Source organism: Pholcus phalangioides, unplaced genomic scaffold, assembly GCF_987345545.1.
Source record: "Pholcus phalangioides strain wild (caught in Gottingen) unplaced genomic scaffold, Ppha-v1.0 ptg000003l_1, whole genome shotgun sequence".
Lineage (NCBI taxonomy): Eukaryota > Metazoa > Arthropoda > Arachnida > Araneae > Pholcidae > Pholcus > Pholcus phalangioides.
In genome coordinates, this window is record NW_028301596.1 from 29,411,898 (window position 1) to 29,551,315 (window position 139,418).

Sequence of the window (139,418 nt, forward strand, 5' to 3'; positions counted from 1 at the left end):
TAAAATCAAATACAGATTGGGAAAAAAACAACAGGACATTCTACTTTGAAAAAGGATGTATGGTCAATGGGAAATATGTGCTATTGTTATGATCCATACAGAGAAATGTTTCACAAACTTTGAGCAACACCAATCCTTTTTGACTTCCGGCATCCCTGGACACACTGTTGGTTGGCAGTAGATAGTTGCGAAAGTAGTTATTCTTGGTGTAAAATTTGTGGGGGGAAAAACTCTTTCTAAAATTGAAGAATTGGGTATACAGCCCTTCATTCCAGGACACAAGTAGACATTTCATCAGCGTATCCTTTGATAGCCCTTTCCAAGTTATACTAAAATAAAAAGTACAGACTTTGTTTTTCTATAGCTTAGTGCACCAAGATCAAAAGTTAACACAATTTTGGTGGATGGTGTGAAAAGGCAAAAAAGGAAAAAATGTATATGGAGATTTCCCCTTTCTGCTTTTTTTTTCTCATCTCGGAAAGAATGTGTCTCTTGCATGACAAAATTTATATGTGTCCTTTTTCCTAAATTCTAGGTACTTGAAGCATGTCAGCGGCATTTCTGAATACCATAAACCAGAACTGGTGTTAATGCACAGGGATTCAATACCTTGGCACACCATGTAGCAAGAGAAAAGTTTGACGCAGCTCGTGCATCCCTGTACTATATATGCAAAAGAGCATACACTTCAAATATAAGGAAATGTTTTGGAGTCTAGAGGAGATTTTTATGTGAAGCCACCACTCACATAGTCTAGTTGCCAATACTCCAATGTCCTCATCAAGCAGCGGTGTCAGTCAGAAACTGGGGTGCTTGATTATCCACAGAATTTTTAACATGGGCCTTAGCATCAACCAGAATCAATTAAGAAATCAAAATTTCTCACATAAAAGTCCAGCACCCACAGGCCTAAAACACTTCCAACACACCTGTCATCAACAACGCTGAATAAATAAAAATGAACAGCTTCCTAGCTACATAAGAAACGTGAGCAGGGGTGTGCATAGCCCCTAGGTTGGGATCTTTTGTGGGGGGGGGGGGGGGCCCTGGCCAGAGTTTTCATGGGCCCTTTCTGTAGTTAATTTATAGAGTAAAAAAAGCTAAAAATGATGAGAATTATCCCGGGCCCCAGGCCTTGTCAGCTCCGCCCTTGTGGGGCCATGAGGATGTGCCATCTATATGTAAAAAAATCAAACTACAAACATAAAGAAATATGTCAGAATCATGACACTGATTTAACAAGAAGACTAGCATAGCACATGAAGTGGTCAATCACATAGGTATTCTAGTTGCCAGTAACCCATCTGAGTAAAGTTGAGCTGTTTTCTCAGGAGTAGGTTTTTCGTGCAGAGTACAACATAAATCACTCAGTGTGACATGCCGTTTGCTCATCGATAAGGAAGGCAGTATGACTTTTTCTACAGAGTGCAAGATGCCTCACTCTGGTGCTTTATGTTGGGCATGATTGGCCAACTGGTTCTGGAAGAGTTCCAGTATCGTGTGGCACACATTTTCTTTGCATTTTCGCTTTGTTCTCATAGAAATCAAATGCTTGAATGCAGATGGCAGAACAACTGATTGGCCGTGCTGGGAAAACACAAATATGTAGCATGATTTTGTTACACATTTCTGCAGATGGGAATTTGGTTCATGCAGTGCAAAATACCTGCTCCTAGGAAAACACGACTATAGATATGCATGAGCTAGTTCGCCTCGATAGTCTTCCGGTATTTAGGCAACATCACCATCTCTGTGCGAGGGAAGGTCCTTCTCATAGGCGAAGATACACTTGGAAGTCTGGGGGGGGGGGCACAATGATGATGTTAATTCATATATACATTAGACCAGTCGTCTCCACATTTGATGCTGGGTGGGGGGGGGGGAGCGTATCTCCGCCCATGGTCCTGTGTAAAAAAAGAAATTAATGTTCACTGCCATGCTGAAACAGTGGTTCTCAACCTTTGGAAGAATGCGGCCTGGTTGAATTCTTTTTTTTTTTTTAATTGAAGGCCGAGACATAAACACGACTAATGGGAAAAAATGAAACGACGATTACTCGCGACCTGGTTTCACAAATGCCAGGGCTCAGCAGTTGAGAAACACTGCTGTAAGAAGCATGTTCATGTGAGCTCTGTTAACAAAGAATCAAAAATGTTATACTAAAATTGTTTGTGAGAATGATAATCAAATAAGTCACAGACCTGGTGAAAACAGTAGAATATAATTTCGCGGTCGCCATCGTCTGCTGGTCTCGAAGAAGAAAAAAATCTAGGAAAAATTATTCACTTTTCTACGGAAATAAAATAAAAAATTAACGTCTTTTCTTTCCTGCCTTGGGATTTGGTATCTCCTATTAGAATACAAGGGATCTCAGATACAGTACAATACAATACAATAATAATTATACAGGGCTCTCGGCTACTAGGACCATACCCTGATCATGAGAAAAAACAGAGGAGAAAATTGACAGGAAAGAAGATGCTCGATCATAACAAGAACCACAAATAAAGCATTTTCACAAACAATGACAATAACAAAAGCATTAATAATGCCTCATAGTTAAACAGATAATGAAAAAAAAAAAATTATTACAACAGTACAAAGTTACGAGTATGGAAATAACTGGAGAGGGAGGAAAAAAAAAATTATATATATACATATGCACATGCAAATAAGTAACAAAAGAAACAGTAGCACGCATTAGCCGAAACACTACGAAAACAAAGAATCAAAATACAACAATAAATATTAAAATGAAATGTACCTTACATTCAATGAAAGAACCTTAATACTGCTGTCACATAATTCATTAGGAGCAATCAGGAGAAATAAGTAAAAAAAAATTATATATATAATAATAATAATAAAAAAAAAGGAAAAAATACATCTGTTAAAAATAGCCCAGACTGATGGGAGGAAAAAAAAAAAAAATTTTAACAAGATAACAATGAATTCTTTTCACTGAAAGCGGAAAGTAAAACAAGAGAGAAAGAGGGGGGGGGGAAAAAACATAAAGGCAACATTATCTACTTGATAACAATCCGGGGGGGGTGCTTAAAAAACCTTTTTTTTTTTAATGTTCGACGTTTCCTTGCTCTTGCCGCGGGCGAGATGAGAGAATCGGTACAATCAATTGCACAAGAATTATTGGAACCAGGATGATCTTCAGATGGAAGGGGGTCATTAAAGTTTATACCTGAAAAAATACCTGAGGCCTCCATGGCCACATTTACACCTTAAGGTGGCTTGCACGTGTTTTGGAGAGATGATTTAACTGAATTCACGATCACCGGTATCAAGGATCTAATAGAGTTATGAAGGGATTCTTGGAGACTGGAGGTAAGCTCCTTGAGAACGTTTTCACGAAGCGCATTTATTTCCTCACGTACCAGAGATATGATCTCAAGTTTCAAAGAGTTAATGTCCGACGACGTTGAAATATTAGCACGACCAGCATACGACGAATTATTTGATTTACACCTTGCGCGTGCGATATTTATAGGGACGTGGTTTTCAGCTTTGTATTTGAGGACTTTAGCTTCAAAAATAAATGACGAACAATTCCGGTCAGTGGCTAGGTGTGAAGCTTTGCAGTTTATACAAGAAACTGAATTTTGACATAGCTCAAAGACATGGTCATCACCACCACACTTTTTACACAATTGAAGAGGGGCTCTACAAAACTTTTTTCGGTGCGAGTAACTAAAACATCTAGGGCATTGATTTGGATGATCGATGAAGCGACGGGGATGGAAAATCAAGAACCACAGTTTTACCTCACTTGGTATACTTTTACCAAGAATCGTAACTAATACTGTGTGTAAAGGATTATTGTCTTTGATGAAACGACGAACACTGATAACATGGAGGTTTTCACCAAGAAGCTCTTCAGCAATCTCGCTGACTGGAATATCAGTAGGAACATTATTGAGCACAAACTTAGATGAGATGGATTCCGTAAGAAGGAAAGGTTTAACCGGAATATCAAATATATTCTCAATGTTTAAGAACTCCTTCGCAATTTGTGGATTACCTGTGGTGATAAGAAGCTCACCAGCACGTGTGAAGCGGATTTCATGAATATCTTTGGAATTAGAGATTTGGCCACATATAAATTTTTTCAGTTCAATAGGTCTTGTTTTCGGAACGGCTACCGGACCCGAAAATTTGATAGTATACAAACACGCAGGTTCAATAAGATCGATGATTTCAGCATCACAAATCGAGGACGACCAAACATTAGAAAGGCTGGGCACCTTACCTTTGTTGGCCGAAGAAAAGGAATCCGCCTTGGCAGAACACATGGTTTTCGGGAACTCTTTGGCACCTTCAACCATAAAATGAATTAGTTTACCATTGTTTTCATCTTACAAACAACATGACCACGTGGGGTAACTAAGCCTTTATTTAACTGTATAAAAATTCACTTTGAAGCGAGAAGGAAAAAAAAATTAAAATAAAATATAAAGCAGAAAATTTTTTTTTTTAACACCGAACCACTAGAACCTAGCAGGGAGTTTTCGGTGAAAAAGCGTACGTAAACAACATGAATTAAGAAGGAGCTCCGGCATCCCGCAAAAACTGAAATGAATTTAATTGGACCCTCAGATACAGATTAACGTCCTAGAAATGTTATGGACGGTCGAAGCCATCAGTTAAATTCTTGAAAATAAAATTACATTTATACAAGATATACAGAAGACTGGATGTTGTGAAGATATTTATTATTTGAGATGTTAATTTTTTAAGGAAGGAAAAAACTCATCTCTGGGTCCCTCGATTGCCGGACGAGTGCTCTGACCACTAAGCTACAGGGGAGATAGAGATTTTCCTTCGCTAGAGCGTATATATGCCGAACGGAACCGTGCAATGGACGGTGAAACCGATCAGCTAATAGCTCATGGACGACGAGCCACCAGAGGGCTATATATATGACATGAATGTCGAGGGACCCGGGTTCGACTCCCGGTAGAGGCAGAGATGAGTTTTTTCCTTCCTTAAAAAATTAACATCTCAAATACTAAATATCTTCACAACATCCAGTCTTCTGTATATCTTGTATTAACGGGTGGAGAGCGACATTCATGTGATAAAATTACATTTATAAAAGATGTCGCATTAAAATCATGAACAGCGATTAAAAATTAATAATGATGGCAATTAAAAGGGTATTTTATTTCCATAGCTGCCTCCATTATGAATTTGTGAGAAAAATAGTATTATGTTAACGGTTAGAATCTGTGACCATATTAAAAAAAGGGACATTTCATTGATGTTCATCTCGCGTTAACTTAAAAAGTGAAAAATTTCAAAGTGAGCTGTCTTTAAATACTTGACGAAATGAACACTTTCACTAAAATGATGAATTAAATATGTCAACTACCATGTACATATAAAAAAAATAATTCATTTAAGAAAATGCAGATAATATGGTCATTGGTGAATCAGATTTACAATCTTTGCTCAGAGCTACCCACTGAGCTATAAGGTAGCTCATTAGAGCTACCTCATTCATTGACAAATGTAAACAAAAACTTGTGTGATGTTTGTAATTTATCGCTTGTCCCAAAGCCCTCAGCAGGTATGAGACTTTTTGGATCACGTGATATTTCCCTTTTTCTCCAAGGACATACAAGGTAACCAATATGAGACTTCTTGTGCGACTCATGAAAGACCCAAGCATAAAATGTCTCAAACATGACGTGATAAAATGGTCATTATGCCCATTTTGAAAACGTCAAAAAATGACCATTTCCAAATACTTCGACTTTCAGAAGATAGATGGCGCTATTCGAAGAGACGGAAATAAAAAGTACGACGCAGGTCGGATTCGAACCCTGTCCTTTCGAGGATTGTCCCTATACATCTCACGCCATCCCTCTACCGACCGCGTTATCGTAGCAGTAGCCATCCGTTGTTATTTAATGAACACTTTAAAAGTATTGATTAGTAATATTACAACTACCGTTAAATAATTTCTTGCTGTGTTTAGCCAATGGCAGTTATTTTTTCGTTTTCTTTTATTTTTTTTATTCTTGAAAAATATAGTTTCATGATAAAAAAGATTTTTAAAAATTCATTTTTTTAGTTCGATGTACACGTCAAAGAATTCGTTGCATCTTTTTCAATTGTTGACAGATTTCACAGATCCTCCGATCTTCCGTTAAAAACATGATATGGATGCAATTATAATTTATATAACGTGTTGATAAATTTATATGAACAATTACTCATTGAAAAATTTTACATTTCCATTCAAACAAAATCGCAATTAAAAGTAATTCATTTATCTAGTGACAATCAGTAACGAATAGGCCTAGGGTGATTTTGAAACACCCTCTGAAGGTTCCTTAACGAACATTTTGGATAATTTTGATATTTTCATCCGGAACAGAATTTTTCAGTTCGAAAGAAATTCGTGATTTTTATGACGCAAAATCATTTACGTCATAAAAAATTACGTCATTTCATGACCTTCATGGCCAATAAGGTCATCAAGAATCACGTTATTTCCTGACCTTTATTGTTCGTGGTCATTAAATGACTTTGAAATGACGTGATTTTTTTTTTGACTGACGTCATTCATTCGCTGACCATATTTCCTCGAGAAAAATACGGGACATTGGGATTCCAAATACGGGAAAATGCGGGACATCATCGCCAATTATCACCAACAACGACGCCAAAACCAAACAAAGTTGCCAAATATTGTTGAAATTACGGAAAAATCACAATGGCGGAAAATGATGCATTACTGCAAATTACATTGGATTAAAATATATTCCACGAAAAAAAAACGTTAACCAAGGCAAATGTGGGAGATTAATATTATCATATATAGTTGTAATTATCATAAAATAATTTATGAGTTGAAAAAGAATGTCAATCCTTGACTTCAATAAAGAATAAAAATTCAAGTAGGGTTCGTGTAAATTACGGGAAAAACCGGGACATTTTTGCCAAAAAGTCGGGACGACCATAAAAACAGAAAATACCGGGACTGTCCCGGGAAATACGGGACGTATGGTCAGTCTAATCATGCAGCGAGAAATGACCAAATTTTCACGTCATATTTGACGTCAGGTGACTACTTGTGGAAACAAATCTAAATTAAAGAAACACAGAAACGAATCGTTTTTCTTCTTTTCCATGAGAGCTTTCTCTTCAGTTCAAGCTGCTGATCTGCCTGTTTTTGCTTCAAAATTGCTTGATTAAGCTGCGGAATTTCTTGAATGTAATTTATATAACTAATTTCAAAACATGCTAAACTATAGGAACGCGGTATCCCGGTCGATAAGATGCTCGCCTAAAGTACCAAAGGATGTTTAGAGGTGTCGCGAGTTCGATACCCGGTTCGTCCTTGTGAGAAAACTTTCCTGACACAGCGGTGCAACAAAAAACGGCGACTTGACCGCAGCCAAAAAATTGCTACCGCAGGGAGTCCCCCGTCGCGGGGTTACGGGCGTATTCACCAACACAGTTTCAACTGCGATCGCAGGTTAAACGATCAGCGATCGACACGGATTGGTTAAAATCCTTAATTTAACCAATCCGTTTCGATCTTCAATCCTTCCACCTGCGATTGCAGTTGAAACTGTGTTGGTGAATACGGCCGTTAGTGCACCAACCTCTCGTTCGGAATCGGCAATAAATTTGTAGGTCCCGGTCTAATTAGCCCTCGTGTGCAGAAAATGACCGTGGTGCGACATTAATGATTAATCCTAAACTATATGAATTGAATATTATAAGATAATACGGAGACATTAATTTTCATTTTCGCACTTGGAAAGATATAACTAAATAAAAAGTTGAAATCAATGTTATTGTATGGATATCCACCTCAAAAGTAGGGGGGGGGGGGGTTCTGACTCATTATTTCATATTTATTTTTCTGGGCTTCGTATAAGTGAACTCAATATTTCGAAAATGAAAAATTCGATTCAATTTTTAAAATTATTGATGTGGCGGAAAACCCCACTAAATTTCCGCATTTCTACGCTAAAATTGGCAATTTTAACATTGATCTCTGGGGATCATCCAGTGTTTGTCCCTCAGAGTAATGCTGATGATGATTATGAAGTCTATTCGAAAAGCCTCTATGAGGACATTAATCACCAGGTTCTGAAGGCATAAAGCCCTGTATAATTGAAGAAGAAGAAGATCAGGTCAAGTCAAGTCATGTAAACAAACGGCTGCCCGGCTGGAAAATAACTAGTTTGTGACATGGACGAAAGAATGGGTTTGTGACTATCTCTAGGCTCAATCCCAGGCATATGTAAAGGATCGTCAGTCGTTTGTGGTTAAAAACAACAAGTGACGCCAAATCGTAATTTACTATTTTATTGTTAGAGACGGGCACTCCCTACATTTTGTAACTCAATTTTTCGAGAAGATTTTTCTCCCCAGTCCGATTTGGATATGAGGTGGCCCAGGGCTAAGCGGGAATAGTAAGGGTCAGTGTATTTTTATTGTTTAAATTTTACCGTGCCCCAAAATCATGAGGCCCTTGGCAAATGCTTCGCATGCTGAAAAAGGCGTCTGTTCAGACTTTTTGTAGGGTCCTGGTTTTGTGTAAATTTTCTTTATTTTTGTTAAAAGGGGTCATTCAGTGATGGTAACTCGTGGGGAATTTCCCATATTCGTGTGAAAAATTGGTCCACGTGGGAAATTTCTTGGCGTTTGAGAGTTCATCAAACAAAAGAATTTTTGTTGAAAAAAAATATATGTGGAAACCAATGCTTTTCTAGTGTAAAAAATTGACTACATATTTCCACCGATAGATGGCAGCACAATTTTTGGAATGTGTGGGGGAAAAATGCAGTCAAAAGGGAAATTTTGCTTGATAAGGCTACTATCACTGGGATCATTAATTTTGTCGGAAATGTATAATTTTGAGAGAAGCGGAATAATCTAGGTGATCTATCACAAAAATAAAATGTCAAATTTATGGTTTTGTTATTTTTTATTTTGTGAAGGGTCCATTTTTCAGACCCGGAATTTTGTGAATGGACTGGACAATGGACAGTGCCATCTTACGGCAAGGACCCACCCGAGGGCCTCAAGTGAAGAGGGTCCTCACAAAAATAAGATCTGGTTGAAATTTTCGAGAAGTCGTTTGGTAGGGCCTCAGAAAAATCAATTGGCCCGGGGGCCCATGATACTCTTAAGACGGCCCTGGCAACGGACCCAAATTTTGGCTGGACAGACTCCTGAGAAATCGGTGTTTAATACTTGTGCAAATAAACATTACAGTCAAATGTATCTTTTTTTAATCAAAATTCATGTTGGTTATTTTTATTATTAATTTATCCAAAGTATATTTTTTGCTGAATTTGAGAGTATTCAAATTTCAAGTAGCAATTCGGCGCTCGTAATGTGTCTAACGGCCTTGGCGACTTCTGATGGGGTCGTCGGACATATTTGGCACCAAAAAAAAAGTTGCTGAAAATCGCCAACCTGTCCCCTATACCGTAGCTGTTCCATTGTAACACATATTTCTGGCAGGTTTCTAGAGGAATTGGAACTGAACATTATATTGAATGACAGAACTATTCCAGTTTTCTGGTTGTAACATAAGGAAGAAAGATGGGCCCAACAAAATTTGTTTCTGTTGTGCCAGAGCTTGTGCCAAACTTGGTGAGTTAAAGGTGGTTTTCTCTTCTTCATATCTTATAAGTAGAGCCTGGCACTAAAAATTGTCAAATTAGGCAGGCACCAAAAATGCTTAAAATAGGAACTGAAAAACATAAAAAATATATAGCTGGTTTTTAGCTGGTCCCAAAACCAGCTAAAAAATTGATTACACTTTGTCTGCGGTTTCGGATAATAATGCAGTTATTATAAATTTACTTCATGCCAAAAGTAAAGTGTGTTTAGTCCCTTAGGATTAGGTTGATTCCAGGACCACCGTTATCAGATGTACAGCCTGTAGAGATAATCATCACGAGACTCCTTCGAATTATGAATAATTTGCATTTATTTATTGTATTATTTGGAATATTTGTCCTAATTTTTATAGTTGAAATACTACCTTGTTTTATTGTTTAAAAAATATTTAACTTTTTACATTTATATTTCCACATACGCCAGACTTGTTCACGCACTAGGTCCCATATGCCACATATCTTTGAGAATGGCTGTTGTCAATTTGATTGCATACTGAGTATGTATGTAAAATAAATAGGCTATTCATGGGTTATTTGCAGTGCATTTGTGGTGTAAAAAAATTTTAATCAAAACAACATAGACCCCAGGACCAGAGAGCACTATCAGCTCCTTCCTCTCCCTGTGTGAGCCATGACGATAAATGATGAACCGTGGGACAATCATTGGTCAGCTATGCATATACAGTAGAGCCTCGATAATCCAAAGTGGGTGGGACTAGGGACACCTTGGATTATTGAAAAACTTGAATTATCCAAAAAAATGCTATAAATTTTGGTTTTATTAAAAGAAAAAAAAGACAAGCAAAAAAAAAAAAGAGCAATATTAACATTCTTACTATATTTTTTTATTTTTGAATATGATATAAATGCCATATGATGTGAAACCCTTCTTTTGTAGACACTTGCAGGACAAGAAAATTTGTGTTAAAAGAGGGGTGATCCCATCAGAGGGGTTCCTGTTGAAACTGTAAAATACAATGTTAACAATAACTGAAATGGTTGTTTGTTTGCAAATGAATGAAATTCTGACAATATAAGATACTGTTACAAATGCTAGAAATTTGAAAAGGCTTGTTAACGCATGTAAGGTATGCATGACATGCAATTGTTTGAATAGAAGAGTGAGATTCTACGGACTTGAGCAGAATAATTTGAAGAGAGAAGATATATGTGCAAAAGGCTGCTGTAGTTTTAGCAGGAATTATAGTTTCTGTAAATAAAAGTTTCTTCTTTCTCAAATCCTCTTTCTTGTGTGTTTTCACGCATCTTCAAGTCCCTGACAAAGAATCCAAGAGATTCACATGACAGACCGATACCTACATAATAATTGCACGAATACACAATTAAAATTGTAAAAGAAAAATTGTTCAAAGTTTACACCCTGAATTTACATCATTTGAAAAAACTGATTGATCACTGTTTAGTTGGTTTTGCAGAGAATTCCAACTCCTTCTCACACTCACTGTCAGTTCGGGTGATGAGTCGTCCGAGATTTTATCTGAATAGTTTTTGTATATTTAACCCTTAACTGGCATTGTGAAAATTCTGTGTGTGACTGCTGGCATGGTACTATTTTGACCCAGCAAGTATTAATGCATTTAAAAAGTCAACAAAAAAAGAGTTTTAATAAAAGCATTTTTACATAATTAAAGTTTTACAGGACTATCATCTATCAATTAAGTCACAAATTTTTTTAAAATTTTTTCAAAATGATCTTTTACTAAGTGATCTTTTGCATGTGAAAAAAATGGAGAAATAATTTAAAATAATTTAAAAAATAATCAATTTTTTTAAAATTACATATTAAATTTTTTGAACATAATTTTCTTTATTAAAAAATGAACAGATATGTATAAAATACAGTTGAATCTCCCATTATAACAAACTCCAAGAGACTGGAGAAATCACTTTGTTGTATTGAAATTTTGTTATAAAGGATTTCCAGGTTTTTGCATTGTTCCTATGTAAACTTATCTGGAGGATTAGAAAAGTGCTCATTGAAACAAGATGTTTGCTATATTAGTATTCTTTAAAATAGATAAACATTGACTGTACATCCTGAAAAATAAAATTTTCAAATTCAAATAACATTTAGCATATTTTCACAAGCACCAAAGTTACGCTTATTCAAAGTCGTAAGCACAGTAATTGCAAACAAGCTAACATCATGATATGTTGAGCACACAAATCTTACATACAATTCACTAACACCACTGTCCTCATGTTCAACCATGGGTATCCAATATTGCATAATTAATTTGAAATCGTTATGAAAATAATGATGCCCTTCTGAGATGCCATTCCGATCTAAACATTTCGGCAACCTGAGAAAGAAACTTTATGCAAATGGTGTGGGGGGGGGGGGTCATTTCGTCCCCCCACAGTAACTTCGATCAAAGATATAAAAGAGGGGGGAAAAAGAACATAAATTTGTCAAACACATGTAAACAACCAGTTTGAAAGGCACTGAAAACATATGGTCCAGATACATTTCTTTCTCGAGTGATAAGATGAGTAATGCATTGGCCCACTGCACCAGTTAAGGGTCAATATAAGTAATTTTTCTTTTGTTATCAATTTATTAAAGAATGGTTTTTACACTGAAGTATGTAAATTGAGTAATATTTTTCAGGCATGTGAATTTAGAGATTTCTCTAGTCTTTTTACACATGATTATGAATTTTAATTAATTTTTCAGTTAAAAACTATTGAGCTCCTCATTCAGGCGCATGAGAACGAGTCAAACTATGAAATTTTCAAAGGAATTGGTCCAAACCGTAAGTTATAAATAAGGATTTTTCTTTCGTGCACTAATTACATTTTGCAGCTGCTATGATCCATCTGCATGTAACACTTCTTTTGCAATATCTTTCATGTGGTGGCATGTGTAAGGTTAAAAAAAACTATTTTCTTCAATTTATGGTCATTAATTTAATGATTCTGGCAGTCCAACTGAGGAACTGCCAGAAGACTTTCACAAGGGAATCTATGAAACTTACTGTACATTATAAAGAGTATCGTAAATTGGTCCAAACCGTAAGTTATAAATAAGGATTTTTCTTTCATGCACTAATTACATTTTGCAGCTGCTATGATCCATCTGCATGTAACACTTCTTTTGCAATATCTTTCATGTGGTGGCATGTGTAAGGTTAAAAAAAACCATTTTCTTCAATTTATAATCATTAATTTAATGATTCCGGCAGTCCAACTGAGGAACTGCCAGAAGACTTTCACAAGGGAATCTATGAAACTTACTGTACATTATAAAGAGTATCGTAAATTGTAATACATATTTAGGCGGTTCCATTCTAACGTTTCACTATTTTTGAATTTAAAAAGTATATTTCCTTAAAGAAGAAAACAAAACCCTGTTTTAGAACAATTGAAAGAATCGGAGTCCCGATTTGATCACATTATTTCCCTCATCGCCCCTCACAACTAAGTGAACCCATATGATCCTATGTTAAGTCTGTAGCTTCTATCACCCCCCCCCCTCGGACCATTTCATTGCCCTCCAGGGGGTTATGTTGCCCACTTTGGGGAAACATTGCCCTAAGCGATGTCCAAAATTATCTCACAGGTGGGCAAATTATTAAAAATTACAAAAACCTATTAATTAAAACAAATTCATTTTAAAAATTTAGGAAATAAATTAAATAAAATTGTTCAGTTGTAATTGAAAGAAGAATTGTGAATGTACCATAAAATTAATGATTAAATTTCCTTCAATATCACTGCAAGTCATGAAATTCACATTTTTTCCAGTCATTGCTGGTATACCATCTGTTCTCAGTGCTAAAATTTTTTTCATAGAAAGTTGATATTTTTTCAGAAGCATATAATTTGATATACACATGATTTTTTTTTTATTTTGCCAACATCAAAAATATGTTTCCCTGTTGTGTTTCTATGGACAGAAGACATTTCTAAAACTCTTCATCACTAGCTCAAAGGGATAGAAAAATTTGAGTTAGAACTTAAATTTTCGACCTTCCATGGCAAATTATCAGCTATTTCTATTCTTTCAAAACCACATTATTTCACTTTAAAAAATGTTCATGAAATGCCTGTAAATTTTTAGGTCAAGACATTTTCTGCTGTTTTTATCATTCACACTTTGATCAAGCAACCATCACTGAAAGGCTTGGAATGTTTTATGAATATGTAGCTTATTTCACATAATTGGAAACTTGGCGCCAATTCAGTCCATTTCATGATTTTTTGCGGTAAATTCTTTATAACAAAATTATTTCAAAACTTTTTATTTAATAAAAAAATGGATATTTTTTTGGATCTTGTTGCGACGTCACGGACCCCCCACCAGTTCCTTTTGGGGTACCTTATGAAAAACATTAGGGACAGGTTTTATAAGATGTAGGCCTAGTGCATGTATATATACTCACATGTTTTGTCATTGACAATTGGCTATTCTCTTGACAACCAACTAGTACCATAATTTGTTATCAGTTCCGTATGATAGAAAAGCATCACTGAAATAATAATGAAATTTTTTGTGTAATTTTATTTTAGAAGCCAAACGTGTGAATGTTGCAAAAGATTACAGCATAGCAGTAAAAAAATGTGTGGTCAGCCATAGATTTTTACCTGCTGCAGAACTTTTAGATATTGTCTGTCAACAACCAACTATGGATACTAATGTTTTTTTCAAAGTAGGTTTCATTTTCACTGATTGATAGAGTTTATTTACAGTTTAATTGTTTCATTTAAATCGGATGCACAACCTCAATCCAGCGGGGTCTAGACATAGGCTCAGGAGGAGGGGGGGGGGGTTCCATTCAGTCAGGAAAGGTGTTCTTAAAAAATATATATTAATCTGCACAACACATGATAAGTACATGATGAGTAACCATCTCGCATATCTGGCTTACAGAGTGTACAGATTGTGTGTGTTCGTGATTTAAATTGCTGTAAAAGAAACCTGATTGAATGTTATTATCTAAAGTTTTAGTTTTTATGGATCAGCTTTCAACCTGCACCTCTTTTCTTAGCTGTATAAATGGGATCCAAGTTCGAGTATACTAACTTAAATATATTAAACAATATTTTTAAAAGAGCATTCATGGTTAAACTCACATAGTAAATTATTTTCATATAGTATGTTATTTTTCTCCTAGTTGCATTTATGTATGTTTCTTATGTGTGACTGCTCTGTCTAAAAAGGATAACATAATTTACCGTTAGTTTTTACATACTACACCATGCAGAGATGAAGGGTTTTTAAAGAAAATTTACTTGCCTCTGTAGGGAATCAAACCTCTGTCCCCTTGGGGACCGGGCAAGTGCTCTACCATTACATATACTGTTATAAGGAAAGAAAATACCAGTCATCTGTAGCTTAATGATAGGGCATTTGATCGGTCTGTGAGGGTATGGAGGCATAAGCATGTGAATTTTCTTTCCGAAATTATTCTTCATCTCCTCTCGGTTCTAGTCTTTCATATTATGTATGAGCAGTAGACAGTGACATCATTTCTCCCTAATGTTGGTTTGAAGTTGATTTGTCATTTACGTCAAGCAAAACTGAGGTAAGAGTAGTAGCAAACATGGTGAATTTTTAATGCATATATACGGTGAAACCTATATAAAATGGAAGGTCAAGAGACTGAAATTATTTTCCATTACAAACAGGTTTCCGTTTTATAGATGTGCATATAAAAATAGATGCAGTGATTTATTTCTATCATTTATGAAACTTAAGTTTTGAGAACATCACCCTAACTTCTATAAACCAACGAGTGTTAAACAGAGAGACATGCATATTATTATTTTGAATTTTTTTTTATGTTTGCTGTTTCAAATAACTATAAATTTGAAATTTCATATTTAATGCACTAATAATTAAACTTCAATATAAAATTTTCTCATGAGTAGCAATAAAATGAAAACTTACTTTGGTCGAAAATGGAAATTTTTTAGTACAGTGAAACCTCAATATAACATTATTCTTTGAACCAAAAAAATATATTGTAAAGGGATTATCGTTATATTGAAAGGCAAAATTATTCTTACGTGTGATCAAATTGATGCTGTTCTTGTAATCTTTTCTACATCGACATTGTCAGGGTTGTTTGGTTTAAACCATGGTTTTAACCAAGTGTTTTTTTTTAAAAAACCAGTTTGGTTTTTTCAAAAAGTCAAATAAAAGGGGCCTAAGTATCATTTTTTCCTTGAAAAATATATTGATTTATTAGCCAAACATTTTCATTTTTACCACATTTTATATTCTTGGGGTACATTCTGATAGTATACCTTTAATGGCATAGGATGGTATAAGTGGTTTTTTTTCAGTGTCTCATAAAAGTGTGGCCTGAATATATATTTTTTTTCATATGAAGTATCTTAGTTATTTAAAGTTATATACAGAAGCCAAAATTTCTCATTCTTACCACATTTTCTAACCTTTGGCTACATTTTGATGCTCTATCTTAAGCAAATTCATGAATAAGGATTGCATCACTCATCTAAATGTAGTGGTGCATCTCACAGGATTTCTTTTTCCCTTCACAAAGAAGCAGAAACAGTAGTGACACCATCATGCTAGGGGCAGGTGGTCCTATTATCCAATAAAGACACCAGCTGTCCCTAAAGGGCAAAGACTAGTGTACTAGTAGTTACATTACCTCACAGACATTTTCATTTTCTTTCCCATAAGAAGTAGCACATCTCCTACTGTATATCTCTCAGTTTTAATATGCAATAATTGTTTTTTTTATACTTTCACTGTTAGGTCCAGTTAATCAGGGTTCTACTGTATAGTAGTAGTAACAGAGTTATGAAAAATAATCAGCTATATACAGGGTGATTATAATTAAAGTTCTGATTCAAAAACTATGCAGGGGCGCGGTAGCCCGGTCGGTAAGATGCTTACCTAAAGTACCAAAGGATGTATAGAGGTGTCGCGAGTTCGATACCCGGTTCATCCTTGTCAGAAAACTTTCCTGACACAGGGGTACAACAAAAAACGGCGACTTGACCGCAGCAAAAAGTTGCTACCGCAGGGAGTCCCCCATCGAGGGGTTAGCGCGCCAACCTCTCGATGGGTATAAAAAACAAGCCTGCCGTTCGGAATCGGCAATAAATTGTAGGTCCCGGTCTAATTAGCCCTCGTGTGCAGAAAATGACCGTGGTGCGATAAAAATGATCAAATGATCAAAAACTATACAATAAGTACTGGTCAGAATGACTTGGAAATTTCCATGGATACTCCTGAAGCAATGGAATTTTCTTTCGCGAAAGGAAAAAGTGCAAAATGTGCAAGTAGATGATGCTGTACTTGACCAGCAGTATAATCTATTGTGTGCAGCCACATCATTTCGGCACTTCCACAGCATCAGTGTGTGGATAGAACAACTTCTATCAAGATGCACATTGCAATACCAGAAAAACCAGCTGCTGAAGACCCATTTTGACAATAACAGGATTGCATGACACCTGGCCGGCCATCATTTGACCTTAACCCTTGCAACTTCTGGCTGTGGGGGGTACCTCGAAATGTTATGAACAGTGGTCAGATTGTAAACTTTGGTGAATTGCAAGCTTTAGCACATCCCCTATATGTTAGAAGTTCCTCAGGTATATTTACGTGGGGCTGCGTTTGGTTTAATAAAGGTGAATTGCAAGCACATCCACATCATGACCATGGCATACTCTGATCTGTTGTTAAACAAGAATTTTTGTGCTTTCACCTCATAGCCAGAATACGGTGGACAACATATTTAACATTTCTTAAGTTATAGTTATTTTTTCAATTACTTCACTTTTTGTGATGTTTCCATGAATTATGAAATTGTGTAATGCTATAATTAAGTTATCATTTTGCCATGACTGGCTATTTTTTTCATTCTGTAAGCAAATTTCCCATTTGTTGGATGATGTCATTAATTTTACATTTTAAAGTCTTTTTTTCCCCTTTACTTATTGAAATTATATTTCTTCAGGAATATTCATGGCTCATTCCATTTCAAATCACCCGGCAAAATGCCAAAATGACACCCATAGTCTCAGATTTCAGTGATTTTTTTTTATTTGTTGCATCTACCATCCTTATTAACCGTGTGAAATATTATTTGCATATCTCTAAAACTTTTTGAGGAAAAAAATGTTGAAATTTATCAGAAACTGATGCAGATGACTTTACCGAGGCTCAATTTTTAAGCGGCATTGCTTGAGAAAATAAATCATAACTTTTTCAATTTTCAATATATTCAAATGAAATTTTCACTAAAGTGTTCACAAAAACATACAGAATATGAATAAAAATAATTCATACACTTACATTTGACATTTACATGCAAAAAAATTATGTAAACTTTGTTTTTATGGAATTTTTCGTTAGAAAAAATACAATTTTTCAAACGTATTTTCAGACCAGAGGCACAGCAGTTACCAAAACAACTTTTATTTTAAATTTATCCTAAATATATGAAGTAAAATACTGGAGAAAAAAAAAATGATGGTTTTTTGACCATTAATATGTTTATTCCGGCTCGCAACACAAAATTCATCGAAATAAGACTGGATCGTTCTGATTTCAAATCATTCAACTAGATACTGAAATGCAACCCATCATCCCGGATTCCAATTATTATTTTTTGTTTATTGCTTCTACCATGCTTGTTGACCATGCAAAGTTTCATGTACATATCTCAAAAACGTTTGGAGAAAAAAAATGTTTTCTAACCCCATGAATGACGTCTCTTAGGCTAACCCCATTCAAGCAATATTATTTGTTAAAATATATCATAACTTTGCAGATTTTCAATACATTCAAAAGAAATTTTCACTAAAATGCTCACAAAAAAATGCAGATTATGAATAGAAAAAATGTAAACCTTAGAGGAAAAAAGTCATTTAAATTTAATTTTTTTATTTTTAACACAATTTTTTAAACTTTTTTTTTGGATGCACAGCATAAATTTTCAATTTTTTTAAAATTTAATCCTATTAATATATTAAGAAGACTGTAGAAAAGTAAACATTATTTTGACAGTTAATACATTTGAGTAACAAAACACAATGGTACTTATATGACTACATTAATTATATTTGTACATTTTGACTTAATATAATGATTCATGCTTAGTAAAAATAAATTTATATTTTATTTTTCATGTACGCTTATATATTTGTTACAGTATTCACTAAATTAAGTTTCATGAGGAGTTAATGCAATAACTCAAAACAATTAAAAAATTTTAAATTCAATGATTAAATGAATTCATGAAATAATTAGAAATGTTAATGTAAGTTGGTGAAAAAAAAGGTTTTGGGTGAATAAAATAATTTTTCAAATTAAACCTTCATGTTCAGATTCTTAGAAGTGTTCAAATTCCAAATAATTAATTTCACTTTTAATTGATCTATAAATATTTCTTATGATGCAACAAAGACAAACTTTTGCAATCTGATATATTTTGCATAAAGAATTATTTTGTATTTGATAAATCCAGATAATATTAATCATATAGATATATATATTAATTTTTGAAGTTTTTTAAGATGCTTAATTATAAAGTTATTTTACCACAACAGTGTTAAATTTTTTTTAATTACTTTGATTTTTACAGCATATATTTTAATAAACATATATTTAATGTATATGATAAATATGAAATGGTTATACTTGTGTGGCAAAAAATTCTACATTATAATATTTAACACAAGCCTCTATATATTTTTTCTAAAAAATAATTTAAAATTGCTGATAAAAAGCCAGAATATGAGGCATCAAATCACAAAGAATGAAATAATTATCAGATACAACCTGATTGTTATAGCTGGAGGCAGATGGAAGAGAGTATAATTGAAAACCTAATGTATATAATGCCTAGTGGTGATATATTAGATGTGATGTTTCTTGTTGTGATGATGATTGTAAAAAATAATAGCTTCTGTGAAGATATAAACTATGGCACACTGGTCTTTGTCCTTCAGAGGGCAGCTGGTGTCTTATTTAATTATAAAACTTTATCATCCCAGCAGGTGATGATAAAGGCACTGCTGCTGCTTCATTGAGGAAACTAAAACAAAAGTGTTAGAACTAAACTGCCCCCCCCCTCCCATCAAATGATGCAAGCAAGTCTCAATTATGATTATGCTGAAAACAGAATGTGCTCCATAGAGTAGCCTACTCCAGGGTTAGCAAATTTTTCTTATGATAACACAATTTTCATTTGAGCTAAATATTTTATATCATCATTTTGGAATTCAAAGTAAAATGTCAGATAAGACACTTGAAATTTATAGTGTTAGAAAAGAAACTGGATCTGACTGTCATAAAAAGTGTTATGAAAAAGTGTAAAATCTGTTACCCATTACATCATTGGACCCATCGGACATCAATCTTTTGATCTTGAGGAGTGGAGCAAGTTCTGAACATTTGTAAGAACTATGATGCTTAAAAATCTACTGTGTGTTTAAGCATCATAGAGCTTTTTTCCTCAAAGTATGAAATATATCCGAAAGCATGCTTTAATCCTTTTAAATGTCAAGAAAAAAATAAAAGGTTTAAGGATAGCAAACTCGTATTTTTCTTGTATAAATGAAATAAATGGTTGTACAAAATCAATTCCAGGGCAAAAAATACGCCATGCCTGTAGGGACAGTGAATATAAACATCAATAAATTAGGTGAAGAAACTGAATACTGTGAAGAGATGAACAGTGATAGTAATGTAGAGAAGTAACTTGGAAAAATGTCAATTACTAAACAAGAAGCACTTGAAGAAATAAATCCATCTCTACAGAACATAGAAGAGTCACCAATTAAACTTCATAGGGTAGCTCCACAGTGCTAGTCAAACAATGCCAAAAAAAAAGTTGAATCTGCTTGTAACACTTTAAAATCAAAGGTTTGTAAAGTTTTTGAAGAAGAATTACCAGAAAATGAATATCAAAGCACACTTAATGAAGATATTAAACAAAAAGCAAATGATATGATTATTTTGATAAAGTTAATTAGAAATAAGACTCAATTTAACCATCACAACAAGGGGGAAACTGCAAATTTTAACTCTGGCCCCTGCTTCAGGAAAGGGGAACAAGGAAAAACATCTGAAGAGTACAATGTCACTCAATATGATGTGCAAAAAGCAGGAGAGCTTTTGTAAATGAAAAAGCAAAGGTGAACCATTGTGTTTTTATTATAAAAAGAATAAAAAATTAAATTTCAACGATTTTTTGCAATCTAATTTTTTAATGCAAAGGTTTAAATTTTCTTTCCTAGTCATAATCTACATTTTTTTGTGAGCATTTTAGTGGAAATTTCATTTGAATGTATTGAAAATCTGCAAAGTTATGATATATTTTAACAAATAATATTGCTTGAATGGGGTTAGCCTAAGAGACGTCATTCGTGAGGTTAGAAAACATTTTTTTTCTCAAAATGTTTTTGAGATATGTACATGAAATTTTTCATGGTCAACAAACATATAGGTAGAAGCAATAAACAAAAAATAATAATTGGAATCCGGGATGATGGGTTGCATTTCAGTATCTAGTTGAATGATTTGAAATCAGAACGATCCAGTCTTATTTCGATGAATTTTGTGTTGCGAGCCGGAATAAACATATTAATGGTCAAAAAACCATCATTTTTTTTTTCTCCAGTATTTTACTTCATATATTTAGGATAAATTTAAAATAAAAGTTGTTTTGGTAACTGCTGTGCCTCTGGTCTGAAAATACGTTTGAAAAATTGTATTTTTTCTAACGAAAAATTCCATAAAAACAAAGTTTACATAATTTTTTTGCATGTAAATGTCAAATGTAAGTGTATGAATTATTTTTATTCATATTCTGTATGTTTTTGTGAACACTTTAGTGAAAATTTCATTTGAATATATTGAAAATTGAAAAAGTTATGATTTATTTTCTCAAGCAATGCCGCTTAAAAATTGAGCCTCGGTAAAGTCATCTGCATCAGTTTCTGATAAATTTCAACATTTTTTTCCTCAAAAAGTTTTAGAGATATGCAAATAATATTTCACACGGTTAATAAGGATGGTAGATGCAACAAATAAAAAAAAATCACTGAAATCTGAGACTGGGTGATTTGACATGGAATGACCCTCATGTCAATTTTCAAGTCATTCTGACAATCATTTTTTTCTTACAGTGTTTTGAAATCAGAACCTTAGTTATAATCACCCTGTATATCATAAATCATCGTTAATTAATCTGCATTATTTATGCTTCATTAAATACATTATATTCACCTAATTTTTATTATAATTTTTGCAAAATAGCTTCCTAATTAAGCATACTGAAAGTAACTGGAGAAAACATTTTTATATTATATGATTAATAACATATGTATTAAGCAGATGTATCCACCATAAATTGAAAAAAAAAAATTAAGAACCGAAGTTCATTCAATCATTTGTTGATTTTCAGAGACAGACTTTTTATTGATGAAAATCAATAAAAAGAAAGGAACAGAAATACGCCATCAGTGTTTCTCAAACCATGTTTCACGGCAAGCGGTCGACATTGCTGATTGCCTGTTTAGTGCTTTGAATGGGTGTTTTTTTAAACTATTCTGGGCAGGGCCTCAGATAAGGAGGAACCTGGGGGTTCTAACTGGGGGGTTTGGTGACCCAGACGGTGGACCAGAGTGGGTGCAAATTTCACACTTCAACATTAAAAGGGGGTGCCAAGATGCATGCTTGCCCTAGCTGACTAAAAGCAGTTGCGGCCCTAATACTGCCAACAATCAGTCAATTAGTCGATCATCATAGTTTAGGGCTTTCGAGGTAACAGTATGCAATGAAAATTTTTTTTTGTTGCATTTGTGTTACTGTTTATGATCAAGGATTATATCCCTTTGGGTCAAATAGTGTTTGTTTTGTAGTTTTCTTTTTTGTCTTTCTGTCTTGTATGTTTTTGTCTAAGTAAATAAATAAATCTATTATAACCACACATTTTTGTAATCCGCAATTACATCAATTCAATGTATAGAAATTATCATTTTCAAACATTTGGAGTTTGAATTGAAGTGAAAACATCAAGTAATTGAAGTTTTTGTGACTCATAAATGTCCTGTTGTCTCCTTTTTTGCTCCTGATTTCCTCTGTGAGGGACTCTGGTCATTAGAACCACATGAGAAAAACTTGAGAAAGGCATTGACATTGAATGGTAATTTTTTTTCTTCCAATTATTCTTTTGTTTAATACTGAAAGATAAACGTAAGAGAAATTTCTCACAAGTGACCATCATTGTATGTGAGTGAGTTCACCTAAAATTTCAAGATTCTGCACCCTGGTATCATATAATTACTCTCAATGTCCAGTCAGCGCTGGTCATAAAGCAAACATTTAGCGTGTTCCGGAAAAAAAAACCCTACATGGCCAATTGCTAAAAACTGACTGTCCTTTCACTTCATGTTTTATGTTTTTGCTCCTCTGAGATCACGATTTCAGTTTGTGCTCTCTTTCATCAGAGAAGTGATCTAGTGATTTTGGTGTAGTTTCCTTGTGCTCTTATTTGTGTGAAGCTTCAGCTCGTCTTGTTTTATTCTGCAGAAGTGTAAGAATAAATAGTTTTTGTTCATATTTACTATATATTTGGTGCTGAATTGGCATACTGGACTGGGGGGGGGGGGATTTTCTCTTTCTTTGACCACTCACTCTGCATTTCGGATGGGAATGGTGTATGCCAAAATTCACACTCATCATGGCTAACCAAGTACAGTGAGTAATAATTTTTTTCTCTTGTTCTGTATTTTTATTAATATTATTTATTTATCATTAAACACTATTTCATCCAGGGTTGTGACTAGGATTTTTGTGAGGAGGGGCAAACATGATTTTGCCACCCCATACTTCAAATTCTGATAGTTTTTGTTCTTTCCTGATATTTGTCACCCCCTAAAATTTGACACCCGAGGCAGCTGCCCCCTCTGGCCCAGATTTCATTGAACATTTGTTTTTACTATTTTCTTGTTCTTTTGACAGATTCTTGCATTTCGTGTATTGTAATGTAAATACTCAAACAAAAAATCAGTAATACTTATGTATCAGTTGTCATGATTAAAAACCTGTGGGTATTTGTAGAATAATACTTACATAGCAGTAGAATATGGTAGCCCAGGTCGATAAGATACTCATGAACTGTGCCACAAAAGATGCTCAGAAATGTGTGTTCAGTACCCTCTTTTGTCTTTGCCAGCATCTTTTCTTATACAAGAACTATTACAAAAACAGCGTCATGATGATCAAATAGCATATTGCTATTGAGAAAAGTCTGCACACAAAACGTTTGGCATATGAACATCTCAGCAAGAAATGTAAAAAAAAAGTCATTCAGAATCGGCTATGAACTATAAGTAACGCTCTAATTAGTCCTATTGTGCAGAAAACGAAGTTGGTGGAGAAAAAATGATTAAATGAGCATGTTTTTCATTATCCGGAAGATATGTGTATAACTAGGATGACCAAATGAAAAAAAAAAACATAAAAACAGACATTTTCATTGATGCATAGCTCGTGTTAAAATAATGAATTCACAATTTAAAAATTTCAAAGTGCGTTTTTTTTTAACAAGCTCGACAAAATCATTTTTATTAAAATGATGAAATAGCCGAAGCAATATTTAAGGCTTTTGAAAAGACACTTTAGACCAGTGGCTCCCAACCTTTTTTCCTTCCTGCATCGCCAGAGCAATATGACTTATCTTCCTGCACCCTCTTGGATAATAAGTCTTTTATCTGTTAGAAAATTTTGGTTTTTTTCCTTCTGTAATTTATTACATTGATTATCCAATAATTAATTTCTATGAATTCTTTTACTTGTTAAATGCTTTTTCAGCTATGGCTAATATTTAATTTCAGCTCCATTTTTTTTAATTAATTCAAAAACGAAACTAAGAAAACTATTTTTTAACTTCTTTTTTTTTTTTGCGATTTGGAAAAATTGATTCATTGAATAGTTATTCACATATTTATTCCAGCTGCAACAACTATAAATTAATATTTCTTTGACGCTTGACTGAATTTTTTGATGTTTTTCCTGAGTCGTGACAGTATCGAATCTAAGCACAACATTCTATAATAACACGAGCTTAATAACACTATATACAGCTTAATAACACTTATAACACTATAATAACCTGAAATAGTTTAAGTAAATAATGGGTTTTTTTTTCAATGAAAATAGAAAACAAGATCTCTAATCGAAAAAGAAACTTTCAGAACGCAAAATTCATGTAACATATTTCTGCAAGCAGTAGTCAAAAGATGAGGCGTTGAAATATTGGTACCATTCATATTTTTTTCAGAATTGAAAAATTCAATTTTTATCATCTTTTTAATTTTCCTGAATAATTAGTCAACATGTAGTTTTTTTCATTTTGCACCCCTGAAAAATGCTCTTCCGCACCCCCCCCCCCCACCCCCCAGTGGGGAACCACTTAGAAACTGTCAAAAACCACTCCAACCCTGGTGACCCGCAGTGACTAAAAAAAAAGATACATGACAGAAAAATAATTGATAATCATTTCCGGTTGTATTCTGAAAGCAGAACAGAAATTCATGTTACATTTTCTTCTGATCACCATAAAGCAGTTTTTCTCAACCTGTAAACAGACTGACTTGATAATTTTATTCTAATGGAATGAAACATTATTCAATTGTGAAAATAATATTAGTTACATCTTGGGCTCAAATGAAAAACGAGTCCCTTATATTTTGAGTTACCATATATTATAAAGAAAAATGCAGGGTATTGCTAATTGTTGCTAAAAAAATGCAATGCTCAATAAAATTGCTAGTTCTTACTGAAATTAAAGATGATTGTGAATCACAGTAAAAAAATATATTTCACATAAAATACATTTGCAATTTTAGTAGAGGTAACAGCAAGGCTGTATTATAAGAGCATCATGGGGCCCTGCCAGGCAAATTTACATGCTAACTCTAAAAAATTTCAACTAGATCTTGTTTTTTCAAGGCCCCTTTTATCTTGAGGCCCCAGGGTTGTGCCCGGGTAGGCCCATGTGTTAAGATGGCACTGGGTAACAGATGAGCTTCTTTAAAAAAACAGGACAATCATATAAAAAAGCAGGGTGGTCCAACAAGAATATCCTGCAAAATATGGGGCATATCATCACACTGCTTATTATAGTGGTCTGTCAAAATCTTTCAGATATTTTAGTGGTCTTTGGATACAAGAAGGTGAAGAAATGCTGCCATAAAGAACTGTTTTGACAAAATTAATCTCTTGGATAGGACCTTGATTATCCGAGCTAAGGCGTACTTACTTATGGTAAATGATACTTCATATGAGCTGGACTTTACAGAGTTTGACATTAAATGAAATTAATAAAGACATAAAATGGGAGGTAATTACTGCTACTTTTAACTACTCTACAATGGAATGACCAAATGAATGTAGTACAAAATTGTATAAAATACTGTAATGTATTTGAAATTTGCAACATTTTGAAGGTTACATGCAGTACTTAATTTGAACAATAGTGTTTCAACTTCTTCTGTCATCAAGTGCTTTTAAATGCTTCAGGGAGTACAATGGTGCTCTCGACCAATATAGTTTAAGATGCTGGTGCAGTGCAAAATCTTGTAAGGGGAGGGGGTGCTTTTCTCATTAACTATTTTTTTGAGCTATATAGTGCTATTTCTCCCTGGCTGAGTCAACCCATCAAATCCCATGTTGTATCTGTAGTGTTTCGATCATCCCAATTCAAGGGGTGATATCGCCGAGTTTGGAAAACATTGGTTTTTAAGTCTCTAATTTCACAACCCATTTATCTCGTTACATGCTGTCGCATTTTGTGAACCAATTTGTCGCAATGCTAGGTGTCTAGCTCGTTGATCTACTACTCTTTATTACTGAAATGTATAAAAATACCTTGTATAACCCGAAATTTAGTTTTTATCATAGTCCTACTTATATTCATTTTTAATTTCACTCAATTTTTTTTTCAGGCTGCTTCCATTATCTTAGAGAACAATTCTTTGACAAATGAAGATGACTTTTTGAAATTTACATGGTAAGGGACAAAACTGTTTTTTTTTTAAATCAATGCATTTTTTTAAAGATAAATTTAAACCATGTTATTAACATAAATTAAGAGAATTTGCATATTTTATTGAATTTCATGAAAAGAACTGAACTGAATATAAAACCACTGCTTCTAGACAAAAATGCAAATCTTGTACGTCAAATACATAAGCGTACACGTGTGTGTAGGCGGAGCCAGTATAGAAACAGGCTTTATAAGCGCGCGTAAGTTAAGACGCATTTCGTTCGCTAGCACACCTCGGCGAATTTCTTGGTGTTATTTTGCAGCAATCGGTTAATTTGAAATTGTAACAGTAAAAATGAGTAACCACCAACGTTGGAATGAGGTGGCGATTTGTGGGGAGGCTAGAAGCAGGCCAATCTCAAGTCCAGATTTGTAGAGAGTTCAATTTAACGCCCAGCGTCGTGTGTAACTTATGGAAACAGTTCCAGGATACTGGATCCATCGAGAGAAAGCCTGGGCAAGGTCGTCCAAGAGTCACGACGGCCAGAGAAGATCGCCATTTGTCGATTACAGCGAGGCGTAACAGGAGTGCTACAGCTTCTCAGCTCTCTCGTGACTTGTATGCAGCCACAGGAACCCGTGTATCAATGGTGACTGTTTCGAGTCACCATTGAGAGGGAGGTTCTGTTTCCATCACCAGAGAGAGGGTTGTTTGCAAGAAGACCTGCTGTTTGCGTCCCGCTCACTTCTACGGACAGGAGAATCCGTTTATCATGGTGCAGAGAGCATAGAGATTGGAGTATGGATCAATGGGCGACCGTTCTCTTCACTAATGAGTCCCGGTTCAGCCTAAGCACCGATTCTCGCTGTACGTTCGTATGGAGAGAACCAGGGACCCGCTACCTACCCTCCAATGTCCGCGAAATCGACCATTATGGCGAAGGCGGCTTAATGGTCTGGGCAGGCATCACGTTGGATGGCCGCACACCTCTCCATGTCTTTGAAAGAGACACTGTGACTGGTGTGAGGTATAGGGATGAGGTCTTGGAGCCCTATGTTCGCCTTTTCAGGGGGTGCAGTTGGCCCCGAGTTCATTTTAATGGACGATAACGCGAGGCCACATAGAGCTCTTCTGCTCGACGATTTTCTGGAGAGCGAGGATATTTGCCGGATGCATTGGCCAGCCAGATCTCCAGACCTTAACCCTATAGAGCATGTCTGGGACGCTCTGGGGAGGGCAATTGCAACTCCCCTCCGGGAACCATCCAGAGAATGAAAACAGCGTTGCTGAACGAGTGGGACCAATTGCCACAGGAAATGATAAACTGCCTTATTTCACGTATAAAATCACGCTGCGAGGCCTGTATATCTGTAAGAGGGGACCATACCCCCATTAACCCATTTTTTTGTTTATTCTGCAACCGCGGTTTCATACCTTCCGACTCCAACGAGTGTTACGCACGATCATGTGTGTGTATTACAATTATTGAATGGTTATTTGTTTTGTATTGTATCAATGTATGTACATATAAAATTTCATTAAAATCGGTACAGTAGTTCTAGAGATAATCGACCAAATCTGCAAATTCTTTTAATTTCTTACACCAGTGTATTTAAAATTAACATGTCACATTAATAGCATCTTGCTGTACTTGTTTAATTAACAACATTAGGTTTGCGATTCATAAAAATTATCTAAATCAGTAGAATTTTCATAAAAGCATTTCTGAGTCATGAAAAATCATATTGCAAAAAAATAATTTTAAAAGCTCACACTGTAATGCAGTAACTTTAGGCGAATGCAGTGGTTTCTCTTCACACAAATGAGGATTTTCGGAACCCCAAAATCTCCAGTTTTTTTTTTAAATTTTGAAAAATTAAAAAAAACTAAATTTTCGAAATTTCTGTACAACATTCTTACAGTTTTGCTAATAAACGTACCGTTTACCGCATAATTCTATTGATCTTTGTTGTAGAGATATTTAATTTTGAAATAAGGGCTTATTCGCTGATCACCCTGTATAATTGATCACATGAGGAGGTGACTAAGGGTTTTCCATAACAATAACTGATTGATAATATCCAAATATTCTAACAGGGCTCGGCACGGGTCACTTTTTTCCCTAAAAGTCACTTTTTTAGAAGCTGGTCACTTTTATTACCTATTTTCGGGCCCAGGTCACTTTTTCCACTTTTTTTAGCAAGAAAACCTAAGTCTCGCGCTCTTTTCCGCTGTCAGTGTTTTTCTTTTCTTCAAGGAGGAACTTTACCGGTTCAAGGTCGCTAATTTTCTCCCTCCCTTCATTGAACTACGATCGTACAAGGAACCCCTATATATATATATGAAGGCGTCTTTATCTTCCCGGGAGCATACCGTGTGACGTCAGCATAACTTGATTTCAAGGCGCTTGGAAAGAAAGCTCCTTATACTTGTAGTTAAAGAGTCGTCATTTTATGGAAAAGCCGGTCGGAAAAAAATAGCGTAAAAGGCTTATTTACAACAAAGAATTTTTTCCCCTCCTCTACTACCATTCTTTCTTATTTCCCCACTCATTCTTTCATTTTCATCTTATTTTAAAATTGATCCTTTATTTTATTTGTTTTAAAAAGTTTTAGTCCTAAGGGCCGAATTCCTTTCTTGGAGCATCGAGCAAGTTACATTTGTCGTTTGTTCTATCGTTACTTTTATTAATTTTTTTTAATATTTGAAATGACGATTTAAAGGCTCATTTACATTGAGCGAGTTTATAAAGAGAGCCCGTGCAGAAACTAACTTACGCGCAGCGGGAGAATACCAAAGCGCGCCTATTAAAGATGCGTACTATTAATACGTATTAAGCGTATTATTAGTACGCTTTGGAGAATTGAATTTCACTTGTAGCTGGCCAACGTTAAAGAAGCTCGCAAGTATTTTGAATTTACTTACAATAAAAAAAAAATCATCCGACTAAAAAACGCGATCTATCTAGAAATAAAATTCGTACTATTTTTCTAACTGGATTTAAATCTCAGCAAGAAACCGTAGCCCCAGATATGATCGAAAGGAGAACTATTTATGAAAAGATCACAGAATCCTGCAATTCAACGTTTATGGAAGGATGACGTCACTCTCCGCTACCATACGAAGGTTTTTAACAACTGGCTGTTGCGAAGATATATTTTGGAAAGAGAAAATTCAACTGCCCCTGCTGGGAATCGAACCCACGTCCTTTCACTTTCCGGTCGAATTTTCTCTTTCCAAAATATATCTTCGCAACAGCCAGTTGTTAAAAACCTTCGTGTGGTAGCGGAAAGTGACGTCATCCTTCCATAAGTCGCCATCTGGTGGCAGCGTCAGCAGTTGTGAGCTTGGCCTGAGTCTGGTCTGGCCGTCCATGTACGGTCCTTTTCAGTGTACACGAGCTCCAAGGAAAGATTGAGAGATTCGTTGCCTCTGTAGTCTAGTGGGTTCGATTCCCCGCAGGGGCAGTTGAATTTTCTCTTTCCAAAATATATCTTCGCAACAGCCAGTTGTTAAAACCTTCGGATTCAACGTTTAGTTTAACCAAATAAGATGAAAATTGGTCATCAGGCTGATGAAAACTCAGTTAATGTGCATGCGAGCCGTACATAGAGGTGGATTTAACGGTGGGCACAGCGACCGCGCCTTTGGCCCCTACTTTATACTTTTTTCCTAATTTAAGGGGCGTAATATTAATTTTTTTTTATGCCCGGGGCCGTCAATAACTGACCTTTATCCGCCTCTGGTCGTAACTTAATTTAGAGCATCTTCACGATGCTGATTGTTGACTTAATATCGACATATTGCGCTCCATTCTCGGTGTTGTGTAAAAAAAGCCTTTTTAGACCTCGGAAGTTATTACAACGTTTTTGTCTCGAGTCGCTGTTATGACCGCAATAGGAGAGGGCGGGGTCTGGTTCCACGGGTGTTGAACGAGGAAGGGTGCCGAGTTTACTCTTTTTCCGTTAAAAAAATGGATACCGGCCCCGGGCGATAGTAAATTTTCGTTCGTACTTGCGGTGCGGGTTGCTACATACCGTGATCAAATCCAAAACACGGGGGGGGGGGGCAATGCCTCGAATGGAATTTTTGATGGAATGGTATATTTAAGAAAAGGAAATAAATTCCTTTGCAAAATTATCGAATTTCACAGTCAAGGGGCAGTAAAATTACGTTTCCCCTCCAGAAAAAATATCGTATTACGGCCATGGTAAATCGGGTGCCCCGGGTGGGGGTGAATTCACTGTTTTTGTTCGTTGAAAATTACGGGAGGAGTCAGAGCTAACGTGGCGACTTTTTTTCGCATTAAAATAGGTAGCCCTGACAGCGGCATCCATAAACTGTATCAACCGCATTTATAAACCCCGTATGTCGTTGATTCGAATTTTGTGTTCATTTTATCCTAATTTTCCGTATTTCCCGATATATTTCTATCGATTTTCGCATATTTGGTTGATTCATGTTATAAATTATATATTTTTTTGTAATTTTATGTGGCCTTTGTCAGCCATCTTGAATTGACCGCCGCAAAACGGCGATTGGTTGGCGCGGAAAAAAGTCGCCACGTTGGTGCTTACAAGGTTCATGGGAAATTTACCGGGGAAGACCGCGGAGTCTTTTTCTGTTAAAAATTACGGGGGGGGGGGGGGCAAAATTATATTGTTTCTGGGTAAAGTAGTAAATGTTTTTTTTGCTAGGGGTGTATGTTGTGTGTAAAAAAAAAGAAAAATATGTATTTACAAATTTTTCTCTCAAAAACCAATTTCAAAACTGATTTATTTTCTCCCTCGCCCAAGGGAGGGTATTATTTTGGAGCCCCCTCTGCCTGTAAAAGAGTAGACCCACCCACCCTTCCCAGTCCAGCCATAGGTGCAGATAGACTTGAAGGTCTTAGAGGTGCGGCAGATGACAATTGATATACATCATGTATACATCAGTAGGCTCTGCCATTGACGTTGGGGGGAGGATGGATTGCCCTCCCTCAACGTATAAGGGGCCGTTCAAGTATTACGTAAGCAAATTTTTAGCCATTTTTGACCCCCCCCCCCCCCTTGGCAGCAAAATTTCTTCATCAGCTCTGCCCCTCTGAATCCTAACTCATATTTTCATAAAGGGTGGTTGATGACGTAAGCATTATCGAAACCAACCCCCCCCCCCCATCGATGATGAGGTAATACTTGAACGGCCCCTAACAATTAAAATAATTTAGTTAATTTAATAATTTAAATAATTTATTTAATTCAGTAGTTTAAGTAATATTTTAATTTAATAATTTAAAATATTGTTTAAAATGTAATTTTAGTTTTTTTTTAAATCAATCATTATAGTAAATTTCTTAAAATTTGTTGGAAGATATTATACAAACCTAATTATGTAAATCAATTTGTACTAGTTAAAAAAAGTACATTTTGTATACTGTCATTCATAGCATAACATGAATGAAAAATCCACTAGAATGTAGATGGGACAAATTCTCTCATCAAATTTTGTGTTATTTCATTTTTTTTTCCTTCTTTGAATGTGAAAATGTTTTCTCGTTTTGAAGTTTTTCCGGCTTAAATTGATTTTAAGATGGGTTGTGGATAGCAATATGGGGGCCATTCAAGTATTACATAAGCAAATTTTTAGCCATTTTTGACCCCCCCCCCTCCCGTCAGCAAAACGCTGACCCCTCTCCCCCCCTGTCAGCAAAATTTCGTCATCAGCTCTGCCCCCCCTAAATCCTAACTCATATTTTCATAAAGGGTGGTTGATGACGTAAGCGTTATTCAACCTCCCCCCTTGTCATCAAAAGTCAGCAAATCGGAAACCCCCTCCCCCCCATCTATGATGACGTAATACTTTAACGGCCCCTATGGGGAGGGGAAAGGCATTGCTACTGTTACTTAGAAAGGATGTAATGTTACTCTCTCACACATAGTTGTTGATAAATTTGATAAGTTATTCAAAACTTTTCTGGTTAGCAGAATGCATTCGAGTTTGATTTATTTCACACTATTATGTAAAAAAAGCAATTTCGATGAGCTCCATTGAAATACAAAGTTTAGTGAAAACTAAATTCAATTTCAATTCATTCAATTTGGTAATAATCAAAATTCATTGTCCATTTGGTCTCTTTCTAAAATTATTTTGGTCACTATTGGGTCACTTTTTAAACATTTTGGTCACTATTTGCTCACTTTTTTAAACAATTTGGTCACTATTTTCACTATTTTTGAGGCCATGATCCGTGCTGACCCCTGTTCTAATAATAATATCGAAATACATACTATTTTTAATAAATCATAGCAGTTTTTGCATTTTTCTGCTGCTGTGGTAAAAATGCTCATTTTGTTTCCCCTTTTTTAAAGCTGACTTTAATATGGTTTAATCAAGTTCTTTGTTGCCTTATTAACCCATTAGTACCATAGCTCTAAATTCGCTATCCACTTCATAGATCTGATATGCTTAACTTGCTCCTGATCATATTAATATCCTTTATAATAAAATTGGTTCTTACTCGCCACGTACATTACCAATTTTGGCAGAATTTCACCATACGAGGGAGTCGGGTGGGTGAACAATGCCTGCAGCATCAAAGATATGTGCAGGTAACCTACATATGTATCTATGTGTTATTGGCATCATTGTGGTATCACTCCCCTTCACCAGACCTTCAAGTCTATCTCTGCTTATCGATGTTGCAAAACAAAGGAGTGTGAAAATTTATTTGAACAGGTTGGAACTTCAAACATTTTTCTTTACCTGTCAAGAAACAATGGCAAATTGCTTCATATTTGGCGTAAAGTGGCCATTGGCATGAGTCAAGCTATTCTGCTTGCATAAGAGACAATCACCCTTTTTCAAACTGTTCTACACTCTTGATAAGGGAAAATTAAAAATTAGTGGAATATTCTGCTTGTGGATTAAAATTGGTTAAAAAGCAGGGCTCAGATATTTTTGAGGCAGCTCCTTATATTGATTTTATAGTAAATTTTTATAAGTGTAAAATAGAAAAAAAGTTAAATTTTTTATTTTATGCTCATTATATTCATTGTAAAATTTCTGTGTATTGTGCTACTAATAATTACAATTGTGTTTCATTATTTAGTCTTGTTCATGGCTTAAGAGATATCAGCAAATATGAAATTGTTTTGGAGTATTTGATTCATTCAATACGTAAGAAAGATCTAGAGGGATATAATACACTTGAGGTATGTCTGTGGAACATCAAAATGCTATTTATACATTGTGCTGAATAGAAGTAAATATCATGGAATCTCATGAATGCAAAATCACATAATGCGTAAAATGTATTTGAACCCTATAAATAGAGCACCATAGTAATTTCTGTTCAACATGAAATCTTAATCACTGCACATGATCAAATTTCAGTATCCTATAAAAATGGAGTTTTTACGTGCTTAGAAGTGAATCATTTGAATGAGATTTGTGTGAGCGCTACTTACAACTAAGGGTGTAATTCAAGTATTATGTTAGCATCAGGGCCGGATTAACCATTAAGCAAAATAAGCATGTACTTATGGGCATCAGGAGAAAAGGGGCACCACAAAAAATGATCAAATAGTACATTGTTTTTAAATGTACAACTTTTTTTGAAGCATCAATCATCCAATAGGAAAATCTAAAATTTTAAGAACATTTGATTCTACAGTTGAAGATTTTTATGGAAACGTTGACCAGGGCCGCAACTAAAAGTGAGGGCAGAGGGTGGGTTTGTTCCCTGGGTGCTGGAACAGCAATAGAGTCCAGTTTACTCTTTCCCATTAAAAATTGAAGGGAAGAGATGTGTAGGTACAGATCCCTCGAGCAACAGTAAATTTTTGTTTCTAGTTGCAGCCCTAAGGGTGCCACAAAAGCAAAGTAACTATATAATTTGAAACAAGAACTTGTGTGTTAATGCTCACTTTTTGGATTTAGATTTTGCTCTATTACCATAAGTAAGCTCAGAGCAGTCACAACATCATAGGACTTCCCCTTCCCCCCACAGGTAAAGCAAATTCTTCTGATGAGGCCCCTTACCTAGCAATATATACCTGCCTATCACACAATTTGTAAACTCTCTCCAAAATTTTAACCAGATCAAATTGCTACAAGGCCTTCCCAGCACTCGAGGCTTCTGAGCCATGGCATCACAAGCCCCAGGGAAAGTGATTCTTCTGAACCTCCCTCCCCACTAAAAATACCTGCATACTTATACTAGAAAATAAGGTAAAGTGCGGGGCACAAAAATCATTGGAGTACTTAGAGCCTTTATATGGGTTAATCCAGCCCTGGTTAGCATCGATACGTGGGGGGGGGGGGGTCAGGTTTGTTGACTTTGATGATGTGGGGGGGGGGGCTTGAACAATGCTTACATCATCAACCATCCTTTATAAAAATATGAAATATTCTTAATGGCATCTTACTCTGTGTGTGCCAAAAACGTGAAAACCTTTCACTAGTTTGTGGGCACCTGAACTAACACTATCCCTGTTGATAAGTCATGTACAGAGCCACTTGAATGATCTCTAAATGTTCTGCAGATCCTTCAAGTGCTCTAGAAATGTGTCGTAGGCCGCATAAGTGCTCTAGAACTGCGCCATGGATCACATGACTAACTTGAGTGATGTAGGACCACACTGGGGGCTGCTTAAGTGCTCTAAAACTGTGCCACATGTCACTCCGGCGATCTCTTAATCTGTAAACTATGGACCACTTAAGTGTTCTGGAACTGTCTCATGAGTCACTTTAAGTGATCTGTGAATGTGCTGTGCGCGCTTAAATGCTCTGGAATTATGCCACTGGTCACTTAAGCGATCTGTAAATGTGCCACTTAATTCATTTTTACAAAATTAGGTTTAAGGTGGCGGCCACATCAGATAGTCCTGAGGGGCCACATTTGGTCCGCAGACCATGGGTTTAGCATATATGGCTTGTGGGGGGGGGGGGGGGTCGCAATGAATTTCTTGAAAAGAAATTTTGAGTTCTTAACCTTCAAATAGCATTGAAATCGATTGTAATGATAACATATAAAGGCATTTTCTTCCGAAATTTAAAAAAAAAATTTTCAATTAAAAAATGAATTTTTGATGATCATCTAGGGGAAGCCTCTATACCCCCAGCGCGCGTCTCTGATTCTAATATGCGTTAGGAGGTAGGGGCAGGGCTGAAAAAATTTTGCTGATGGGGGGGGGGGGTCAAAAATGGCTAAAAATCTGCTGACGTAATACTTGAACGGCTCCTAATGAATGTTCCTTCTAAGATGTATACATGCAGTTGCGCATAGCTAAAAATTATTCTGTGCACAGAGTTTTGCTGTATTGTACACTAGAACCCCACTAATCCAAACCCAGCTAATCTGAATAGCTTTAAAAAAATAAAAAGATGTGCTAAAAAAAATTTAAAGAATCAACAATAGAAAAAATCCTGTATTGTAATACATTATATCTCACATACGGACCGTGAATATGTGGTCATACCTCATAATGATGGATTGCATAGTTGCCTTGAAAAAGTTTTCCATCTTCATTTGATGAAGTGATTCATACCTAGCGAACAGCGCTGTCTGTAGCCATCATCTCAGAAACGGTCTTTTGGAGCCAGGAAACACCCAGACCACATCTCCTTACGGCGATATTAGTCATTGCCCTTATGGACATAGGGTACCTCTGGAACATCTTTTATTCAATAAATATTCTAATACAGTCAAACCTCTATTTATCAAAAAACTCTAAATCTCGAAAAATGAAAAAAATTGGTGCATTTTCTGTAAATCAATGCAGTTTTACCTTTCTATGTCAAAGTAATCGTGCAAATAAGGATTTTCGCCGGAGGTGAAAGAAATCAATAAGAAAAGATTATTCGTATATTATATCCATTGTGTTGATGGATCTTGTCATTCATAGACGAGTTTTATGATTGATGTCATGTGGATAGCTTGTTCAGCATGACAAAAAGTCTGCCAACAACCAATTCAAAATTGCTTCAAGAAAGCTGCAGGTTTGGAAACAGTCATGTCAGTGATGAAGGATCAAATCTGGTGATTCATTTGAATTTCAACGATTCTCAAAACAATGGTGAAGGTAAAATTGCAAAAAACTTGGGACATTACTAAAAAACACTTGAAGCTAGAAATTTTATTTCCAGATTTTGTTGAAATAGACAAAGTTCACTATAAACGTGCAGCACCTTGACTGTGATACCGAAATTATTGGTGAATGTACGGCCGACTCATGCAGCAAAAATACAGCAGAAAATGCTCCAGAGGAATTAGAAAAAAAGGAATGAAAAATGCTGAACACATGCTGTGTAAGTAAAAACACATAATTTTCTGAAGCAAACTGAGAATATAGGCCCAAAATAATAGTAGTTCTTGCTAGTATTGATGAAATTGGGAAGGCTCTCAAAAAGCAAAAAATATGTATCAATCTAAGATTATGGATTATTTTAAATATGGTATGCAAATAAAACTGAATTGAACAAAAAAAATAAAAGTATTTTAGTGCATTTGGGTACACTGTGATTGAACACTCATTGTGTAATGTATTGTGTAGCCAATTATTTCATTAGTGCGTAGTAAAATATATGGTATTTTCAGTTTTTATCAGTTGAGTTTTTTGCCGTTCTTGGCGTGTTTTTCCTTTCTTACTGAAAAAAATATATATTTCTCGAAAACTCTCTATCTCAACTTTTTCCACCCCGTCTGTTTCGAGATAGAGAGATTTGATTATATATTTAAAAAAAATCATCAAAATTACATAAGATTGATCAAATATTAATATTTGTATAACCAATGATTCATTGAAATCACGTCAATTGGCTCAATGAACGTCCATGATAGCATAGCGTCCTGTCATGCTGATTGAATTGTTAATTTACTAATAGCTGATTTTAATCTACTTTAAAATCATCTACTTGTGAATCGTTAGAGATTATTTGATAGTAATAATCAGCCAAGAATCATCATTAGGATGCAGCTTTAAGAAAAATCTCTCAAAACAGCGTTGGTCTACATTTCTTCGTCTCCACCAGTACTAGTTGGATTAATTTGAATTTTTTAGTTTACTTTTCAAACTTTTTATTTATTGGGCTTGAAAAAATTTTTCAGTCTGTTGTTTTTGGACAAAGATTAAATGCAGCGAAAAATTTCATTGTGGACCCTCTCTTGAAAGCATATGTTGGATTATTACAGTACTTGAAATGGTCCCAAAATAAAGGTAAGTTTTCTTTGTTCATTGTTAAATTTTCATTATTATTTTTATATATATTATAATTGCACTTTTAAGGGTCATAGTGAGGGACTCGCATCGTGAGGATCCAGGTTCAAACCCCACCATTGTCGCAGTGGTGGTCGTTTGAAGTTGGTTTTCTGCGGTTCCCAACTTCGAGGCGCGAATATGAGCTGTTAAAAAGTCTCGCCGCAAAGAGCAACAGGCCTACAATGTTACAATTATTCACTCATTACACTTCACTCACTAAGAGTTTAAAAAAAACTCAGTTTAAAAAATTGATTGCAGATGGCAGCACCACACAAACAAACCTCACGGAAGGTTCACTATACATACACACACGCATTCTAACATCTATCAGTTCGTTAGAAGTTCCACAGAGGAATATGTACGAGGTGCATGTCTGGTTTAGTAGTAGCACTGAAAAATCAAACACAACACTACATACGCACTCAGACTATTAGGTACACACACAGTTACACTTTTACACTTCCGGCACAACTCACTGGGTAGTAAATCGCCCATAGATGGTGATAGACCTTAGTCGTGCTCGGTTAGAAAGAAAGAAAGAAAAAAGAGAAATGTCTAAAGGGACTTATAATCGAATATGGTTCAGACAACAGCTTTTCCTTAGACATGCCATATTGTATTTATATATTTACAATTATGGTGTGCATTAAAATGTTTGATTATTCATTATGAGATTCATACTGTTATAAATTTACTGTTTTAACTATGCGATAAACTTTCCTACCTGATGCTTCATTATCCCATTCATTTTGCCATTCAAGCAAAAGGTTTTTCCAGATGGCTGCCTTAGCTGATGATTGTGATAGGAGTATTGTTGTTCCTTTGTTCCCCATTTTAGTTGCTTGTTTGGCCAGCCTGTCATTGCCCCACAGGTCAGCGTGTACTTTAACCCAAGATAGCTGTATTTGCGGATTACTGTGGAGCAATTTTCTTGTCTGCATATATTATGGGAACTGTGCAGAACATTTCCAGTCAGCCGAGGGCTCATTGCAGAACAATGCAAAACATTCTGCTTTGGGGGTGTTCACTTGTGATCATGTTAATCTGTTTTACGTTAAATAGTTATTTCATTATTGTTTAAAATGATGAGTAGTTCATGCTTTCAAATGATATCTCTGCTTAGATTCCCAACATCTTCATTTTTTTCCCAATTTTCTTTTTTTTTTCTTTTTTGCAAAAACAGACACAAAATATCAGGGTGGTTTGTTTAAACCAAGTGATTTAAAAAAAAAAAAAAAAAAGCCAGGTTTTTTTTCCTTCGAAAATCATAAAAGTAGCCTAAATGTAATTTTTTTCTTCTAAAATATATCAAGTTCTTTATTAGCCAAAACCTTTTCATTCTTACCACATTTTGTAACCTTGGGCTACATTCTGATGCTTTGGCAAGTGCGTGAATGAGAATTATCATCATCACACATTTTTCTGCAGTGGGAAATTTATTATCTCATACAATTTGTTTTCTTCAGAAAGAAGCAATAACAGTGATTTCATCATTATCACTTGCTAGAGACAGGTGGTCTTATAGTCTAATAAAGACACTATAAACTACAAGGAATGCAAGATATCTTACAATGTAAAAACTGTTCATTTATTTGGAAAAAAAATGCATCCATTAGGTACTTATTATTACCATCAAGAACTGCTTTAACTCCTCTGTTCAGATCTCGGTACATGGTACATCAAAAAGTTTTTTTTCCCCTCCTTATTATAATCACAATAAAATTTTTATTTCATTTTGCTATAACATAACTTTTTTTTTACCATTTTAGAATTAAAATTGGAAAAAAGGTATATTTTATTTTCAGCAGAGCTGCTCAAAGTAAGATTTAAAAAAAAATTAAGTATCGTGAAAGGGCTTTCGTATTTAAATTTCTGAACCGGCTTGAAGGGTTAAAATGATCTGAAAGCATAAAAAGCAACATTTTTGAAGTTTTTCACTTCATAAGTGAGAAATAATTCATCTTGTTCAAATTTTTTCAGCTGAGATGATGCAAAGTCATTTTTTCATAACAAATATTTTTGTTCACATAAAAAATTTTCCAGAATTTTATTGCTGTTTTATGTAATGCATCACACTTGCCAAAGGCACCTTATACAAATACAAATACAAATACAAATACAACGCCACAACAGGCAAAATGCCCAACGAGGTGGCTGATAAAAAGATGCCCATAAAAATATGGTTGTCATATGTTTCAAAAATACAGCAACCCAATTAAAAATGCAATTAACACAAATTACAAACAATATATACACATGATAAAATATTATACGATGCCCATAAAGATTACTTATGGTTGTCCTATTCTAAGAATGGACAGCTTCTCGATTTACCCCAACATGCTTATCGTATTTCTTTTTAAACGTGTCAATTGTGTTACAATTTACTACCTCCGGGGGTAAGCTATTCCATTTATTAACAACCCTATTGGAGAAAAATTCCCTGCGACACCATAACCTTGCATTGTCCCTCACCAATCGATACTGGTGTCCCCTTGTAAAAGCAGTCGATTGGCGGTGTACTAAAAGTTCATGGTCCATCCTATCCATCCCATTGAAAATTTTGAACACTTCGATCATATCTCCTCGACACCTGCGTTCATCCAATGTAAACATATTCAAAAAATGAAGTCTTTCTTCATAACTCAAGCCCTGTGTGCCAATAAGGACACGCGTAGCTCTTCTCTGCACCCCTTCAACCAAGTCTATGTCCCTCTGTAGGTATGGTCTCCAAAACCTTACAGCATACTCCAGTCCAGGACGAACTAAGCCTTCTCCTAGAAGCCATCTTGAAAAAATATGAAGTTCAACTTCGAGTGCTTCCTTCTGACAGAGCCTCCGGAAGTTCATATTCACCATGCTTCTATATTCACAATTCTTTAAGTCAGAGCTTAACTCCCTGAAATTAAAAATAATATATCTACCGTGAGAAAAAAAAGCAACCTTCACGTTTGTGCGTGCAGGGTGTAAAAAAGATGTGTGCTATTGTTCCAAAAATGCATGCAACATTATACATAGCAATTAAAATATTTTGTGAAAGTTACTAATCATTTCCAAGTGTTTATGGATCAAAAATATATTCTTCGATTTAATTTCTTGTTGCCCCCCCCCCCCCCCCCAAGTGTACGTGTTACAGAATTTTCACTGAAAAGTGTCAGTTTGAGCATTTTGTGTACCTGCCAAAAATTACAACAATTTGTTAAGCATTTCTCTAGGAATTTCAGAAAATGTGAACTATCCATTGATTTGTAGCTATATTGTGTATAGTTGTATTTGACTCTCTGAATTTTATTGTCTTGGAAAACATATTTCATTTAAACAAATATTGTATATTTTACAGACATTTCAGGACATGATACCAGTGAAACTAATGCAGAATCTTCTGTAAAAGTCATTGCTGCTTTCAAAGAAGCTATCTCAAATCCTGGACAGTGGGATATTTTTGTTTTGAAACTGATTGAGGTAAGTGAAAAAAGTTGTGCATGTGGGAAGTTAAAATGGTATAGATTTCATATTTATACAGTGATCGTAAGAGAAGATAAATTTGAATTAAACTGTTGAAACAGCTGCTGGAAAAGTTATCTGAAATCACAAACTGAAACATAATTTTTACATTTATTTTTTGAAACTTATATTTTTCAAAACTCCCTTTCAAAAAGAAAAACATGGTAGATATATCTTATGTATAGTTATCATAATGGGCAAAATTTTCTTGCGTAAGCAAGAGGTTCTTAACCTATGGGTCGCAACCCAAACTTGGGTCTTAGGGGCTTTTGAAATTGGTTGTACAAATCCACTCACAGTTTACAGTCCTTTTTTATAACTGCACTTATTATGTCACTGGTTTCGAACCGTTCAAGTATTATGTAAACAAATTTTTAGCTATTTTTGACCCCCCCTGTCAGCAAAATTTTGTCATCAGCTCTGCCCCTCTGAATCCTAACTCATATTTTCATAAAGGGGGGTTGATGACGTAATCCAAACCCCCATCCCCCCTTGTCATCAAAAGTATCAAAAGTCAAAAGTCAGCGAATCGGAACCCTCCCCCCATCGATGATGACGTAATACTTGAACGACCCCTTTCACAAATTTTGAAAAACAAACAGTCCCATGGGTGGCAAAGCTGGTCTTGTTAATTTTGAGTTAGTTTAAAAAGGTTGAGAACCCCTGCCATAAGGGCTTTGAATTTTTTCAAGCCCTCTAACAATGTATGTTTATTCTATGCAAAATAACAGATTAGCTAGAAAATAATTTGTTTTAAAATAATTGTTTTTGTTTTGCTCATAAGATAAATAAAAAAGATAATTTTTTTTGTATTTTTTAATTCTGCTATAGTCAGGGCCATAGCGTGCTTTCTTGGGGCCTCTGAAAGGTTCATGCTCAGAAAAAAGAAGAGGGTTTGTCCCTTTCACCCTCCTCTTCCTCTCATTTTGCCAATTATTTCAAATGAAAAACTGTCAAAATTTCTAAGAAATATATAAAACTAGCTATAATATTTGTGCTGCCCAGGTTATCTTCAATTACTGGGAGGATTGAAAAAGTGAAAACCATTGTAAAGACATATGCATGTCTGAAACACATTGCTAGGGAACCACGGTAGCCAAAGTGAACATTCTAAAAGTCATTGTTGAGGCTCAGAAACTATTTTTTGCCCAGCTCTGACAAACTTTTAAAGTAGCCCATCGTGCAAAATTTGGCAATGATTTGTCTAAAATTGTAGATCTGCATAGAGAACATATATATGCACATACAGAAAATCAATTTTATATGTATAGATAAGTGTACACTTTTTCTGTAAGCTCCTCATATGGCTTAAGCCTCAGGCTAGTTACGGGCTGGCTGTAGTAGTTGTGAATTTGACTTGTTCAGAAAGAACAAGAGACGGGGCTGCAACTGGGGGAGGGCTGACGGGTCTCATGCCCCGGGCGCTTGACCAGCAGGTGAGTCAAATTTCATTCTTAAACCTTACCTTCAATGTTACAAGGGGGCGCCAAAATGTGCACTTGCTCCGGGTGACTAAGCATCTAGTTGCGGCTCTGACAAGAGAATCCAAATTTTTGGTGTACCAAATCAGCTTTTTTGTACACTTCATGCTCATCAATCTTATATTCGCTAGTCTATACATTTTTAGCAAATATTTAGATTTTTAATTATTGGTTGTTCCATGACGAATATGGACACCCATATTTTTTATAGGTATCATAATATTTTATTAGCACTATTTTCAATGATGTTTCTTCCTTCCAACTTTTCTTTTGAAGTTCACCTTGACATAATATTAAGAAACTGTATATTTCCTTATGGTATTGGACTCAGAAAAAGCTCTCTCATTCTCTCTGCTGTCTTACCTGTGGGGGGGGGGGGGGGCATTTGTGGAAGTTAAGGTAGGCTAACTAATGCCTCAATATCAGCATCTCACGCCACAGCATGTGAAATAAGGATGGCAGGGTCATGTCTGCATGCAGTGGTGTATATGGTAGAGCACTTGCTTGGTTTGAGTGAGAACCTGGGTTCAATTGGGTTCACATAGAAGAAGAAGAAAGCTATTTGGCTTTATAGCTTACTTGGCAGTGCCTACCCTGGTCTCTCGTTTGCCAGACGAGTGTCTGGCAAATGAGAGACCAGGGTTCCACTTCCCATGAGGGAGGAGGTGAATTTTCCTTCCCTGAAACACTGACATCTCTCCATTCAGCCAGTTTTCCAAATCTGTTGTAATACATAGTACTCAGATATGTCATTCATTTGGCAAGGGTTTGTGTGTAGTTATTAAAATAAAAAAGCTAACTTTTAATAACCTCTGTGTGCCTGAAAATGCAATTAAAAAGTTTTTGCCCTGTCTGTCCTGATGCCAACAAATAAAATTCCACGCTTCTAAGTGCTACATTTGCTGAGATATTCAAACTCAAAAAATGGAGGAAGTTTGGGAAAAAACAGCATTAAATACCTTCCTCAACCTTCCTCCATTTTTCAAATTTGAATATCACACTTAGAAACATAGAATTTTATTTGTTGGCATCAGGAGAGACAGGGCAAAAACTTTCTAATTGCATTTTCAGGAACACAGAAAGTTAAATAAAAAGTTAACTTTTTCATTTTGATAACTATACAATCCCTTGCAACATGAATGATTGCATCTGAGTACTGCGTGTTATTTGGATACTTTTTCTAATTGGGTGTACGCCTCTAGGATCAATGATTCATTCAGTGGCCAGTAAAATGTCATATGCCTTGTTTTTTTTTACCTATGCACATTGTATAAAATTTTTAAAATTCACTAAAACTTACTGAGCTTAGCCAAAATATACAACAGTTGAAAAAATAAATAAATTCTAATGACTTGTGAATGTCAAAGAATTCATGTATTTAATGTTTGTCTGAAATATTTTAATCTATTTGTTTGCTTGATTCAATGTATGTTCATGAAACTAATGCACAAAAATATTCTAATAAACATATGCTTGACATCAGGAATTTTGAAAGGACAAAAAAAAAAACTTAGCGGAGAAAGAAGATTCTGTCAACTGAATTGTTTCCTGGGTTCTCAGTAGAAAAAAAGCTCTTCACAGTTTATTAATAAATAAATTGATAGAATTCAAAATTGATAGAATTCAAAATTGATTAAAATTCAATTCATTAATTGATGGTAAATTTTATGTTCAGAAAAAATTTGGTAGTGTTTTATATTTTATGCTGTTAAAAAATATCAAAGTTTTTTTTTTGTCATTTACTACAAAAAATATTTGACAGTCAAATGTTATCAAACAATTAAACTATTTGTTAATTAATTATTAAGTCATCTATAAAATAATCATTTGTTAGAACCGAAAGCTAATTTCTATTGTTTTTTAAGATGTTGGAAGCTAGTCACAGGTGGGAAGAAATTGAAGAAGTGTTGGGTAAATATGTCGCCATTAATCCAGAAAATATCAATGCTGTCATTTATTTATGCGACTATTTCCATAAACATCAGTACTCATCAGAAAAGCATTATCAGAGTTTGAAGGTAAATCAACACTTTATAATTTTACATTTTAATTTGTAGATGTGTATGTTATGTGTAATCTCTCTCGGGAGTGGCCACGACTTAAACCAATGTATTCCAGGGCTAAGAAATGAACTTTATTACAACTTAATACATTCAAATCTTACTACTCAACTTCTCAATGCATACTCCTCTCTGTTACTGTTCGAATCAGCATTCTCAAACAGTTGTTCATTATTCGCACACCACACAATCATGATATACCTCTCTCTTTTCAGCAGCTGCACAATCGATATCCTACATATGTCATATAGGCCTACAGGCATACTTTGTTTTTTCAAACTTTTGGTATTCCCTTTGAGTTTCCTATTCAATTTAATGTTAAAATTTCCTGTTTAATTCTTTTTTTTTCTGGTTTTGCATAATTCGAAGTTTAGAATTCAGATATTTCATTTACAAAATCTCTATTTTCTTAGAACTTCTGGTTAAAAATTTTGGTCATCATCTTTATTCTGTTGTTTACCTATCTTTTCCAGAATATGACATGTAAACTATGATAATCAACATTAAAAAATTGCAATCCACAAAATCTAAACTTTTGTGGCTCTAAGTAATGAGTAGGAAGTAATGTTTTCTTTAACAATTTTGTGTTAAAGAAAACATTTGTGTGTGCAAAGAAAACAAGCGTGTGTGCGTGTGCGTGCATCTGTTTGTTTAAAATCAGGAGTGCCAAAATCCCAGTCACTTGTGTGGTAAAATGTGTTAGAGGTCTGTGCCTTTAATTAGGGTTTTTGGGAGGGAATTTCCCGTAAATTCCAGAGAATTCAGGAAAAATATTGGTGTAACACAGTAATATTTGCAATGGAATATAAAAAAAAAATTGAAAAATAATGGGAAATATTCATTGGAAAGTTGATTAATTTTATCTAGCATTGCTTGAAAAGAAATAAGAGGACAGAAAGATACATGGGAGGCAGGGCGGAGGCTTCCAGTTCTAAAAACTGTACAAGTAACCTTGTGCCTACTATAAAATCCTAATACTGAGAGAACTATACAAAAAGCCTAAAGCAAAAAAAGTCCCTCGTCCATTTTATGACCCTGTTTATGGAACACCACAGATGGACACGTGATAAGATCTGAAAAGAAGCATTGCCTTTTAGAAAGCACATAGCAGGTTACTGGCTTTCATGATTTCTTCAATTAATTTTACTTTCCCATTTGCATCACAATGACAGGCTATTTTGCAATCATAAGTAGAGAGGCTGAAAAGAAAACAAGAGGATTCCCAGGAGCTATACATTATATAACTACCCTGTTTTTTAGGCAATCCTCAAGAATAAAGATCAGTACTCGATGGAAATGTGTACGGCTGGACAAGAGTCTGAAGCTACACTCCTACTTAGGAAAGAAAGAGTGATTCCAATATTTTTCATTTACTTTTTTTTCAAAGTGGGGTGACTCTTGTTGGCTTTTAAATACTATTTTACAAGTGGGAGAATAATTTGTTCACAGTTGTACTACAACTCTCAAGCGTTTATAAAAAGAAGGGGGAGGGAAGGGTGCTGTCTGTCGTTGAGGGGATATTCTGGACAGAGCTACACTTTTTAAGAAGCCTCTAAAGCCAATGGTCTTTAATGGTCACAAATCAACACTGTCAATTTTTTTTACCATGACTTGTGATTGTGTGGAAAAACAAGTCAACACCTTTGAGGAAGGGCACCCCTTGTCCAGGGGTGAATATGATGCAAGATGAAAATTGAAGGTTCAAAAATGAAATCTAGAGAAATTTTCTAATTGTTATTTTGTGCGAAAAAAGTATGAATAATTATTTTTATCAAAGGGATGTGTAAAATTTGATCAGCATAGTTATGAAAATATTATAGTGGCAAGCATATATGTGGAATTAATGCTATGGAAAGAGAGTAAGATATATATATTTCTTTGCTCTGTCTGAATTTCTGTATCATGTAGGTCTGGACACCATGTCACAAAAGAGAAATTTTGCAGGAGAGTCGTTTAAAGAATTTTTGTTAGTACAGTATGCCTCTCTATGGAGCTCGTTTGTTTTAATATACAGGGTTATTCAAAATGATGTACAGTATTTTAAAATACTACAATAAACTCATTTTTAAACACACTTACCAGAACAGGTTTAAAATAAGGGAAAACTCAAACAATTTCATTTTATCACATTATAAATATTCTATATAGAACATTTGACTTCCTCAAATCACACGGACAATGTCCAGACGATAGTCTAGTTCTAGCCAAACTCGTTTCAGCATGTCTGGTGTCACTAAGTTCAGAGCATTACATATGCATGTGTTTAGGACACCCAAGTTGCAGGGTAGCGGTGGCACATGCACATTGTCTTTCACAAAGCCCCACAAAAAAGTCACATGGTGTGATGTCAGGTGACCTCAGAGGCCAAGCATATAGCATTCTTGCTGAGATGCCATTTTTAATTGTACCAATAATAGTGCCACCACAACTTCCATAGTGCTACCAGCCAAGAGGATTTTGAGTTTTCCTTTATTTTAAACCTGTTCTAGTAAGTATATGTTTAAAAATGAGTTTATTATAGTATTTTAAAATACCATACATTCTTTTGAATGACCCTGTATATCTGTTATTTATTTAAAAAATATTTAGTGCCCCCATACCTATGTGAAGTATGACTAAAGCACTGCAAATTAATAGCGTTATCTCAATATTCACGAAAACAGACATAGTGCCTTTTATCTCTGGCATACAGATTTAGAATATTCAAAATGAGAAAAATTAAAAAAAAGTGAAATGTCATTTGATAACTATGAAAATTAGGGAAAATTCTCTCCCAAAGAAATTTTAAATTACTAATCTTGAAAAAAAATTTTCAATCAACAGAAGTTGATTTAGGTATCCGACTGTTTAAAACCTCATTTTTTGAAAGAATTTTTTTTTTCCCATTTTTTGTGATTTTAAACCAGGCTTAGTTTTGTTTATATTACGCTTAGAACCAAAGTTATGTTCACTTTAGAGTTGCATTTTTACATCAAGTAACCTGTGAATGAAAATTTTAAAGGCGTTTTATGAAGAATGTTATTTCTGACATTTTATTTTGAAACATGATTTCTAAAATTTTATTGGTTGTATCGTTACAAAATTTTAACATTATATTTTGCTATTTATTATTAAAGATCATAAACCAAAATCTAAGGTGTATTCAATATAATATTTGTCTGATTGTAGTGTTTTATATACACGATATGTTAAGTGATATTTCAAAAAATTCCCACGTACATCAATTAAGTGAAATGACACTTTTGCCAAATTTTGGGATTCGAGTCGGAGTGAAAACGTCGTGTAATTGAAGTTAAATGTGGTGCATAAATGAAATGTTTTAACATTAAAAATTATAAAGAATAATTGAGTCAAAAATAAACGTCGTATAAATGAGAAGTTATTATAAATTAGAGTCGTATAAACAGGGTTCCACTGTAAATAAGTGATTTCCCAAATTCTCAGGAAATACGATTTCCCATTCTCGATGGCTCCAAAATGTCTGGAATTTGGAAACCTTGCTTTTAATAATGTTATAGAATTATTATTAGTTAATTTTTTTTGGAACATCGATTTTGTCTAGCTACATTTTTCTCATAAGTTCATAAAGTCACATTGAATATTCTGTAGAGGATGAAACGGACTCTGAGAAAACTGCAGAGATCTTTATTTCAAATTTGGCAAAGTTTCAGCCATGTTGGAAAAAAATGGCTGTTGAAGCTGAAAAATTTATTTTTCATAATCTTTTATTTTTTAAACCAACTTGAAGGCTTTGTGCAATAATTAAAAGCATCCAAAAGAAAGCAAATTGAAATTAAAATTTATTAATTAAATAGTTTGTTTTGTGATCCTTTACGTTTTATACAAACACTAGTTGCAACAACAAGGAAACTGTTGTAGTAAGTGATGAAATTTTAATACATTTGCATTTGAGATTTGAAATGTTGAGGAATTAGATAATTTGAATTTTGGATTTGTTGTGAGCTTTAATTAACTAAGTTCGACTGTATTATATATGATGTCAATGTTATTTTATAATGTTGGGACATGACTATCACTAAACTACACATGCACCTTGTCCACTATATTTCTCTGCTAAACCTCTAATGAATTGGTACATGTTGGAATGTATGTGTACATGTTGTGAACCTATTGTGAATTTTGTTTGTGAGTAATACTTGTTATAGTGCTGCCATCTATTTTTTAACTATGAAACTATGAGTAAAGTATAATGATTGAAGATTTGTACCATTGTAGCTCTATTGCTCTCTGTGGTGGGAAAGTTAAATACTACAATGATGTATAATTTTCAGCTGATTCAAACTCTCCAAATATCTAACTTCCTATTTTTTAGGATTGACTGTGAATTATAATAGATAATATCAGCTATACAATTTTTTTGTTCTTCTCCAATTCTCTTCCCTGTAGCCTCTGGCTGTGAACAGGTTCGGAATATTATAAATTATAGAAGGTATAATAATAGTAATTATTACTATACTACTTAACCACACATGCATTTCGTCCATATTCCTGTGTGGAAGTCACAAATCTGTACATGTTGGAATATGTGTGTGCATGTTGTGAACCTAATTTGAAGTTTGTAGTTTGTTTCTGTAAAATGTTTGTTATGGTGCTGTCATCTGTCATCTATATTTCAAACAATGGGTGAAGTGTGATGATTGAATAATTGTACTGTTGTAGGCCTGTGGTTCTCTGTAGCAAGACTTGTTAACGGGGAGATCAGCTTGTACTTGTGCCTCAAAGTTGGGAACCACAGAAAATCAACTTCTGTGATTTTCTGTGGTTCCCACCACCATGACAACAGTGGAGTTTGAATCTGTGTCCTCATGATACGAGTCCATTACTATGACCATCACACACTCATTACTTGACCACCACAGCGACTAATAATATATTATGTATACATATATGTTAATGGTAAATGTGATAAATCTGTTGGTTATGTATAATTGCCAGTTATTGTGCATAATCAAAAACAATTTTGGTAAACTTGATAAATTATGTTCATATATTGTGAATTCATCACATTTACTGTTGCTTATTTATAATCAGGTAGTAGTATAAATGCGATAAATTGTTGAATAAATTACTTAAATTGTGTGAAAACATCAGTCTGGTATAATGAATTTGATCGGTAATGTTGGTTTTGTTTGCACATGTTGATGCATATAAAAACGTTAACTTTGCGAGGCATACTACAGTTGAACCCCATTACAGTGAACCATCTGTGGACCAAATAAAAAGTTCACTATATCCAAATTTGTTGAAAAATTTATATTTCTTAGCATCTCATGGTGGTTTTGTTTGAAACATTCACTGTGAATAACACAATTTACTAATAAATTATTAATCACTTAAATAGACAATCAAATATTAGAAAGGAAGAATTTTGAAGTACATTTGTCTCTTCCCCCCCCCCCCCATATTCGTGGGGGTGAATACGGGAGTCAACTGTAGTATTACTTTTTATTTTTACATCCTATGGAAGAAATTCATTATTTTTAATTGAATACATTTCGATTTAAGTAAAACTCATCAATTTTCTTATTGATGATTAGGAAAGGGTCAAAAGTTTTTTTTGTCCACATTTTCTGTAGAAAAAAGTATTTGGAATGTTTTGCAGTTGCTTTCACTTCAGACTCACCTGGCTTCTTTGCTCCATAGATTTTTTTCGTGAGCATCAATGATCACGCTGTGATTTTTCCAAATGTTGGATGCTAGATTTCAATAAGGAAAATTCCTTGCATATTGCTGATTGCTATCTTTGGGCTATAACTAGGCTGAGGCAACCAGGGCACTGAGCCATATTGGGGGGGGGGGGACCTCACAAAAAGGTTTCACTTATTTTGCATTATTTTTTTCCTTTTTAAAGAGCCCTCAAAAAAATGTCTGTCCCCGGGGCTCAGAGAAGGTACACTACGGCACTGATTGGCTCCATCTTCAATACGTTTGATTATTTTTATTTTATCATCAATTGAAAATGCTTTCCTCTTTATGGAATTCACCATTTTTACCGATTCTTTTTTGAAGATATTGCTGAGATGGCAAAATTTCTGTTTAGTCTGAAATTGTCATATGGATATGAAGACAGCGACAGGAGATAGAAAGGAATGGGGCATCAGATACCTCTAGACTATTCTAGAAACCTTGGCCTCTAGGTCTGTTCCACTATTGTTCTAATTTTTCAAGGGATGGATTGAAAAGAGTGGAATCTTATATTTTCAACCAGTGGATTCCTAGAAATGACAGGGAGGGTGAAAGAGTGGGATTTGACACAGAAGTTAAAGAATGCTGTCTTTCGGGATCCTAATATGCATAAGCTTACCTTTGAAAAACTGGGAAAAAAATCTTTTTAAAGGACATTGCAGTTCACTATAAGCTGACTTACATTTTCTCAGCAGTTCACTATAAGCCTTTAAAATAACTAGTTAAATAGGTGTTCAGTTGGTACCACTGAAAGAGTTCACTGTTTCCACAAAATTTTCCATGTTTATCAAACTTGCCAATTTCTTTTTGGAAAATAATGGATAAATGTTATATACAAAACTTATTAAGAGGATTGGTGATCATGCATAGTTAGCAATTTATCACATTTACCTCAACATATGCAGTGGACCCTACTTATAACATTATTTGAAAAACTGTCATGAAAAAAAGTACAAGGTGGGAAAATGTTTTAAACGGGAGATCTCAATGTATATTAGTGATAGTTGGGACCACAAACGTTGTTTAGTGGGAAAAAATTCTGAAAGGGAGCGTTGTAAATGTGATCAACTGCATATATTTTTACATGTCAAGGCAAATTCAAAAGTTGCTTTGTCAAAGGAAATAATCCTTTCTCTAATTTTGAATATTTTATGCCATAAGTGTTTTATGTCAAAGTGTTCATTGTTTAGTTACACCAGTGGTTCTCAACCAGGGGTTCACAAAACCTCCTTTGTGGATACTTGGATAGGTGTTGGGGGAAGGGTCTGTAAGCCTAGATGAGATAACAATTAATTTGTTTTTACATTGTTATGTTCTAAATACTATTCTGTGAAAAGGGGGGGGGGCATCCATGGTCATCTAACTGGTAAAGGCTCATGGCCTTCATCTTATTGGCGCGAAGGGTCTGTGGAACACAAAAGGTTAAGAGCCTCTGAGTTAGACACTGTTAAGCTCTAGTTGAAATTTTCCATAATTATTTTTTCTTTACTGGGGACAGGAGATCAGTAAAAGATGTCCTTCAGATCCTAGAGTTGTTGTTTTTGCAGAATTGATGGTTTCTAAAAGTGAGTACAATCTAATTTTTATTCCATTATTTTCACACAGTGAAACCTGTATGAGATGGAAACCTCTCTTAAACAGAATCAAAATATATTCTGTTCAGTGATTAGTGCTTTGATTTGCACCTTTATACACTGGAAATCTGTCCAAAACAGAATATTATTTCAGTCTCATGACATTCCGTTTCATACAGGTTTCAATTTATCATATGGTAAAATTAATTGTTTTACTTATGTTGCTATTTATTTTCTGCAGATCCAAAGAAAGCCATAAATGTATTATTTAATTTCCTTGATTATCCTTGCAATACCAAACACTTGCAGGCTTGGAAATTGTTGTGTGAATTGCTCATTGAAGATTTAGATAAGTAAGCAAAAATTTAAATTGTTAAAAGCCAAGTGAAAAATTACTGAGGTTAATTTAGTTTAACCTCAAGTGTTTTGTTTTTGTAGTAAAAAGATTTCTGAGTATTAAATTTACATCTTTAATTTTTTTTAAATTATTTTTAAAATTTTTGCAAAGTTGGGACATTATTAATGATTGTTTCAGAGCTATTAAATTTCTTACTTTTAACTGCAGTAGAGTCTCAAAATCTGAACCCTGAAAGTTCAAGTTTCTGTATAATCATAGGCACTGAAAATTTCAGAATTTCCTTCTTGAGAGAACCTTTTTCCCTCTTTTTTCCCCCTCCAAGAACCCAATTTATTTATTTCCAGAAATACTACATAGTACATACTTACATATGTATTGTACAGTAATTTCAGTTTGAAACGGACTAGGCACCCCTAGCCTATAATGGACTACTGGTGTAATAAAATATTATACTCCCTTGAATGAAGGTAGATCATTTTAATTTTTGAGAGAGTGATTGAGAAAGGAAAGCAAGTTTGACAGTTTTCTTCCTGATGGTGGACAATGGCATTGTCCCCTAGTTGCTTACATAAATCATTGGAAAGGCAGTTGAAAGCTATCAGTGTCTCAGCATTGTTCGTGATCAATCCCATCTCTATTTTTTCTCAATCACTCCCTTATCTTTATGCTTTTCCCACATTCTCCATTTTTTGAAACACGTGACATCTATATCTTCTTCAAGAATTAAAAATACAGTTAGTATGCTAATACTGTTTTTTTATATATAAATAAAGTCAGCATTTTTTATTGTTTTTCGGATAGTTCAAGTTTTTCGATAATCCGAGGTGGCCTCATCTACCTCGGATTACTGAGATTACTGTATTGTGGGAATCAAAATCCATGGTTTAACAGGACGGGGGGGGGGGGGGGGGGGGTTGTAATATACTGTTTTCAATTCTTCAATTCTTTAAGTTGTCACTGATGTGAATAATCATTTTAAAGATTTCTAATTAGAACTACACTACCTCTATTTTTTTCTGTTGCATTTGCCTAATGAAAAAATCTCAATGATGTCAAAACAGTAGATAAAATATAATAGGTTTAAATCGCAAACAACTTTTTATGGAAAAATGAGCGACCTTGAAACTATACTTTAAAATTCTGGAAGATCTTGAAAGTCCAATTTGAAATAATAAGAGTGGGTTTTTTATTCCAGTGATATTGATATAGGGTATTTGATGCTTCATCTGCTTTTTTTTATATGATAAATGACTGTTTTATGATTCATTTTTATTTATGGTTTTACAGTATTTCCTGTATTAACCAGTATTCCAGGAAACAGCAAGGGACACTAGTATGCTTTGAATACCCATATTTTCTAGCATGCCAGGGAGACACAAATTCTGGAAAATTCTTAAATATCTAGACTCAAAGGATCCATTGAATTAGCTGATTTGAATCCAGTCTGTTCTCTGCATTTGCAGGATATTTCATGTTTTACAAACTATGTTGGGGGATATTTAAAATTTCAGCTTTGATTTTGATACCGTAGTTCTTGGTTCATTGCAAATGTCTGATCTTAAGCACATTCATTCTCGCAGATGAGCCGAATGGAAAAAATAGTAAACTGAATTAGTAAAAAAATTTTAACCCGCTAAACATTTCATTTTCTAGCACTTGTTTTGTTGGTTAAATATATTGAACATTATTGAAGAGTTTTTAAAAATAAAAAGGTTATCTGTATGTTGTTCATTTATAAAAATACAACTGACAAAAAAAAAAATTTGTTTTGAATATTTTTGTATTTTTTGATGTATATGTTTAAGATTTGAGTAAGCAGAGGAAATTTTTTTTAAAGAATTGCATTGCAAAACATGATATATATATATATATATGAATATGCGGGGGTGGGGGGATCACAGTATCTGTATTTTGTGTTAGGCTAATGATAATTAGGGTAGAGAAATAACTAAATGTCTAATTTTCATTATCACTGTCAAATTCCTAGACAAAACACATTTGTTGCTGCTGTGAAAAAAGTCGTTATTTTATTCTGAACTGTGTATCAATTCAGTATTTAATATAGATTGATATTGGTCTTCTGAACGCATCATGTGATCCTTATTGAACTTCATATTTCCCAGCATGCTGAAAATGAACCAGATGCCCAGTCAAACAGAACCAGTCAAAAAGCTGGTTTCTCTTGATTTTTATGGCATGCTGGCTAATTTGGGAGAATATGTATATCATTAATTTTTAGTTTTATTCATTTTTCTCCATAACTAAAAATGTTTGTTCATTAATAATTTCCCACAGTGTTGCTGAGCTATTGAAGACATTATGGCTGGTTGAACAGCGAAGTCACACATGGAAGTACATGCATTTTGCCACTTGTGTATTGAATATAGACACAAAATCAGAAGCTAAAGTGGCCTTTTACAAAGCTCTTGTTCTTTGCATATTGGAAAAAAGTAAGTTGAATAAGAAACTTGTCTTTTTGCCTGAAATATTTGAAACATTTTAGTAAACCAATTTTTAATTTTAACCCGCTAAACATTTCATTTTCTAGCACTTGTTTTGTTGGTTAAATATATTGAGCATTATTGAAGAGTTTTTAAAAATAAAAAGGTTATCTGTATGTTGTTCATTTATAAAAATACAACTGGCAAAAAAAATTTTTTTGAATTTTTATTATGAAATTTAGCCGACCAGGATCACACATCAGATGCATCGCATTTACTACACTGGTGAAATAAATTAAGAGAACTTGCATATTTTATCAAATTTCATGAAAAGAACTGAACTGAATGTAAAACCACTGCTTCTAGACAAAAATGCAAATCTTGTACATCAAATACGTAAGCGTACATGTGTGTGTAGGCGGAGCCAGTAGGGAAACAGGCTTTATAAGCGCGCGTTAGTTAAGACGCATTTAGTTCGCTAGCACACCTCAGCGAATTTCTTGGTGTTATTTTGCAGCAATCGGTTAATTTGAAATTGTAACAGTAAAAATGAGTAACCACCAACGTTTAGATGATGGAATGAGGTGGCGAATTGTGGGGAGGCTAGAAGCAGGCCAATCTCAAGTCCAGATTTGTAGAGAGTTCAATTTAACGTCCAGCGTCGTGTGTAACTTATGGAAACAGTTCCAGGATATAGGATATTTAATCATGATTGTATGGCAAATCTATGTATATAGAATTATAAAATTTGTAACGTCAAATATTGTCTGAGGCTTTCATGGCCGGCGTTAAATGACTTGCAAATGGTTTCCGGGTTATTAGGCCATGGTCTAGGAGATTTTCTTTCTGACGTTTCGCCCACATTTGTGGCAGGCATCATCTGAGGTTATTTGGACGTAAGTCTCCGCGGCAAGCGAGAAAGGCTTCGTACATCTATTGTCATCGACTTGTTCTCTATATGCATTTCTGAGACTTGATCGGTCGCAGAAGAACCGCATTGGTTGGCTTGTGTGGATGTGTTGTGCACCGATTGGCTGCAAGAAGTGGTGTCTGGCGATGATTGGCTGTCGAGGTAATTTTCTCTCTGGCATTCATCGGGGGCACATCTTGACTCTCTGCGCCGCTGAAGTACCGGGACCCAAGTGGGATGCACCTTCATCATCTCCTCCTTTCGATTCATGTTGTGGTGCTTGAACATTTCAATGGCTTCTCTATGAAGACGAGCATGGTAGTGAACCTCCAACGATATTACCCCAGTCTTTTCAAATTTAATTTTGTGGCCAGTTTCCCACATATGTTCTGCAACGGCTGAACTTTCCGTTTTACCCAGGCGGCAGCTCCTCTGGTGTTCCTTTATTCTTGTAGCAGTACTTCTTTTTGTTGTTCCTACTGTTACAAGTACTGCTACAAGAATAAAGGAACACCAGAGGAGCTGCCGCCTTGGTAAAACAGAAAGTTCAGCCATTGCAGAACATATGTGGGAAACCGGCCACAAAATTAAATTTGAAAAGACTGAGGTAATATCGTTGGAGGTTCACTACCATGCTCGTCTTCATAGAGAAGCCATTGAAATATTCAAGCACCACAACATGAATCGAAAGGAGGAGATGATGAAGGTGCATCCCACTTGGGTCCCGGTACTTCAGCGGCGCAGAGAGTCAAGATGTGCCCCCGATGAATGCCAGAGAGAAAATTACCTCGACAGTCAATCATCGCCAGACACCACTTCTTGCAGCCAATCGGTGCACAATACATCCACACAAGCCAACCAATGCGGTTCTTCTGCGGCCGATCAAGTCTCAGAAATGCATTTCCCATCGTTTTTCCCCCACTCTTAATCGTTTTTCTCATTTCAAATTTTGATAAGTATACAACCGAGTCACTTGCCAGTGTCTCCCACCCTCTCTCCACCTCTTGTTCTCTCCCCCCTTTACTTTGTCACCCTCTTCCCCCCTCCCCTAACATACTAATATTTTTTCCTCTATCTCCCACTTTTTCTTCTCACCGCCCAGGCTCTCCTGCACCACAGCTGGTTTTGCCAATTTTCATGTCGCATTGTAACATCGGAAAAAAAAAAAAACGTTTTCTTCACAGCTTCAACTTCGCTATCTCCCTTCTCATGTTAACACTAACATCTGAGGTTGTGCCGGCATTTTTTCTGCAAATGTGTTAAAATCAAGAACCATTATTTAATCGAAAAATCTTCTCCCGAACATGAAAAAAAAAAAAAAAAAAATGTTGATGATGATGATGACCTTTCCTCCCACATACATTCACTACATAAAAACACAAACATTACTCTCTTGTCTTTCCCTTCATCAGGGGGACGCGACGAGCCCCCAGCCTGTATGGGGAATATATGACCCGCATAAGGGCCAGGCATCCCCTTAAAATTTTTATTCTGGTTCTGGTTCAGAAATGCATATAGAGAACAAGTCGATGACAATAGATGTACGAAGCCTTTCTCACTTGCCGCGGAGACTTACGTCCAAATAACCTCAGATGATGCCTGCCACAGATGTGGGCGAAACGTCAGGAAGAAAATCTCCTAGACCATGGCCTAATAACCCGGAAACCGTTTGCAAGTTATTTGTAACATCAAATAATATAAGGCTAATCATGAAAAGCAATAGAGCATCTACTCGATATAGGAATATTTATCAAGTGCCACAAGTCAATAAAATATTATTTAAAAAGATTTTCTGTTTACTAAATCTTTTTCATACAATGAACTGTGGGAATATAAGCAATATGAGCTGAAATTTTAATATTTACTCATTTGTAAAAGATATAAACTATGAAGAAATCATGTAATAAATACAGATGATTGATAACAGTAACAGTGTGCAATACTGATTACACAAATAAGATGGAAAGTGTGTAGGTACACATAACTTGATATTAAATAATTCTTTGTGCTATCTTATATTAAAATAAAAAGATTATTTTAAAAACAATATTAATTAAAAAATCCTTGAAAAAAGAAAGATGATTGCTATGTGCCAACAGACAATAGATTGTTTTTGTTGACCTATTGGAAGGATACCTTGGTCCCTTGGGGTCACAGAGGAAATGTTCCTAATCTATGTATTCATATGTGTTTTTTGTTTGTTTTTTTATACCAGTATTTTCTGTTTTGGTCTTTTGTATCAGATTGTACTTGTAGTGTTATTGTTAAATAAGAAAAAACACAGAGAATAATAACATAAAAAACTATGGTGATGCTAGTGCTGGTGGATGTCTGGTTGTTATTTTGGAAACATACAGAGTCATGACTCTTTTTCTTTTTTAAGTTGTTTAATAGAAGAGAGAGAGATTTTTACGACATGTTCGGTCGACAGTTGGAGCCAGACTGAATTCCAATACAAGAACACACTAGATAATGCTTAGCTAGTGAGTGGCATAAAACATATAATAAAAATATAAAAATTGTACAAGACAAGTAGCACCACAGTACTCCCCCACGAGTCTGAAGGACGGCATATGACACAATGTACAAAATATGATAATATAGTTACGACAATTTGACAATATAGTTACGGCAACTAATATCGCATTGACATGTGCAAAAAAAAAGTTCAAAAAATACGTAATACGAACATTTTTTCAAAAGTAATGAAATATTCATATGCACAAATTAATAGTCAAGCAAAAAATAAATTACAAATGATAAAAAATTAGTAAATGTACATATATGCAAAAACGATTACTAGAATAGATAATAGACATATATACATATAAGAAAATTAAAAAATTAAAATTTTGCAAAACATAATATTAATTTTCAAAAAATTTTGCAAAAAACAATAATATTATTCATTTCAAAAAATATGAAAATAAAAATAATATCAAGGAATTCTTATACGAACCGTACGCCCTGATCGAGTTACATAAGGCTGTTTCGGTTCAGTGAACGGTGATTGCTCATTCAAAGTGCAATCAAGCAAAAATGCTGGTTTCAATCTGTCTATTGAGATTTTCGTTAGTTTGCCTTTCATGTTCACTGTATATACTTTTGGAGATCGTTCAATCACTTCATATGGCCCCAAATATGTGGTTGTTGAAGGGGCTTTCGTACGGTGTCCAGCCGCACGAACACATGGGAAGAAACAGCAAGTTCTTTATGAATGAAAACGTTGGGGGTCCCATGCCTTGAAGTTTGGATCGGACGTAAAGTGTTTATGTGATCTCGTAGAGCACGTAGAAATTCCGGCTGTGTTGGCTGAGGAAGAATTCACCAGGTAGGCGCAATGGTGATCCGTAAACCATCTCAGCAGCAGAAGTGTTGATGTCCAGTTTGATGCTGGCTCGGATGGACAGAAGTATGGTAGGTAACACTTCAGGCCAACGTTCCGTGGCATGGCAGTGTATGGCACCTTTGAGCTGCCAGTGGAACCTTTCAACGATGCCATTGGAGGCAGGATGATACGCTGTCGTGTGTGTTTTCTGAGTTCCAAGAAAGCGAACGAATGCGCAAAAAAAATCACTTTCGAATTGTCTCCCTTGATCGGTGGTAACCGATTCCGGAACTCAGAATCTGCTGATCCAGCCAAAGTAGAATGTCTCTACGACAGTTTCTGCTTTTTGGTTTTCCATCGGGAAAACCTCTACCCACCTGGTGTATCGATCCACACAGGTAAGGCAGTGGGTGAAACCCCTAGAAGGAGGAAGAGGACCAACAATGACAATGTCGATGTTAATGTGCAAGAATCTGCATTGAGGCAAAGGGTATGCACCGATGGAAGATCAAGTGTGGCGATGCACTTTTGAACGTTGACACTCGATGCACGCCCTGGTCCATCGTGTGACATCCTTTCGTATTGAACTCCACACAAATCGTTGACGAATAAGGTCTACAGTTGATTTAACGCTTGGATGGGCGAGGTTATGTAGGACCGTAAACACGTGATATAGGTGTTTTTCTGGTACGTAGGGACGGATAATTCCAGTGGATAAGTCACAAAAAAGTTCTGTACCCTGAGGACCGAATTTGATAGGTTTTATATCGAGCACCCCACCTGGTTGTCGGAGGGCTGTTAATTCAGCGTCTGTACTCTGTGAAGTAGCAATAGCTGCGTAATCAATCGAGTCAGGTAAATTAATTTCGGATAATCTGGAAAAAGCATCCGCTACAACATTTCGCTCACCCTGAATGTAACGAATGTCCATAGAAAATTGTGATATATACTCTAAATGACGTCATTGTCTGGGAGAGCTGTTATCATTAACTTTGTGAAAAACATAAGTTAGAGGCCTATGATCACTGTAGATCGTAAATGGTCTGCCTTCTAACATGTGTCTGAAATGTTTAATAGAACTATAAACCGCAAGCAACTCGCGATCATAAGTACTATAGTTCTTTTCCGTTATCATTAACTTTCGAGAAAAAAATGAGAGTGGTTCGACGACACCATCAGAAGTTTGTTGTAAAACAGCTCCGAGAGCGAAATCTGATGCGTCGACTGTTAACGAAAGATGAGCATCATGTTTAGGATGAGCCAAAAGCGTGGCATTGGTAATAGCATGTTTACACGTTTCGAAAGCAGCAATAGTTTCCTCTGACCAAGCGATGAGAGATTTATCTTTTTTCTTCTTTCCTTTCACAAATCGTGTAAGGTACAATGTTTTCTTTGCATTAAGGGTTTTTGTATGCATCACTGTAAGTGACCAGGCAAAGACACATTGACAATGAATAAATAATTTATTAGGTTTTCTAACAAAGAATACTGAACTGAAAAGTTAATCACCTTCACGAGTCGGGGAATTCGAAGGGGTCGAGATAAGTCCACAAACATTCAATCCTCTTGACAGGTAGTAACGAGTCCGTAGGGGCCGGTTAATAACGAAGAAACTCTAGAACCCGATTAGCAGCGACGAGCAGTCAACGGCGGCGGCGACGAGGTCGTAGGGTCCGATAGGCAGCGACGAACGATCGTAGAATCCGGTCAGCAGAGAAGAACGTTCGGCGACGAGTCCGTAGTATCCCGGTCGACGACGAGTCCGTGGGTACCGGTGGGTGGCAGTGAACGACCGGCGGCGACGAGGTCGTAGGTTCCAGTCGGTGGCGATGGATGCGTAGACTCCCAATGCTGGATTTAGTTCATCAGATGATGACGAAGCAAGAGCGTTCAAGAACGGTAGGTTGGCCCAGCGTAGCAGATTGAGAAGAGTATTAGACAACTCGGCATAGGTAACTTCTGGTGGAGGTGACCCTCAGTGAAGGGGAAAGTTCAATCCATTATTTTACAGAGACCTCAGCAATGATTTGGCATATCGCTTCCAAAGATGGAGAACTCTTAGCACAGTAGCAGTGCTCACCCGCAAACAAATCACAAAACGCGCCAGTAAGAAGGAGCTACACCTTCTTATACAAGTTAAAGTGCTCCAAGCGCCATCTAGGCTTATTTGCATACTAGGAAAAAATTCTCTCTGCACTAGTGCAGTGATGTAGCCGAAAAACATACGTCTACGTGAGGAAGATGATGTCACTCCCCGGGAGATGAGATATCCAGGATCGTTGTGCGATCTCGGATCGGAGATCGTCACATTTCCCCCCTCCTAAACACGTGTAACTTGTTCAGAAGTCACAAATATCACTGCCTGGAACTGTTATTTGACCATTGAAATTAAAGTTTTCCTTAGCAAGAACTACTCCTTGGAACTTCAAGTATCGTTCGACTTCTTTGCCACTACGAAATTTTTTACCACCTGGAGAATAGTAGTAAACATCAGTCCTGTTCCCATCCTTTTGAGGAACCATTTCTCTTTTCCAACCCATTTTCAAGGGTCTTTCTAACAGTTCTCCACCGGAAGGGTCAAACTGAGCCTGAGGCGATTTCAGTACACCTTGATTGGGAGGGTCAGAATCCGTTAACACAACTTCATTACCTTCCGACACAACTCCTTCAGGCTTCCGATTAATTTCCTCAGAGACCGGTTCCCGTACGGAAACACTTTCCGATAATCTTTCACGAAAAGTTTTTAGATCACAGGCATTTATTCTTCCAATAATGACAGCTTTCTCTGGATCCTTAAGTTCATAAACAACAGGAGTTACCTTGCGATGCACTGTAAAGGGCCCTCTCCATTTTGGCATCAATTTCGCAGTAATGCCTTCAGCGGCCGAAGATTGATAATGTGTTCGAGCAAGAACTCTGTCACCCCTGCGGAAACCATGCAAATGCCTACTTTTACCATAGTAAAGTTTTTGACGGCGTTGTGCCTTTTTCACACTTTGCTTTACCTTCTCTATCAACTGCCCCGGCAGTTCAGCTTTTTGCCAAATCGGTGTTTCCATTGCCCAATCGAAGGGTATCGCCAACTCCCTTCCCATGAACAATTTTGCTGGTGTCTCACCGGTTGTCTCCGAAACAGCTGTACGAAGCACCAATTCAAAAAAGGATAAATTCTTATCCCAATGCTTATGTTTGTCCTCAACATAGCATGTTATCATTTGCTTGATATTTTTATTTATTCGCTCAGTTAAATTCCCTTGAGGATGGTATGGAGTAGTATAACGTTGATTAATCGACATAGTTTTACACATTTCTCGCAATAATGAAGAGACAAAACAACTGCCATTATCCGAGACTAACACCTTCGGAAACCCATAACGGGTACAATATTCGTACACCAGTTTCTTAGCAATCACTGAAGCAGTAGCTTTTCGCAAAGGGTACATTTCTACCCATTTCGAGTAATAATCTACAACCACAAGAAGGTGGACATTACCACTACTGGAGACAGGAAAGGGTCCCATCGTATCTACACCAACACAAAGGGAGCCTGGTCAGATGCTGCGTTTTTTAAGAAAGGGTGGTAAAAGTTGAGAATAGCTAGAAATCTTCGAAGTTCATCAACCGTTTTTGATTGCGGATAATTACGAAGAATGTCAACTTTTTCTGGCAAAGGAGAAATGCTGTTGCTGTTAACCAAAAATCCTAAGAACTCCATCTCAGATTTCCCAAATATGCATTTATCAGGATTAAGAATTATACCAAAACTGTTTAAACGTTCAAAAACTAATTCTAGATCTCTAAGATGTTCTTCTTCTGTTGCTGATGCAACTAGTACGTCATCTAAATATGCATAACAGTTCAAGTCTCTTAAGACAATATCTATGAACCGTTGAAATGATTGTGCCGCATTAGACAATCCAAAACACATATATAAGTACTCATAAAGTCCGAATGGGGTAATAATGGCAGTTTTTTCAACAGACTCAGGATCTAAAGGTATCTGATGAGCCTTAACCAAGTCCAATTTAGAAAAAATGCTTTTTCCCTGCAGACCGTAACTGAAATCATGAACATGTGGTATAGGATATCTGTCTGGACACGTTATAGAATTAAGTTTTCTGTAATCCCTACATAAACGGTATTCTCCATTATGTTTAGGAACAATGTGTATCGGGCTTGCCCATGGACTTTTTGAAGGTCTCAATATGCCCTGGTCCATTAGCGTTTGAGCTTCACGCTTTGCAATAGCAAGTTTTTCTGGAGAAAGTCTGCGGGCTTTGGTAAATACAGGAGAACCTTTAGTAGTAATGCAATGTGTAACGCAGTGTTTTTTAGAAGTAGCCCCAAGCATAGAAGGATTCGTTAGATTAGGAAATTTAGATAAAATTTTCAAGTAGGGCGAATCTCCACAAATGGTCTTTAAGCCTAATATAGTGCAACTGGCATTGCTACATTTGATCAAAGCGCTTGCTGCCTCTTCAAGCGTTTTGCATTTGATTCAAAGTCAAACTGTCAATCAAACGAGACTTTTTTACGTCAACTAATAGACCATAATGTTCTAAAAAATCTGCACCTAATATCGAGCAATTAACATCAGCTGTAACGAAGGACCATCTAAACAGTCTGGGTAACCCTAAATCCACTGATAAAGATTTGCAACCATACGTAGAAATTTTAGTACCATTAGCTGCGTATAGCGAAAAGTTTGTATCTGCTGCTTTATGTACCCATGTATCTCATGGGAAAACCGAAATGCTAGCGCCTGTGTCCACTAAAAAACCAGTAACGGATTTTCGATCATGAACAAAAAGGTGAACTAAATGCCGGCCATCACCTGCTGCCGTCAAAACAGATGGGCCAATTAGTTTTCCGACCAACCACAGGGTTTAATGCATTTTGATGCTTTTCTACCGAATTTGAAATGATACCAACAATAAGGTTTACGTTTGGGTGTATCATCACCACTAGACCTCTCTCTAGACCGAGAATTTGAACGAACTCTTCCCTTTTATTTTTTAAGGAACTTTCTTCCTTTTTATAGCGGGATAAGTGGTCAACAGCAGTGGTCAAAGTCGAAATTTGACTTTGAAGTGATTGCAAGCTGATAGTTTCGTTAGGGCTGACCTCTGAAATAGTCGGTGTGGGCCCAGTGACTTCGGTAATTTTATCTGCTATTTCTGCTAAATCCGGCAATGTATCCTTACTAACAGAAAGTATCTGCTGTAATTGATAAGTTATACGTTTAAGTAATATTGATTCAATCTGAAGGATTGTATGGATAGGCAAACGTTGTAACTAAGGGTTTTAAGCACTTCATCAGAAATTTTCTTGCCAGCTAATGTATGCATCTCGTGCAACAACTTAGAAGGTCGCTTATCCCCAAGAGTGAGCTCTTGGAGTAGAACTCTTAAGCGGGAAGTTTCCGACAGTGAAAACTGTTGACAAATGCGTGTTTTTAACTGGTTGTAAGAATCATCTGTAACAGGAGATCTGATCGACTCGCTAACATATGACAACACTTCGACATCGAGAGCTGTTACAACACAGTGAAATTGCGTTTTAGGATCAGTAATTCCGGCAATTTTAAAGTTTGATTCAATCTGGAGAAACCAAAGATCGACATCGGTTTTCCAAATTGAAGGCGCGCGAAAGTTCTAATTCAGAAGACATACCTGTTTCTTCTGTAGCGTTCGGCATATCCAAAAAAAGTTCAGCACAATCCAGGGAGAGAACTGAGGAGATGGCCCCTCAATCAGTCAGCAAATGCACCACACACAGGGGAGAAAAAAAATGCAGCAAGTCACATATTACGAAGCCAGAAAAAGTAGTTTCGTGTGCTCGTTCATGGCTGTCAAACATCTGCTTTACGGCGGTCACCAGTACTATGGTGATGCTAGTGCTGGTGGATGTCTGGTTATTTCGGAAACATGCAGAGTCATGACTCTTTTTCTTTTTTAAGTTGTTTAATAGAAGAGAGAGAGATTTTTACGACATGTTCAGTCGACAGTTGGAGCCAGACTGAACTCCAATACAAGAACACACTAGATAATGCCAAGCTAGTGAGTGGCATAAAAAATATAATCAAAATATAAAAATTGTACAAGACAAGTAGCACCACAAAACAAAAGAAATATACTCTGGCTTTTTCTATTATTTATACTGTACACATATTCCTATACTGGGGGAAAAAGTGAAGGGGGGAAAAACACTGTCTCTCTCTCCTTCTGTTGTCCGAGCTTTCAACAACAGCTGACTTCGCCCACTGGCAGTTGATCTAACGTTGGGAAGATAAGGAACATGTTTGCAAACAATCCCACTGTACAGAACTAGCTGGGCTCAGCATTGCAGAAATAGGACGGTTTTAAAGACACAAGATATCTTGTTATTGCCGCTATAAGGGTGAACCTTCCTTTCAACTCAGGTCTATCGTCATAGGCAATTTACTACCTAGGGAGTTGTGCTGGAAGTGTAAGTGTGTGTGTACCTAGTGTTGTATATGATTTCAGTGCTGCCATCAATATTTCAGAAGGGAAGTGAGTCAAGTGTAATGATTGAATATTTATAACATTTGTAGGCCTGTTGGACTCTGTGCTGAGACTTTTAACAGGGTGATCGACTCACATTCGTACTTTGAAGTTGGGAACTACAGAAAACCAACTTCAGCCAACCACCACTGTGGCTCCAGTGGAGTTTGACCCTGGGACCTTGCTATTCAAATTCATCACTATGACCTCTCAAGCACCGCAGCGGCTGTAAGGATGAACCATACATTGAAACCTGCAAACATTCCTTTGGGAAATTTCTAATAAATTGTACATGCCAGAATGTGTGCTCTGAGTATATACCTAAACATATTTATGCTGTCAGAATTATGCGTGTTTCATGTTATACTTGCGTTGCCATCTGTCTTCCGTATTTTGATGTGAAAATGGCAGATACCTCAATTTTCATGCTGTGTAAGTCATCACATCTACTGCGCTAATCACTTTATTTAGTCATTAGGATTGTGGGTTTTTTTTTTCTTTTTTTTTTTTGTTAAGGGCTTGAGCATATTAAATTCCAATATTGTGTTTTACAGTATTCATTTTCTTGCTGTTTCTTTGAATGAAATGTATTTTTTATTACCCTATGCCAGGGGTTCTCAAGTTGTGTGCTGCAGCAGCCTGGTGCACCTCCAACCCTTGTTGGGAACCACAGAGCAGCAGCACTGACAAAAGTTTCTTGAAGAGAGTTTGTTAAACCACTTGGCATTAATAGGGAAGGGACACTGCGGGTGGAAGAAGTTTGAAAACCCCTGCCTTATGCAAAGATTCACTGAAAGTGGAAACAAGATTCTGAAAGAAACTGTGGAAAAGAAATTATATTGTTGTTTCTTTCTTTTTTACATGCTTGCCAATACAGAATTATTTGCACAGATTTTAGTGATTCAATAACAATAGATTATGTGTATATGGAGACCAAGAAACATCTCTCTATGAGTGAAAATTCATTATTAGGGTAGGTAGGGATTTTCAGACAATAAACAAGTATTTGTTATAATTTTTTTCTTGTTTTAAAGCAAACAAAAAAGCCTCATTTTTAACCGTTTAAAGGCCGAACTATGAATAAAATCACTCATTGTTTTGAAATTTGGAATTTGAAGTCCTTTTGCATGCCTATGATCAACTTTGAAATTTGAAGAAAAAATTTTTTTTTCTTTGTTTTTCATGATGATCTATTTATGGAACATTGGCACTTGGGGAGAGCTGAAAGCAGAAACTGGTATCGCCTATATTCTCACGATTTTTTATTTCTGGAGTACAGTTATCTCATGAAATTTTCTATTTTGGACTACAATTTCAAATTCACAACACATACCGATTCTTTTAGCATAAAAATGATTGAACAAAATTAAAATTTTTTTTATAATGTCTTTGATAAAAGAAGGAAACATCTTTGATGGACCCGTTTGTCACATTGGTAGCAACCACACACCCCTTCCTTGCGTCGCAGACACAATATAATGGCCATCAGATGACCTGACATCTTTTTTTAGTTGTCAAAGTGGACCTGGATGAATAATTAACCCCTCCTTTCATAGAAGGTTCATTGTCATTCCTCTTCGGAATTCCAAATGCAAAATAAGATCTGCTGCTCACAACTCTGAATGAATTATCCCAACGTGCTATAATGGTTATATGGCAAATCTTTTCAAATGGAATCCAGAGCTGAGGTTTTCGATCGGATTCTAGAAATAATTTTTTATCCCATGCATTGTTTTTTTCAGATTGCTTAAAACTGCCTTTTCTTGAAACCGTCACAAGAGCGTTGCACTTTTTCTGCCCTACATTTTTTTAAAAACGTGTTACGGGAATTTAATACCTCATCCTCGATGTTGCAAAATATATATCTAGCATTCCACATACATCAGTTAGAACTGTTGTCACTAGATCATTTTCAACAATAACATCATCATCAGTGATGTTCCCATTTTCATTAGTAAGTAATTGGCATATATATGTGAGTTATGAATGTCCTATTAATTATGTATATATCTAAATGTTTCTAAATATCCTACAGCTTCAAATGTGAGATATCTTCCGGACATGGTTACATACAACTGAACATAAAAAGACTATCTACGATTACAGATCATGGTTTGATTAGTCTGCTGTTCACAAGAACATGTATTTCCAAGAATGCAAGAATAAAAAGTACTCAACCAATAAATATAAACAATTCACCCCCCAGGTATCACATTCCTCTGTTTCATATTACCCAGAATTCGCCCCCATACACATGCCGAATGATGATACCATCCTGGGGTTTGAACGGGAAAATCGAAGAAGCGCACACTGCACATTCGATATTCCTAGAATCCAGCTCTCTTGAAAGGCCAATGTTCCATAAATGGAGCATGCATATTTGAACGCGCGTAGCTCTTCAATGTTTAACATTACAAAGAAACTATTGGGTTGTTCAGAAAGTAATTCCATTTTTTCCAACAGAGGACTTAATTGTATTTTTCCACAGGCAACTTCACACTTAAGCCGCATAATCATTATATATTTCGACAGCTGATATAGCAAGGCTTACTTGTGAAAAAGTTCGATTGATTCTACGCAGTAGTTTTTGGTTGGTGCCCTTTCAAATATGGAAAGTGAAAAGCAGCATTTTCGGCATATTTTACTTTTTTACTATAGAAAAGGTAAAAATGCTATTCCTGCAAGAAAAAAATTATCCGATGTGTATGGAGAAGATGTATTGACAGAACGCCAGTGCCAAAACTGGTTTCCAAAATTTCGATCCAGCAATTTTGATGTTGAAGATGCACCAAGTTCTGGAAGGAAATCAAGTTCTGTTGAAGCTGATGAAGACACAATAAAGGCATTAATTGATGTAAACCGGTGAATAACAACTTGTGAGATCGCTGAGAGATTAAATTTATCGAATTCGACCGTTCATGGTCATTTGAAACGCCTAGGTTAAATCTCAAAGCTCGACATATGGGTTCCTCATGTTCTTACGGAAAGAAATTTATGTTGTCGCGTTGATGTTTGTGATTTGCTTCTCAAACGTCAAGAAAATGATACATTTTTGAAGCGCATCATCACTGGGGGCGAGAAATGGGTTGTCTACAACAATGTTAAGCGCAAGAGATCATGGAATAAAAAAAAAAGTAAAATGTTTTTTTTTTAGCTTCTACCGGACAACACAACGATCAATTCTGAAGTGTACTGTCATCAGCTGGACAAATTGAATGATTCACGTAAACAGAAAAGGCCAGAATTGATCAATAGAAAAGGTGTAGTGTTCCACCAAGATAATGCAAGACCTCATACAAGTTTGGTAACTCGCCAAAAGCTTTTACAGCTTGGATGGGATATACTGCCACACCCACCATATTCTCCAGATCTGGCACCTTCTGATTATTATTTGTTCCGGTCACTACAAAATTTTTTAGATGGTAAAACCTTTACTTCAAATGAGGTCAAAAATCACCTGGATCAGTTTTTTGCCAGCAAACAACAAAAATTTTATGAATGTGGAATCATGCTACTGCCAGGAAGATGGCAAAAGGTATTGGACCAGAATGGACAATATATAATTCAATAAAATATTTATTCACTATAAGAAAATCGTATTTCATTTTCATAAAAAAAAATGAAATTACTTTCCGAACAACCCCAATAATTGATTTACTTTGATGTGTTAAGTGGTAGAAACACACAAAATAGTTTTCAATTTACTTCAAAATTGAAATTTTGGCGAATTTTAATCGAAATGGGGAAAAAATGATGCCCCAAAAACTGTCAAATTTCAAAATCCTGTCAAAAAAGATTAAATTAACATGAAGTTTCCGAATTTATTTCAAAAAATACTTTGAACTCCTCTATATACGATAAAAAACTGGAAATATTTGAATCAATTTTTTATCAGATATTTTTGCGAAATAAAAACTATGTTCCATTTGTGGAACATTAGCCTTTAAATGGTTAATGAGAGATTTTAAAACATCATACATTAGGGACTGTTTATCTAACTTTGTAGGTAAAACAGTGACGTGGGAGCCGGGGATGCAGAATTTATTCAAAAATCTGAATTCTCTTACATAAAGCTCAAGCTGATCAACCACAGATTTAAAAGACTTTCAGTGCCTCTGAGTTTAATTCCCTCCTTTTAAACTGAACTTTTAAATTCTATCACCATATGATACAGAATGAAAAATGTATTATATAGTATAAAGTGAGAAGATTCATTTGCAAGTGTAATTTCACCTCCAAAAGAACTATTGGGTACAATATATGGACAAATAACTATATAATGCCATCAAATAAAATGCCAGCAAACTCTATAATATATATATATTCTGAATTGTGACGTTTAATCACAACCGGGATCAAAAATAAGCATCACGAGCAAACACAACAAGATTCAAGAAGTAAAACTTATAATAATTTAGATTTAATTTAAATAGAATTTAAAATTTTGATTCCAAAATTGATATCATCAAGTCTTCGGTCCATCTCTCCATTCACCAGGAGTCAGTCTATCATAGCTGGATATTGAAGTCAAGTCATCCGTTCTTTTACTTCGGTAGGCCTTACATGATGAAGAAACGGCCCAATACGTGTTCAGGAACAAGGAGGACTGCAGAGACATTCCAAACTATGGCACCACCAGCAAGTGGTGGAGTATGGCTGAATTCAAGTGAAGCAGAGTTACAAATGCGAAGAGATGACATTATTGCTGCCTTTTATATTGAAGGGGCACCAATCACAATCGATCGGATTGCTGATTTACACTGAAGAGCCAAAAACACTGGTAAACCTGCCTAATATCGTGTAGGGCCCCCGCGAGCCCGCAGAAGTGCCACAACACGACGTGGCATGGACTCGACTAATGTGTGAAGTAGTGCTGGAGGTAATTGACACCATGAATCCTGCAGGGCTGTCCATAAATCCGTAGGAGTAAGAGGGGGTGGAGATCTCTTCTGAACAGCACGTTGCAGGACCTCCCAGATATGTTCAATAATGTTCATGTCTGGGGATTTAGGTGGCCAGTGGAAGTGTCTAAAGTCAGAAGAGTGTTCCTGGAGCCACTTTGTAGCAATTCTGGACGTGTGGGGTGTCGCATTGTCCTGCTGAAATTGTCCAAGGCCGTCAGAATGCACAATGGACATGAATGGGTGCAGGTGATCAGACAGGATGCTTACGTACCTGTCACCTGTCAGAGTCGTATCTAGACGTATCAGGGGTCCCATATCATGCCTACTGCACACTCCCCATACCATCACAGAAGCTCCACCAGCTTGAACAGTCCCCTTTCGACATGTAGGATCCATGGATTCATGAGGTTGTCTCCGTACACGTCCATCAGCTCGAAGCAATTGGAACCGAGACTCGTCAGACCAGGCAACGTGTTTCCAGTCCTCAACAGTCCAATGTCGGTGTTGTCAGGCCCAGGCAAGGCGTAAAGCTTTGTGTCGTGCAGTCATCAAGGGTACATGAGTGGGCCTTCGGCTCATATCGATGATGGTTTCGTTGAATGGTTTGCACGCGGACACTTGTCGATGGCCCAGCATTGAAATCTGCAGCAATTTGCGGAAGGGTTGCACGTCTGTCACGTTTAATGATTCTCGTCAGTCGTCGTTGGTCCCGTTCTTGCATGATCTTTTTCCGGCCGCAGCGACGTCGTAGATTTCATTTTTTACCGGATTACCGATATTCACGGTACACTCGTGAAATGGGAAATTTCATCGCTACCTCGGAGATGCTATGTCCCATCTCTCGTGTGTAGACTATAACACCACGTTCAAACTCACTTAAATCTCGATAACCTGCCATTGTAGGCTTAATATGGCACAATTATTCAATCATTACACTTCATTAGGAATATAGATGGCAGCACTATAGCAAACATTACACAGAAACAAACTTCATGTTAGGTTTGCAACACATACATGCACGTTCTAGCATGTGCCAATTCATTAGAAGTTCTGCAGAGGAAAATGAACAAGGTGCATGTGTGGTTTAGTAGTAGTAGTATAGTATTGTTGCAGAAAATGTGATGAATCCAGTTATTATGCATAATCACATACCATTTTGATAAATGTCCCTAAATTTATTACTTTTACCAACGACATGTATAATACCGAAACCTCATTTATAAAGAAGATAAATCGTACTAAATTTCTTACATTTGCCAGTTTTTATGCATAATTTCTATTTCATATCAGTAAATATGATAAATTGGTCCCATTGCTGTAATAAGATTTATTATTTAGATGACCATGTGAGAAAGAGTTTGCTCTGGATATAGTGAACGCTGTGATTTCACAAATTTTTCCAAGCATCCAAAATAACCTCATAATTAACTCCTGTTTGATGAATTCTAAAATGCGGACCTTGATATAACAAACTCCTTATTTAAAGAACTTGGCAATCATACCCTCATATGATAAAATCTCCTTTAACAAATATGTATCGTACCCCAATATTACAAACTCCTATTTAATAAAATCCTTTGATTTATTTGAACACATTTTTATTTGAACACACATTCTTCTTTGAACACATTTTTAAATGTTCTCATTCAACAGATTTGCACAGGGGCAGGATTTGAAAAAGAAAATCGTTATATCATGAAATTCATTAAATAGGAGTTCATTATATTAGGATTTGACTATATTCATCAAACATACTATTGAGACTCATTTGAGAATATTTTTTTTTCTTATTTATCAAATTCACCAATCACTCTAGGGTATTCTGCATAAATATGGTAAAAGTGATAAATTTCAATTATTTATCAAATTCACTAGATACACTTTGGTAGTATGCATAATCACAGGTAAAAGTAATAATTTTTTTAGCATTTATCAAATTTACCAACAAGTATTGTGTGTTATGTGTAATTTCTGTCAAAATAGTGATGAATTCATCAAACTTACTGAAACGATTGGCGGTATGTATAATAGCTGATTTATTACATTTACAGTAACAGTAACATATTTGATGAACAAGCAATAATTATGCATTCTATTGCTTTATAATTGTGTCTGCAGGTTCATATCCTTTTGTGTTGGCAGTTCTCGAATCATTACCAAGCATCTCTCAATCAATGTTTCATAAGCTTGAAAAGAAAATTTCATATATAAATGCCGTAAAAGACAGCTGGAACAAAGAAACAATTTCCTGATCATCATTTTTCAGCATTAGTTATTTTCTTTCCCTGTGATATATTTGCATTGGTGAGTAACTAACGTTGTTACTAAATCACAGTTCAAAGACTACTACTTTTTTTTTGAATGAGTTTTTTCTACATTATGAGAATATTCAATGTTTCATTAATTTTTTATGTGATGCATACAGATCTGCAATGAGGTACTTTGCCAGCCGGGGCACGTACACATTTTGGTGTTGCCCTGCAATTTTGAAGATGATGTTAAAGCAACTGATGATCCATGGATTGGTTCTGTGAACTTGGAATAAGAAAACAGTTAGCTTATTTGAATGTTAATATTTCAATATATTATTTGGATGTTATGAGGTGCTGTTGTTTGCTGTCTCTACTAGAAAATGAACCCAAGACCTACTGCAATCCATTCAAGCGCATTGATCCTGGTGGGGACAGCAAACCCTTTCTTCCCAAGTTCACCTTGGCATAATATCCAGAAAGTCTCTTCATTTCATGTATTGTGGGTCGAGAAAACTCATCCATCTCATTTAGCTTATCGTTTTTACATTATAATATGCTCAATCAAAGGTAGGGAGGGACATAGGAGGCCCTTCTCTTTCCTATCCCGAGACAATAAAATAATTGAACATTTTTTAAATATTTTTGCAAAAAATTAATAAAGGTATTTTCTTTCAATATTTTCACTATCATAATCAATTTCTAGTAATTTAAATTGCTTTCTGAACGTAAATCACTAGAATCCTTGTGCCTCCCTCCAAACCTAATGTGTGCTGTTCAGAGGTTAATCCTGCATTCGCCCCATGGTGAATATCATTCAATGAAGTGGTCTACTACTGTCTTCTCATTGACACAGCAGTCCAAGGTCTTCATTTTACAAAGCGGTCCATGGTTTTCGTTTTATTGACAAAGGGGTCTGTTGCCACAAAAGTCTCATTGGCACAAAGGTTCCATGAAGTACAAAAGATTAAGAACCCTTGATTAAAGGTAAATTTGGCACCTCCCCTCTGGTCTGGCACCAACCACCACAGACTCTGACTGTTCTTCCCCCGCCCCCCCCCTACCTTCTGCAAGTGCTGCCCTGAATATGAAATCCTATTAGAATACTTTTTAAACATGAGATATAAGTGTTATATTGATGGAGAATTCAAGGTTATTAAAATTTACTTACTTTCAATTAGAATGAGTGAAACTTTATATATATAGACCAGTGTTTCCCAACTGGGGGTGCAGTAGAGCATTTCTGAGGGTGTGAGATGCAACAAAAAATTACATGTTGACTGGATTATTCAGAAAAATTAAAATGATGATAAAAATTGAATTTTTTAATTCCAAAAAAAAATATTAATCATACCAATTTTGACAAATCATCTTCTGCTCACAGAAATGTGTCACATGAGTTTTGTGGTCTAAAATTTATTTTTTGATTAGCGGTCCTACTTGTTTTCTATTTTTGTTGAGAAGAAATACCGTTATTTACCTAAACTATTTCATAGTTTGTCTACATTGGTACCTTATGTTATTAGCATGTTGTGCTTAGATTTGATACTGTTGTGAACAAACGACTCAAAAAAAACGTCAAAAAGTTCAGCCAAGTGTCAAAGAAACATTAGTTTATAGTTGTTGTGGCTGGAATAAATATGTGAATAACTATTCAATGAATCTTTTTTTTCAAATGTCAAAAATATATTAAAAATAGTGTTTTTCTTTTAGTTTTTGAATTAGTTCTCAAAAAAATGAAGCTCAAATGAAATATTAGCCACTGCCAAAAATATATTAAACAATAAGTAATAGAATTAATAGAAATTAATTAATGAATAATTAATGTAATCAATTACAGAAAAACATGAATTTTCAAACATGAAAACGTATTATCCAAGGGGGTGTGGGATGGTAAGTTGCATTGCTCTGGGGGTGCGGGAAGAAAAAGGGTTGGGAACCACTGCTTTTTTTTTAAACCTACAACTATGACTCCCTTTTCAGGTTTCGTATTTACAGAATATCTGTTCACTTGGATATATAAAAGCAAACATATATATCTGCTGCTTCGTGGAATTTTTTTGTATATGAACACGACTAGAAATCAAGTGTCACGGGTTCTCTAGGGCAGTGGTGCTCAAACTTTTTAAAGCGCAACCCCTTTTGATCAAAAAATTTAATAGATAACCCCCTATATAGGCTGACCATCCGGGACATTCCAATTTTTTTTTCGGCCAGTAAACGTGCTGTCCCAAATGCACTTTTCAGAACACTTGTTTCGATTTTAATTAAGCGATATTGACTTCCAAAGACATTCAATTTTTTTAGTATCATATAAATTTACTTCGTTTTTTGATGTACTTGGTGTCCCTCATGCAGGATGGAAGTGTAGCGAGGTGTATGGTCAACTGATTTTTGTATACAGGGTGATTAAGAAAGAATCATGCGATTTTTCAAAATGATTCTACACTTGAAATCGACCATTAACAAAAATTTTTATAAAACGTAGACACATTTTCCCCCGTATATTCACATATCAGTTATCATTCTATTCTGTGTTTTTAATTTTTAAGAAATATATAATTTTGAAATCTGTTGATTCTCTCTAATTCACCCTGTAAAAGTACTAACTTGATATCGTCCTCCGCATGTGCCAAAAGCATGAATGTACAAATTTTCTTTTTTTATCAGCTGTTTAGTATCTTGCTTTGCTATCTAAGTTGTGCCTGAAATGCAAATGTGTATCCCTATTGAAACACACATTATAAAACATTTTAGGGAAATAACTTCCATAGAGTAACGGGTAGAGTAAGCATCATTCCCGCTTTTTCTTTGCAAGGACATTGTGCATTCGTTATTAAAAAGTCACATTCGTTAATAAAAAGGAATTTCTTATTTGGAAGTTTTTATGTTGGTGAATATCTCACTACTCCCCTAGTTCATTGACGTGACCCATGGCTTCCGCACCACTGCTCTAGGGCAAGCTGTTTTGATTTCCTTTAGAGCAGAGGCGGTTTTGCCGCCCATTTCCTCACTGATCTGGTCTTACTCTGAGTCACTTCTTTGATTATTCACATTCTTGCACATGCTCTAGGTCACTCTTTTCATCACTCACATGCTTGCATTCTTAGCCATTCTTTTGGTTGTTTTCACTGATTTAGTGAACAACCCCCCCCCCCCGCTTTCAAGGTCACTCCTGTGCTTACGCATTCCCTCTAGAACAGTGGTTCCCAACTTTTTTTCCTTCCCGCACCTCCAGAGCAATGCAACTTACCTTCCCGCACCCCCTTGGGTTTTTCATCTGTTAGCAAATTTGGGTTTATTTTCTCCAATTGATTACATTAATTATCCAATAATTAGTTTCTATGAATTCTTTTATTTATTGTTAAATGTCTTTTCAGCTATGGTTAATATTTAATTTTGGCTTCATTTTTTTTGAAAAATCAATTCAAAACCGCAACAACTATAAATTAATGTTTCTTTGACACTTGACTTTCAGAAGTCAGAAGATTAGGCATCAAAATATTGGTATGATTATTATTTTTTTCAGAATTGAAAGTTCAATTTTTATCATTTTAACTTTCCTGAATAATCAGTTTACATATTTAATTTTTTTTCCCATGTTGCTGCACCCCCCGGTTGGGAACTGCTGCTCTTAAACATGCTTTGATCACTCACCTGCTTGAAAACTGTTTTGATTGCTCACATGCGCTTTTTTTTATCACTCATGTGCTTGTACATGCTCTACATCACTCTTTTTTTGTTGCTCATAGACCTGGTTCCTTGCTCTCTGGTCAATCTGAAGGTCACTCACATGCTTGCACACTTTCTTGGTCACTCTTTCGATCACTCACTGACCTAATCCCTCATTGCTCTTTAGGCAAAGGGGGATTTATGGTTTTACCGCCTCTGATCTGTAAAAATTTTGCTGCCATTCTACCAATTTTCTTCACCACTCGTTCCTCAAATTTGCCACCCAATTTAACCCCCGTAAATACGCTTCTGGGCAAGGGTTTGCATGGTCTGTGGGCTATTTGTGGCCCTCCGAGCTCTTTTGTAAAATATGTGTAAAATGAGTGAGGTATTAATATATATACAATATTGGCCCGTGGGCATCAATAAAATGTCAAGTGTGGCTCGCGCTGTGTCAGTCAACAGTCTCATGACACTGAGATACTAGTGCATAGTTCCCCAAACTTTTGTTCTATTGCCCCCCTTGTTTAGAAATCTTTTTTCTTATCTCCCCCCCAACTCAAGAGAACCCCATACGATCGTATGTTATACCCGTAGCTTCTATCACCCCCCCCGGACTGTCAAACCGAAAGATACCCAGGCCACATCACCATATGGTAATATCGGCTCATTGTCCTCGTGGACTGGATACCTCTGGCAATTTATTCATAAAAAAGCATACATTACAAAATATACATTTCAATCATAACTATAAAATCATAATCCAAGTATAAAATCAGTTGTGAGATCACAATCCAATACAATCGAAAATCAAGCATATAATCCTATATTCCATATTAAATCTTACTTTGAATATAAAATCCTAAATAGCATATTGAAATCAATAATAAATCAGATAAAATTCATAATCTGATAATTAATCATCCTTAATTTAAATCATTCAATTTCCAAGGCGTTATACTGTTCTTGTGCCATCAGTCAGTCTTTATAGTTGATCAGTTTCTTTTTTCTTTGTGAACGACGAGGTAGTGCAGTTTGTACTTGTGCTAATGGTTGATATGGCGTCTGTGGGATTACTTTGTCTTCATTGTCTTCAATCCATCTAATTATTTTCTTGACTTTATTCACTCTACTTTTGTTTTTAAAAATCTCTCTGATCCAGAGTGTGGCATTTTTAGCAGCGGGCACAGCCATATGCTTTACATGTGCAGTTAATGTACATGTTGTCAAGTAATGGATGAGAGTGCTGATTACCACAATGGCAATGATCTGTTCCTTGCTTTTTGAAGCGGTGAAGGTAATTTGGAAAAGGTCTGCGATTGATTGTAAGAAATACAAGTTCTCTGCTCCAATTTTTTCCGTTGTATGAAATTTTTAGTACTATTTTGTGGACACTTCTTCCAGTTTTGACATCATTCTATCAGGTTTGCCATAGATTATTTCTTTTCTTGCCTTTTGTTTTGCTGTAGATGATAGTAATAATATTTTAATTAATTGTGTGTCATTGATTGTCGCTGCTTTGGCAATTGTGCCTGCTTCTTCATTCCCCCACTCACTCACGTGCGCTTTGATCCAAGATATGCGAATTTGTGGGCTCTTGTGGAGGACCTGCCAAATATCCCTAGCCATGACATGGATGGTCATCGGGTTTCCCCGGACCGTTTCATCACCTCTCAAGGGGCAATATTGCCCACTTTGAGAAACACTGTGCTAGTGGAAGAAGGGAGATGGCTTCAAGATGATCCCTCACTCAAGCATACGAATACCGTGAAAAGTCCCCCAATAGTAAGAGGTTAATGTTCCTCCATCCTCTCTCAGTGGAATAAATGCCATTCGTAATTGACTGTAAACTGCAAGTCCCAGTTAAATTAGCCTCCTTGTGCATAAAATGCCTTCTTGCAACAAAAATAATTTCTTGTCTTGCTATCTTTGTTATATGAAATTAACCATCCATCGTTATCTTCACTGCATTAAAAGAAAAAGTAATAACACAATAAAGTAATAACACTGGTCTACAACAGTGTTTCTTAACCTTTTTTTGCCTGTGGCCCCCTTTGAACCATATATTTTTTCTCGTGGCTCCCCTGTCTTACCCAGAGTCTTCAACCCTCATCTAGAAGCAAGATCCTTTATACGTATTGAATTGATTTTTCCAGTGAATTTATACTGAACGAAAACTTTGCAAATAAGATTGGTCTCCAACTACTGGTGTAGAATTTATTGAGCTCCCCGCTAGTCCGAGTTCTATTCAGGGCCCTCTCAGCATCATGGGCCTCCTAGGTAACATGATGCTATGCTAGTCTCACACTTAGGTGGAAATAAATAGCCTATAAAAAAAATATTTATAATGACAGACATAACAGACTTTTTATGTTTTTTTTTACATAATCCCTACTTATTTTCAAAATTTATCGTACTATACAAAATATCATGAGGTGGGGTCACTTATGGACATGAGACCCCGGGCTTGACCTCCTCACGAGAGTGAGACTGACAGTTGCAGCCCGGGGGCCTGATATGGTTTCCATCACTTTTTGTTTTTTTCCACTATAAATTTAATATAGAGGGGCCTGCGAAAAACCCCCATCATAGGGAACCTGTTGCAAAATATAGGCGGTGAGGCCCGGGTGGGTCCATGCCCTAAAATGGCTCTGGTTTTATGGGTAGTTTGGTTGAATTCCGTAAGCGTATACCTTCCAAAACCACTTGTCATGGCCCCCTTGAAGTAGTTCTCCTACTTTGAAGTACAAAATCCTGTACTGTTATTCGTATAACCCGCGGGCAATCAAAGTCGCTGAATGAATATACCGAATTTTCCGATTTCAGAGAGCGTTTTTTCTCCTGCGGGTTATATACTGAAAATAAACGTAAATTCCGCGGCTACCAACCTGCGTACAAAGACAGTATATCTACTGCGTGAATTCGCTTTATTTTTCACAAGATTGCACACGCGCCTTTGCGAAGAATCGAAAAGGGGATTGGTTTACGCGTTTAAATCAATGAAATTTTTCGGAGATCGTTGGGAAAAAATGGAAGCTGTAAAAACTCCAGCTAAAATATCCGTAGTTTTGTCGTCTAGCCACTATGTGGTCGTGTGGTTATCGTCGGCGGTTGCCGATTGTGACAATTTCACATCGCGAAATTCCGGATTTGGCGAACAGGGCCAGCTCGAGGAAAAAATCTCTACCCATGCAGAACCTATTTTTGGCTCTACTGACCACGGTTTTTTTCGATCGACAAAGCTTTTTTCAACTCCATTTAGCACCCCTTCTAGAGCGGCGCCCAATATGGCCGCATGGTCCGCCCCTGCGTTGGTGGGGAAGGGGCATGCTCTTAACAATAGTCAAAGGAAGTAGTTTGTACTAGGAGCATGCTCATTTTACATAGCTTCTGTGAGATACCTATTATATATAAATGGTCCTATTTTTCCAAAACATGTTGAAATTAAATGTTTACGCCTTCTCTTGTTTTTTGTGCTCCCTCTCGTGCATTGATGGGATGGTACATTACTCCCTCACGTATTGCTGGGATGTTGCTAACATTGCATCACCAACGGAACTATCAATTATGTGTGATGAATGGATTGTAATACAATGCAAAGAATTACAAGAAGTGAAATCAGTTCAGAGAATAGATAGTTTGATATTGGGCAGACATATTCAAACTTTGTAACCTTGAAAGCAGCCCAAAATTCAAAATTTTTCCAGTTTTGGTGAAGGCTTTTTTTATCTTTAGCACTTAGTAACGCAGACAGTGAAAGAGAGTTCAGTGTTAACAAAAGTCTGTTTGAACAGTGAAAAATCTGTCCAAATGCTCAAATGCTTTAATGGAATAAGACACACAAAATCTTATGTTCAAGGGCATGAAAAATTGAAAAAAATTGTCATTGAGATGTTGAACTTTTGAAAGCGACTCGTGATTCATATAGAAAATATTGTAACAGGCTTGAGGCAGAGAAAACAGCGCGGGGGGGGGGGGGACATTTTTAATCTATTAACATGCTATTTGCTTTTAAATTTAATCATTTTTTTAAATTCTGTGAGAAGCTAACTTTTTTTTATCACGGAAATCCTTATTATATTCTGCACACCTTTTTTTTTTTTGCTATATCAGGATGAATAAGATTTTGACGTTCAAGCAGCAGAAATTTTTGCTGCCTAGATTTTCAATATGCATGGTGCTTAATTTGAAATGAGTCTAATAATTTTTATTATTCATTTCAGTAATGCATGTTGTAGTGGTGACAGAGATAAGCTACTTCTTATAAAATTCAAATGGACTTTGATTTGTGAAGGAAATTTATTTAGAATTATTTTTTCCAACCATTTTTGGCAAAACTTTTGGCATTTCACAGAAAAATTGCATATTATATTGCAGATATAGTTAGTTTTTTAGTTGTGCTCCATTTTCGAAATTTCTGCTCCAAAATGGATGAGGGGCGCTTGCACCCCTGCAGATGCATTAATGTTTCAAATGAGTTTTGCTGCTACCGCATTAAATGAAAACCGAAAACCGTAATTGGTGAAACAGGGTTCCAATGGATAGTTATAATCCATCAAACCCCCTTCATCATGACTCTGCCAATTCCTGTGCAGTAGTGCGCTTTGCAATGATAGTTAGATTCTAATAAGGTGGGTGAAGACGTAGGTTCACCTGAGACCCAAGGGTTTTGTTTTGTTTTTTTTCAAAAGCTTTAAAATCTTCATAGACCTGGCAACACAGGTCGAGGCATGTGTAGAAAATTTTTTGGTCTTTTTAATCGTGCTTTGTGTCTACTGTCGTATGATGAAATCTCCGCAAGGTGTGGAAATTCAGAATCGTTCAATTTATCAAATAAGTTCTTTGCCAGTTTCTTTGCATATGACGTTACATCAGCTACTCCGGAATCACGTCTGATATTAACGTTTCTAACGTACCAAGGTAGTCCGGTGTATCTCCTCAGAGTCTTGTTCTGAAATCTCTCCAGAGCGATGATATTCATTTTCTTCGAGAACAACCAGACAGGCGCAGCATACAGAAGAATCGGTCTAATTGCCATCTTATACAGAATAATTTTATTTCGAATTGAAAGACTTGAGTGCCTGTGGCTTAGTCTGTTGTGCATGACCGAGGCCACTGTCGCCTTAGGGATGGCATCAACACACTGCAGGGAGAAACTGAATCTCTTGTCCATTATCACCCCCAAATATTTATTGTGAATGACTGGGTTGATTATAACTCCTTGTACCTCTATGTGTGCTTGTTGTGGTAATGAGGACTTGTTAGTGAACCACATAAATTTGGTTTTATCTGCATTCAGTTCAACACGGGTTCGCACACACCAGCGCTCGACCAATCTTACCATTTCTTGCAAGTTTGAAAGGGCCTTGCCAGGGTCCCTATCTGTGCAACAAAGGGCACTATCGTCGGCATAAAGAGCGGTGAAACCCTTAGGGGCAACTGGGAAGTCATTCATATGAAAATTGTGTAGGATAGGACCTAACACACTTCCCTGAGCTATTGATGAACGAATCTGTCTAGAATTAGATATTGAGTCATTTATCTGTACTCGGAAAGAGCGCGAGTCGAGATAATTGCTCACAAATTTGATGATGTTATACGACATTCCCATGCGAATCATCTTAAACAGCAGCCCATTGTGCCAAACTTTATCAAAAGATTTCTTTAAATCGAAAAAGGCTACTGCTGCAGTGTCTTTATAAATTTTGGCTTCTTGAATTCGTTCTACGAACCGCAATAATTGAGTGGTGGTAGAGTGCTTGCTGCGGAAACCGTGCTGCTCTGGACCGATAATGTTATTGTCCTCTACAAATTTGTGTAGTCTGATGGCTACCACTCTCTCAAAAAGTTTCCCTAATGAACTGAGAAGTGAGATTGGGCGCCAATTCTGTGGATAGTGTAGGTCATGTCCAGCTTTGGGGATGACCTTAACTTTAGCGAGTTTCCATTCTGCCGGAAAGTGGTTTGTACGAAGTAATTCGTTGAATATGTTGATCAGCTGGCGAACCATATTTTCGGGGAGATTCTTGATAGTGTTGTTGGTGATGGTGTCCTGACCAGGTGCTTTTTTCTTTTTGAGGTTTTTGATAATGTTTGTTACTTCTTCAGTGTTCATAGGAAATAAAGCAGAGGGTTGTTCTGGGGGAATATCCCTAAAGAATACTTGAACTTCTCTGTCAACACTGGCAATAAACTGAGGAGGAGTGTTATCACATGGAGAGAACTGTCTCTCATATGTGTCAGCAAATATTTCCGCTTTATCACTGTCACTATATACTGTTCCGCTTGTGCCGACAATCAGAGGAATCCTCGAATAAGTGGGCTTACATGTTTTATACACTTTGTATAACGTACCATCAGCACAATTTGCCTCACATAAAAAGCTGAAGTAACGCTCACTCATAAATTCTTTGATTTCTCTAGATACTTCTGTTTTTATAGATCTGTATCTATCTTGGTAACAATGCTCTTTCTGATACAAAAATTTTCGAGCACCCTGCCTTGGGTGTTTGTATAGTACGAGTTCCACAGAAAGGATTTAGCATTCATGTCGCCACACATTATCACTGGGTACTGACAATTGAAAAATTCGTTAAAAAGTGGAATGTCTATAGTATTTCTCGGAGGTTTATCTCCTATCCTAATTTTTTGAATGTTTACGTAGATCTCTATTGCTATTACCTCACATTGTGTCGAGGGAGGTAGCTGAATAATATCATAATTAATGTGTCGCTTTACATATATAGCTACTCCTCCTCCTCCTGGACCAAAGCTTCTATCCTGTCTGATACAGTCATAATTTGCTACTTTGGCAGTGTGATAAGGACGAAGCCAAGTTTCCCCCACCAGTGCCAAGTGAACACCCTCAGTGTCAAGGATGTCCCTGAACTCAGTCATGCTAGAGACCAAGCTTTGGGCATTCCAAGCCATGATCTTCATGTTATGCAACACAACATTTGGTGTACTAGACATTTGTGAGTGTTGAAGCAAATAAGTGTTCAGCTGCAGTTAGAAAACAGTTGAAGAAGATTTCTATTTTCTCCTAGTTTGAAGTAGCTCTGAGGATTTTCAGAAAGCAGTCCTTCGTAATAGATATTAGTTGTTGAATCGGGAAAATTATGCTATTAGAGTTCATATTGATATTGTTATTTGCTATTTTCGTTGGTTCTTTTTCCACACGGTTGCCACCACACATGGCAGATCGTTGATTCGAAGCTGTTGGTTTCACCACATTGCAGTTTACTTTACTGCTATTGGAAGCTGCTTTGGAGACCCGCACGTCTCTAACAGCTGTTGCCGGTGATTTACTTCGTCGAGGAGGGGACCTCAGTATTTTGGCAAAAGGCACCATCTCGTCGGTAGCCCGCTGAACCACGACACTCTCGTCATCATGAGTTGGCACTGCCTCGGCCGTTGGTACAGTAGAAGTTTTTTTAGGTTCGTTGAACCTTCCCTTCCTTCCTTTGGGCCAGCCTCTAGCTGAACTGACGCTTGAGCAGTCGTCATCATGGTCATCTTGAGATTTATATTGAGATTTGTGACTTGGTCTCAACTTGTCGGATTGTCTATCATTTTCACGATTATGCATACCAATATTTGGTCTGTTTCTTGGTATATCTGGACGTCTTGTTATGTTTTCATTTCTGGCCATTCTGCCTTTGCTAGTGGGGCACGATAAACAGCCTCTGTAATTTGTACTGTGTTTTCCTCCACAGTTGGTGCATATCGGGTCTTGCTCACCCCGCTTCAGACTGCATTCAGAGGAGTGATGTTCCCCTGGACACTTGACACAGCGTGGATCATTATGACATGACTTCGATGTATGTCGCCAGGCCTGACAATTGAAACACTGGACCACACCCTGGCGTTTTCTATACATCTCAACTCGAATTCTGATGTAGTTCAAAGAAGTCAACTTATAAATTTCCTTACTCCGATTTTTTCGGGGCATTTCCACTAGCCAAATCGGAATTGGTACTACTATTCTGTCAGGGCCCTGTCCTCTATGGCTTTTTAACTGAGCAACATTTATGATTTCGAAGCCCTCGGCTTCCAGCGACTCTTTGATCACTTCACAAGGGGTATTTCTTCCTAAGTCCTTGATAACCACTTTTATTGTCTTATCTGAATGGAGCATGTATGTGCTATACTTTATGTTATTCGCATCGAACATTTTTGTAATCGCACGGTGGTCATTTTCACAGTTCAAAAACAACAACATATTTTTACAGGATGTTTTTGCCGAAAAAGTCTCTTGGCAGGTGCTTTTAATTTTTTGCAGCAATTCCATCCAGTTCCCATACTTGGTAAGAGTCAATGGGGGAATATGAACTTTCTTATGAGAGACTTCTCTCCATTGATTAGGATTATCAGAGTCTGGATCATCAATTTCTTCATTTTTTGAATTATTTTCAGAGTTTCCGATATTTTGTCCTGTATTTCCCGCATTTCCTACGGTGCTTGTTGATGGTATAGCTTTAGTGACATCGCTCCTGCGGGTCTTAGTGCTGGTTGAGTCCTGATTGGTTGTAGCAATGACGTCACAAGTAGCTGTTTGCCCATTGGCTGGAGCGACTACGTCACTACTGGCTGTTACAGCATTGGCCAAATCGACCTTTGATGCGCTGGCCACAGCGTAGGCACTAACAAGTGGGGATTCGTTTGAACCATCGTTACACAGGGTACCCTGGGGCACCTCACACCTTTCTACAATAATGGGCTCACAAATAATGTCCTTCGGGCCATTATCTCTCTTCTTTTTCTTCTGACCTCCCTTTCCATTGACGCTATTTGCATCGTCATCAGATGATTGACGGGGAGAAGGGCTGTTTTTGCGAAATATACCACAAGATGATGCCTCGGCATCGAGCACTTCACCCAGTTTCCATATCATAGCATCCTCAATTTCGTACTTGTCATAATCAACTTCACAGTTTACGAGCCTAAAGCCCAGTTCAATAAGTTCACAGAAAGAATTGTTACCACTGCACGCGCCTCTTGAAGACGATTTAATCTCTGCATGTCCCGTACGGGACGAATGCATGTCGAGAGTTTTTAGTATGGCGACTATTAGTTCGTGTCTAACACTAGTTTCGTTAGGGGCCTCATCGTCGTCACTACGTGCGTTCATATCATATTCAAGTAATGAAATATAAGCATTAGATACCTTGTCCTATGCCGCACGATGGCTGGCAAAAGAAATCCCATGCAAAAAACACAGTTTCGACATACTCTTACTTCCCATTTTCAAGCGCACTGACTGCCCAACAAAAATGAAATCGGCATAATCAGAAGACTCACCCCTCACAGCAACCCACGGCGACGAATATTTTCCGACGACGAGGCTGAAGTGAAGTAAAAGTCAACCACACCAGTCCTTGAGCTGCGAAAACGTGAAGAAAACAGTGCGCCGACCGAACGTTTTGACCCTGTTTATTGCCTTGAGCAATGTGAAATTGTTTTAAGACCTGGATATGCTTTTGCTACCGCATTAAATTTGATAAAAATATCCAAAGACCATTAAAATACCTTTATCAACTCAGGATGGACGAAAAGTCCGTAGAAGCTTTAAAAATTCATAAAAAACCGCAAAAATAACCGAAATGAAAAACGGTTTGCAGGGTTAGCATCGCTAGGGCACGGGAATTTCTTTAAGATAGAAAAAAAATAACTCAAAAACAGCCGATAGGTGGCAGTGACGTGCACAAGTCAAATAAAAGATACGCAAATAACGAACAGAATGCCTCCAAATAGTTTATTACCTCTACATGACGGCCATCATAGAGAATAACACATTGCAGGCAAGTCACAAATCCACCAATGGCAGAGTGCAGCAGGTCCACATACACGGTTTACAGCGGTGAACTGGTTGTGGATTAGGAGCGCAAGTTCTTGTAACCGTCTCATTTGCATATTTCTACCGAAGTCACTCAAACCAGCGCCACCTATCAGCTGTTTTGAGATTTTCTGTCAAAATTCCCGTGACCTAGCGATGCTAATCCTGCAAACCGTTTTTTAATTCGGTCATTTTTAAAGTTTCTACGCACTTTTTGACCACCCTGTACTTTAACCAATTTCTGTTTACTTTAATTGTTTTTGAAGGTTAATAACTAAAAATTTCTCCGGAAGAAAATCCTTGGTGATAAAAGGTTAGCAGAAAAGGTTTTTCGAGGGGGGGGGGCCGGCAAACTTTTTGTGGCCGCTCTTAAGTCGATCTGCGTACACCACCAGGGGCTGATGAAAAACATTATGAATGCTATGAACAAGTCTGGGTCCGGTTTCTCGCACCTGGAAAAAAAATTCCGAAATTAAATGAGACAAAATTAAAAGAAGTATTTGTTGATCCTCACAAATAAGAAAAGTATCGAGTGATTTTGTTTCCACATAGAACTTTCTGCACGGCAATCATTGACATTTGCAACGAAAGTGTTTTTTAGGGAACCACAAAGAAAAAGTTACCAACAGCTAATTCAAGACCTGCTGTGTTCGTACAGAAATCTTGGATATCGGATGTATCCAAAAATTCATTTTGAATTTTTTTTTTTTTTGTCTGACAACCTGGAAGCAGTCAGTGATAAACAAGTAGAAAAGTTCCACCGAGACATTCGATCTCTGGAGGAGGCAGTCAAGATCCTTCAATGATTAGTGATTATGGTTGGTTTTTACAGAAAGCAGACGACATGATACAAAAAAAAAGAAATTATTTTTATAAAATATTAGAAAAATGGGTATTAAATAAGACAATCGTAATACATTTTATTGCATTGTATAATATTTTATCATGTATATATATTGTTTATAGTTTTGTAATTGCATTGCTGTATTTTAGAAATATATAACATCCATGTTATGGGCATCTTTTTTAGCCAACTCGCTGGGCATTTTGCCTGTTGTGGCCTTGTATTTGTATAAATTTCCATTTGTGTTACGTGTGTACGCTTTGGATATCGTGTATGAAAAGAATGTGTAAGAAAAAAAATTTTTTTTTGCAGTTTTATATATAACGATGTATGAATATGATAAAAACTGTCGTAATAAATATAATTTGTTATTAAGAATATGCCAATTATCTCCATTTTCAAGCTGTGTAAGTTTTTCAGTGTAGGCTATATGTATTTCAGAAAATTACCATCATGCATGCAAAAAAACTACGTAATGGGAATTTTTTACAATCGTATTTGAATTCAGCACCTTGAAATTAGTCTAAAGAAACTTATTTCACTCATGTTTATTAAAAAAAGTGAAACATTTTTGACCAGTGTAATTGTATTTGCCTTACAGGAGTTCTTAACACTTTTCAGCCGTGACCTAAAACCAACAAAAGATCGACTTTACGACCCATCGGACTGTTTGTTTTCGAAATTGGTGGAACCGTTGACGCAATTAGTAAATTTACAACAGGACTGTAAGCGGATTTGTACTACTCGTCTAGGAAGCCCCTGCGAATCAGGTTTAGGTCGTGACCCATAGCTCAAGTATTCCTGGTTGTCAGTGGATTTATACGATTCGTCTCGGCTGCCTTTGGGAATAGAGTTTGGGTCGCGACATATAGCTCAAAAATCACTACCCGTAAATGGATTTGTATGATTCATCTAGGAAGCCCCTGCGAGTCAAGTTTGGATCGTGAGTAAGGTTTCTCTCCCGGGATCCCGCACCCAAAATGCAACCGGGAATTTCCTGAGAACCTGAACTCATTTTTGGGATTCCAAGAGAAAAGTAAAGTTGAACCGAATCACAACTATGTACTTCATTACACATGCCGAAGAAATTTTTATCACCAGATGCATGCATTTTAAAAGCTACAATCAATAAATGTTGGATGAAATTAATCTTATTAATTATATAACCCTTTAAGTGGCGTTGACGAGATATCTCGCCACCTTAACCCATTTTTGACGCTCTTCCGATTCATGACCGAATTGCACGGTTTTTTTTATGTATGATGGTTATTTAAACACATCGATGTTGCAAAAAATCGGATATAATTCAGCACGTTTTTCTTTGCAATTGGGACAATTTTCAAGTTAATTAACTCTTAATTAATATACATTAGCATAGTTCAGTCGAAGTAATTAGTCCTTATAACTTCGGGAACCCACATGTGACAAAAATTTGGGAAAAAACTATCTTTCTACTTTAAAAAAAATTCCCGTTCCTGGTCGTGAAAAAAGAATTCCAGATCGAAAAATCAGGATAAAATTTTATTTCTTAAAAGCCATAAAAAAAAATCAAATTTTTATTTGTAACAAAATTTCAAAAATACCATGGCATTCTCTCTTTCTGTCATTAGAACTTATTTTCAAAAATTTTCATTTCATACAAAAATTTGCATAAAAATTATTTGGAAAAGGTTTTAAACAAAAAGCGCTACGCGCAAAAGCAACGTCAGTCAAAAATTCGTTTAAGGTCTTGTATTTTAGCATTGACAAGCCCAGATATTTTTCCCTTTACTAAATAGTATTTTTGGCTTAAAACACCGTTGATTAATCCACGAAATACACCCACATCTTTCAAACACTGACCTATACCGGGATCGACCCTTCGATAAGAAGATAATTTCTACAAGCGAATAAAAATTTTATGAAGTAATTAATAAGCTTTTGTAGTGTAATAGCTTTTTTATATTGTTTTTCTGCTATTAAATCCCTTTTAATTTACTTAAATTGTTCACACTTTTTTTTTTGATAACGGAATCCCGGGATTGAAGAACTCTAATTCCGCTTTCCTAAAATTGAGAAAAACCGGAGAAAACAATCCCTAGTGGCGAGCCAAAGCTCAAGAATCCCTGTCTGTAAATGGATTTGAAATTTTATATTATAAGTATACAAGTTGAACCACCCCAATTTTAATTATATCTATATTTGAAATATGAATAATTTTAATTGTGTGCGCACGTTCCGTTAAGAAAAAAAGGCAGAAACTATTGTTTTTGTTGGAAATAATCTTTTATTTTTACTTGGCTGGAAGTGCATCTATCCGTCGCACCCTTGTTAATTAAGACGATCAGCGAGAGATGTGGTTTCTCTGGAGGCACGTGAAGAGGAGGAAAACGCTCTCGGTTATAGTAAAACTCATCCCTTCGTGTATTACATGTCCTCCCTCCTTTCTTTGCGAACTCTTTTCTTTTTTCTCTAATATTAGGTGCGGAAGAAAATTAGCCTTATTAATCATGTTCATATCTGAAGGTCGTGTTTATGTCGTTTTTAAGGACGAAACTTTGCCGATGCGTTTTATGGAGGCCTGTGTGATATTTCTTCTCCTTTCCTCCACCATCGTTTTCACTTGAATTTTCTGTGCATCTGTTAAAGAAATTAATAACGACAATTTTCGGAGTTTTTATTTTTTTTTCTTTGTCTTTTTTTGCAATATTCTTTTGCTATAACACTCGTTCGATTCTGTTTATGCAAAAAAAGGTCGAAAAACTCAATTACGATCTCGCATTGTTTAGGATGCACTCTGGGGGATTGTAATACACAATCATAATGCAGTGCTGAACGCGTGGGTCCAACGTCCCGGGAGCCCAGAATTAGCTTCGTGATAACGAAATCTAGTAATAATTTTTACGTGTAAGATGGTAGGAGGGTACTTCTGGCCTGCCAGGGTGGGGCCTCCGTGGCTTGGACCGTCTTAAGAGCATCATGGGCCAAGTGGTTTTTCTGAGGCCCTACCAGGTAAATTCTAGAAAATTTCAACCAAATCTCATTTTTGTGAGGCCCATGGGCCGTGCCCGGGTGGACCCATGCGTTAAAACGGCACTGTCTGCCACCTGGCCAAATCACTTTGCCCGGGGGGGGGGGGGGGTGCTATGATGCTCTTAAGACGGCGCTGTCATAATGGTGGTGGAGCATCACTATGATTGTTGATTCGTGTCACAAAGGTTTTAGCAGAGCATAAATTATGTCTTGAATTTCCATGTGGGGGGGGGGGGGGGGGGTTTACGACAATTTTCTAACGTATCGATGCAGTCTGGAATGTATTCTCTGAGTGTATGTGTGGCCTCAAACGTATTTATATTGACAGAGTTGTGCTTGTTTCGTGTTATTGCTGGTGCTGCCATCGCTCTTCCGTATTTTGAAGTAAAGATAGTAAATGCTTTTGAATTTTCATGTTATGTAAGCGTTGTGTTATAGGTCTGCTTGCTCTCTGCGGATAGATGTTTTTAATGACAGATCAGTTGGAAAACCGTGACTCATGACATGATGGATCATGACAAGCTCCAGATCGCTCAAGCGGCCCGCAGTTTATTTCCACGTGACTTGAGTGGCCCGCGGCATACTGAGAAATCACTTAAGTGATTTTTTTTTGGTTTTGAAACTTTCTCAGATCATTCGAGTTCATAGGCGTAGAGCCGCCCTTCTTCCATTCTAGTCTTGACCACTCATTCCCAGAATTCGCCTCCCTACGCTATAAATCGCTTTCTCGCGGCATATTCTCAGATCACTTAAGTGACTCGCGGCACAGTTCCTGAGCACTTTAGTGATTCACGGCATGCAAATATAACCCACGACGCGTTTTCAAACCAATGAAGTAGTCTGCACTCTCTCCTGAACATTTTTTTTCATCTCAACTTCGTGATGGTGGTTTGTTAGCTGTGGTGCAGTCGTTTGGGCATCGTGTTGGATTCTCATCGTGAGGATCCAGGTTCGAACACCGTAGACGGCGCAGTGGTGGTCGGCTGAAGTTGGTTTTCTGCAGTTTCCCAACTACAAGGCGTGAATGCGAGCGACCTGTCATTTAAAAACGTCTCTATGCAGAGAGCAAGCAGACCTACACAACTATACTGACATAACATGAAAATTCAAACATTCGCTACCTTTATTTCAAAATATAGATGACAGATGTAGCACCTCCTGTGCAGATCATGGCCCGCCGCTCTGTCTCAATGAAGAGGTTTCAGCAGGTAGTTGAAGAAGACCTGGACCATGCTGGAAGCAGATGATAGCACCAGCCGAACACGAAACAAGCACAATTCTGACAACATAAATACGTTAGGGGTCACACATACACTCAGAGCACACATTCCGACATGTACCAATTCTTTAAAAATTCAGTAGTGGAATATGTATGAGGTGCATGTACTGTTAAGTATTAATTTGTTGTTCGTGTGATCGCAGTACCACCTTAACATTATCCGAGGCCCGAGTGTTAAGCCCCCCAGTAAGAAGTCATCGCCGCTGTGATGGTCGAGTGATCATAGTGACGGATTCTCATCGCGAGGGCCTGGGTTCGAACCTCATCGTCACCACAGTGGTGGTCGACTGCAGTTGGTTTTCTGTGGTTCCCAACTGCGAATGCAAGCCGATTTCCCCGTTATAAAGTCTCGCCACAGATAACAACAGGCCTACAACAGTGAAATCTTTAATAATTATACTTCACTCATAGTTCGAAAAATAGGAGGCAGATGGCAGCATTATAACAAACATTACACATAAACAAGCTTTACATTAGGTTCACAACACGGACACGCACATTCCAACATGTACCGATTCGTTCGAAGTTCCGCAGAGGAATATGGACGAGGAGCATGCCTGGTTTAGTAGTAGTGAGAGGTCATCATGATGTATGCACTTCCGAGTGTAAGAAATTAACGCATTATCCGCATCGATTGTTGTCATAATTAATTAAATTACTAATAGCACGCTGGTTGATTAGGTAACGATTCGGTAGGTTTAAAATAAAATAGCATAAAACGATTATATAATATAAATAAATAATATAATAATATAAATATAAAAGATTGTGACCATAAAATATGACACGTACCATCTCTTCGATTCGGTAGACATTGATTTTTGGCTGTGTACTAAATATTTTCCCAGATCCAAAGAGAAGAATTTAATTATTGATAAATAATTCAAAGATTCTTAAACGATTCGTTTTCCGTTCATTTCTTTCGGAATATATGAATACGTCAAGAAAATAAAACCGTATATGATATATCGATTGTGCTCGGCTTTTATTTCCCGTACTGAAGCAGAAAAGAAAAGATGGCGAAATTTGTTTTAATATATATTTTTTGGTCGATAAAGTGGCGAAATATAAAACGATTGCACTGTAACACTATATCTGTGTCTAATTTTTTCAGTACTGGTCATTATTTTTAATGATGTAGTCATTATTTCACGGTGAGTTTAGGGCAATATAGGGCATTCGTTAGTTTTAATGACGGCATTTTTTTTCTTCTCTCATCCGATGACAAAATTTTTACTTTTTGCCGATGGGGAGAAATCTCGTGTGTACAGGTATTATATGAAGAATGTGCATGCGATGTTAACATATAATATAACATTTGTTTTATTTTCGTGTCTCAAGACCCACTCGTCGACTTATGCTCGGGTTTTGAAAACTTTTTCAAATCATTCGAGTTTATAGGCGGACTTACGGTTTTTTCCGCCCATCTGCCATTCTAGTCTGATGTTCTTGACCAGTCATTCCTCGAATTCGCCTCCCCCCGTATCTACGCCTGTATCTCTGTCACTATTTTTGTCGCTCACATACGTGTGTACTCTCCTGGTTATTCGCATGCTTGCGGGACCCCCCCCCCCAACTCATATTCTAGAGCAGGACTCCTTGGTTGGGATCTTTGGCGAGCCCCTAAGCCAGACTTTTCACGGACCCTTCTGTAGTGAATTTATAGCAGGAGTCGCCAACAACCAGATGAAAAAACTATTATATTTTTATACATTATACACCTGTATATACGGGGTGATTATAAAAAACGATCATACCATTCACAGAAACTGAATGAAATTTTGGCATAAGGTATTTTGAGGTATGCGCTCAAGAATGATATGGAAAACAACAGTGTCACTCTAACAGTTACGGTTACAGTGAGAAAATTTCGAAAATATCAAATGGCAACACCAAGTTTTTTGTATTGGAATGCGATCTCCATACTGAAAAACACTAAATAGCGTTGGAATGGCACCTGTAGTACGAAAATCCCCGGAGCTAGGCAAGGAAAAAGTAAAAAGGACTTTGCCGTGCACCAGAGCATTAATGTTCGTTTCATTCGTCACACCGTTTCTTCGGCTGAGATCCCAGCAGCCTGATTAGTCCTCCACAAGGTCATGTGGAAAACACAATAAAATGCTTTATTTTATGCTGCTTCTCTGTCCTTATTGGTTGTCCTCACTTTTAGCCTATCTACCACCGGTGATTTTCATGCTACAGTTGCCGTTCGAACGCTATTTAGGGTTTTTCACAATGGAGATCACATTCCAATACAAAAAACTTGGTGTTGCCATTTGATATTTTCGAAATTTTCTCACTGTAATCGTAACTGTTAGAGTGACACTGTTGTTTTCCATATCATTCTTGAGCGTATACATCAAAATACCTTATGCCAAAATTTCATTCAGTTTCTGTGAATGGTATGATAGTTAGGGGCCCCATATGTCGGGATAGTTTTTTTGTAATCACCCTGTAGTTTCGATTGACGTCATTGCGGTAAATGTACAAAAAAATATTTCTGATTTGACAAAACGATTTCTTTTTCAACGTGCAAACACAAAACCTCTTTAAACACACAGGTCACATGATTAATTTCAAAAACCTAATGTGGGAGTTGTGGAAGCAACAGTAACAGATTTTCTTGTGCGAATCATCGGAAGTCAGTGATGGTGATCTCGGTGATCAAAGTTTCCCTCAAAAATAGTCCCATTAAATTTTTTCACGAAAATTCGCAACTGATGTGCTGCCGTCTATTGGTGAAAATTTTGTCAAGTATATATTTATCTAGAAAAAAACAAACTAGAAAAGCATTGCAGGAAATTCAGAAAAAAAAATTTGAAAATATAAAATTATTATTATTTTGATAAACTCTAAACTTTTATGAAGTATCACTGTCCACTCTAGTTAGAGCATTAATATTCACAATTTGCTAAAGGGAAAATTGACAACTCAGAATTTTATTGCTCCTTTCAATCCCCATTCAAAATTTTAATGGATTCAATTTATTATTTTTATTAACTTTCACCTCGAGAGAATGAGCCTCATCTATCCGGGCTAAAAAAAGAAAATATTGGCCCTGAAAACGTGAGTAGCCATACCATCTAGGTGGATTTTCCGGGGTTTTTTCCCCAAAACTCGGCATCTATTATAACATCCAAGAAGGTTGTAATTCCCATTCATTGCTCCACGATTGACATCAGCCGAGAGATGATCTCTGCGAAAACGTACATCCAGAGAGCTTTGCCTGATCCCTATCCTGAATGAACTTCATTTTAAGAACGAATACTGACTTTCTGCAATGCCCCCCCCAGCGTGGTGGAGTGGACTGATCTAATGTATATATGAATTGACATCATCATCGTGCCCAGACCTCCAAGTCTATCGCCGCCTATGCTCCCAGAGAGTACATATGTACTCCTCTCTACCGTATAAATAAATTTTTTTTCTACTTAATCTAAAAATTCTATCTTCTTTCTTTCCGCTTCAAACACATTCATGCACTCACGCCATCTGTCAACACTAACTATAAGTATAAGTAAGTCTTCACCAAGCATTCATCAAACTTTCCTTTTCGGAGAACTCGGCTCGTATGGAGCAGTGTGCAGCATCGAACAGGGAACCTTATGGGAGTCTATAGACTCGGTACGCCCTGAGAAAATGTATCTACCTCCAGTCAGTTAAGAATTGTAGTGAATCGGCAGGATAATGATGAGGGGGTTTGATGGTTTTTATAAGACGGACACTGTATGAGATGGAAACCTGTCGTAAACGGAATCAAAATATAGTCTGTTCAACGATTAGTACTTAGATTTGCACCTTTATAAAACGGAAATTTGTCTAAAACGGAATATTATTTCAGTCTCTTGACGTTCCGTTTCGTGCAGGTTTCACTGTAACTTGGAGCCCCATTACAGTCGAATCCCTATGTAACGAACTCCAGGAGACTAAAGAAATCACTTCGTTATAAAGTAATTCTAGATTTTTACATTGTTCCTATATAAACTTATATGAAGAATTAGAAAATTTTTCGTTAAAACGAAGTTTTCTCTATAACGGTATTCGTTAAAACGGGATTCGACTGTATCACCAATTATGGTTTTCAAGAATTGCAGTCAACAAAACTAAAAAAATACGTCAGGCACACAAAAGGAATTTGGCCGAGCTGCAAGCAACTCTGTCAACTCAAGGGCTAAACCCCAAGTAGAAAAATCTCAGCAAAAGATTACCTCGTTTGAAAAATAAGGGACAAGATACACCACCATATATATAATATAATATACAGTATATACGTGCGGTCTTAGAAAAATTTCCACTGATGACTGGATTTTGAACTTTGCTTTCTTCATGGGTATATATATATATTGTAAATTATATATAGATTATAAATAATAATTATAAAATATATTATAAATTATATATAATTATAAATATATTATAAAAATTATGTTATAAATTGTAATATAAATTATATATATATAACATTTCTATCGCGAAGTGCTTGGGAAAAGTTTCGCACCCATGAAGAAAGCAAAGTTCATAATCCAGCAATCAGTGGAAATTTTTCTAAGACCGCACGTAAAGGATCTACTGACTTGGTTGAATCTAATGAGTTGCCGAGAAAGTTAGAAGAAAATCACACGTGTCAACCCCAAAATTTTTTCAAATTTACGTCCAGTTTTGTGGACTTGAGGAGGAATCTCCCGACTTAGACAAAAACTCTGGAAAATTCTATACGGTGAGGACTTAGCCGGAAACAGCCCGGTCTGCTGATCATCAACAAACAGACCAAGTTGACTGCCGAAGTCGTAATTAATACCCTGAAATTATGATGACTAGAGAGGCCCGTGTTTTTTTTCCGACTCGATGACTCCGCGGCCAGCTCCAACTCAACATATCACTGTTCGAGTTAGCAAAATCCCGCCTGTAAGATATTATGAACTGCTGCTCAAACAAAGAAAGCAATCCTGGACAAATTCCTCATTGAAACTCAACTCGACTCTGAGCCAAGAGTTACCTTTGAACTTTAAAAACTTTGTTTAGCCCAGAAATTTTCCTTCTGATTACATTTTGAACTCTAATAATTTGTAATATCCCGATTTTGACAATATTTCTCATGTACAAACACACAGTTACAGACTTAGGCCTACATTAAATACACCTTCCTAGGTTGTTTACTATCTTAGCCCATCTGTAATTCCACCATCAGCCGTGAGATCTAAGCATGGGGCCAAAAATTTGAGTCTGATCTGGTAAGAAACTGTAGTTCACGCTGCAGCTATTTCCTTCAGCGGTTTCTTTCTACGCTGTTTCGATGACTATTCCTCCGCTTCAGCCCACCCCTGAGGGGGTAAAAGGCAATAAATCGCTAAGGCTGTTGTCGGTCATCAGTTGCCTACGAGAGAACAGATGCATACTCAATTGAACGATCGACGTAGTTGAATCTAAAATTGCAAAAGACCCACAGCTATACGCATTTTGGAACTATATGAAGTTCCTTCATCAGTAGCAAAACAAAGAAAAATATCGAAAAAACTCCTTATAGCGGGAGTTACTCACTGTTGTAGACAAAAGAGTCGAAATCAAAATGAACCGGCAACAAAAGAGTAGAGGAGGAGGAGGACGGAAAAGAAAAGTGGCGGAGCCAATCGCAAACGAGAACGTGATGCCGATGGAGAAGAATAATTATTGTAGAAACTGTTGCCAGATTTTTGAGAAGGGCGGTGTGGTAGTTAGGTCGTTGACCAACTGGTTTGTGTTTTTGTTGATGTGGTGATTCGAAGAAGTCCAAGTCAGATGATGAGGGGCATATAGTTTAGTTTAGAACCGAGCACGCCCAGGCTCTGTCGCTTTTGCGATATAAGCTCATTGATCGTGCCGGAGAAAACTCAAACCGGCAAGCCGGCCGGGAAAGCACACCCGGTTCGGACCAACCCCCAACCACACCCAAACTCCGGGCACATCACCGCTCGACAATGTCAGGACAGCACCAGTGCGATTCCCCCCTCCGTCCGAACATCCGTGAAAAGGCCCCGCCGACGCGGTCCATAGCGCCCCAACACGCCCCGCGAAGGGAGACCCCCGACCATCCCCACCGCCAAGAACTTCTATTGTGGATATGAGAGAACAATTTGTTACAGGACGGGAACATCGCTTCTCATAAAAAAAAAAAACAAAAAAACGGAACGCCTCGCGACAAGGGCCTGAACCGGCGCGTTATTCTTGACTGCGTATGAAGTTATTTGATAAGTCAACATTCAATCTTGTTCTTGCACCTCCGAACGGTCTGGTCTCTTGTAGTTCTTTTCACTTGAGGAGCCACATGCGGGTGCGACAGTCAAAGCTGCAATTTGCCAAAAGTCATGTGGCACGTGTGCCACATCAAAAAATACTTCAGATATATTTTAAAAAAAAACAAAAAAAACGTGCAGACAGAGTACAAACAATCCAAAATCATGCGCCGCTTATGCATGTATGACATAAAAATTCAAAAGTTGGAACCACAGTACCAAATGGGGGGCATAATTTACATAGAGTGCCGTTGGGCCAATCTGCCTCTTTTCCAATGTGGCCGGCTGGGCTTTCTGACCTTCTTTTCCCCTGGGATGTTACATGGGGGTGCGACTGTCAAAGTAACAATTTGTCATGTGTAGTGTGCAGAGAAATATACATGTGCCACATGAAACGAAATACAATAAATACAATTAAAGAACATGTGCAGACAGAACAAACAATACCAAATCGTGCGCCGCTGATGTATTTATGACATCAAAATTCAAAGTTGGTGCAACAATACCAAAGGGGGGGGGGGCGCATATAGTTATGGGAGCTGGCTTTGATGTATAACTATATTATTCGAAACAGTAGATTAAGCAATAAACCAATTATTTATTTACAAATTCAAACGAAAGTAAAATAATACAGGATTTGGACGAAAGCAGGGACATGTACAAAGATACGATCGGCAAAATGTAAACAATAATAGCTCTCTCGCCAGACGGCCTTGACTTTTTATTTTTGTGGTGTTGCCACAAAGAGGAAAATAATTTTTTGTAAATGCTCGGAAGACGCTACAAGTGAACAGAAGAGAGCGATACGTAACGAGAAGGTGGTTTGATGGATCTTCCAGTATGAGTCTGCCGTTGATTTATCGTCTGTTTGATTCGATTGGGACACCAGTATCGATTGGTGAGGGACAATGCAAGGCTATGGTGTCGCAGGGAATTTTTCTCTAATAGGGTTGGTAATAAATGGAATAGCTTACCCCCGGAGGTAGTAAATTGTAACACAATTGACACGTTTAAAAAGAAATACAATAAACGTGTTGGGGTAAATCGAGAAGCTATTCATTCTTAGAATAAGACAACCATAAGTATTCTTTATGGGCATTGTATAATATTTTATCATGTGTATGTATTTTTTAAAATTTTTGTTAATTGCATTTCTAATTGGGTTGCTGTATTTTTGAAATATATGACATCCATATTATTTGTTACGGGCATCTTTTTCTCAGCCACCTCGTTGGGCATTTTGCCTGTTGTGGCGTTGTATTTGTATTTATTAGTCTCACTCGAAGTCTTTACTGCCGTGTTAAAATGAACCTTTTTCTTCGTATGAAGAGGTTGTGAAGACTCCGGATGAGGCGCTTGATTGTCGTTAAGATTTCCAGTGATTTGAGATGAGTCGAGGTTGTCTGTGAAGCAGGGCTTCAACCGGTTTGTGAAGATGTTTTTTCTTTGCCGTTTACTGAGAGTGTGTAATATTGGTCTGTCCTTTTGATGACTTTGTATGGACCTTCGTCAACACCACCTGTAGAACAAGGCCTCCGCAGGAAACTTGTGACGTCAATGAAGAAGGCCATTTCTCCTATTCCCATTGGATATACTACTACTACTTAACCGAAAATGTACCTCGTACAAATTCCTCTTTGGAATTTCTAACGAATCGGCACATGCCGGAATGTATGTTCTGAGTGTATGCTTGGCCCTAACGTATTTATGTTGTCGAGTTGCTGTTTCGTGTTTTTCGCTTCCTTGTTTCGTGTTCAGGCTGCCATCTGGCTTTCATTTTCTGAAGTTAGGATGGAAATGCTTGAATTTTCATGTTTTGTGAGTATCGTGTTGTAGGCCTGCCTGTTCTTTGCGGAGAGACTTTTTCAAATGGGAGATCGGCTCACATTCGTGCCTTGAAGTTGGAAAACCGCAGAAAACCAACTTCAGCCGACCACCATTGTGCCGTCAACGGGGTTCGAACCTGGATCCTCGGGACGAGAGTCCAGCACGATGCCCTCACGACCGCACAGTGGCCCATTGGATATATATCGAAAAAGGGTAAAGATATCGCATGCGTCGGTCTGCTATATCCAATGGCAATAGGTGAAATGGGCTTCTTCAGTGACGTAACGAGCTTCGTGCGGAAGCCTTGTTATATAGGTGGTGCTGCCTTCGTACGGAGCTTGAAATTGTTTTCTTACAGCGTCCGTATATACGAATGAATACACTAGGACAGCTGTTTAACGCTGAAGAGACAAAAACATGCGGTGTTGAATGCCTTGATGGCGGAGATGGTCTAAGATTATTGAAATGGTCATGAAGATGTTAAATTAAATCGGAAGAAGATTGAGATGAGGCAGATGTATCTAGAAAATCCCCTGGCAGTCGGATGTTTGTGCCGTAAACCACTTCTGCTGGGATTGAGTTGAACTCTTCCCGGAATGTGGACCTTAATCCCAGGAGGACTGTAGGCAACACTCGAGTCCATTGCTTATTGCTGTGACATCTGATTGCAGCTTTGAGGGTTCGATGCCATCTTTGGATGAAACCATTGCATTGCGGATTATAAGCGGTCTTTGGAATCCGATTATGTGTGATAGTTCTGTAAAGAGGTGGGACACAAATTGGGAACCTTGGTCGGTAATAATGACACTAGGAACACCAAAACGAGCGATCCATCCGTAGTATATTGCTGCCCCACCGTGTCGGCTTGGATATCTGGAACTGGTATTGCTTCAGGCCATCTCGTGAACCTGTCAATCAAGGCTACGCAATACCGATGTCCTTCTGAAGAGGGTAAGGGACCGATGACATCCAAATGTACTTCGTCGAAGCGCTTGGAAACTGGTAGATAATGTCCCACAGGTATTCTGGTATGCTTGTGTATCTTGGACTTCTGACATGTCAGACAGGATTTTGCCCATGTTTTGGAATATTTTTTGATTGAAGGCGAAACAAATTTTTTTGCAATAGTTGTGGCAGTAGCTTGGATGCCAGGAGGGTGCGGTAGCCCAGGTCAATAAGATATTCGTCTAAAATACCAAAGGATGCTTAGAGGTGTCGCGAGTTCGATACCCGGTTCGTCCTTGTCAGGAAACTTTCCTGACACAGGGGTACAACAGAAAAAAATCGCTACCGCAGGGAGTCCCCCATCGACTAACCTCTCGATGAGTATAAAAAAAACAAGCCTACCGTTCGGAATCGGCAATAAATTGTAGGTCCCGGTCTAATTAGCCCGCGTGTGCAGAAAATGACCGAGGTGCGACAAAAATGATCAAATAATCAATGGATGCCAGGATGTGAAAGTCCATGAACAGAGTTGAAAACAGTTTTTCGGAAGGACTCTGGAACATACGGTCTGCTTTGTCCAGTGGAAACATAACAGTAGATTTGTAAGTTGGAACCAAAAACCGGAAATTTTTGAAGTTTCAGACTTGGTTTGAAGAAAGTGTCTTGATCAGTTCATCGTCATCTTCCTGTGCTTTAGCAATTTCAGTGTAGTTCACAGTTTGAGGCATATGAATTTCGTCGCGTCTGGACAAGGTATCAGCTACCACATTGTTTTTACCCGAGATATGTTGTATGTCTGTTGTGAACTGAAATATGAAATCCAGATGGCGTATTTGACGAGGAGAAGCCTTTTCTGCTTTTTGCTGAGTAGCGGAAATGAGAGGATGATGATCAGTGTAAGGAAATGTGCTCAGCATACGCATATAGCGTGTTGTGTGTATTGAATGCTTTTCTGCCGGAGCACATTTCGCGGGCCAGATGAAGCTCTTTGGCGGACCGCATTTCGTCCGCAGGCTGGCGGTTGTTTACCCTTGCTAAACACCACTAAACAGTGACACTGACGCCGCTGTTTTGTGCGTTTGCGATAATTTTGAAATGTTTAAAAGATCCCCTATCATTTGGAGAGAAGAATGCGATTGTGCGTCAGACAATACGTTCATCGAAAGAGGAGGATTTGCAGCATCGTGTGAGGAATGCAAAGATGAGATAAAGATCGTCATTTATTATTATTTTATTTATTTTTATTTCTTACGCTTTTTTCTTCTTCTTTGCAATAATGAAAGCGAAACGGATCATCATCGGCTTGTGAGAGGGGCAAAAAAGTAAGTGGGTTGAGATGTTTGAGGCAGGCGCGACCACTTATTGCCGACGACGACCTCAGGTCTCGGATCGATCATTGTCAAACGGTCTAGAAATGAAGATAGTTCCAAGTTATATCCTTCGAGATGGAGATTCGTGCCAAAGCTGTAATTTGGGGATTTTGAAAAATTCTCTATTCTCTGCGCCAAACACCGATCCATCTCAATACGGCAAGATGTTATAACACCGTGTCCCTCGATTCTTACACTGTACTAAATAGCCGAGCGACGTCCTCTGCCCCGCCGTCCCCTCGTCAAGCATTATATGTAGTACAGGTACAATCACCGGCCCCCATCGCCGTGACTATGAAGGCAGCAGCGCGTGTTTACCTGAGATGGCCGAAATTCTCTCTCGATTACCTTATTATTACTTTTTTTTCCGGCTTTATATCTTTCGGATACATAGTGGCCTTTAATTACAACTAATGTTGCATGTATGTACGCATGTATGATGATAGAAAAATGAAACATTGAAACATTTTAGTAACCCAGTCGATCCATCAAAAGTTTGATACGTCGTCGTTTGTAGGTCGTCGTTGTCTGTCGTTTCTTTTCTGACTGCAGGCAAAAATCGTGGCAAAAGAGGAGGTCGCTTCAAACAACGTGGCATTTTGTTTTTTGTACGCGATCCATCCATCCTGTGTAAGCCACCTCCCCTCGCCCCAATGGTTCTTTTTCTTTGTCTTCCACTTAAAAGTTTGGTTCAAGTCAAAGCAAACTAACGTCTCGGATCTTATCAATTTCCTCGCAAGACATTTTTTTGCGTTGCTTTAGATATGCGCATATAATAGAAGCTGTCATAGTGAAGTATTCTCCTCGAATTGCATAACATTTGCAATGCTGATTGCGATTATTGAACCCCATGTATGTGCACATACACATTTGAAAAAAATAAAATAAAATTTCGGCCTCTTATTTTGTTAAATGTAGGGAAGAAAACTGAGAAGAGAGAAAGAGAGAGAGGAAAAAAGTGATACGAATTGCACTGCCACACAGAAATAATTGAACGATGATGTTATTCATCCCAATCAGTCACAATTTTAACTTTTGACATTTCAATAAAACGGTGTGTATCGAACAGTGTAAGCCTCTTCTTATACCGAGGTCCATTGCGATCGACCGTTATCTCCAGCAGATGTGTATTCGTTACATGTTCAGTTAAAGCTCATTTTGCCTTAAACGGCTTCAGAAAAGACCAACACAAAATTCAAACCTAGATATAAAACCTAATACGAACTAAACCCTCTGCATCAAAGGTTTTACATAAACACGCTGAGTTGTTACGCGTCTCTATAATACACATTCTTTCCGTAGTCGCGTTCAGAAGCTCCGTCATATTACAAGGTGGGTGAAAAGTACTGAACACATTTTGTAAATTAATAAACAATCAACAATTAACTTCAAAAATGTACGGTTTGCACCAAAATACCCAAGGCGTGAGAATTTCTTCAACGAATACTAAAAAAGTTCAAAATTTCACACACAGATGGCGCTGTATCACAAAAAAAATTCGGCATGACATATGCGACACAAAGAGTGTGTAATTAATTTTTATCGATAGACCGGAAGTTCAGGCAAAATGCCTTTTTTTGCCTATCTTCAAATTTTTTTTTGTAAATATGCTTTTTTTTTATTTTTCCTGCCGTAAATGCCTATTTCGACATTTTTATATGTTTATTCGCGAGTTTTAGGGGCTTTTCTGTAACATTTAGATATGTTTAGCATTGAGAACTTCAAAATAATTTGTCTTTTTAAAATCTTCAATTCTTAGTATTACAGTCGACGCTCGATATAACAACCCCTTCGTCCCGTCGAAAACGGACGTCATATTGGCAGAGTCGTTATATCGAAATTAAAGCATATATGATAATCGTACTATGAATAAACTTGGAATTTATCCTACCGGTCGTTGTAATGGAATGGTCGCTATAACGGGGAATATCGTTATAACGAGCGTCGACTGTAATTCTTATCAGAAAGTCTTCCTCTTCCTAGCCCGATTTAAAAACTAATAGATAGAGAGATAGAGGAAAATTGCTGTTAGGCATAGAAGTGATGTAGACTTAGTTTTCATCTGTGCTATACATAGCTTCCAGATATCTTAAACATACAGTGCAATTCGCGTCAGATTTGTAAGAGTTCTAAAATCTAGATCAGAGGTTTTTAACCTTTTTCTAGTCGCGAGCACTGCCTGTATCTATTATCAAAAGAGAGCACCCTTACGGCAAGTGTGACATACGTCGGCATGAAATTGGGATGATTTTAATCATTGAATACAATTTGTACCAGTTGTTTAATTGGCACGGTGATCAAGTGCTGGCGAGCGCGAAATCACACCAGTGTCGAGCGCTCTTAGTACTTCAGGGGAGCATCATGTTGAAGATGCCTGATCTAGGGGGGTCATTCAAGTATTACGTCAGCATCGAGGGGGGGGGGGTTGAAGTTGCTTACGTCATCAACCACCCTTTTTGAAGATATGAAATATTCTAAGCTGCTGACGAAATTTGCTGACGAGGGGGGGGGGGTCAGTGTTTTGCTGACAAGGGGGGGGGGGATGTCTAAAAATCTGCTTACGAAATACTTGAATGGCCCCTAGATGAAAGCAACCCATTATTCAAAAAAGGTAGGAATAAATTAGAAAATTTGTTTCTCCACAGGCTTCACATAACACATCTTGCTCACGTATCGCACAGCATTGTAGCTGAATAGTTCAGCAATGACTGTCCATCTACAATGCTGTTCCAATCTACTACTGGCCCAATATCGCATCAGTTGACGTCGAAGTGGGCGGAGTGGGAGCTGACAGGGCTCTAGTTATAAAGCCTATATATATGCTGGTTTTTTTACACTACAAATAAATGTGCCGCAAACAACCACGGCAAGTTATTTCAGGTATACTAAAATCATCTCAAAATTTGAAAATCTTTTTTTTTTCCGAATCGATGCAAACCGATCGAATACAAAGCTCAATACTTGAAAATTTTGACAGAAATATTTCGTTAGTATGAAATGTTTTTTAACCACTTCATGTACAAGGTTCTGGCGAGAAATTTGGATTATCTCTATCTAAAGAAGACAACCCTAGTATTCTTTATGGGCATTGTATAATATTTTATCATGTGTGTATATATTGTTTATAATTTGTGTTAATTGCATTTTTAATTGGATTGCTGTTGTTTTTAAATATGTCATCCGTATTTGTTATGGGCATCTTTTTATCAGCCACCTCGTTGGGCATTTTGCTGTTGTGGCGTTGTATTTGTATTTGTATAATGAATTGGCGATAAATCTAATAACCTTGTCCTAACCTAACCGCACGTTAGAAAAAGGAAGAAGCGGGGGGGGGGGAAAGGAAAGATAAAAATATAAGAGGGAAAAGGGCAATAGATGAGGTTGATAAAATAGTTTTTTTAGAGTCCTCTTCTCATCCTCACCCCTGTGTTGTTCTCTTTCTCTCTTTCATGCATATAGTAGAAAGATAAATTATAATGAAAGTAGGGAAAGAAACGACAACTTTCGTAGATAATAAACAATCGTGATAATAAGGTTGCTATAAAGTTTCGCGATGGTGAAGAGAGAGGAAAGGAAACACAGAGAACTTATTTGAATTTACTCCACTGGTGTTTGGACGTAATATTACGCCCGTGATCTTAAAGAGGTTATATAATTCCATATGAAAACGGTATGGCTTTTATATAGTATCCTTTAATTTCAGCTACATTATTTTTCATGTCAGAAAATTACGTATTAAGTAGGCCTTACTAAATTGAATCGAACCTCGACTTAAGGTTAAAGGACCGCAAACACCTTTTTCTTAGCCTTAATAGTATTTAATTACAAGGAAAAGATTCCAAGGTGACATCTTCAAAAAGTTTCGAAAAATTACTGCTCACTTAAATATGCACAAAAATATTCAAAAATCCGACGGAATTGCTCAGTCGCTCGAAAAATAATTGTAAATATTAATATTTTGAACGCCAATAGTGACCAAGAGTTAATTTAAAAATTCCACAACCCTAGAGTTTTAGTCTCACGTCATTCAAACAACACGTGATCAGGTGCAGCACAGACAAAGAAAGAAAAAAAATATAGAAACAACTAGTTTCTAGAACAGAGAAGCTGGAGGTGAAATGCAAAGCTTTTATAGATATCGCCAAGAAGCGAGGGAGGCGATGAGTAGCCGACTGTAATTTTTTTTAATTGCAAACGCATACAAAAGTAAACAAATAGAACACACAATGAGATAATACATAAATACACACATGAAATTGAGCACACACGCAAAAATGGCATCTATGAGGCTCCAAGGGACAATTGTCCTTTCAGGAAGCCTATAAGGTTGATATCTTCTGTGTTTACACGAGCAAGAAAATAATAATAATAATAATAAAATAAAAGTAACGTACAGTTGGTTCAAACAAATTTGGACGATCGTTTTTTTCCCTTGAAACGAAATGCAAATCATGGTACCAACGACATTTTAAGAAACTTCTTTTTCAAACAAAAACGGTCTTCCCCACTCATAAGGTGTGTCCGATGATTTTTGACTACTTTTTTTGGACTTTTTAATTTATTTTTGACTTTTTTCATAATCTTTGTAAAACATTCCCTGTAATTATTGTATTCCTGTAACTTTGTATATATTTTTCTCACGCTTCTTTGAGCTCTTAATCTGAAGCTCTGTATATATTTTTCAAATATGGTATTTTATAACATTTTTTCATTGTCTTTTTTTCGTCTAACGTGTTTTTGAGAAGGCAGGCGTCGGGGAACAAGGGAACATTGCATTTTTAATGCAATTAGGCATAGCCACCCTTCAGAAACGCATACACTTTTCGAACCATGCATGGGTTTCCCCCGATGACGACCCACTGCATAGGTTCTATTTCACTCTCATAAAATTCATTTTTGTTTTCCTTTTTCTTAAAATAATTCTTTTTTTTTTTTTGCATGTATATATTTTTTTGAAAGAACAAATGAGAACAAGCACTTTTGTCATTCAAAATGAAAATTTGGACGCAACAAAATCGAAATTAATACAAGACAGTTTTTTGTACTTTTAGAAATATAATTAGCGTACCCTTTTCCTAAATTAAAAAAAAAAAATTAGGAGCATTCTACCCAAACGTAACGTTTTGCTTTCTTTACTTTCCTCTTATCGCATTTTTCGTAGGACCATTTGTTACGTATTAAACATTTTAATCATGTTTCTCCATCGTTTGAATGAAGTCCTCCACAAATTGGGCATTATTATCTTCTTTGCCACATTTGCTGTCGTTGTCGTCAGTTGACACGTATGGAGGTTCTTCATCTTCTGAAGAGATCCTTCTTCCTTCCGTTTTTCCGATTTGCGTTTTTTCGGAGCCAGTTCCTTTACCGCTTTGCCTGATGTTTTTTGCCAGTGTCTTGCCAGAAGTTGACGAACTTTCAAGTGATAATGTGTGCTTTTCCCTTTTTTTTCTTCTTTTCCAGAGACAGGTCAGGGTATCTGTTGAAAAAAACAGGGAGGCATATTTCCCCCCTACCTGAACTTTTTTTTCTTCAGAAAATGGATGGCGTAAATTATTTCTAATGGCAAGTTGAAATTCCGTCCTTTTTACATCGTTTGTCGTAAGTCCGTAATAAGTTTTATCCATTTGTAAATAATACTCAACAAATCGATCTTCTACATAAGGAGATAAAAAAGCCCTTCGCTAGTGGCACGTCAAGTAATTTTTGAATTCCATTTTCAGGTTTTTTTACGTAGTCTTTTAATGTAGATCCAGGTACTTGAAAAGCTTCCGATGCTTTCAATAGTAATAGTCCCATCTCTTTATTTTTTTCACCTCTATTACATCTCTTTCATTTTAATGTTGTTCCACGTCTTTCTATATATATATATGTGTGTGTGTGTGTGTGTGTGTGTGTGTGTGTGTGACATCTGAAAAAAACCCTACTTCGAAAGTGTTCCTAATATCACCTAGGGCAGTGTTTCTCAACCGCCGGGCCGCGGCCCGGTACCGGGGACGCATCAGTCGAACCGGGCCGTGAGTGATTCATCGTTTAATTTTTCCCCATTCATTTCCCATTAGTCGCGCTTATGACCGGGCCTTCCACTCAAAAAAAAAAAAAATTCAACTGGGCCACAAGCTTCCAGGTTGAGAACTACTGACCTAGGGCGATATTGGGAACAATCTAACTCTCAAACATGACGTCCTCCACCCTCGAAATCGAATCGCAAACCAAGAAACAAACTACGCCAAAATGTAGCCTGTTACGGTCGCTATCACTGCTCAAATGATATAACGCTATCACTTGAACTTTATTGATTATACTAAAATTAATGAAACGTGTTTATTAACTCATCGTACACGAAAATAAGAAAAAATTCCCAGAGAAAAGAAAAAACAACACAGGTGCATCTAGTTTACACAAAAAACTGAAGGGAAAAGCTTCGTAGTTCCGGTAGTGGCCACCAGCTACCAGCATTAATCAAGAAGATACCGTGGTAGGCGATATTAGCAACTTAGGTGATAGTTGGGTCCCCTACCCTATATAATTTTTTGCGGCTTTAATAATTGCATTCCGCCGCTAATTTTTTTTGTTTTTACGTATTTCTCTGGGTGAGATCAATATACTTTAATTTTTTCATAATTTTTTGGTAACGACGCCTTGGAACTTTTTCCTTGTTAACTAATAATAGTTATTGATCAAACAGTGAAAATCTATTTATCAAACATCAAAACATTCAGTGAGTGCAATAAAATTTTTAGCCAGTTTTTGGATCCTTAATATCGTAGCTTTTAGTTACTTTTTTTTTCCATTGATTATAAATACCTTTTTTTAGTTCATATTTTAGGCATTTTTAGTGCTTTTTTTTTTGCCTGCCTTCCGGGCTCTATTCATTACGATTTCCGTTGCACAAAGCTGCTGCATTTCAATTAGAGCACTATAGGGCTACATCTAAACGGTTGAAAGGGTGCTCATACACTGTAATCGTAAAAAACATTAATTTTGCACTGTTGTGTTGCACGCACGCGCGCGAACACACAAACCGCACTTTTTCATGTCAATTAGTCGATGGTTTATCAATTTTAAAAATGTATCCCGGACTTTTCGCTCTTTCTTGTATACGTATAGCATGTTTCTGACAATTTGCCAGTTTTTTAAGATTTCAAAAATTTGAGGCGCAATATGCAAAAGCCGCGCGCGCGCGCGGTAACCCATTCAAAAAAACCCATTCCACAAAGAAATGGTGAGTGAACCAACCCACAACACGATAATTGCAAACACAAAACTCGGGCATCTCCCGTTAATTCTCACTTGAGATTGGAAGATCGATGAATTTCGAATACGTAAGCCTGCACTCCCATGACATTAGGGAGGAATGCACAGAAGCCTATAACACACTCCGACACGCACCGATTAGATCAAAACAGCCCAGAAAAATATTCACGAAGTGTACATGAGGTTTAGTAGTATTGTGTCGAAGCAACTCGGTTCTAAATCGTGGCTTCTCTTCGAAGACAACACAATCTCGTAGAAGAATAAAAAAATTAATAAATGAAAAAAGAATCAAATGGCTATCGGGTGTTTTCGCAAACGTTCGTATTAGTGACCGTATCCTTCGAAATGAAAATTACTCTGGTTTGTTAACCGTAAGCACGTAGTGGAAGAACGATAACGACCGAGAATGAACGTGCGTTCACCTCAAGATGAAACAAAAACACACTCTTCGGGTTGTGCCTTCGAGTAACAATTTCTCAAAACTCGGCTGTTGATAGATGAGCTCATTCAGATGCCCTTTCTCTCCCACTCCTTTGTTTATTTATTTTTTCACGCTGTATCTGCGGGTTAACAGTTCACGCGAAGCGAACAAAACAATTAAAAACGAGAGACATCTAAAGTTGGACACGACAAATTTGACTTAGAATTAAGTTTTTCCTCCCTTTTTTATTAGTCCTTTACCTACTGATACTTTTGTCTGATTAATTTGTTATGGTGTTTACTTCAATTGTTTCAAAAATACTTGCGTTTTTTTGTCTTTAATTTGAACTAAAATGACGTGCCAAATAATTTACATAATAATTGTTTATCATTATATTTTTATTTAATATCATTTTCTTTCACAATATGATGTATGAAAATTCAAACGATCCTTCGCTTCTTATCCGAGTCGATTTTCGTTCGGATGATAACACATCAGAGATCTGCCGAGTTTCTTCGGTATATTTTACTAAGGGCCTCTTTGGCTTACTTGGCTTTGTTGATAACTTCGAAGCAGTGATGTATGAATGGAAGACTTCGTCAAGATTACTTCAGAAGTTTTCAATGTGTCAGAAGGCCAAATTTTGATGCCTAAAAAATCGATGAATAAATTCTGTTCGATTTCCAGTTCAGATAATTTTGTGCAGAAGAGAAATGTGTACAAACATTGCTTAAAAAAAATAGAATTGAATCAATATTCATGCCCATTTTTCTTCAGCAGAAAAATATCGAAAAACATTTCTATTGCAAAAATATGGGACTGCTGCTGCCAACCATAAAATAAAAACAAAACTATCTGTCATAATTTTTCAAGTAAAGTTAGCTGATGCAGCTTGAAAACGAACAAAAGGTATTATGATATCATATACTATCTATTTTCATACTGCACACCGGTGTAAATTTTATGCGCCAAAATACCTTTTTCTATGTTTTTACGTTTGCCGCGCAATTAATTCTTGTAAACACATATTAACCGGTATTTTGGTGCATAAAATTTACGCCGGTAAGCAAAATATATATGTACAGCATCATAGCATCATACCGCATATTGTTCACTTTCATGCTGCACACCGGTTTAAAACCGATAAAAATTTTCACTTTGAGAATTTTAACATTGCTTTATTTTTTTGATTTGATAGATGACGGGAGTGGTACCAGCGTAAAGCTTTTCCTCTCACATGTAGTAATAATAATAGAGCACATTGTTACACTAAAACTCCTGCTGCAAACTACAAAAAATAAAAAAATTGCATATCGTAGTGGATTTTCTGCCACAAAATATCCTACACACTGTGTTGGTTCTGATTATTCTGAGGAGAAACGAGACAAACTCCTCTTTTATGGACTGCAATACGTTGACTCGATACAACAGCCGACCGACTTATTTTAATTTTTAAAAGTTTATACACTGCGTAGTTACAAAGCTAAACTCGAAACAAGCACATTAATAAAATATATACTATGCAAAAGAAAAATCTTTACTGTGATTGAAGAAAAGGTAGGAGAAAATATTTGATTATACAATGGTAGGTGCAAAAGGTGTGCATTTTTAACACTTTTCATTAGAAAATAAATCTAGTATTATCTGAACATATTAGAGAGTAGGGTTTCTCTTAACGAGGGGTTCACGAATTTCTTGGAGATATTTCGGGGGGGGGGGGGGTCTGTGGCCTTGATTGAGAAAACAATCATTATTACATTTAAAGAGGCCCGTAGTCTTCATCTTATGAGCACAAAAAGTCCATGGAACACAAAGGGGCAAGAACATAATTGTGCCAGAACTTTATGTAGTTTCTTTAGTCTTTAGCGACTGGTTGTTGCCGCAAATCAATTGATGCAGTACTTATTTCGTTTTCATCCAAATAGAATTTTAAAAACTTACTGTCTCAAAAGAATACTGGTTTTTCCACCGATCTAACATCATAACCCTATACTCTGCAAATTGTTATTCAGTAATATTAATGTAATTAGTAATAGTCGCAAACTAAAATGCTCTGCTAAACAAATGCAGTAGCTTGTTCGATGAATTCGTATCCAAACTTCAAACAATTGTTCACAACCATACTAAATTGGATCTCACTAAAACATCTTATAAAAATAAAACAAAAGCTTTACAAAAAATCCTGAAAATACCCCTCTGATGTTTCAATAAATGTAGCTTATAAAGATGTTGCTCGAATGGTCAAGTCTCAAATTAGAATTGCTAAAAATAATTATTACTGCAAACAATTTTCGAAATGTAACACATCTAAAAACGCTGGAAGTTATTGGATAAAATAATATTCAAAGATAATAATCACAATTCATTACCAACAAACTGTGATAATAACACCCTCGCTGAAAATTTTAATGCCCACTTCGTTAACATTTCACCACTCAATATTAATATAAATGATGATTATAAACACTATAAACCAGACAAACATAGTGTCATAGTCAACTCAATATCCCTCACTCCAACTTTTCCGGAAGAAGTTTCAAAATTTTTTAAGACTACCTGTTACTGGGTTTTCCTGAGGTACTTTAAACTCGAAAGTTTTGAAGACACCTCCTAATAATATCGTAAACGTACTCTCCGACTTAATAAATACTTTATTGCTAATGGCAAACTTCCTGAATCATTAAAATTAGCAGTTGTAACTCCAGTTCATAAGAATGGTGATCCAAATGATCTCAACATCTTTAGGCCGATTTCAGTTTTATCGTCACTTTCAAAGCTTTTTGAAATAATCATTAAGAATGGGATGTTTTCTTTCCTCTCACATGCATTTTTTTCTATTAATCAATAGGGTTTTCTTTCAAACAAAACACAAAGACTGATTGCAGCTCTTTTGGTTTTCGTGTCTCCAGCGAGTAAGCGGTTTGGGCATTTTCACTCCAGTGCTTCGTTTATGTATCTCCACTTTTAACGTAATAAATAATCTGTTATTAATATTAAACCAGTTCTTGAAACATTATCTATATATATATAATTAATTTTCTGTGTGTGCGTGTTTCTCTATACAAATCTACAATTTTAGACCTTTGAAGACCGGGCACACCTCGCTTCCCATCTCATAGAGATATCGAAGCGTTCCCGGAGGGTGGGTGTATCCGGAAAGTTTTATTATAAAAACAAAACATTGTAGCTTCATACGAAGGCAACCAAAAAAAAAAAAAAATAAATAAATAAATATATATATATATGAAGACGATCGTCAATCTAAAATCATATAACAGGTGATTAAACTCAAAACATCAAACGCCAATCGACAATCGAAATTATAAACAAGATTATACGATGATAGCCCTCCCATAAGAATCTGGCCATCGTCAGTTAATCAAATGATTGTCAATAATAAATATAAAATTTCGAATCGTAGAGTAAATCAGCTAGTCACAGCCATCCATTGTCCAGCTCCCACATATCAGTTCGATTGTCGGTATCGGTCTTCAGTAGTGAATCGGTCTAGTATCGGTCGGCCGTCGTCTAGGCCGCAAGTTGTAAATCATCGCCTGGCTGCCGCTCTCTCGCGAGGGCAGGTGCGTGACGTCAGTAACTCCTCTCAGTCTTGACCGCCAATCGTACTGACTGCTGCACTCCCTTGATGGCACATACGTCGGGTCGGTTCCTCCTCTCGGTTCACGTGCTCCTCTGGTTTTGTCGTGCATATGGTGAACGTTCTGCTCCAGAAACCTGACAAGACCTATGAGGCGGTGAAAGTTCGTAGGACTACGAAGGGTCCTTATCTTCCAGGCTAAGGTATAAGACTCTGGCATCTTACCAAAGTGGAACTGAGCCGTCATTGGACACTGCGTTGCATAGTGTCAGAAAGATCCAGAAGCTCCACAATTACAAGCAGAGTGAGTTGAGTGTTTAAACCGTTCGAGATAGACCGGAAATGGACCGTGCTCTGTTACCACTATTATCTTTTCTCTGGGCCAAACATAATGGTGCCAACGGACCCGTCGTTGGACTTTATAGGCGTCTTTGGCCGCATTAGAATTCCAACTACATTGCCACGTCTTCAACAGATACTCACGCAATAAGCGTTGACCAAAGCTCCTTGGCCAAGGGTGTTCACCTGGAGTTTGAAGATTAGCGGCTTCCTTAGCAAGTTGGTCAGCTTGCTCGTTGCCAGCTACTCCAGAGTGCGCCTTCACCCAGGCCAACCGTATTCTTGGATTTTCACACAGGATGCGACGAATCTCTCTGACGTTGTAATACGGTGAACGTGGATTTTTTATGGCCCACAGACTTGATGCACTGTCTGAAAATATGAGCACTGGATGCTGTTCGTATTGCGCCCATTGAACTGCATGCAAAATTGCATATACCTCAGCCTGGAAGACACTGGTCTTAGAAGCAAGCCTTCTCATCCAAGATACTTCACGACAGTCATCCTGCCGCAAAACCACGAATGCACTACCGGTTCCTTCTGGAGTCTTTGAACCATCCGTAAAAACTAGTCTTGTATCGGGCGCTATCACAAGATTACTATTGGACAGTATTGTCTGGTTTACTGCTATGTCCATACTTGGGTGCTGTGGCCAGGTTTTGAGCGTCTTTTTGAAGTCTGCAACTCACAGTCGCCTAGTTGCCACCACAATATCCTCGTCGAGGTGAAGTAGTCGTGTTTTGCGCGCCTCGTAATCAAGAAAACTACTGAGAGGTGGATTCCCAGTTGCCACATATAAGACGGCGTTGGCCGTGGTGACGTATGCCCCTGAAACATAAAGCAGAAATGGTCTCTGGGCGATATCCAGAGTTCTTCTTTGCCTCTGCGTAGGATCCCATACCAAGAAACGCATCCATAAGATAATTGCTGCTGCACCACCGACTTGTAGAGCATATTCCGGAAATTCTGTAGGAGGCCCCACCGTGGTCCGGCAACTCTTCGCAGCAATTGCAGAGTCTCATGAACTTTGTCAATCTGTTTCATAAAGTGTGGCATAAAGTTAAGCCGGCTATCTATATGTACTCCGAGATACTTTATTTGCTTCGAAGGCCAAATGCGGGTATTGTTGATTATAATGCGCGGTTTATTTTTCTTAGGATGGGGCCAAAGAAACTTCGTCTTCTCGGCCTCCATCTCAAGATGATTCTCATTAAGCCATCTAGTCAGTTGGTTGAACGTAATCTGATATTCAGTAATGATGTCGTCGTGATTAGCACCAGAAATCACAAAAACCAGATCGTCCGCAAAAGCTTGAATATGGATGTGCTGTCCCCAATCAAGCTTAAGCAGAGTGTCCAGGACCAAAGACCACAGGAGAGGACCGCTGCAAGAACCTTGTGGACATCCTTTCCGCTGGGCTTTGATTGCAACGCCGCCATCAGTGGTCATTGTAATATGCCTACCTTGTAGCATGTTCTCCGTTGTACGCATCAGGTTCCCAGGGAGAGGCATTCTTCGGAGCTGATTGATAATGACTTCGTGTCGCAAGGAGTCAAAAGTTCCACGTATGTCCACAGAGACTATTGCAGTCAACTGGCCCTGGATATGCTTCTGTCGAATAATTCGAAGGAGTTCAGCGATAGCTTTTTCTGCTGATCCGCCAGCTTTGAATTCAAACTGAAGAGGACTCATCCAATTGACCTTCTCTAAGTGAAATACGATTCTCTGCACCAGTACTTTCTCATAAACCTTCCCTATAGTAGGCAGCAGGCATGTCGGGCGATACGACCTTAGAGAATCGGGGTCCCTATCTTTTTTCAAGAACAGAAGCTGCGAGTATATATATATATCTTTATAATGGTTTGTCACTTTTACAATCCTCCCAGTAACGAGGATTTTGAATAGATGCCAGAATCATCATCGGCATCGTTTTGAGGGTCAGGCAAAGGATGATCCACCATAAAAATCAGTGTTAAAATTGCCGATTCTACTGTAGAATTTAGAAATGCGGAAATTTAGTGGGATTTTCCACCACATCAATAATCTCAAAAATTGAATTGAATTCTTGATTTTTGAAATATTGAGTTCGTTTTGAGATGCGAAGCCCAGAAAATTAAATATGAAGTAATTATCCGGATCTACTTTTGAGTTGGATATCCATGTAAAATAACATTGATTTCAACTTTTTATTTATATCTTCTCAAGCATGAAAATTAATATCTCCGTATTAATTATCCTTTTGCTATTCAACTGCATAAATTCATATAGTTTAGGATGTTTTAAAATTAATTATGGAACCCGTAAAAAGTACATCGAAAAAATTCCACAGCTTTAATTAAGCATTTCTGGAAGCATGCAACAGGCAGATGCAAGTTCCAATCAAGTTCAAGGGGAGGGGGGATCGAAATACTTAGCCCCCCCCCCCTTAAAAAAGACAAAAAAAATATTCGTTTCTACGTCTCTTTAAATCTAGATTTATTTCTTTCATGAGTCGCGCAGGAAGTCGCCATATTGGTTAACTTACACACGGTTTGCATGTCCCTCAAAGAAAAAGGGAGTTATCACGTGATCCAAAAAAGCCTCATTGAAGAAAACCTGGGCAGCGCCCGGTATTGTAGCTAGTTTATAATAATGGTGACGAGGAAGTGTTTCGTTAAAGGTAAATAAATCGAATCTTCTCTCTCTCTCTCTACGCGCTCATAAAGAAACAGATTACGCTATAGTTACAATGTAGAAAGTAGGCCAAGTTGGTCAGTTGTCGATTTAGCATGATGCCAATAATTTCACGAAGACCACTTCCGGAAAATATGTAATAATATGGATTCAATCAGAAACTTTTAATCAAACTAATTATTTTATGAATTGATGTATTCAATATAATTAGTGGTTTCGGATTTTTTTCTATTGATTAATATTCATCGAGTCAGATTTTCGCACCTAATTCTACGTGTTGCGTTGAAGATCTTTTTTTTTCTTGTGACTGCAATCGATACTGTCAACCATTTGAGATGCTCTTGTATTTCGTTTCTTTATTTTATTTCCGAAAAAATCATGCCCCCGCATAACATAAATTAGATGCCGTAAAATCTTTTAACTCTAGTCATCGTGACAATTTGTAACTGTGATCGATTAAATTCAACAAGCTTATTGCTTTAATAAAGTTAATTGTGTTGCAGAATTGCAATCAAAAGCTGTGATGCAGCATGTAAATCTTCCAAAACTTCTGAATTAGAACTGGAAAAAATATCTCATCTCAAAATAGTTAGCAATAGGCCTATTTTGTTTATTTAAGCGAGACAAATCAAATGAACAACAGATGTTGTGCAACCTTGACCAAAGCAGAAAAGTTTTATTTTTCGGTACAACGATCGCGTAAAAACTGGAAAAGTGTACATACAAACACACAGGGATATAAAAACTGGTTTTGTTTTCTCGATCCTTCTAACTAGTGTTATATCATTTTTATCAGTTTCAAAAAGATCAAGTTATACGTTTGGTGTACGTTCGATGAGGATTATGATAATTCCTTAATTATTGGTCAAATCAAAAAAAGCGGAAAACACTTTTTTTCACGTTAGTTTTTCACAAGGAATCGCGAGTGTCATTATTGGGCGGTCGATAGTATTCACCCTGTGTAATCCGCATTAAGAAATTTCGATGTTTCTTCAACGTATAATCCACGAATTATACGCAAGAAAAAAAATTCAGTACATTTTAAAGTTCAGTTACTTTACAATTAAAACCATGATGGTTGTGGAGGGCCTGAATCTCATAGCCATTACTGAATCTTGGGCAAAGGATGGGGATGAATCTTTCTTACACATCTCAGGATACGATACTTTTTTTGAGAATTAAGTTTACTTTTACAATTAAAACCAGTGTTGGCAGACGGAAATGATAAGATGTAAATTTCATTTTTAAAGACATGAACATTTTATTTACACACACGGACAAGTTGTACGCGACATCCATTCTGTACGACGAAATACAATCAACTGATTAAAACGTTCGAAAAACTCTCTGGTGATCCGTTGCTAGGTTACCATCCATCGCAAGGCGAAAAACGCTACAAGGAGAAAACGTGACATCGTGACGTCACAGAGCATCGTTTATGATCGGTCACTACACACTCCCCCCCTAGTGTCAACGAAATTTGTGGTCGAATATCTGTCGGGGAAGTGGACGTGACGACCGGAGCGAGTCACAGTTGCTGGTACTGCTTGTGCTGGCAACGCTGTACTGGATGGCTGTATGGGCACTTCTGAAGGTACCTTAAAGCTATCTCCAAGGAAAGCTGGAATCAAACGATCAATGGAGATCCTCTTGCTTGTCGCATTGATGCCAATGTCGAAAAATTTTTCTCTGCGATCTTTGACAGGAAACGGGCCTTGATATGTTGGTTGTAAGGCAGGATGTGGTGCGTCGTTGCGTACGAAGACATGCGACGCGGATTGCAGATCACTAGGAATATACGTCGGCGTGTATCCGTGAGTTGTTGTAGGCACCGGCTTCATTGAACGCATTAGCTTTTGAATTTGATGGACGAAATCGGATTGTATAATGTCTGGTGTTTTAGAAAAATACTCGCCGGGCAACTGCAATGGTGTTCCGTAGAGGATTTCTGCGGAAGAGCATTCCAGGTCTTCTTTCACTGCTGCTCTTAGACCCAGTAGGGCGAATGGAAGAGCATCAACCCAAGCAGGATTCGATTGAATACGGCATCTCAGGGCAGTTTTCAGCGATCGGTGTTGTCTCTCGATCAGCCCATTTGCTTGTGGATGATAAGCAGTCGTTTTATGATGTTGGAATCCTAGATATCTGCTCAAGCTTTGGAAAAGCTGGCTCTCGAACTGTCTGCCCTGGTCGGTGGTGATCCTGTGCGGTATGCCGAATCTTGAAAACCAAGTGGCAATTAATGTTTTGGCGACTGTTTCGGCAGTTTGGTCTGGCATTGGAGAGGCTTCGATCCACCTGGAGAATCTGTCTATCATCGTTAGGAGGTACCGAGAACCTTGGCATAATGGTAATGGACCAACTATGTCAAGATTGATATGCTGAAATCGGTTGTTAGGTACCTTGAATTCAGCCAGCGCGGATCGAGTGTGTCGGTGAACTTTAGAGTGTTAGCTTGGAATACATGCTCTAGTCCACTCACGACAGTCAGATCTAATTGAAGGCCAAACAAATCTGTCGCTCAGCAGTTTTGATGTTGCTCGGATGCCAGGATGTGATAAGCAATGCAATGATTCAAACGCTCGTCGTCGTTGAGAAATTGGTACAAAAGGCCTTATTTTCCCGTTTGACACATCACACCAAATTTCGGCTGTTGCGTCAGGAAGGCTGAGTTTTTTCAGTTGTAAAGATGATACACTAGAATTTAAGATGGTTTTGAGATCGTTATCATTCTCTTGGTCAGCTGCGAGTTGCACATAATCTAAAGGTGTGGGTACAGAAATGGTCGATATTCTAGAAAGAGTATCAGCTGGAATATTGTCGACACCTTTTATATGGAGAATTTCTGTCGTGAATTGGCTGATAAAGTTCAACTGTCGTAGCTGGCGTGGTGAGCACTTTTCTGGTTTCTGCCTGAACGCATACACCAACGGCTTATGGTCACTACAAATACAGAATTGTCTTGCTTCTAGCATATACCTGAAGTGCTTGACAGCAGAATAAGCTGCAAGTAATTCTCTATCGTATGCAGAATAACTGCTTTGTGCGCTTGAAAGCTTCTTTGAGAAGAATGCAAGTGGTTGTAGCTGATTATCGTTAGATACTTGATGCAAGGCGGCACCTATAGCAAAATCACTGGCGTCCACATGTAAAACTAATGGTGATGATGCTAAAGGATGGTGCAAAAGAGTGGCATTAGCGAGCTGCGTTTTGCATTTTTCGAATGCTTGTCTGGTCTCAAGAGTCCAAGGAATTGATGTCTTGTCATTCTTCTTGGTGCTGGACAAGAAGGAATGAAATGGTGCTTGCACAGCTGCTGTAGATGGTAGAAATCGCCTGTAAAAGTTCAAAGTTCCTAGAAATCTTCGAAGCTGCTTGATGTTTTCTGGAAGAGGAAATTCTTGGATTGCACGAACTCTGTCTGGGAGAGGCTTTGAGCCGTGTTCATTGACCAAATAGCCCAGGAAGGAAATTTCCGGTACATTGAACACGCATTTAGATGTGTTGATTGTCAGTCCGTACTTATCGAGTCTTTCAAACACTTCTCTAAGGTGCTTGTGATGTTGCTCTGCGTCATGGCTGGCGATGAGCACGTCATCAAGATACGAGAAACAGAAGTCGAGATTACGTAGCACCTCGTGGATGAAGCGTTGGAACGTTTGTGCAGCGTTTGAGAGTCCGAACGGCATGACTACGAATTCAAACAAACCAAAGGGAGTTATGATTGCTGTCTTGGGAATGTCGTCGGGATTTACAGGAATATGATGAAATGCTTTGACCAGATCTATTTTAGAGAAAATTTTACATCCATGCAGATTCTGCGCAAAGTCCTGTATATGTGGCACTGGGTAGTTATCCGGCACAGTAATTCGATTCAGACTTCGATAATCACCAGTTGGTCCCACTCATTCGGTCCTTTTGAAACCATGTGCAACGGGGAAGCCCAGTTTGATTTCGATGGACGACATATACCTTGGTCCAACATCATCTGGAATTCGGTCTTGGCAATCTTGAGTTGAGCTGGGTACAATCTGCGTGGCTTTGCGAAAACAGGAGGACCTTTAGTTTCTATGTAGTGCAAGGTATTATGGGAGGCTTTCTTCGAAAACGGACGAGGTCTCGTTAATTCGGGAAATTCCTTCAAAATTTCAGTTATAGCACTGTTTCCTGAGATTGTTTTAATCGTTGTCGAAGGTCCATTGTAAGTAAGTAAGTGAGAGAAGTGAGCGGATCTATTAGGCGCTTGTTCTTGATATCGATGACGAGTCCGTAGTGAGCAAGGAAATTCGATCCGATAATTGGTCTCTCAACGTCAGCGAGGGTGAAATGCCATTTGTAATTCCGCCGTAAGTTCAATTCCAATTCCAGGAGTTTCAAACCGTAGGTAGATATACGGGAACTATTTGCAGCGAAAAGCTCAAAAGTTGTCGGTTTGCCGTTGCCTTTGTAAGGTAAAATTGATATATCAGCTCCAGAGTCAATTAAAAACTTCATGCCGCTTTTCCTTTCCATAATGAACAAACGGCTATGGTGAAGACTGCTATCGCCGCCACCGCATGCCGTTACTGCGGGGGGATTGGACCGTTTCCCTGAATATTCTGAGCGTTGTAAGCGCAGGGGGACTTGCATCTGAAAGCTTTATTTCCGAACCTGCTATGATAATAACACACGTCAGTGTTTTCATCGGAGTCTTGATATCGCGAGCGATTCCTTGAACCAGAATAACATCGGTCTCGACTGGAGTTTTGATAGCGGTTCCGGGCTATTCCTCGGATATTTGCCCAACTGCTCGACTCTTTTAGTCAGCTCCGAGATTTGGAGTTTAAGGTCTCTTATCTCCGAGCAAGACGAGGTTTCTGCTACCTGACCGTAATTGGGTTCGGTGAGCTCAGCTACTCGATCAGCTAACTCGGCTAGCTTGTCCAGTTCTTCACTGCTGGCAGCTAACACCGTTTGTACACTCTTTGATAGCCGTTGAAGCCACAAATTTTTGAGGAAAGTCTCATCGCTAATTCGCCCTGTCGAAAACTCGCGCATTTTATGTAGCAACGTACTAGGCTTCTGATCACCTAGGGATAGGTCTTCTAACAATATCTTGACCTCTTTCGCGGCTGAATGTTTATACACAGCGAGAAGTCTCTCCTTGAGTTTCGAGAACGGATCCGATGCGGGAGGATCGAAAACAATGTCACTTACCGTTGACAAGATCTCCACATCTAGGCAGTTGACTAGGTAGTTATACTTGGTTCCTTCGGCTGTAACATGGTTGATCTTGAAAGCAGCGTCGAGCTGGACGAAAAAAAGTTTGATATTGTCCTTCGAGAATGTCGGCAGTTTCGCGTGGACAGCTTGAATTCGAAGATCGCTCTTTTGCTGTTCAGCCATGGCGAGTTCTTGGCAGGTTCGGGATCACGTTCGGGTCACCAGTAAAGGCGACGGCAATGATAAGATGTAAATTTCATTTTTAAAGACATGAACATTTTATTTACACACACGGACAAGTTATACGCGACATCCATTCTGTACGACGAAATACAATCAACTGATTAAAACGTTCGAAAAACTCTCTGGCGATCCGTTGCTAGGTTACCATCCATCGCAAGGCGAAAAACGCTACAACGAGAAAACGTGACATCGTGACGTCACAGAGCATCGTTTATGATCGGTCACTACACGTATAATCCACGAATTATACGCAAGAAAAAAAATTCAGTACATTTTAAAGTTCAGTTACTTTACAATTAAAACCATGATGGTTGTGGAGGGCCTGAATCTCATAGCCATTACTGAATCTTGGGCAAAGGATGGGGATGAATCTTTCTTACACATCTCAGGATACGATACTTTTTTTGAGAATTAAGTTTACTTTTACAATTAAAACCAGTGTTGGCAGGTTTTCGACGAATGACAGTTTTTGATGGTTTCTCTGTCACGTCAAAATATAAAAATTTCCATTGGAAATACACATGTTAATTGCACGTAATGTTTGAAGTAGCTATGTTATGCAAAGAATAAAAACTTGATATGATTTTAAAATAATTTTCTACTGTCTACAAAATTATTTTGGTTTAATTATTATAGTAATATTATATGTTTAGTAATATAAATTATTTATATTACTATATAAATATTTCAAAATATTTATATATATATATATTTATTTATTTATTTATTATATAATTGGTTTTTTTCTCGCAAAATGTGCAATTTGCAAGTGTGCAATAAAAGGGGGGGTCTGGGAGGTTTACGATAGTCTTAGGTTAGGTTTTTTACTCCCAGACCACGTAGTCGGGAATGCGGGTTAGTTAATGATAATCATAACAGTACTGACGGGGAATTACCCACCACTGACTTGAATGGCTTCTCGATTGACAATAAATCACCGGGTAAATTAAAATGTGTGCTAATTGATACCAGGAGCTCGGGTAATAAGAAAGATTTTTTAGAAACTATGATAGTTGTGGAGGGCTTGGATCTTATCGCCATTACTGAATCTTGGGCAAAGGATGGGGATGAATCTTTCTTACACATCTCAGGATACGATACTTTTTTGAGAAATAGACCGGATAGGAAAGGGGGTGGAGTGTTGATATACGTGAAATCCTGTTTGAAGGCTAGAGAGTGTAACGTGCAGAGAAGTGATGTTGAAACCATATGGGTTGAACTTGAGAACAAAAGACGTGATAAACTTATTGTTGGGGTTTGTTTCAATCCACCGAATAGGGAGCCAAACTACATCGCCAAATTGCATGATGAAATTTCCTACATATGTAAGCGTAAGAGGGTTCTCATACTAGGGGGATTTCAATTACCCAGGTATTGATTGGGAGAACCTTTCATCTGGAAATCAGTATGAAAGAGACTTTCTTAAGTTGGTGCTCGAAAATTTTTTGTATCAGCATGTATCAGAAGCCACTAGGGGTACTGCTATTTTGGATTTAGTTCTCACTAGTTCTGAGGATCTTGTTGAACATATTTCGGTGGGGGAAGAGTTTTCTTCCAGTGATCATAGTATATAGTCAGATTTCGCTGTAACTTTTCCTCGGGTAAGGTTGATAACAAAAGACTGGTTCCTTGTTTTCGAAGAACTAACTTTGATGTTTTGAGAGGAAGGTTAGCGGAAATTTTCAAAGACCGGTTGGAATCAGTAGGGGTGGTAAGTCAATGGGAAGAATTTATTTCGAAGTTGTCCTCTGTTTTGCACGGCGTCATACCCTTTGTTCGAAAAAGGCGTGTTTATACATCGCACCCTCTATGGTTCACGGATAGCGTGCGTAACCTCTATCTTCAAAAGAAAAGAGCATTCAGGGAGTATAAAAGTGGACGAGGTGACCTATCATTATTTACTGATAAAAGAAGAGTGTTGAAGAAAGCGATAAGGGATAGTAAAAAGGAAGTTGAATCTAGAGGTTGGCAGATAAAATTGGCTCTGATCCGAAATCATTTTTTCAATACGTCAATAATGGATGTAAGGGGACAGTTGGCCCCTTCTCGATAGGAGGGTCTAGGTTAGAGGGCAATGTTGACATGTGTAGTGCTTTCAATGACTTTTTCGCGTCGGTTTTTAACAGAGATAATGATATTCAATATACGGGTGTTGCATGGGGAAATAAAATCCTCAACGATATTCTAGTGGAAGATGTGGAGGTCCTAAATCTTCTAAAAAATATATGTGCGAGCAAAGCACCAGGACCAGATGATATCTATCCCAGGGTCCTCAGGGAATGTGCTAATGAATTGTTAGGGCCAGTCGCACAGTTATACAGGAGTAGTGTTGCTGAGGGTATCGTCCCAAGGGATTGGAAACTTGCTAATGTTGTTCCGATATTTAAGAAGGGTAGTAGAGAAGCTGTGTCCAATTATCAATTATCGTCCAGTGAGTTTGACGAGCTCCCTCTCGAAAATTTTGGAAATTATTATCAAAAGGCAGTTTGTGAAGTGGATAGACGAGAATAATGTATTGTCGGATAATCAGCATGGGTTCAGGAAGGGGAAGTCATGTGTAACTAACCTCCTTTGCTTCTATGATCACGTGACTAAGGTTTTGGGTAAGAGCAAAAATGTAGATGTTGTTTACCTTGATTTCCAGAAGCATTCGATCGGGTCCAACATGGTAAACTCTTGAAGCGTTTACACGAGATTGGAATTGGGGGCAACTTGCTGAATTGGACAGAATCATGGTTAAGAGATAGGTCGCAACGAGTTATGGTGAACGGGGAATTCGCTGGTTGGACAGACGTCACAAGTGGAGTTCCTCAAGGAAGTGTCCTTGGCCCCATACTTTTTTCACTTTTTATCGATAAACTCGATCAGGGTATCGATGGGATAACTTGCAAATTCGCAGATGACGTGAAGCTAATGGGGGTAATCGGGAATCAAAGCGATAGGGAGTTGCTTCAGACCAACTTGAATAGGATTGCAGCATGGGCAAATGAATAGAGCATGACGTTTAGCGTAGATAACTGCATGATTGCTCATTTTGGCTCGAGCAACCCGCGGTTCTCTTACGAGTTGAATGATGTCACTATCCCGGATGCAACTAGGGTCACCGATTTGGGAATTCTCATTGACGAACGGCTTAGGTTTTCTGAACATTGTTCAGCGGTGGTCAAAAAATCGAATAGAATGCTTGGTCTCATTTTCAAGAAGGTCTCTTCGCGTTCTCCTAAAGTCATTCTTCCTCTTTTTCGAGGCTTAGTTCGTCCTAGACTGGAGTATGCTGTAAGGTTTTGGAGACCATAAGTACAGAGGGACATAGACTTGGTTGAAGGGGTGCTGATGTAAACCTTCAAATTATTCTCCTCTGGATATGTCAATGCTTACCAATTAAAGATTTAATACAAACGTCTTTTTTTTTAAATTAGCGATATGAAAACGAAACTTGCGTCAAGTGTAACACATAAAAAGTCCAGGTAGAAAACAAGTCGATACTCTATTTTCGCGCACGAAGTACACATAGGTTGTGAGTGTAAAAAATATATAGGAGAGAAATAGTCGCCCTGAAGTGACGTTTAGTATCGAGACTTGATTGAATCAAGAGGCAGAAAATAACGTCGGGCGAGTGAAATTGCAAACGCGATTCAATTATAGATGTCTGGCACGAGTCGGAATTTAAAAAAAACACCATAAATCCAGGCACCACCTTTTTCCATATTTACATCGTCGAAGAAGTTTTACTTTTATTATTATTATTATTTAAAAAAAAGAGGGAATTTGAAAATCGTATCAGAAGTTCATTAAAGTTAACTTTGGAGCAACAATTTCCAAGTTTTACTTGTGCCGGGAGGACATCGCTATTTATGCGTATATGTATATATTGCGAAGCATCATTAACACTGCGCACAAAATATATAGATAAATAAAATAATAATAATGAGATAGATATTCGCACTGTGTGGAAAAATGTAAAGGTAGAATTTTCTCGTGATTTTGAATGAATTCCTCTTCGTATTTATAAGCTGTTCCAGGGCGTTCGGGCCTTAAACATGTCGGCCCTACATCTTCGACGGTAACAAACACCAAGCGAATGGAATTTCAAAGTATCGAATCTCGCCGTCAACAATATCCATGTATTGTTGTAACAGGACTGTTACTGAGATTTTTGCCACCCGGGGCAGTTGCCCCCTCTAATTCCAGCCGTTATTCCAGTAAAGTTTTACCGAATAAATAGCCTTTATTCTGTAAAATTCCAGCAGCTATCCGAAGGGTTTTTTGTACTGGTGAATTGCACTTACCTCATTCCATCAGATGGAATCATGTTCATGTAACGAACTACTACTAAGGAAATGTCTTTCCATTCGTAATCATTCGAATCTATCGTAGCCAAATTTTCAGGACATCTTAATGAGACCACGGGAGAGAGATTTATGCCATAAAAAATAGTTCAACTTTTAACCGCCAGGTGAAAAAGGAGTTTTTTTTATTGCATTTTTCTTTTCCCCCATGGTCCATATAGTATATATACAAAGTTTCAAGTAAAAACGTCCACCAGAACGGGTGCTACATAAGACTGAGCAGTGTCAATATCAATCACCTGCTACTAAACCATATATTCATCTGCGGAACTTCAAACAACCTGGTACATGTTGCAATGTGCGTGTACGTGTTGTGAACCTAACCTGAAGTTTGTGTCTGTTTAATACTTGTTACATTGCTGCCGTCTATATTTTTAACTGTGAGTGAAGTGTAACGACTGAATATTTGTACCGTTACAGTTGCTCTCGGTGGTGAGACTTGTAATGGGGATCGGCTCGCATTTGCGGCTGGTCCTTGGGAACCACAGACAATCAACTTCAGACGACCACCACTGTTGTGCCGATAGCGTTTGAACCTGGGTCACTGCAATCCTTCACTATGACTAGCCACCACCATAGCGGTAATATCAATCACCCAGTGGTCAAACACTGAATTTTTTTTCCAAATAAATCTCTCCCATGGGCTCATTAAGATAACTTGAAAAATTGGACGTGTTCGGAGAGTTTAGTTTGTGAAAAAAAACTACTCAGAGTATACGGGAACACTTTCGAGATACAATTCAAATACAGCTCGAATATTAAGGACCAGATTATGCAGGCATTGAGTTTGATGCTACCGGTCATCACCCCGTAAAAGGGTGAAGGCTGAGAGGGCTCTAGCCCCCCCCCCATCAAAATTAAGAAATTGAATGTATGAAAATGAATGTATGAATGAAAAAGAATGTATTTTTAAATACATTAGAACTCATTAAAAGTCTGGAGAAAAAAAATCATCGGATGGCCCACGGCTTTATTACGGTAAATTACGGGATTTTTTTATAGTTTACGTATTAAAAGACACTGTTGAAAAGCTAAAAATGTTTTTGTATCCCAAAAAAAAAACAACAAATAAACAGTGTTTTGTAGTAAAGAGTCGATAGAAGAGCTTTCTGAAGTCTCGCCTTACTTTCCTATATCGTTAGTGAATGTCGGAGAAGAGAGATGTTGCAACGAAAACAGCGGCAAACAAGTTTTGTCCGTCATCAACGAGGGTCGAGCCAATAATTTGAACTTGCGTTGCTTGTTAACATGACGCGAAAATTACCTCAACGAATTTTCGAGGAAACCGTGATTTTCTCAGAATTATATGCGTAGTTATGCTTCCATTTACTGGAAACTTCGTCGTTGAAAGCGTGTGATTTCTGGTAGCTTTGCGTTCTAGTCTCAGAAGCGAATTTGATAACCACCGAGATTTTATTACCAAACAAACAACATCGCGATTCTTCTTTTCGCTCTAAAAGACGCTCTAATCGAAGGAAGTATCAGCCACCAATTACACCAGAGGTTCCGAAACCCATTGAGTATTAAGACCTCTTTCTCTTCTAGAAGAGATGTCCATTTGGGAACATACTTTTTTTTTCTCGAATCGAAGTCTAAGCTACAATATTGCACCCGTAGACATTAGCGCAAACTTGGGACGGGGGACGGGGGTTTGTATCGCCGACCCCTGATCACAACGATAGATTATTGTGACAAAGAGATATTTTTACGATACCATACATCGCGGATGACAATGCGGAAAAGTTCAACCTTATCTGAGCACGACGGATGTTATGGAATTCCATAACTTACGACCATCGTCAATGTCGTGGCCCCTGTACGTCTGTTTTCTACGTGTTTAAAGTAAATATGCGGAATAGCCAACTTTATCCGAGAAGAAGGAAGCGCGAAATTTCAATCCTGAAGCGCTTACTTCATTTCCCGCTTCACTAATTCAATCATGTCGCTTATCCTTTAGCTAGAAGACACTGATGTCTTCGTCCAGCCTCTAAATCGGCTTTCGGCCGCCTGTCCCGGTCTATAATTAAACCTCGAACGAATTCTCTGACCTTCCTGTGCGACAAAATGAAAAACCTCATAATCATCTTGCTTTCTTTCAAACCAAGCACAACTCGGGTCTAACACCATCTATGGGCAATTTACTACCTAGTGAATTGTGCCGGAAGTGTAAGTGTGTGTACTTAAACAGTCTATCTGAGTGCGTATCTGGTGTTGTGTCTGATTTTTCAGTCCTACCAACTATATTTCAGAAGTGAAGTGTAATGATTGAATTGCATTTGTACCGTTTGTATGCCTGTTACTCTCTGTGGCGAGACTTTTTAAAGGGGAGATCGGCTCACATTTGCGCCTCGAAGTTGGGAACCACAGAAAACCGACTTCAGCCAAACACCACTGCGGGGACGGTGGGGTTCGAACCCGTGACCTCGCGATGTGAGTCCGTCACTATGATCACTCGACCACCGCAGCGGCTAACCTCAGTGCACCGCTATATTCTCCGAAAAAAAATTCTCCGAAACTGTTGGGTCTGCAACGTTTCCTACGTAGTTAAAGCGAAATCGCGTGATAGCTCAAAGTTATTGGAGCGCGTGCCATTTCACAGAAGTCGGAGTGAACTCGTAAAGTCAGTTTCTTCGAAATTGGCTCATAGGAAACACGTGGGATATGATTTTTCCGGCAAAAATAAAAATAACAATTTACATTACATAGTCAAAGAAAAATCTATAGTACTATTTATTAATTAGGCAGGACTTGCGTCCGCGTTCTTCAAAAATTTGGGCCAAGAGTTATTCTTGGTAGTGAGAAGCGTAAAAATTCGCGAAAAAGAAAAGAAACTGGAAACTGAGTGAAAATCGCACAATTCATGTTATTTGCAATGAGCGGAATAATCGGAATCTGTTTTCGCTGTAAATGTAAGACGTTTAGAAGAGAACAATGTTCTTCTACCTTTTAATACTTGCGGACTGGTGAAATTAAGCGAACAATTTCGCGGACTTTCATTAATTACACATTCGAGAAAAAGAGTTGAGCTGACACCCCTGAATGAACGCCCGAACACTTGCTGCGACCTGTCGAATAAAAAGAAAACTATCTTACGATTCTTGAGGTAAAACTATGAAAGTTAAGATGTTAGGATGATGATATCGGTGTGAAATCAGTATACAGCATGAAAATGAATGATGCCGCATGTTTTTGTTTTCACGCTGCACACCGGTGTAAGTTTTATACTTCATAATACCGGCTGATGAGTTTACATGTTCGTCGTAGCTACTATTTTATTATTATATCATTGTAAATATTAAAACAATTTCATTTTCATAATTATGATTCAATTTATACTGACTCTCTGAGTACAGCTCGGACTGTATATTTTAATATTTTTTCTTGACACGTACAACTCGCACATTGAACTATCACATACAATTTCTAACCTTCTTCATCCAGCTTGTGTGGAGCCGCATCGAACAGGGGAGCTCAAGGGAGTGAATAGACTCGGCACGCCCTGGGAAAATGCATCTACCGTAGTCAGTTGTAAATGTCATATTATTTATCTTTTCGGACCTTTCAGGTCAATATAAATGACTCACACTATCAGAAAAAAGACGTATAACCGCAGGAAGGTTCCAACTTGAGCCCGATGCCCCCCCCCCCCCACATTATTTTCATGGATGATTATCCTATGGTACCAAATGTCATCCCGATGTTGTATTTATTTCAACCAACAGAAAGACCTTTGAAGACGCTGAGTAACCTCTAGGAGTTGATCACAAATGTCGAAGGACAGAATGCATACAACAACGCCAAGTTGAATGTGAACAACTACGTGATGATATGGCTCGCGAACGGAGATATCCCATCGAACACGAAGATCAACATAGAGCGAAAAGATATCGTGCCATCGACTCAAACTATGTAGGCCTACCTGGGCGTCAACCTGGACGAAGACTCAACTTCAAGAGCCATACTGAAAGTAAAATCACAAAAGCTCAGATCTTCTTGGGATCTGAATCTATTGAGATTCTGCTATTCGAAGTCCAAACTCAGCTTGGAGAACAAACTTTTGATGTACGAACAAATCATTCGATCAGTGTTAACACATCGGTGCCCCAGCTTGGGCTTTTTTCGCATCTAAATGCAACGTGTACGATTCCAGTATCACGACCTCGGGCGCTTCACTGGGGCACCACAATTTTTCTGTCTCACCGATTTGCAAAAAGATTTGAAGGTGTCGTCTATGTATTCCTACATCGAGAAACTAGCTCGAAACTGCTTCGAAAAACAACAACGGTCATCCGATGATGATGATGATGATGATGTCACTCTTCGCTAGACAGAGTCTGGGTGTCTCGCGGTTTCTCAGTTCTCCAGTCTACTGATACGAAGATGTATTAAGGAAAAAGAAAGAAAATTCAACTGCCCTTGCGAAATCCTCACCCGGAAAATAAGAGGACGTGGGTCCGATTCCCCGCGAAAGGCAGTTCAATTTTCTCTCTTTCCTAAATACATCAGCCAGCTGTTAAAAACCTTCGTGAAGAAAGGTCATGTCACCAACACCCGAGAGAGATGATTTCCAATCGTGACGCTCGCGAGTTTCTGAAACATCTAAGGCCTAAAAACATACGAAATATGTGTCCGAATTTAGAAAAATGTGTGTCCGCCTGTGTACATATAGGCCTCCATATATATATATTTGTAAATATTCAAACATTCATTAGTTTCTCTTGCAAGATGAAGAGATTAGTTCATCTTTTAAGACAGTTTCACGTACGAAGATATCAAATATGTGACGAACTGATGGATGAGACAATTTTCCTCACACAACGAAATGTTATTTTCTTTTCTCTTGCTTTCAAACATTATCATTTCATGCTAATGTAATGTTGTGTTACTCCAAGACGAAGGGCTTTCTTGTCCTTGGTGCTCTGTATAACGTTCAACACGTAAATTCAACATGTAAATATTTATATACAAATACAAATAGAAGGCTTCAACAGGCAAAATGCCCAACGAGGTGGCTGAGAAAAAGATGTTCATTACAAATATGGATATCGTATATTTGTAAAATATAGCACCCCCCCCCCCCTCTATTAAAAATGCAATTACAAACAATATATGCATGATAAAATATTATACGCGATGCCCATAAAAAATACTTATTCTAAGTATAGATAGAGCTTCTCGATTTACCCCAACATGTTTATCGTATTTCTTTTGAAACGTGTCAATTGTGTTACAATTTACTTCCATTATTCCATTTATTAACAACCCTATTAGACAAAAATTCACTGCGACACCACAACCTACAATTGTCCAATTGCATCAATCGATACTGGTGTCCCCTTGTCAAAGCAGTCGATTGACGCCGTATTAATAATTCATGGTCCATCCGATCCATTCCGTTGAAAATTTTGAACACTTCGATCATATCTCTCCGACACCTGCGTTCATCTAATTTAAACATATTGAAAAAACAAAGTCTCTCTTCACGCCCCGTGTGCCAGTAAGGACACGCGTAGCTCATCTCTGCACCCCTTCAACCAAGTCTATGTCCCTCTGTAGGTATGGTCTCCAAAACCTTACTCCAGTCCAGGACGAACTAAGCCTCGGAAAAGTGGAAAAATACCTTTGAGAGAGCGCGAAGACACCTTTTTGAAAATAAAACCGAGCATTCTATTCGATTTTTTTACGACAGCTGAACAATGTTCAGAAAACCTAAGCCGCTCGTCAATGAGAATTCTCAAATCGGTTACCCTAGTAGCATCCGGGATGGTGACACCATTCAACTCGTCAGAGAACCGTTGGTTGTTCGAACTAAAATCAGCGACCATGCACTTGTCAACGCTAAACTTCATACTTCCTCCATTTGCACATGCCCCAATCTTATTTAAGTTGGTCTGGAGCAACTTCCTATCGCTTTGATTCCCGATTACCCCCATTAGCTTCACGTCCTCTGCGAATTTGCTAACAATCCCATCGATACCCTGATCGAATTTATCGATAAAAAGTGAAAAAAAAAACCTATTTATATCAAATGGAAAAATTATTTTGTACTTTTTGATGTGCGGAATATTACTATAGTTGAAACTAAACGTCAATAGAATATTTTGAGACGTTTCATTTATTTATTGTAAATAGCAGCAGCAGTGGTTTCCAATGTGACAGCTCTATTATTACACAAGGCGGGGGAATCGGAGAGCTCTGTCTCGGCATTTATCAAATAAAAACAAAACTATTCGTTGTAATTCTTTAAATGCCGTAGGCCATTGTTTTTAAACCGGTGTACCGAATGAAAATGAATTTGGTTATGATACCAAAAATTGCTTATTTTCATGTTGCATAACGGTGTAAATTTTATGAGCCATTAAACACCGGTTGATATGTTTTAATCTTTGCCACAGAGCCCTTCAGCTGTTAATTCTTCTCTAACCCCACCATCGCCATAGTGGTATTTGGCTGAAGTTGGTTTTCTGTGGTTCCAACTTCGAGGCGCTAATGCGAACCGATCTCCCCGTTAAAACGTCTCGCCAAAAAGAGCAACAGGCCTACAACGATAAAATCTTCAAGCATTACACTTCACTCATGGTTAGAAAAGTTGATGGCAAGTGACAACACTACACATAACAAGCATTGCACAGAAAAAAACTTCACGTTAGGTTCACAACACGGACACTCACATTCCAACATGTACCAATTCGTTAGAAGTTCCACAGAGTAATATGGACGACTGTAAAAAATGCAATATAATTAAGGAATCTGGAAGAAGTGTTTGTAGGTCATATGACCTTAATGCATAATCCGAGGCGGTGGGGAGAAAAGGATTATGCATTCAACTGCTTTTAGTTATCTTTAAATAGGTGGTGCTCGCTATTCGAGAAGGATTCCCTGGGTTAGTCCACCAGCTTCCGGCGCGACAGGCCTGTTCTCAAATCCCGCAGATCAGGCACAGAAGCATAACCGTTCCGGTCTAAATAACTTTTGGGTAGATTTAAAAGACCCCCCTCCCCTCATGAATGAACACCAGGAGCTCTGCCACCGAACTTATCCCGTTGCCAAGATTTCTTCCAGCCCAGCTTCGTGGCAGAGTCTGAAACAAAGTGAGTGCACCTAACAGTCTGAGTGTATAGCTAGTGTTGTGTTTGATACTTCAGCGCTGCCATCTATACTTCAAATTGTGAGTGAAGTGTAAGGATTGAATATTTGTAACGTTGTAGGCCTGTTGCTCTCTGTGGCGAGACCTTTTAACGGGGAGATCGGCTCGCATTTGTGCTTTGAAGTCGGAAATCACAGAAAACCAACTTCAGCCGACCACCACTGTGGCGCCGATGGGGTTCGAATCCGGATCCTCGCGATGCGAGTCCGTAACTATGACCACTCGACCACGAAAACGGCTAAAAGACCCCCCCCCCCCACAGTAAAACATCCATTTTTATCATCGTGTCGATTTTCAATACCCTTATTAACAAGTATTATTTATTCGCGTGATGCAGACGTGCGAGAATGGCGTGAACGCGAGCCGGTCTTCCATTCGAGAAAAGTTTCGTCGTAGAGAGCAGACAGACCTTCAACACGATACTTACGTAACATGATAAATTCAAGAATTTACCATCTTTACTTCAAAATATGGAAGACAGATGGCGACACCATCAAGAACACGAAACAAGCACAATTTCTGAGAACATAAATACGTTAGGAACACGCACACACACAACACGTTCCGGCATATACCAATTCGTTAGAAATTCCGCAGAGTGATGTGTACGAGTGCGTGTAAGGTTAAGTAGCACTAGTAGACGTGTAAGAGAGAGAAATTTGAACGGCCATCACACATACCTGCATTTTAACACTCACGACGATCTCGTCCGATTTTTGTACTGAAGGGGGGGGGGGAGGAGATAAAACAGGACAAAGAAAAGGAAATTTTTTTCCCTTCTCAGAAATTACCATCGAATTTATGCGTATATTTTTTAATCAGTTGACGAAAGAGACGAATAATAATATGGATAACGAGAAGAATACGTCTCTCGGCACTATGTCTGCCTGCCCCGCATCTGCACGCCAGAAATAATTGTGGCGAGAGGAGGTGAAAAGATGTTTTTAAAAAGAGAAACAAAACACACCATCGTCTAATCGCGAAGGTCAACGCATTTCAAAAATAAGCCATTCGCATGTACGGACCGAGTCTTACCCTCCCTTAAGCCTGTAGTATTATTGCGTATTCATCTACTGTACGTATCCACGTGTCAATTTGGTTTTTGAAATAAAAAAAGAGAAGACGGACAGAAGGACGTGGGAAAAACGAAAACTTCGTCTGGTGCGAGCTTTTTGATGGGCGCATTAGCAACGAAAACAACAAAAAAATGGTCCTCGTTTTTTGCTTTTTCGTCTATCATAAATGAGAAGAAAAGTAATAAGAAACGATTTAAGGACCCGAAGAGAAGGGGGTCCTCGGTGTGTGTTAGCGAGAGTGAGTGAAAGGCGTTTCCCGTTATGTCATAAACACCGTCTGTGTGTGTGTGTGTGTGTTCGGCGTCTGGCTTTCTTTCTCTTCTACCAATATTTGTTTTCTTACCTCCTTTTTTAATTTCCTCTCCGACACAAAAGTTATTTAACTGACTGCGCAAATCCCACTCGCTTTACTCGAATTCGTTTAATTAAGAATGTTTTCTATATTCGGCTCTTTTATTCGATGTTGGTACACGGACCAACCGAGAAATTCGTACGAGGGGTTGAAAAGCTTAACGCGCCCGAATATGATTAGCTTTTGATTACTGCCCACTCACAAATATCAGTACGTGTAGGTTATTATACAGTGCACGCCGCTTAATGTGAACACGCATCGGGACTAGGGGCTTCTGATAACAATAATCAATCGATAACTATATTCGAAAGAACCGCGAGTCGTTTGATAGAACAGGGCAACTGAGCTTTTCTGTTGTACGTAAATGGTTGCAAAATATATTGCCGTTATATTTTTTCATATTGTTCTAAAGCGGGATATTTCTGCTTTTGGCAAATATTTAGCGTTTATAATTTATTAACGTTTATAATTTATAAACGTTGTATAAATGAGCAAGTCGCACAACTGAAACATATTTGAAAAACATGATTCGTCCCCCCCCCCCTTTTCCCAACATACATACAAACTTTTATAAAATTCAATGTGCGTTCACTCGCATCTCAAATTCTGTTGTTAAACTCATGCTTGAGGGGGAAAGAACAAAAAAATTAATTTTAAAAGCGCACTTCGAAGCGGTTCTCAAACTTTTTTGACTCATTTGCGGAGCCCTTTTTAGTAAAAAAAATTCTATGTCGGAGCCCCCGTAGGACAATTTTTTAATTATTCATCAAAGATTTATTTTTACCATTCGTAAATATTTATTTTCGTAAATTTTACCGCTTATTTTTATTTTCCTCGAGCGGCTGCGGAGCCCCCGGAGAGTGCACAAGGAGCCCTAAGGGCTCAGCGGAGCACCGGTTGAGAACCGCTGGCTTAGAGAAATAAGATTAACCTTTGCTTATATCTCGATTATTCATACAATATTCCTTTGAAGAGGTAAAAGCATTCGATTAAACTTTTTTGACACAGCCAGTCAGCGAAACACAACAACCGCGAAAATTCCACTAGAGAAGATCGAAAAAGCTGGGTGCTATGTGTGCACCGTATATATGTCTGATGTACACCGTCTCATGTGTGCAGACCTATGCTCAGCGCCGTCTTAACGAGTGCCCCTCCCCGGGCACCTCAAGTGCACGAGGAGCCTCGTGATAATGAGATTCGGTGCTCAATGATTTCGAAAGAAAGCATAGAGATCTATAAGCAGATACTTTAAGCTATTTAGGAATCCCAGATTATCACTTTGATCGAGGGCCACGATACTGTTAAGACGGCCCTGTCCGTACCCATGGAAAAATGCTCTCACCATAGATTTTACCAACTCTTCGACCATTTCAGTTTTAATTAACAGTTTTAGCGATTTTTAAAATTTCCGCATTATAACTACCGTAGTTATAATGCGGAAATCACTAAACCTCCTAGAAATCGCCACCTATTTTCAAAAAGATTATTTTTTCCGATCTCGTGCAGCGATAAATGCTTTCCTTCGAAATCTAGAATGATAATAAAAAACAAGGAAGATAAATGCACTATATCTCTTGTATTATCATTTACTAGCTATAATACCCGGCGTTGCCCGGGTTTTCTTCAATGAGGCTTTTTGGATCACGTGATATATCTCCCTTTTTCTTCGAGGGACATGCAAAATTTTAAAGTAGCCTATCGTTCGGGTCCCATTTGGTATATATGCAAAATTTGGCGACGATCGATCTAAAATTGTAGATTTGTATAGAGAACATACACACACAGACAGACGGAAAATCAATTTTATATATACAGATTTTGTACGGCATATATACACTCATTGCCATAAAAATTTGCGCACCCAGAAGAAGTCGTCAAAATGAAACGAAATTTTACACATGTAAGTACTACGTTGATATAAGTAAGTGATTGGAAAATCCAAGAAAAAGGATCATTTATTGCAGAAAAAGCACAGATGAACAGAAGTTTTAGTACTCTGTTGGACCCCCTCTAGCGCGAATATGCACGATGCGATACGAGCGGGCATTGAGGCATACAAGTTCCGTATGATGTCCTGAGACATCTCGTTCCACAGTTGCTGTAAATGCGCCTCTAGTTCGACCAACCTCGTAGGGTGTCCAACTTGCCGTCCCAAATGATCCCAGATGCGCTCGATTGGTGACAAATCTGGGGATAAAGCAGGCCAGGGACGGGTGGTAATGTGGCGGAGGCAGTCTTGTGACATCCTTGCTGTGTGTGGCCTAGCATTGTCTTGTTGAAAAATGGCTCCTGGGAGCCCTGTCATGAGTGGCAACACATGAAGGATGTTATGGACGTACCGCTGGTCTGTCATTGTGCCATGGATCAATATTAGGGGTGACCGTGTATCGTAAGCAATGCCACCCATAACACCAGCTGTGGGAGCGGTGTGTCGCTGTAAAGCGAAGGCAGGATTGAAGCGTTCACCACGGGGCCTCCACACACGAACACGATTGTCATCACTGCTCAAGTTGAATCTCGATTCGTCGCTGAAGACGACCTGGTTCCATTCCGTTGCAGTCCGATCCCGTCGTGCTCGACACCACTCCAAACGGAGGCGTTGGTGGGTGGGTGTCATTGGCAGCACACGTAATGGGCGCCGCGATACCAGATGTCCTTCAGCCAGGCGCCTTGCGATGGTTCGGGAAGACACAGGGGCCCGTAGTGAAGCTGCTGCCTGTGTCTGGATAGCGGCCAATGAGGCAGTTGGCTCTACGCGTGCGTTTCGGATGATGTGACGGTCTTCTCGACGACCGGTCTGTCGAGGGCGTCCTGAACCTGGTCGCCGTGTAAATGACGTCCCTTCTGTCCACTGGTCCCAACACCTCCTCACAGTAAAATCAGAACGACCTAGTTGACGAGCTACTCGCCGAGCTGACCACCCAGCTTCCATCATCCCGATGATTCTTCCCCTATCGAACTCTGACAACTGCTCATATGGTCTTCGACGGCGGCGTAACGGCATGTCTACCTCAGCATTTCCTTTGCAAACGATTAAATACACTCCAGCAAGCTCTGCTTACCTGTTTTATACTCCAAGGAGAACGAAGTTCAACGCCCTCTAGTGGCATTACGCAATGCGCAATCACGCTGCATTTCTAATCATTTGCATATCTGCCCGACATGTACCTTCAGGCCAACTTTCGTTTCGATCCCACAATTATTTCTTGGTGCGCAAATTTTTATGGCCATGAGTGTGTATATGTATCTGTACAACTCCAAAAAGATGGTGCAAAACGTGATGAAAAACACGTGTTTCTCTCCTGTTATCTAATGTTGAAGGGAAGCTGAATTTGCCCTGTGGCAGTTGATTGACGGAGAAGGAAAACGTGTTATCAAGCAAACGTTAGCTGGGCTCGGGATTGCCGAAATGAGAGGGTTTTTAAGAACACGATATAATATTTCGGGATTACCGCTGTAAGAGTTGATACGCATCCCAGAAAAAAAATTATTAGCGTCATCTGCTGTTGACTTAAAACACTCAATTTCTGAATTGATGCTTAATTTTGCTCATCTTTCTTTCTGGACAGACTCATATTGGGAGTTATTATTTGGATTAAACTTATTACAGTTGAGCTCAGTCATAGAGAAATTTGATGCAGTCAAAAATATCGGTTAACATAATTTTTTTTTAATTTGCTCAGGGAGATATGTTTCGTGCAATTTCGGTATTTGTGCGTGCCAAAATAATTTTTTTTTTGGCGTCATCTATCTTTGACTTTAAATACTACTTCTTAATTTATCGCGTATGAATTTAGGTCACATTTTCCCACTTTATAACAATTTTTTTTAATCCGAAGAATTAATATCAATAATTTACGGAACAGTTGATTATTTCGATAAGTTGTGACCACTTAAAAAATTATTAAATACGCAGTGAAATATACGATGTTTCTTCTTCATTCATGAGTCTGTACCACCATCAAAATAGCGTTTGCATACAGCTAATTTGTTAACTTTTTGATGTAGGAACCAGAGCTTATTTATTGGCCGACATGCCCGGAGCATGCAAAAATTTTGACGGGAATAGATTTTTGTGGACGCCTTCAGGAACGAAAAATTTCCGTAACGACAAGAAGTTTTAATTTCTACTAGGATAATTTTCTCTTAAGACTTTCTTCCGCTTTTTTTTTTTGTTTAGCGTCATTGTATATGATATATCGGTTATATGCATGTTAGTTGTGAGCTAATTCCGAATTGGATATTTGTTGTACCATTTTCACTGGCAGACCTGTTCTCCCCAAATGCTGTCAATGAACTTTAATACCCTCTGGCAGAGGAGGATTTAACGGCGGGAGCACCGAACCCCGACCTCTGAAGGGCCCCCGCAAAACCCCGACTTCGTTTTTCTTAAGGGAGCTCAATATTTTCTGCTGCTCTTGGGGCCCTCGGCCAAACTTTATTCGTCTCTGCCCTCAGTGGATAACGTTGAAAACATTGGGAAGAAAAAAATTCTTAAAGGACATATGGCCGTCTTTCAAAAAATTAAAACCTGTTTATTTGGAACTCGCCTCACCTGCGTATTCTTAGAAACAAGCAGTGAACAAATCGCTTAAGTGTTCACTCTAAATGGGGTACTCGGACCAATGGAGTGAAATGAATGAATGAATGAAAGTAGCCAATGAGATGGCTACTTTCATTCATATCAACAATCAACCTAGAATTTACGGCTTTTGCGATGGCAATGAGCAAGAAGAACTGTTTCAGCAACGCGTTTTCACTGT

General features: G+C 37.5%; 3 protein-coding genes across 8 annotated transcripts; 1 reads left to right on the forward strand and 2 right to left on the reverse strand.

Annotated features, from left to right (window-relative positions):
• Positions 1-8,168: 8,168 nt before the first annotated feature.
• Positions 8,169-74,699, forward strand: LOC149088370 (TATA box-binding protein-associated factor RNA polymerase I subunit A-like). Of its 6 annotated transcripts, none has more exons than XR_016194547.1 (14): positions 8,169-8,326; positions 9,505-9,636; positions 12,364-12,442; positions 14,199-14,338; positions 26,628-26,692; positions 33,760-33,862; positions 37,759-37,867; positions 41,250-41,371; positions 44,760-44,912; positions 52,159-52,225; positions 52,476-52,587; positions 54,888-55,042; positions 72,818-73,003; positions 73,125-74,697. XR_016194547.1 is itself a non-coding variant. In XM_089247444.1 (13 exons), exons 2-13 carry the CDS (start codon positions 9,586-9,588, stop codon positions 72,949-72,951), a joined length of 1,290 nt encoding a protein of 429 aa, XP_089103570.1. In that variant the 5' UTR covers positions 8,169-8,326; positions 9,505-9,585; the 3' UTR covers positions 72,952-74,697. The 6 variants fall into 6 exon arrangements, 4 of the variants coding, with proteins under 4 accessions (XP_089103570.1, XP_089103573.1, XP_089103571.1 ...); XR_016194548.1 differs by lacking the exon at positions 73,125-74,697 and adding an exon at positions 66,407-66,768 and having other exon boundaries at positions 72,818-72,877; XM_089247444.1 differs by having other exon boundaries at positions 72,818-74,697.
• A 38,843-nt stretch (positions 74,700-113,542) lies between these two features.
• On the reverse strand, positions 113,543-114,250 carry LOC149088371 (uncharacterized). The gene has a single exon (XM_089251968.1). It carries the CDS (start codon positions 114,248-114,250, stop codon positions 113,543-113,545), a length of 708 nt encoding a protein of 235 aa, XP_089108094.1.
• A 6,716-nt stretch (positions 114,251-120,966) lies between these two features.
• On the reverse strand, positions 120,967-121,671 carry LOC149088372 (uncharacterized). The gene has a single exon (XM_089251970.1). It carries the CDS (start codon positions 121,669-121,671, stop codon positions 120,967-120,969), a length of 705 nt encoding a protein of 234 aa, XP_089108096.1.
• Between the last annotated feature and the right edge of the window lie 17,747 nt (positions 121,672-139,418).

Coding starts and splice junctions, on each gene's coding strand:
- LOC149088372 (XM_089251970.1), bottom strand. CDS start 121,671: ATGGCTGAACAGCAAAAGAGCGATCTTCGAATTCAAGCTGTCCACGCG.
- LOC149088371 (XM_089251968.1), bottom strand. CDS start 114,250: ATGGACATAGCAGTAAACCAGACAATACTGTCCAATAGTAATCTTGTG.
- LOC149088370 (XM_089247444.1), top strand. CDS start 9,586: ATGGGCCCAACAAAATTTGTTTCTGTTGTGCCAGAGCTTGTGCCAAAC. Junction 12,443..14,198: donor CAAAGGAATTGGTCCAAACC/GTAAGTTATAAA, acceptor ATTTTATTTTAG/AAGCCAAACGTGTGAATGTT. Junction 52,588..54,887: donor CTCATTGAAGATTTAGATAA/GTAAGCAAAAAT, acceptor AATTTCCCACAG/TGTTGCTGAGCTATTGAAGA.